The sequence below is a fragment of the Camelus ferus genome, chromosome 11, assembly GCF_009834535.1.
Source record: "Camelus ferus isolate YT-003-E chromosome 11, BCGSAC_Cfer_1.0, whole genome shotgun sequence".
NCBI lineage: Eukaryota > Metazoa > Chordata > Mammalia > Artiodactyla > Camelidae > Camelus > Camelus ferus.
This window is the reverse complement of record NC_045706.1, coordinates 12,610,608-12,754,786: the sequence shown is the minus strand read 5'-3', so window position 1 is coordinate 12,754,786 and position 144,179 is coordinate 12,610,608. Positions and strand designations below refer to the sequence as shown.

The 144,179-nt window shown below is 42.1% G+C and overlaps 3 protein-coding genes across 5 annotated transcripts in view; 2 read left to right on the top strand and 1 right to left on the bottom strand.

Moving 5' to 3' along the window:
• KCNK18 (potassium two pore domain channel subfamily K member 18) overlaps window positions 1–6,955 on the top strand; it is a 9,818-nt gene extending 2,863 nt beyond the window's left edge. Inside the window, exon 3 of the mRNA XM_006183517.2 lies at window positions 5,898–6,955. Coding sequence (XP_006183579.2) covers window positions 5,898–6,697 — 800 coding nt within the window. The 3' untranslated portion in view covers window positions 6,698–6,955. The remainder of the gene's footprint in view (window positions 1–5,897) is intronic.
• A 16,155-nt stretch (window positions 6,956–23,110) lies between these two features.
• On the top strand, window positions 23,111–54,537 carry SLC18A2 (solute carrier family 18 member A2). Its single transcript, XM_006183469.3, has 16 exons — window positions 23,111–24,774; window positions 25,265–25,400; window positions 26,752–27,106; window positions 34,721–34,779; window positions 35,056–35,139; window positions 35,455–35,547; window positions 36,162–36,251; window positions 36,358–36,401; window positions 36,471–36,531; window positions 39,010–39,105; window positions 46,550–46,628; window positions 46,816–46,867; window positions 47,535–47,598; window positions 49,665–49,784; window positions 49,927–50,060; window positions 54,000–54,537. Exons 2-16 carry the CDS (start codon window positions 25,280–25,282, stop codon window positions 54,102–54,104), a joined length of 1,557 nt encoding a protein of 518 aa, XP_006183531.1. The 5' UTR covers window positions 23,111–24,774; window positions 25,265–25,279; the 3' UTR covers window positions 54,105–54,537.
• Window positions 54,538–56,312: 1,775 nt separating this feature from the next.
• PDZD8 (PDZ domain containing 8) lies at window positions 56,313–136,972 on the bottom strand. 3 transcript variants are annotated; one of them, XM_032490810.1, is made up of 7 exons: window positions 136,645–136,972; window positions 133,313–133,481; window positions 126,691–128,363; window positions 103,084–103,209; window positions 92,772–92,874; window positions 66,440–66,602; window positions 56,313–58,857 (listed from the first exon to the last, which is right to left on the bottom strand). In XM_032490810.1, exons 3-7 carry the CDS (start codon window positions 127,560–127,562, stop codon window positions 58,802–58,804), a joined length of 1,320 nt encoding a protein of 439 aa, XP_032346701.1. In that variant the 5' UTR covers window positions 127,563–128,363; window positions 133,313–133,481; window positions 136,645–136,972; the 3' UTR covers window positions 56,313–58,801. The 3 variants fall into 3 exon arrangements, with proteins under 3 accessions (XP_032346701.1, XP_032346700.1, XP_032346702.1); XM_032490809.1 differs by lacking the exon at window positions 136,645–136,972 and having other exon boundaries at window positions 57,477–62,156; window positions 133,313–133,462; XM_032490811.1 differs by lacking the exons at window positions 56,313–58,857; window positions 66,440–66,602 and adding an exon at window positions 88,516–88,759 and having other exon boundaries at window positions 136,645–136,971.
• Between the last annotated feature and the right edge of the window lie 7,207 nt (window positions 136,973–144,179).

The window sequence follows — 144,179 nt, the reverse complement described above, 5'->3', positions numbered from 1 at the left end:
TTGGTGAGGATGCTAGAATGTTCAATTCATTTTGTGTAAGAAACATTTGTGGAGTGCCTACCCTGTGCTCAGGGAGACAGCAGCGAGCAGGGCTGCCACTGGCACATTTGTGCCAATTAGGAAAGAATGCTCTTCCTTCGGGTGGGTGCAGCCCTGCGTCTGGGCGGAGGGAGGCCGGAGCGAACAGGGTGTGGGCTGTGTTTCAGATTCTTCTTGTCCCCTGGCGAGTAGTGCTCGTGTACAAAACACAACCTGCCTTGTACCTGCCTGCCTGTGTTCCTGGACTGGGCAGCAACCAAATGTGGTCAGTGTGATGTGCTCAGGGTGTTACGGGAGCACAGCTGCTCCAGGCTTAGGGATGGTCCCAGAGGCAGGACTTAAGTGGTGAGCGCATTTGAAAGGGTCCCTTAGGGAATGAAGCCATGCTGTGTCAGAGAAGGAGAGAAGTCACCAGGCTGGGGGAAGGGGGCCGCTTGGGACTGAGAGGACAGCATGGCAAAGGCCCAATAGCAAAAGGAATGCCAGGCTTTGTAAGGAGGTGAAGTTTGGGTGAAGAGGGGTGAGAGAGGAGGGGCTGGACCACGGGCAGGCCCTGTGAGCCAGGCTAAAGCAGTTGGGTTCATACTGAGGGCGGGCGGGGCATCCAAAGGGTTTTAAGCTCATCACTCCAGAAAGATCCCTCCAGCCGCAGTGTGGAGGTGGACCAGAGAGGGTAAGACTGGCAGCAGAAAGACCAGTAGGGAGATTTCTGCAAGGGTCTAGTGGGAGATGATGATGGCCTAAAACAGGAAATGGTCATAAGGATGGAGAAGAGGGGTGGATTGAGGGAGGACTTTGGAGGCAGCAGGTCTGCAGCAGGTAGATTTGAAGAGCTGGGGTGGGTGGGACTGGCCAGTTTAGGGGAGGGTGGTGAGGATGCTGGATCTGGAGATGGAGGTGATGATTCAGGTCAAAGTTGAGATGGTCATGTGCCTTTAACTGGAAACACCCAGCCTTGTTGGAAATGTGGGTGTGGGGCTCTGGGTGGAGCTAGGGAGTGGGTTTCAGACTCAGCATGTTAATGGCAATCGACTCTGACGGAGTGGAGGAAGGCGTGGTGTAGAGAGGGAGGATGCTAACTGGAGCCGGGAGCACCAGCAATGAGGCAAGGGAGGAGGGGGAGCTGCAGTGGTAACAAGAGCTAACCGTTGTCTGCAGATACCTTGCTAAGCTGCCTCCTTTACTGGCCAGAGTGAATCGGATCAGGGGGCCCGAGCCCAGAGAGGGGATGTCAGGGTCAAAGGTCATGCTGTGAGTGGAACTGGTGCCCACGATAGACATGGAGGCTCTGAGTCCAGTGCTCTCTCCCCAAAGTAGGCTGCCAGCTTTTCAGGGGCTTGGGGTGCTGTGGCGTCCCTGCCCACCCCTGCAAGGAAAGCCTGGCTGTGCCTGGGAAGCAGGGGCCACTCAGATACCTGTGTCCAGTTGGAGTGGACGGCAGTGCCCAGGAAGGAAGGCACTTGGACAGAGGAAGGAGCTGGCCTCCCCCGATCCCTGCATGTGCTTTAATTTGTGTCTCTAGCTCCAAGCAAAGGAAAGACTCCTTCCCTGTGAGCCATCATCCTAGGGCAGGCGGGCGCTTCCAGGGCCCGGGGCAGCGGGGAGGGTGAGGGGCAGAGCCGGCCCACTGCAGGGACTATCTGCTTGTTTAAAGATGGGTTCTGTGACTGTCCCATTCAGCAGCGAGCTTGGGCTCTGGGACAGACGTCGTTGCCAGCAAAGCAGAAGCAGGGCACAGCTGGCCTTTTCAGGGACCTCACAGCTCGAGGGAATGCTTTGAGGGAGCAACCATTACAGGGGAGCAGCAACTGCAGGGAAGAGACTGGAAGCAAAGGGGCTGAGGGTATGGGGGTTAATTTGTTTTTTCTCAAGAATGAGAGGAGACTGATCTAAGGCAGCGTCTTGGACTAGATGATTCTTGGTGGTGGGGGCTGTCTTGTGCGGATTGTAGGATGTTTAGAATCATTCCCTGGCTCCACCCCCAGATACACCTGCCTTTTCCCCTGTTGCCTGCTCCGGTTGCAACAGCCAAAAATGTCTCTAGACGTTGCCCACTGTCCTTTGGGGGAGCAAAATTGCCCCTGTTGAGAGTCACTGATCTAATGCAACGGTTATCAAAGTGTGGTCCCTGGACCAGTGGTGTGAACATCACCTGAGAACTTGTTAGAAATGCGAAATAATTCTCAGACCACACCCTAGACCTACTGGGTCAGAAACTATGGATGTGGGGCCTGCAATTTGTGTTTTCACCAGTTCTCCAGGTGATTCTGATGCACACGGATGTCTGAGAAGCACTGACCTGGGATAAGGATTCTCAGGCCCGGCCGTACATCAGAATCACCTGGATATCTTTTACCTCCCCTCATGCCTGGACCCCACACCAATCAAGTCAGACTTGCTAGGGACAGGCCAAGGCATCTGTATTTTTCAGAGCCCTCCAGGTGATTCTAATGGGAGTACAGGCTAGGAACCATTGATCTAATGGAAATGCATCAGCTTGGTTTAAATTTCAAGAAAATGATGCTGCTCCTCATGTTATAAGTCTATTAGGACATGCCATCCAGTAATTACAACTGGAAGAGGATGTAGGGAAGGTTCTGAACTGCCTGTCATCAGTCGTGGTCCTGCTGGTAATGCTGCTTCCTGCCCTGCAGCTCTGGGTCACCTGAAATGCACCTGACCTTGATGCTGAAAAAGGGACTCCCAATGGGTGTGAGGTTAGTCAATGCCCAGGCACTTCCCATCAGGTCAGCCTGCTGGCACTAGGAAGTGAAGTGCATGGGCTAAGTGGAGTGGACTAATGGACTTGGAATATATGCATGGGTTATAAGAAATAACACGATTTTCCATTATGCGTTTCAGCATTCAGTAATTGGGATAGTCAATGCATTTCCTTTTTAGGGACCGTGTCCTCTCGGAGACTTGCTTCCTTGATGTGTTTTCGAGAATGTGGCATATCTTTTGGATTGTAAACATGTTCCACCCAGAAGCAGCCCCCAAAACTTTGCTTATAGTCCACTAAACCCACCTTTGCCAAGAAGAGCGTGTGTGTGGGGGGGACTGGGCGAGAGGCGCGCACCCTTGTCAGCTGTGAGCTGTGTGACCCCACACGAGTCACCTGACTTACTGTTCCTTGTCCATTAAACACAGTAATAATGGTGGTTGTCAGCATGAGAGGTTCTGCTCTGCAGGGAATTCTGACTCTAAAGGGCACTTTGCTCCATAAATCCTGTAAGAAATATAATACTCTTTTCTTTAAATAAAATGAATCTTACCCTGGAACCCTGTCCTGGAGGCTGGGGGGTTTCCACTGGGGAACTTCTCCTGACTTTCCTAGGGGTGCATGAGAACTGGGGGCTTATGCAACATCTGGAAAGCTGGGGGGCCTTGTGGCTACTACTGACATCCCTAAGGACTGCCGGCCCTGGGGGGGCCCATGGCCAGCTTGGGCATGGCCATCTTTGCTGACACCTGGGGCTGGACTCCTCTGAGACTCCTTGGCTAAACTGACCCACTCCCTGGTGTGTCTGGGGAAGCCGTGGTTTTAGCACTTCAGGTCTCATGGTCTGCGAAACGCTTCAGTCCTGGGCACATCGGGCACTTGGTCACCTTACATCCAGGGCCCCCCTCTGCCCCCCACCTCCTCCCTCTCCCTGAGGCCCCACCCCTATCTGTGGTTCTGGGGTTTCACTGAAGCCTAGCTGAGAAGCTGTCAGAGGTCACTTCTGCAACGTCCTCTCCCTGAGCTGAGGGCAGGAGCTGCTGGAGACTGTCAGGGGACAGGGAAGGGAAACCAAGGCAGCGGAAAGGCTGGGCATCCTCCTTGCAAGCCTGCCCCATGGAACACACCTGGGTTTCTGACGGGAGGTTTAGTCATGGTGGGCTCACTCCTGACTCTTGTGCTGTTGGGTCCTGCTGGACAGGTGGGGAGCTGAGTTCAAGGCTTTGCTTCCCTCTCAACTAGGGTCTCCCAGGTGGGGCCTGACCTCTGCCTGTTCCTCATTGTACCACAACCCCACCCACGAGAGCCTGCCAGAGAGTAGTTGCTGAATAAATGCGAATCCAGGTGGATGCCTTTGTTCTAATCATTCATGGGACAGTCCTGTTAATTTTGCATCTCCATCTATAATTGCATTCTCATTAGGGTGCTTATTTGATTCCTCTCTGCCTCCCCCAGGAAACCAGAAGCTCAGTGAGGTTGGATCCCATAATTACTCTGCTCACCACTGTGCCTCAGTGCATGCAGTAAGCGCTCAAATGCACAGACAATAATGCACATAGACTTCACCGCCCCAGCCATCACATGGTGCCTCATAGAAGCAGCCCAGGAGGCACGGAGTTCTCTGGGATGGATGCAAACTGAAGTGACCCATGGAGGCCACTGGTGAGGGTGGGTGGCCTGGTGAGGGTGGGTGGCCTGACCTCCTGCACAGGCCTGGAAGGTAGAGCCTGAGGCCAGAGTTTGCCAAGGAAGCTGCAGCCCTGGAGGAGGTTGGGGCCCAGCCAGCCCAGGAATTGCCTTCCAGTTAATTTACATAATTGGGCTGGGGTTTTCTGTGTTAATCATCCTCTAAGACACCAAAAATTAAACACAGGCATTAAATACAAAAGTGCCTCCCTCTTTGTTGAAGGTGCTAAGCTTGCCCACTCCAGAAGATCCAATGAGTTGCGCTGGAGGGATTGACAGTCCTTTGCTCCTGCCCCTCTAGAGACACGAGGGTGGGGCTGGGGTGATGGAAGGAGGGGGCTCCTGAAGAATATGGAGGCCTCAGCACCTCCCCCCGCACCTTTGCTCGGCTGACCTGTTCTAGATGGTTGGGGGGGTCCCACCCGCTCAGTGCTCCTGACCCAGTGGAGGGAGCTGGCTTGGTAGCGGGATGGCTCCAGGGGGTTGACCCCTAACTCCACACATATGCTCTTGGCTATGTCTCTTTGCTTCTCTGAGCCTCAGTTTCCCCATCTGTGATGATAACAATGCCTACCTGTGAAGGTGGTTGATACCCAGCCCCCAGTATCCACAGCTATTGTTAGAATGAGGACACGACCCCCCGAAGGACACGCCCCCTGTGTGGGAGGCGCTGGTCAACATACAAAGCAGGGATTGTCATCCCCAGTTTCCCAATAAGAAACCTGAAGATGTGAGCAGTTGAGTAACTTCCTAGTAAATGGCAGAGCTGGGACTGGAACCAAAGACCTCAGGTGCTGGGGTCCTCACCACTTCACTCATTTCTGAACATGTTTTCTCATTCACTAAACCGCAAACAGCTCTGAGGGTGATTGAATTTTGCTCACCTTCCATCTTTCTACCATCCCAAATGCCATGTACGTTGCTGTACAGGCCACTGGCACATAATACTTGCCTACAAGTAGAAATGAACATAGAAGCCCAGACTTCCCAGGGAGGACAAGGGTGGCTTCTTCAAAACCAGTGCCTTCAGGGAGGATGATGGAGGCAGAGCCATCACACCCTCCCACCTGCGCTCAGCCTGTTCCTCCAGGTGAGCGGGCCCATCCTCTCCCAGATGCTCAGAAATGAAAATGTAAAATGAGAGGCAGACAGCTCACTCCCAAACATGAGCTTGTCCCTGCCAAGGACATTTCAGGTCAAAGATCTGGACATGACTTGTTCCTTATCCTAAAGAGAAGCCTGGTTTCACCTCCTGCTCCTCCGCCACCAAAGCAGACCTGACGTCAGACAAGCATATGATTGTCTTAAGATGATTATTTTAAAACTCATTGTGTAAAAATGTCATGCCAAGAAAGGGAAATGGCAGAAGGTCTCTTTAAAGCTTTTTTTTGGGGGGGGGTGGGGCTCAGCAGGAAGAGCAAACAGTCCCGGGCTCTGTCCTCTTTTTCAGGTTACAGCCACGTCTACCCTGTCACCAGGCTCGGCAGGTACCTGTGCATGCTCTATGCGCTCTTTGGCATCCCCTTGATGTTCTTGGTCCTCACGGACATGGGCGACATCCTGGCAACCATCTTATCCACCTCTTACAATCAATTCCGAAAACTCTCTTTCCTCCCTGCTCCCCGCCCCAAATGGTGCCCCCGACTGCCCTGCAAAAGAAGGTCTGACGCCAAGCCCGAGGATGAAGCCGTCCCACGGATTGTCATCAATGCCCCAGAGGTCCCGGGCCCCAAAGCTGGCAGGCGTCCCTCAGCCTCCAGCAGCAACATGGAACTGTTTGAGAGACTTCTAGCTCGAGAGAAAGAGAACAGGCTGCAAGTGCCTCCTGGGGCCATGGGGAAGAGCAGCTCGTGTCCCGAGCTGATGTCCGGGATGCTTTCCTCCTCCATCATCAGCAACCTGGACGAGGTGGGGCGGCAGGTGGAGAGTCTGGACCTCCCGCTCCCCATCATTGTCCTCGTTGTCTTCGCCTACATTTCCTGTGCGGCCGCCATCCTCCCCGTCTGGGAGACGCGGATGGACTTTGAGAACGCCTTCTATTTCTGCTTTGTCACGCTGACCACCATTGGGTTTGGGGACACTGTGTTAGAACACCCGCACTTCTTCTTATTCTTCTCCATCTATATTATTGTTGGGATGGAGATTGTGTACATTGCTTTCAAGTTGGTGCAAAACAGGTTGATTCACATGTACAAAAATCTCATGCTGTTCTTTGCAAAAGGGAAGTTTTGCCACCCTTTTAAAAAGTGAAGACTCCACCATCTCCTGTGTGACAACACCGGCCACGCTGGTTATCTTGCCTTGTCTTTGGGGGCAGTGTAGTTAGAGTTGGTGGCACTGCAGCCTGTCACCTGGGACCTCAGAAACAAATCCTGTATGATGACTGATTTCAGCCCTGCAGAAGTGTGGCCAATGTCCTTCCTACTGGGACATTAAACAAACATGATCACCATCCTCCATACTCCACTTAATTGCCCTGTCTTCATTTTTCAAAAGCCCCTCCAAATGTAGATAAAACACCTTATAGATGTCACTGGATTTCCTGCAATGTAAAAAAAAAAATACCTTTGTTTTTGCAATTTGTACTTTTTCAGCTAAATTAAAATCTTCCCGAGCTGCTCCCCATTTATCTTTGATGGAACAGAACTACTCTGAGCCACTTCCTTTTCTTGAACGCCTGCACGAATGGGGCAAGGTCAGCCCAGTCCCCGCCCTTGTAAATTACACTGACAACACTGAGTGGAATAGTCACCTGTGTTCACAGGGGGCCTGCATATTTCCTGATTGCCAGGTTCGGCGTAGACCAGGGATCTCAGCAAGCAGCACTGATCGGCACCTCCTGACTGAGTCGGCCTGTGAAAGTGTTGATACCTATGTGAATGGGTTGGTACGAGAAAGAGCTGGCACTCATTCCGTGGGTATGCTCCTGAGCTGGCATGTGTGGCAGAGCCACAGGTGCCTAGGTGACATCCTTGAAGTCACAGTAGCCCAGTTTATGTGCAGCAAAGCCCCTCAGACCCAAAGGTAATCAAGACTGGCCACTCAGATGACAGCACATGATCAGAAGGAAGGGCTATTCAAAGTTTCGCTAAGCAAACATTCATGGAGTGCTTGCTGTTTTCCAGGCTCAGAGAGGATCCTAAAGACAATCAGGTACATCCTGAGAACTATGGAGGTAATTACAGGTGGTGTTGACTCTCTCAGACACTCCCTCCTCGAGGCAGTAGAAAGTCCTGTTCAAAGGCAAACATGGAGTTTGTCAGGGATACATATTATGCAAATTAAGGGTCACATCGTTTGCTTATTTCATTTGCTAGTGGGTATTCTCCTGTGGTTCTGGGGAGGTGGCCAGCCATACCTCCCTGCTCCTCATTTCTCGCCTCTCTGCCCCATGCACCCCGTATTCCCTCCACTTTGAGCTTTTCACTCCTGCACCCTTGGGCAGGAATGTATGTTCATTCCTCCAGGCCTTTGCTTTGTGGTTCTCAACCTTGCCTGTCCACTGATACCTGGGGGCTTCAAAGAGTGCCCGTGTTTCCCCTTGAGACTCGGACGTCATTGGTCGGGGGTGCCACCTGGGCTTTTTAAAAGGTCCCCAGTTGATCCCAGTGTGTGGTCAGAGTTGAGAAACTTGCATGAGCTGCTCTCAGCATGAATGCCCTCCTCCTTTCTAGAATCGATGAAGATTTAACTTCATGCTTCAGCCCACATGTCCCCTCCTCTGGATAGTGTCCTCTGACTCCTGGAAGTGGTCACCCTGGTCTCCTCCATGCTCCCACTGCATTCACTGTAACCCCTTCCTCTGTTACAGGATTGTAACTAGGTCCTCTCCAAACTCTGAGCTGCAAGAATAAAATAATATGTCTTTTTCATTAGTATTTTTCTCTTTCTTTTAATCCTCTCATCTGTACTTCGCGGTGTCTGCCACACATGGGAGAACTCAGGGCAGAATTTAGGTGCACAGATGCCCAGGAGAGCAGCCATCACTTACTACACACCCAACACACCCAGACCCCAAGCCGAGTCCGTCCCTAAGTGACCGCCAGGTGGCGCCACCAGACCGCGCGGGGCCCGCTCTCTGGCGCCAGCAGGTGGCGCATCCGCCACCCAGAGCCTCAGAGGAAAGGGCCTCTGGGAGCGGTTGTTTCCTTCCTGGTCCTTTGGAAAGGGGGGCCTCCGACCCGTTTTCCTCCCTGGCCCTGAGAGGGGATGCCTCGGACTTCTGTCCTCGCCACAGACATCCAGTGAAGCAACACCTCGGACCCATGTCCTCGGAGCCATGTCCTCGGAGCAGCTGCCTTGGACCGCTGTCTTGGGACCCTCAAATCACATGTCCTGCCAAGCTCAGGTCAGTGCCAGAAATGTTACCGCTTGAGTCTCAGCCATTTGATGGGTGGTGTCCTGTCAGTAACGCCACCATTACCTCCCTTTCACCCTGGATGTGTCCTTCTCAGACCCACCAGCCTTGCTCAGGAGAGCAGGGCCTTCCCGGTGGTTTGGAGCTTGCAAGAAAGACACCTGGAAGCTTCCACAATATGCAGATGACCTGCCCCGTCTGCAGTCTGCTGGGTGGGAGGCCCTGGGAGTGATGCCCTCAAGTGGCTGTGTCCTGGCGCTGCGGCTCACTTTTTGTTTCTAAGCTGCTGCCTGGTGATTCTCACTGAGAACCACTGTCCTAAGTGGGAGTTGGTGGGGGGGGGGGGCCGCCCAGGGCCAGGCAAGCTCTGACCAAAGGGGGCTTGGGGAGGCCTAGTAAGACTGTAGGGACAGAGGGACTAGGACTCAGAAGACCTGGCTGGAGTGCCAGTTCTGGCTGTGGCCCTGCTTCTGGGTCTCTCCAGAAAGGAGAGCATGGGCCTGTGCAGCGCCTGTGGTCCTGCTGACCTCCTGGGTTTGAGTGGCTGCTGCTTTGATGGGTGGGAAGTTGAAGTGACCTGTTCTCCTAGGACACTGGTCTGTGGGCTACTGGATGCCTTGCTCTGACCTGGGAGGGTGCCTGGCAAATGGGCAGGAGGTTTAATGAGTTTTAATGAGCAACTAATATGTGCCAGGCTCTCAGCCCGTGTTACACATTTAAACCTTTTAGGCTCCATCTACGTGGTTCATGGTATGTGGCCCCGCATGGGGCTGGAGTGCAGTAGGTACTCAGTATATGTCTGTGGTGTGACTAAATCCCTATGACTGACCTACAGAGAAGATGAATGCTGGTGCTCAGGTCAGAGCCTTTACCCTGAATGCTTGTGCCAGACCACGGGGGTGGGCTCCGCTTAGAACTGCTGGAACTTTCCCTAACACTAACCCCTCCCCAATTTGGGTGGGTCAGGCTGAGCCCTAGAAGGTGGTGCTTGAAACAAAGGATCAGAGCCTTTCACTGACTCTGACCAAGGTCCGTGTGTCAAAGGCAGAAGTGATTTATCCGGAAACTGATGAAGTTTAAGGTCATGGTTTTTGGCTCACCCGGGACTCCCTTAGCCAGAACACACCCTGACAATGTGCTACACAGTTGTATGTGTTTGTATTTGTCAGCATTTTGATTTGTTAGTTTTTTTCTCATTCTAAAGAAATATTCATATTCAAATCTAGTTTTGAATTGGTAATTTTGTATGTTTTTCATAAAGAGGGCCCTTTAAATTGAATAAATGTCCCAAACATGCCCCTAGCTGATAGGTACTCAACAGAAGGAAATGCTGTCCAGGGGGACATCCGCTTAAGCCAGCCTCCTGCTGGCCTTTCCAATGTCCTCCCCAGACAGAGGTCCAGCCACATTCCCATTGGCCACCGGGTCCCCTCCAGCCACACCGGCCTGTGTGCACACAGTGAATAACCTTAGGTGAGGTCACAAACTAACAATATTTGTGCCCTGGTTTCTGCTAGGCGGTAAGACTGCCCACTGTCCAGAGACGCCCAGAAGGAGGATAGAGTCAAGAGGAAGGCACTTGGACACCAGCCCAGAAACTTCCCCAGAGCTCCCTCATTGTGCAGACCAGGAAGCAACAATGCAGCCTAGTGGTTAAGGCCTTTGCCTGTGGACATGGGCTGGCTGGCCAGTCAACACAGAGACAGTACTGACCTCAAAGGGTTACTGTGAGGATTGAACAAGATGATCCATGTGAGGTGCTGTAGCCCAGTGCCCAGCTTCGTGAGCTCCTAAAAACTTCCTAGCTGTTTCTGCTTTCTCCAGCCCCTCTCACTGTGATTGGGGAAAAGGGTGCATTTAGTCAGCTTGCAGGACACTCAGTGAGCCCCGCAGATTCTGGGGGTGGTCCCGATCTTGTGGACCCAGGCAGCAAGGGCAGCTCCCACCCAGGTGGGGCACCTGCAGTGGCCAGCACCCCAGCACACATGGGGTAGGGGCATCCTTTCCCGGCTCCCCACTTGGTACCCTGGGGTCCCCTGGCATGACTGCATCCTTCGTCCCCAGCCTGCGTTTGGCTCTTCCTCTTGGCTTCCACAATACCACGTTGTCTGCTGTTCTGTCTCTGAGGCTCGTGATTTTTGCTGGGCCCTCCTCACTGGGCTCCAGGGCTTACAGCTTGGACCCTTCATTCCTTCCCAGTCTCCATCCCCTCTCTTTGGCCTCATCCACTCTGGTGGATATAAGCACCATCTCCAGTCCTGGCTTCCCCCTAGAACGGCAGGCTCATGACTGCTTCCCCAGTATCCCTCCCCAGCAAGTCCAGGACTGGGCTCTGACCTTGCCCGGGGTCCCACTCCACCCCGCCTGCCAGTTGCTCAAGCTGATGCCCCAGGAGGCTCTTTTGGCTCCACTTTCTTCTCGCTCCCTCTCTGACTTGAGAGGTGCGTGGGTAGCATTTACGAAGCCCCCCAGTCTTAAGTGTACCTCCCAGCAATTCTGATGCAGCTGATTTCAGGTGGGGCCCAGTATGTGAGTACTTTAGAAGCTCTTAGGTAACTCTGGCTGCTACTTCATTTACTCATTCACAAGCTTTTGTTTAATGATGTTGTGTCCGGCACTGAGGTATAGCCCTTCAGGAGAGCACTTCTTTTGCTCAGGTACGGAGCAGGTGTTTGAGGTGGAAGTGGTGACTCAGACCCCCCTCCCCCAACAGAGAAGCAATAAGACATTTGGAGGACAGAGGGGCCAGGCTGACTGTGTGCTCAGACTCCCCACCCACCGTAGCCCCTGTGTCTTCCCCATCCCCGCCCCCCAGCTCCCCGTAAGCCAGGCACACACCGTGGTTGGCAGTGGGCTGTCAGGGTTGGGCAGCCTGGGCAGCTAGGTGGTTGCCATGGTGACTGACGTGCATCTATCGGTTCAGCAGAGAACTTTGAAGTTACGTGAATGCGGGACAACAAAGGGCTCCTCCATCTTGGATGCAAATTATGACTTCTTTTCATCCTCCTGCTCTTCTTTTATTCTTGCCGTTTAGATCAGAGAATAAAACCCTTTCATATGCCATAAATGTAAGACATAGGCAATTAAGGGGCCTCTGTGAGGTTCAAGGCCCCCTTTAGACCTGAGGAAAGCAATTTCATGTGTAGAAAAGCAAAGGAGGTTAGCCTTGCTCATATGTCACTATCCGATAAATATTTACTGAGCACCTACTATGTGCTGGGCCCCGGGCCCGAGGGGGTGCTGGGATTCAGTCTGGTACAAGACCAACCAGGCCTCTGCTTTCCCAGAGCTTGTGGTCAGGACCGCCTCTCCAGGCCTCAGGGTCTCCAGAGTAAGGGGCCCGAAGTAGCCTAGGGGTTTTCATAGGGAGTTTTCTGAAAGCCAGGCAAAGCCAGGCAAAGATCCCAGCCACTTATCCCCATTTTGGCCTGAGTAGCTCTGCTTTGCTCTGCTTTATATATTCTGCTTCCCTATGACATTTTGTTTGAAGCAAGACGTCCATAACTTAAAAAAAAAAAAGAAAGAAAGAGAGAAAGGGTAGGTTAGGAATGAAAACCACCAGCCAAGGATTCCCGGAGGCTTCCTCCAGATGGAAAGTTCTGTGATGTAGACGGCCAAGGAGACTGCAGGCTCTCCGGGCCATTTGGCCATGTAGAGACTGACACACAGATGGACATGCATTTAGGGTACAAACCCACCTGGGACGACAACATCCTGCGTTCCTTTTAAACAAGTAGGGAACCTCGCTCGGATAGTGTTGGAAAGAGAGCAAATCCCATTTTGTTCCCTTCCGAGTGGACCCAGGGCTTCACTCCAAGGCCTCCGGGCTCTGTGTCCCACCTGAAGGCCTCAAGACCCACCCCCTTGCCCGCCTTTCCTCCCTTGCCCGCCTCGTGCTGGCCCCGACATGCCCACTGTGTGATGAGTGGGCCTGCGCGTCTGCCCAGCTGGACTCTGCATTCTCAGAGCAGGATGTTTGTGGAAGAAATGTTATTAGATGAGGCTGGTGCTATTTACTCTCTGGGCCCTGACCTCACCCTGTGCCTTTCCTGGATTTTCTCCTGCAATGCAGGAGGGCCCCATGGCTGCACACAGAGCAGCCCTCTGTGGCCTTCCTTCCAGCCCTCCGCAGTCCCCTCCCTCTCTCCTTCCCAACGGTGACCGTGACCGGTGGGTGACCGGTGACCAAGGGACACGAGGCCTGTTACAAAGGCGACCTGAGTCTTTCCCCAAAGCCAATCACACGGTCCAGCCAATCCCATGTAGGGCCATTGTTCTGCCTGGACCCCCTGGAGGTTCAGGCTGGCATTCTTACCCCAGGCTGAGTCTTCTCTTATCGGTTTCTTTTGGATGCATGTTACCTCCCCCACTCCCCGAGGCCAAATGGATGCAAAAAGCAAAGAGTTTTTGAATGGAAGAACAGCTTCTATCTAAACACCCTGAACTTGGTGATGTTGCCTGTGGTCCTGTTGACCTCTTGCTCTCTGTCTTCATCTTCACGGGGTCCATCTGGAGATCAGAGGCCCCCATGTCACTCTGCACAGTCTCGGGCACAGCTGCCCGCAGTAGAGATAGAAGGATGGGCGTCTGCTGCTGGGCATGTAGGCTCAGAGGGCTTTTGGCTTCACCACTTTGGAGAATCCCTTCCTTCTGGGGACGTGTGGGGTTCAGTGTCACCAGCATTCCTGCCAACCTGTCCCCTCATCTTCCAGGGAGATACGAGCCGTGGGGAGCACAGGGAAAGGTCTGAAGCAGGCCGGCACACAATTTACAACCCTTTTCACCTCCTCATCATTCCATTTGCATAGAGACCTTAAGAAAAAAAACTTTAAAAATTAGCAAATGTATCTCTGCAACTATTTTGGAAAGTGTTTGACATTTCCTGGGGAGGTGAAGCTGTGGGTTTGCCGTGATTCAGCAGTTCCCCTCCCAGGGAGGAGAAACATGCCAGAGTGCACCGGGGACCGGGCCACACATCACCACAGCAACGTTGCTAATAACAGCCCCAAGTGTGGGACACCCCTTTGTCCATGCACAGAGAAATTGCGATACGGTCATGCAGCGGAATACTATACAGCAGTGAACATTGGTGCACTTCAGGTATACACGGTAAGGATGAATCTCACCGGTGATATTGGTAATATTGAAAAGGAACCAGATAGAGAACATCTACAGGATTATTCCACTTAAAAGCTTTTTAAAAAATTTAGGTAAACCTCAATTGTAGTTTAAGGAAATGCCACAGGTGGTAAAATTATAAAGAGCAAGGAACAGATAAACAAGTCAGGAAGTCAAGGGGAAAGGAGGTGATTGTGACTGAGGAGAGGCCCCCCAGGAGCTCTGGCCTTCTGGCCGAGCCTGCTTCGAGCTCACCAAACAATTATTTTTCACACTGTGAACATATGTGCTCTCTTCTGTACATAAGCTATATCCCTTGATAAAAATATGAGAAAGAAGCAATAAAAACTTGTGGTAAATAACACTTCAAAAAATGTGGAAGGGCGTAAAATCACCTGTGGAAAGTAAAAATCTCCCCCCTCCAAACTCCCCTTCCCCCACTATTTTCAGTCCCTGGAACTAATTATGGTCAACACCCTTGTGGCTTGACCACGTCCATCCAGAACGGAGCTGGCTGCATTTTGCATGAGCACGCGTGTGTGTAGACTTTCTGATAAGTTCACTTGTTTTCCTAAATGGACCATAGGTGACACTCTGTCTCGTGAGCTTTGATTTCACTGAAGAATGCCTTGGATAGTTTTCCATGGCAAACACTCCACTACCTCATTTTTCCTAAGTGGTCCCTGGGGATTTCACTGTAAGCATGACCACCACTTACTTTTACAGAGAGATTTCCAGATTTTTCCTATTGCAATTCTGAAGTCACACAAGTGACTTGACATACAAACGTCTTAACTAATTTTCAAAAGATTTCTCATCCTTAAGTATTTTCTCTCCTTTGCGGGATTTGGAGAATGCCTGGGGTTGAAGAAGACATTCAGTCTCTCCATGCTGCCATTGAAAGGGATTCATTTTCTGCTCTCCTCAGAGGAATTAGGGTGGCAAAATCTGGCACTTCAAAATTAAGACCCAGAAAGTCACCCAGGTAACAGCAGCTCTGGCCACTTGTGGGACAAGGGTGGACCAGAACCTTCCCAAAGCCTCCCAGAAAAGGGATGGCCCTCCTGTGTGTGTGTGTGTGTGTTATGTCCCTGAGGCACCCAAACACTGGTTTTGCAGAGAGATGACACCTTCTACAAGACAACAGTCAATATAAATCCAATTTGGTCATAATGACTGGATTTCTCTCCCCCCTTCAGAGATGGTGACAGTGATTTCTCAGACGCCTTTTAGTTACAGACAAGTTTCTGAACAAAATAATTAGGTTTGGGGCTTTGCAGCCTGCCCTATTGGACTATTGATTATCCACTAAAATCTGCCCTGCAGGTGTCTGGGTGTGTGGTCAGCATAGCAAGTGGGCGAAGACAGCTTTGAGCAGGGGGTATGGGTGGGAGCCTCCACAGAGCTGTGTTCTGAGTTCATGCATCTTCTCGGCATCCTCTGCTGCTGAGAACCAACTGTGGGCACCCACCTGTAGGTACCTCCAGTGTTGCACATCACCTGTTCCCAAACCACGAAGACCCAGGAAGCGGAATTCCAGTCCTCATTCATTGCCCTGACCTCACACCTGTGTGACCTCAGGCAAGGCTCTGTCCCTCTCTGGGTCTGCTTTCTCATGTGGAAAAGGCAAACTTTAGACTCTATAACCTCCAAGACTCCTTCCAGGACTGATGTTCTGTCCCAGTGCTGGCCAATAGAAACAGAATGTACAAACTCCAGCCACATAGATAATTTCATTTCTAGCAGCCATGTTAAAAAAAAAGTAAAGAGCAACAGGTGAAATTAGTTTAATAATATATTTTATTTAACCCACTGTATCTAAGACACTATTGTTTCAGCATGTAACAAGACAAAACTTATGAATGAAATACTTTACTTTTTTTTTTTCATACTAAGTCTTTGAAATTCGGCGTGTATTTTATACTTACAGCACATCTCAGTTTGGTCTTGTCACATTTCAAGTGCTCCATGGCCAAGGGTGGGGAGTGACTACTGGACTGGACGGCGCAGGTCTACTCGGTCCGCCCACTGGCTGGACAGATGAGGACACTGCGGGAGCCTTGCTGGCTGGGCAGACTCGGCTCTGGCCCCAGGCTCCTCACTGTGCACCCGATGCCAGTCTTGGGTTATCTGTTCTGTCCAGAGCCCTGTGCAAGCCGCTCTGGGGAAGACAAAGGAGGAAGTGATTTCTTCCTTTGCCATCAAGGAGCTGATAGTCCAGTTGGAAAAAAGAAAAAAATGAGCTCAGATTAACCTCCTGGGGAACAGTGCTGGCTTCTCAGTGCTTTAGCGGGGAGCAGGCTCTCAGGGCTTTGTGTGTTCTTGGGGGTAGACACCCAGTGCAGCCTGCAGCCGCCATCCCAGGCTTGGCTTTGTGTGGAGAGAGGACTTGAGTTGGGCTCTGGGGCTAGGAATAAGATCAAAGTCAGAGGGATGAGGACAATATGAATAATGTCTGTTGCTGGGGCACTGACAGGGCCAGTCGGGTTACAGCAGAGAAGGTGAGGTGGGGTGGACTGCAGAAGACCCTCAGAGGTAAGCGGAAGGGTTTAGACAGGAGTATTAGGGAGCCACCTTAGGTTCTTGAGCTGATGAGGGGCTCGTTGGGAGCAGTGGTTCCTTGAGATCTGCTGAGTCACTAATGGATTGGAGGCAGCAGCTGGTGCCCGGGAGCTGGTAAGGGGGCTGCTGGAGCAGGAGGTAGTGACCGGGACTGGGGAGGGGGTCAGAGCAAAGAGGCGCCATTCTCCAGACTTAGAGAAAGCCTGGGCCGTTCCCATGGGCCTTCAACTTTGATGATGAAAACGTGACCATGTGATGCCATCTGGGCATTTTGCTTCCTGCTGGGCTCCCCATCCCAAGGGCAGGAAGGTCATTCTGGGTGGGGAAGGATCTGCCTTAGCAAAGACTCAGAGTCCGGAAGGAACAGAGGTTGGAGGGGTGTGAGAGGGGGCGGAATGGCTGCAGGTAACTGCTGCGGAGGGAGGGGCGTGAGTGATTCAACTGCTGAGGCTGAACGAGCAGAGACAGCAATTCCTCATGGCATCCCAAGTTCAGTGGGTTTCGGGGTGAGTTGCTGGGATGGCGGGGAAAAGGTTTTTCAAACCAAAAAAGGTAGGAGGAGGCAGGGGTGTGCATAGGCAGAAGGAAGGGGAGGATATCACTTTTGCAAAGGCACATGGACTGGGCATTGCACTCTGTTGTCTATAGACAGCTTGGGAGAGCAGAGGTCAAATCAGTGAGTTACCGTCAGAGGGCGCGCGCACTGCTCAAGTGGCCAGGGAACCTCAGTGAACCACTGCCATTTATTGATACTCTGCCCTAGGCAGCGTGAGGCCCTCGGGGATGATGTGCCGAACAAGACACCAAGGCCCTGCCCTGCCCTCGGCTCGAGTAGGGGAGGGGCACAGAAGTCAGACATTGGTAAAGTCACATCAGTGAAGTTGTGATTACAAGTGCTAGGAACGAAAGGGTTAGGGACCTATTAATATTGCACAGGGGACAACTGCACAGGGATCAGGGAGGACTTCCCTGAGAAGAAATACTTTTCCATCCATTTACTTTCAACCTACCTGTGTCTTGATCTGAGACAGAAAGGCTGAGGGAGAATGAACTAAATAAAAGGGGAAAGAGGGAAGGACATTCTAAGCAGCAGAAATGGCCTGAGCAAAGGCTCTGGGTGAGAAGGCGCACAGGATGTATGAATGGGGGGTGGGGTGGGGGGAGACTAGGAATGAGAAAGATAATCAGGTGAAGAGGGGGACAAAACTTTGCAGGCAGAAGGAACAGAGAGTGCAAAGGCCCTGAGGCAGACAGCCCTACTGAAAGGAGCCCTTTGTGGCTGGAGGGGGAAGCCAGGCACTGAGTGGTGGGAGATGTGTGAGGCTGCATAACCCAGGCTGGGAAGGTCCTCCAGGGCCAGGGCTCCTCCGGCTGCAATGCTGGGACCCTCGTGATGTACAAAGACATCTGAAGCCATGCGAAAGCCCAGATAATTATAAGGGGATCCAATTTTAGATCAGAGGCAAGAGCAATGTGGCGAATGGAGATGGAGGAGTTATTGAGGCTGGACCAGATACATCCCATTGGTCCACATGGAAGACGTTTGACTCTATCCCAAGTGCAAGGCCATTGAAGGTTTGGACCACGGAGTGTTGTGACCACACTGGTGTCTTGGCGCTCTCTGGAGCTAATGAGGAGAGTGGACTGTGGGAGGCCTGAGTGGCCATCCAGGTAGCCACTAGGGGTGACTGCGACAGTCCAGGTGAGAGTGGAGAATCAAGGCATAAAGCTGATGAAACGCTGCCCTTCACAGCTGGCTGGCTCTTCTGCAGCCTTCAATTACAGCAAATGTCCTCAGACAGGTTAGTGATTCTATTAAAGTGGCCAAACCTGGAGACCCACATTTTACAGATAATGCTGCATGAAGCCAGTTAATTCAGTGATTGGATTATTAAGTTAGAGCATCTATGACTTAATTTCATTGGCAGTCAGCAAGGCCTCCTTCAAGTAAATTGATGTTTGCTTTACCATTCTGTCTTAAAACCAGAACAGTAGATTTGGTTAAATTTTATACAGAAAATGTGCTTTTGCAGTATACAGAAGAACTCAGAAAATAGTGAAAATAAAATGCATTTTTTTCTAATTGTAGCTTCACTCTTTATATGTATATTCAACAATGGATAGAGCTGGCTTCATGGGAAAAAAAAACCCCAAAACCAAACACCTCTCTGGGTAGGACAGATCTTGGCTGAGACCTTCCATGAGCACCTGAAAAGTTGTGAAGTGTGCTATTTGTTCAGGGTAGAAATATATCAGTCAGGCCAAGGTGGTTGATGGCACTGTTTTGATCTTCTATATCTGCTGGTTTTTTTTGTCCAGGTGTTAGATTCCCCAATTTGGATTGTGAAATTGTCTTTTTTTCCCCCTTTAATTCTATCTAGTTTTCTTCATACATTTTGAAGCTCTACCATTGGGTGTATACACATTATGATTCTTATGTCTTCTATTGAATTGATCGCTTTTTATCGTTTTGAAAGCTGTTTCTTTATATCACTGTTTAAAGTTTTGTTTTGAAATCTATTTTATCTGATATTTATGTAGTCACCTCAGCCCTCTTATGCTTACAGTTTGCATGGTAAATCCATTTACCTTCAACCTACCTGTGTGTTTTTGAGTGTCTCTTCTAGACAGCATAGGGGTGCCACAAATTTTTTTTAATCCATTCTTACAATGTCTGTGTTTTAATTGTACCCAAACACAGTGTAATTGTTAATAAAGCTAGCTGGATTTCATCTATCATTTTACTTTTTTGTTTTCTACTTGACTTTTTTTTTTTTTTTGCTCACCTATTCTTCCTTTCCTGCCGTTTACAATTATTTGAATACTTTATAGGATTCCATTTAATTGTAATTTTCCAGTTCACTATTTAACCATTCTTTTTTGTATTACTTTCACAGTGGTTGCTCTCAAGATTACAATACACATCCTCAACTTTTTACAGTCCATTTACGGTTAATAATATACCACTTGACATAAAATATAGAAATCTGGCCACTTTATAGCCCCACAACCACCCTCATCCTTTAAGTTCTAGTTGTTACAAGTAATATATCTGCCCATGTCGTAAATCCCTCAAGACAGTGTTATAATTTTAAACAAAGGTTTATAAAGAAAATAAAAGGGAAAAGGCCCAAAACAAAACAAGACAAAAAACCTCCCCTGAGTCTCTTGCATTTAGCCAGATAGTCTACTTTTTCCAACGTTCTTCCCTCTTTCCTGGACCTGGGTTTCCAACTGCTCTCATTTCCCGTCAGTCTGGCTTGAGACACAGCCCAGCTCTGCTGCCGGGGGAATATGAGCCACGTGCAGCCTATGCGCTCAGAACAGCCAACTCCATACTGAAAGGCTCTGCCTTCTCCAGGCACATGGATTCTTTTGGGGGGAATCACACGCACAAGAGCTGAGTTGATCACCTGTCTCAGTGCTGAGGACACTATCATCATTGGCCCTTTCAAGTCCCGTTTCTTGGTTTATTTCCACTTTTTTCCACTTTCCCACTTCATCCCAGATGCCCACTCCTGGGCCCCTTCCCTACAAAGGCACCCACTCCGATGGGCTTACTACAGACCCTGGAACAGACATGAAGCCTTCAAAGTAAGAGGTGCTCTGTGTGCTTTCACTGAAGCAACATGGGATCGTGCTACAGAGCTTTCTCTCCTCCTTCCTTCCCACTCAAGACTTTGTAAAACCTGCACACAGACATGCGGGCAATCTTGCTTGTCCCAACTCCATGGCGCTCCACCGTGAGCATCCTCCACGTTTCAGTTATTTATTCCCTAGTCTGAGGTTGCCTGCAACTCCCACTGCCACCAACACTGCACTGACTCCCCTTAGGGATTTCCCTGAGACATAGAGAGGGAGAGAGATTACTGGATCAGAGGGTGCAGGCTGACTTAATTCCACCAAGCACTCCCGACTGCTCTCCAGACAGGCTGCACCAGTCCACACTTCACCCCCAAGGAAAGGGACCCCATCTTCATCAGCCAGTGGCATTTACCCAACTTCCTCACTGTTACCAGTTGGCTGGGTGTAGCACTGCATCTCACTCTCGTTTTAATTGGCATTCCTCTGGTCACTGATGTGTCTGGTTGTCTCTTCATGAGCTTGGTAGCCATTTGGGCGCCCCTTCTGTGCACAGCCTGTTGGTGTTGTTGGCCAAGGAGCCAATGTGTCCCTTCAGGATGCCACTGTTCATTTCTGCTCTGATCCATTATTTGCCTTAGTGCCCAGGGGATACATTTGTTTTCCTTATTTCCAAGTCCTCTGAAGCATCTGAGGCTATTTTCCCCATGGACCACCTGCATCGTCCACCTGTAAGCACTTTCACTTTCCCGAGGCCAGGCAATACTGAGCGTATGAGCGTCTGCTGTGTGCCAGGCGCTGAGCAAGGATCATCTTCCTTGATCCCCGAAACAGCTCTGTTAGGGGGGCCTCTTACCATGCTCACGTGTCAGATGGGAAACTGAGGTGCATAGAAGTTTAGTAGCATGCCCCAATTCACAGAATTGTAAAAGTGACCAAATCAGGATGCCATCTGTGGCTTAAACTCATGTTAGTTTATCTCAATAATGCCTATTTCAAATAACTGCTATGTTCCGGAAAGCTCCATACCTTATCTTTCCTAAATATTGAAATTCAGTGAAAAATCAGCTCCGGTGGTACCTATGTACCTTCTTCATCCCTAGTGTTTGAAAAGGGTGGGAGTGGGTGGGGGCAGAGGGCTGGGTGGCCAAGCTCACCAGTCTGAGTTCCCAGGAAGAGCAAATAAATGTTGTGTTCGTTCAGGGGCTTCCTCAAAGCCCGGTCCTGGAGGAGTGGCCTCTGGTGGGGGAGAGAGAGACCGGAATGTAACCTTTGCTTCAGGCAAAGTTGCTTTTTCCCTCTGGTTCCCGCAGTTCTGCTTCAGAAGGGAACCCAGCCTGCCCAGTACACTTCCTCTTCTCAGGTATTTTAATAACCAGCAACCATGTTCTGGAACCTTAGTGATAAGCAAAAAGTGTCCCCAGTCCTGATACCTGGGGAGACAGAGACAACTGATCACATGTATGGGAGGATTCTTCCTTGTGGACAGACATATTCTGGAGGAAGTAACAGTTCCATGAGGATTTATGACAGAAGGACTTGTCTGATATGGGGGTGGAGGGATGGGGGGCATGTCCATGAAAGGATGACTCCCTTAAGATGTGACATTAGGGCTGGTAATGAAGAATGAGAAGGTGATAACTAGAAGAAGAAGAGGAGGGAAGAGAATATGCAAAGGCCCTGAGGCAGAGAAACACTGAGAGGAACCAGTGTGGCTGGAGAGCGAAGGCAGGGATTAAGAGGAGGCTATAGAGTCCCAAAGTCCCAGATCAGGCAGGCCTCCCGGATTGGCTCTTCAACCTCTATTCCGGGACACTGGGTGTGTAATGAAGCAAAGGAGACCCTCAATTTCCATGTGACCTGTATTTAAAAATTGACCTGGCTGAGACAGACCCAGGTAGAGACATGAGGATTCTCTTTTATCAACTCCCCTTTCAGCAATCTCCTGCCTCCCCCTGGACGAAGGGAAGCCTAAAGCCCACTCAACCTGACTCTTACCATTTTACTGTGTTAACATTGTTCTGAGGCATAAAAACATCCAGAGACAATATGGTTTCTCTTTTATCAAGACTCCAAAAATCGTCTCCCCATCCATCTCATTAAGTAATGCAATTTCTCTTTTTGTGTTAAAGATTTATCAACATTCATATTATATGTCTGAGGCTTTATCATTTATAGATTACTAATAATTGTTTTAATCACACAATCTTAGAGGGAATTCTAAAACTTAGAACCCTATGGCCATAAGAAAAATTTAAAGAGCTAATGCATATTCATATACACAGTTCATGTAGTAGATAAGGTGATAAACACAGGATTTAAATAATAAAAACCTTACAGTTGGATAAAATTCAGTTGGAAGTGGAATGAAAATACACTTCGAAGGCAAAAGGAAACACTAAATTTTTTGACTGTTAAAGAAAAACTTGTTTGTATTTTTAAATATAATATGGTGCTTTTCCATTCTTAATTATATTCCATTGGGTACACTTAAAACAGAGTTATAATGGCTTTACATATAAAAGTGAATATATGACATATCCAAAACTATTTAAATTTATGATTTAAAAAAACCCATTTTAGATGCCAACTGAAAAATGTGTGAGGCATATCTATTTTTGAAAAACTCTTTTGGGGATGTCAACAAAAAGAAGACACCGTTATAGGCCATGGTGCTCCAGGGGCGGTGGCACGGATCAGGAGGAGGGAGCACAGAGATTGGCTTTTTCCCTGGCGCCATATTCCTCCAGCTGGCTGGGCTGGAGTTGGTGCGGCTTCCTGTGTTCACTGGTGTAGCGTTGCTACCAGAATGTATAATCACTCTGAGGACGGGGATTTTTGTCTCTTTCGGCCATTAATGTCTCTCCAGTATCAACCACAGTGCCTGGCATGTAGTAAACACTCAACAAACATGTGTTGGATGAACGAATAGCTGACACCCTCACTTTGTGCCGGACACTGTCTTAAGGGATGCCTGTGGATTCCCACTTAATCCGAAAAACAACCCTGCAGTACGTCCAGTGAGCATCACCATTTCAGATATAGGGGAACTAGGGCATAGGGAAGATACATAATCTGCCCAAAGTCACCAATCAAGGAAGCAGGACTGGGCCCCAGGTATCCTGACAAGAGCCCTTAACCATAATGTCTCTGTCCCAGGGAGCACAGGGGCGTGGCCTGCATCTTTGGCTTCTGAAACTCCAGGCACTTTGGGGACACCCCGTGAATGTGATGTCCTTCACAGCCATCTCAAACAACTCCCTGCCATCTGTTCTCTCCTCCTAAGTGGATTTCCTTCTCTCCTCCCTGTTTAATATTTAAGTTGCACACATCCTGGGACAGCCTGGAGTCCCCACGTTACTGGCCTACTTACTTACCCAACCATTTTTCTCACATCGGGACAGCAATGGGACGTGCAGGGGGGTGTCTGGAAGAAAGTAAGGAGGTGCAGAGAGTGGGAATCACCACACATCACCCTGCTGCTCTAAGTAGTTTCCAGATGACAAGCAAACATTAATAAAACACAGCCACACTCTACTGCCGAAACTGCAGCAGATAACATTTATTCTAAGTGGCTTTCCAGGAAAACAGCTCCTGCTCCTCCAGCCCCCTATGAGGGTCCCCAGGGCTCCAGCTATGTCAGAGGGACGTCTGTTTGCTTCTCTTCTCTTTATGCAATGGAGGGACTTGGAAATCAAAGCTGGGCTCTTACTCCTTGGTAGTGGGGATGACAGCTCCAGATCAGCCACAAACAGGCACTTTGCCTGTTTTAACCATCTCTTAACCAGAATCCCTGGGGAAAACACGAAGGTGCGAGGACTACAGCACAGGGGCCGGAGGCAGCTGCCCCCTGAACCCTTTTACTAAGGAGCCAGGCACTCACGTAGTTCTCCAGTGTCCCCTGACTAGGGTGACAAGGCACCTACTTTCTGGCACCTGGACTCAAGAGCCTGGGGCCCTCACATCCCCACTCTCACTGTGGGCTGACACTGAGAGGTGACCTCTTACCCCATTTCTACATCACCATCCGGAGGAACCCAAGGACCCTGATGGCCAAAGACTCCTGCATCATGCTCTGGAGGTGGGAGAGGAGAGGGGCTGTGGGGTGCAGAGTGGCTTCCGCAGGAAAGAGATGTGTCCCTGGCTCCCAATACTCTAAGACGTCTTTGCCTGGCACACTCACTAGGCTTCATGTCCTCGGCCAATTTCAGCAACAGGGAGGCTCAAACAGAGCTTCAGCCCCTAACTGAGGCCAGATGAAAGCACTAATCCCTGACCCTTCACCCGAGACCCTTGACCCCTCGAGGCTCATGACTTCTTCCCTCTGCGCCCCAGCCGCTTCACCTGGGCCTGGGTCTCCAAGGCTCGCGGCTACATATAGCGGAAGGCGAGGGTCTGCGCCCCGGGCGACTTAGGACTGAGCGGCCTCGGGGTCCGGGGCGCACAGCCCGGTAGGGCAGCGCGGGTCCGGATCGGTGCGGGGACAGGGAGGGGGCGGCCACTCCCGGGCAGCGACGGAGCGGGGAAGGCGGAGGCCGGGGCGCCCCAGCCCCCCGCCCCTGCTCCGCGCCGGCCGTGACGTCAGAGCTGGACCCGGTAAACTGAGCGGCGGCGGCCGGGCGCTGGGGCGGAGGCTGCAATCCGGAGCCGCCCGGACGGACGGAGCCCACGGCGGCCAGGGCAGGCAGCCAGCCGCAGACCACCCGAGGTAACGCTGACCCCGCTGTCTGTCCTCGAGGCTCGGCGCTGGGGACAGATCGCCGCCGGGGCGCGGGGAAGAGCAGGGCCCAGCCGAGGGCAGGGGAAGTCCCCCACCCCGACCCCAGGCGCTGCGCGCGGGGCTCCAGGGCGTCCCGGGGAAAGCGGGGCGCAGGACGCACGGTGCGAGGGGGTCCCGCGGCGCTTTCTGAGCGCACAGGAGGAGAAGTGGAACCTGCGGGGGCGGCGGAAAGCCAGGCGGCGCCCACAGTCGGGCCCCGAGGGCGCTTGCCGGCGTTATTAACGAGGAGCTCAGGTGCCGGGGAGGACGCGCTTTCCGCAGGTGAACCGAGGGTGGGACGCCCGGGGCCGTCCGGAGCCGCCCGGTGCACGCGTCTCCCCGAGGGCCCCTGCGGCTGAAGGGCCGGACGAAGTCTGAGCCCTGGGGGTGGGGCAGCCCTTGGCCCGCTGCGGTCCCTGACCGCGCGCCGCGCCCGCAGCCGAGCCCCGGAGCCATGGCCCTGAGCGAGCTGGCGCTGCTCCGCTGGCTGCAGGAGAGCCGCCACTCGCGGAAGCTCATCCTGTTCATCGTGTTCCTCGCGCTGCTGCTGGACAACATGCTGCTCACCGTCGTGGGTACGTATGGACCGGGAGTCCCCCCTCCCCGGGCACCTCTTCCCTGGGCGCCACACTTACCCGAGCGCGGTTCGGGAAAGTTGGAGAATAGGCTTCGTAAAAATACATCCCCCAAGACTGCGGCGCCTAGGCTGGTAGCCGCGTTTGTGGCTTCGTTTTCCTGGTAGTCTGGTCGGAAAATGTGACATCTGATAAGACCCAGAACTTATGTTTCCTCCTGATAATTTCCTGCTTCCTCTTGTCACTTTCACCGCGATAATTTTTTTTTTTTATTAAGGAGGAGCCTTTCTCGGAATTCAAAATAATGTTATAATAATTATTATGCCACTGAAAATGTGGGTTAATAATTCGCTGTACCACCTAAAGGAACAGGTCAACATCCCTCCCTCCAGAAAAGGATGGCACATTTAAACGTATTGATTTCACGAATGATTTGAGATGAAGACGTTTTGGGACCCATACAAAAGCAATTTGAACAATGTTGGCTTTAATCTTTTTCCTATAATGGGTTTTTGAAAAACTAAATAATTGACATCCAGACCTCTTAATTAGCCCCATTAACAGCAAAGTATTTGGCATGTTTTTCCTTAAAAATATTCCTCCCTTTTTTTCTAATGGAGGAAGAAATAACTTTTTCTCCGGACTCTCAGGGGTGGGTTATTTTCCTTCTTTCAATGTCAGGCGCTCTCTTGACAGTTTCCAGAGCATCAAATAGCCAGGTTTTTACTTCCAGGAATATCAGAGCTGTGGGGCTCATCCAAGTTCAGTAACAAGGGCCTAAGTCCTCCTTTGCCCTGAATGCTCTGCTACACACGTGCCCAAAGCTTCAGTTACATCGATTTTTCTTTCCTTTATGAAAGTCTCAGGAAAGCTTTGGGGTTGTATGAAACATTGCAGCTTCCCACTCAAGCAATAGAAAGATGAAGTGGGCCTGTTGCAGAATTTCCCAGTTATTACTTCCTGCAGGTTTATTTATATTTTTTTGTAGGACACATAATGAAATTTAGGTTTCTATTTCCTTGATTCACTCACTTAAAGTTCTTTCCGAGAAGCACTGGTTGACCCCAGGTCAGCACTGTCTAGACTTCAGATCACATCTTTCTTTCCTAAAATATTCCTGTGAAGGAGCCCACAATGGACAGGCATCTCTGGGGCCGGTCAGCTGGCCCTGCGAGCAGACGGCGTGCTCACAGCCTCGGGGGCTTTGTTTTCCTAGTGAGCTTAGCAACGTGAAACGGTTCCAGTGTCGGAGCGAGGGTCTCCTTTGGCATTTGACATGACCACAGTTGGGCTGGCTTTTGTCCTGGGGAGGGTTTCAGTGTAATCACCACTGTTCTGCTCTTGTCCTCAGTCCCCATCATCCCAAGTTACTTGTACAGCATTGAGCATGAGAAAGAGGCCGTAGAAATCCAGACTGCCAAGCCAGTGCTCACGGCCTCCGCCTCAGGCAGTTTCCAGAACATCTTCTCCTATTATGACAACTCCACCATGGTCCCCGGAAACAACACCGGCGACCTTCCCGGGGGGCTGCTGCATAAGGCCACCACCACACAGCGCACAGTGACTAACGGGTCCACTGCCCCTGCTGACTGTCCCAGTGAAGACAAAGACCTCCTGAATGAGAACGTGCAGGTTGGCCTGTTGTTTGCCTCGAAAGCCACTGTCCAGCTCCTCACCAACCCGTTCGTAGGACTGCTCACCAACAGGTGGGTTGTATTAATTTTGCTCAAAGAGTTTGAGATTTATACTGTTCCAGATCACTTGCCCTGGGGATTCTGTTTCTCACTCATTTATCAGAACCTGGAGAAACAGGGTTGGGTGAGCTGGGGAAAAATCCTGTCTCCTTGGCCTTAGGTTTCTGTCGTGAGTCACTCACGATTTCCCATGTGTTCTGCCTTTTCATTGCCACCATGGGCATCATCGTGGGGTCGTGTGTGCCGTTCTCTTCTCTTCCACCTCTGGTCATGCACTTCATAGTAGATAGGGGGGTGGTTTCCTTCAGACCAGGCGTGGTAAAGGCTGGTGTGGCTGGCCAGGCAGGGAACGTGGGACATGATCTGCAGTCCTGCTGCGTGTATGAAACTCGGAGCTGACCCTGAGGTCCCGGGCAGCGTAACAGACAGATCTACCACCGAGTGAGCTGGGTCCACGTGCACAAAGGGAAGAGATTTTTTTTTTTTTTATGGATAATCCAAGCTGGCCAAACTAGCTTTATATGAACCTAGGTGTTCTGGACTCTTGTCGAGACCCGCATTATTTTGAATACTTGTTCACAGTCTCCATCGTGGGCGGGCAGCCAGCCAGCAAGTATCTGCTGTTCTGCAGCTGAGGTGGCCCAGCTCTGCCTGGTATGTGGGGCCTCAAGGCCCAGCACGGCGGCTTGCAGAGCGAGGAGGAGGTTATCAGCTGCAAAGAGAGGAGCTGGGACAGTGTGAGTGGCAGTGGCCGGCCACTGTGAGAGCAGTGTAACCCCAAAGGCAGAAATGTGAAAAATGGTTGCCTGGGGGGTGGTGCCCAGAGTCCTCCCTGTAAACCAGGCCAAGAAGCATGAACAAAGACAAAAACTAGAGATGGAAAAGGGAACAAAAGAGTGGGGCTGGGTGAACGGAGGAGGGCAGGGCAGTGGGACCAGGCGGGCTGGGCTATAAGAGGCCCCACATGCTAGGTGAGCGAGGAGTGGGGTTTGTTGCAGGGGCATTTGGGAGCCACCAGAGGTTCCAAAGCTGCGTTGAGGAGCCAGGGAGCCCAGCATGCCTGCAGCTGGGCAGCAGGGAGGGCTTTCCATTTACCAGGCTTTGGCCCAGGGAAAGGTGGAGGGGGGCTGGCAGGCCTGTTCTGAAACTACTATTAAACATTTCAAGGTAGCGACAGCAGAAGCATTAAACTGGGCTCAGGGCCCTTCTCAGAGTGGGGCTCTGTGAGACTGAGGGGTTGGGGCAGCTCTAGGGGTGGTGGTCGGTGAGGTGATGAGGCTGGGGGACTGTCAGGGGCTCAGAGGGGGTGGCAGATCTGCCTCCTCCATCAGGAGCTGTCCTCTGACGCACAGGTTGCTGATAATGTACCCATGGTGAGTCGCATAGAAGCACATTTTGTGATCTGATTTTCTGGACTGAGTAGTGACGTTGAATCAGTCCTAACCATCTGAAACCACATCTAGCTTCCAGTCCGTTGTGCAGTTATCAGACTGCAGAAAATGCTAAGCAAATTAACACAGGACGAGGGGCTGATTGGGAGCCAGTCAAGAGGTGCCATTATCCAGGTGACATTCAGCAGTTCCTCTGTTCTTCAGAAGGAAAACCAAGCAGACCTCGGGAGTTGCAGGGTTTTCATTCTTTTTTCAAGACTACGAGTCCTTCTTAAAATGCATCTGGTATAATTACAGAAAACAGCTCAGGGTTTTGTATTCTGAGAAAGCAAACAGCTCAGATACCCTATGGGAAAATTGAGGACATTATTGTAATAACGCCTTGCCAATCACTTGGGCGGGAACGTTACTAGCTGTACAGTGTAATACTCAGGAACTCGGCTGAAATGATGTGAGGGTGCCAGTCTTCCGAATGCAAATGGCAAATGAAAAGCTTAAAAAAAAAAAAAGTCCCATTCTTGATTTTAATGTTTTGCTTATGGTACGGGGAAGTAGCCTGTTTAAAACCAGCAAGACCGTTTCCCTATTAGGTGCTCCAAATGCTTTGACATTGCAGCCACCTAAGGCTCATGTTTGGGGCTCCAAAAAAAATGTCTTCCAAGAGAAAACAAGTTTTGTTTAGTGACCTGTGAAATTTAGTCTCTTTGTGTGGTGAGTAATCCACTTTGGAACTTACATCGAGAGCAAAAATTTAATCCCTAGCTGACTCTCCCAGCTCTCCAGCACATTTCAGAATAATCTCCATCTTCTAGCATTGCCTTGTAGTGTGGAAATGCAAACAAATTTTAATACCAATGTAGGCAAAACAATTGAACCAACTCTGTTGTCCCTCCAAAATGATTGCAATAAGTAATATTTTCTTATATTGTCCAACCCCAGTAGCTGTGAATCTGGGGGAGCTGCAGCACTTCCGGGGACTCCACGGCTCTGCTCAGAGAAATGATAGATAACATTTCCTTTTACAGAACCTTCCCTTGTGAGCCATTGCAAATAGTCTTTTGATGTAATTTGCACCAGTCACATCCGCAATTACAACAAGATGTGTGACTGAACGTTCTCAGCGTTGTGAAGAAGTGAGTTTAAAATGGCACTTTGCACTTGGTTAATATGTTTCTGATTAAAGAGTAGTGAAAGCATCAGGTCTTGAGGAGACTTTAGCAGAAGTTTTTGGGTCAGCCTTAGTATTTTATAGGCAAAGGGGTTTGCCACCCAGGAGAAGGAAGCATCTTTCACTCCCTGGCCCTAGAAAAATATCCTTTTCTAGCCTCTGATGTGAGCTGGTCCAGCTTCCTAACGTCTCTGCAGTGCTTCTAACAATGGGGAAAAGAAAGGCATCCTGCATCCCCACAGGGGTCAGGGGAGCAGCCTAGAGACAAGCTGGTTGGAGGCACTCCTTTCTAGAGCCTTTTGCCGTAAGTGGGACCCACTCTGAAATGAGACACCCTATATCACACACGTCATAACCTGAACCCCCAGTGTTATAAGCTGGGGCCCCGTTATTCATGGTCCTGATGCTGTTCTGTGATTGCCTTTTGTGGGTGGGTGATACAAGAGGCAGGCTGCCTGTCTTTGGTTTTAAATATTGGATAAGATCATGCTAAACCCTGAAAATATAAAAAAAAAGATAATTCTTGGAAAGCACTTAAGTGCTCGTTTGGCTGATAATATGAGACAAATAATTCCTGTTTCATTTACTCTTTAGGTACTATATTTTTTACTGAATAATATGTGACCAGAAAGGGAGCAAAAGGCCTTTGATTTTGGCGAGTGTAGTGATCGCACATCCAATCACACACTCTGCAAAACCTGGGGGTGCCTTGGTTGACTTGATTCCCATCTTTGAGGCTTGTGGGACTTACTTTCTGATTCCAGTGTATTCATTTTATGATTGCGGTTGTGTGTAAAGCGGGGAGAAGGACTTGTATGAGCAACACCTTTTATTATTTGGCCCAGTAGGTGGATTTTAGACAGACTGACAGACGGACAGACACACAAGGAATGTTCCAGGCAGGTAAACAATGTGAAAACCACCTTAAGTCCATCAGTCAGGTTAAGAACGTGGCATCATGGTCCTCACTTACTTAAAGTAAGGCTCACATAGCAGTTGCATCTTTGACCCAAGATGCTGCAAAGGAACCTGGCGGCTTGGGAAAGGGTTAAGTTGGGGGGCGGAGGCGGGGACGGAGGCAGACGGAGGCAGGGACGGGGCTGCTCCCGGGCTCCCTCCTCAGCTTGTCATTGTCTCAGTGGTCTGCTTTTTATCAAGCCAGCGTCAGTGGCTTAATTTATTTCCATAGTTACCTAGTATGTTTGAAAGCCAGTTACTTTCCCTCACAAATCTTAGCTGACATCTGACAGGGAGAAAGCCACAGGGCACGAAATCTCTACAAAATCGACTGTTGATATGTATTTTTTTCCCTTCCAGCTTCAGCCTGTTGGTCTGAAGTGGGCTTTGTAGGCATAAGCAGTGACCTTTTCAAAAAGCTTCTCCGTGGACAGGGAAACCAGCTATTCTGGAAAGGGATCTCCCAGCCTAGACCTTGTTGGGGTTGGGGGGATGGCGTGACGGAGTCTTTGCTTCAAAATCAGAAGCTGGCCGTAGAATTGGGTCCTTCTCGTGGGCGCAAAGCCCTCACGTGAGCCATGTGTCCGGGAACCCCTGGGGAGAGCATGATGTCCGGGGCTCCCGTTCCTCCCCACACACATCTAGTAGCTAAAAAAGACAGACCCAAGGGCTGAACCTAGGAATTTTGTTTTATTTATGAAATAGTTGACCATAAGCTTCCCAGTATATCTGAGCAAATGTAAAAATACCTTTCTGCTGACTGATGCTCACCTTTTAGGAGTGTGTCAAGATCGTTACAGAGAGAGACGTCACCTCTTGTTTCATCTGATCATGGTTTCTACCCTGCCCGGTCCCCTCCTCTGTGTCCTTGCTTTTGTCACTTACCACAGCAGAGGGGACCAAGGTCCTAGCAAGCCTGAGATGAGAGCTTGCATTAATCTCTGTAGTAAAGATAAACTGGTTAGAAGCACTAGAGAAGATGTATTGATTGTCAGTGACAATTTAGGGACATAAGGGGGTTTCTCCACTGACTATGTAAGGATCTGTGATGAATATAACTTTTCTTGCTTGGTGCTTTTTCCTAGGATTCAAATATGTGATTTTCATCCTTATTCCAATTGGATTAACTGCTCGCTGATGCTCTATGGAGGAAGACTGTGGGCCAGGATGACTCACAAGGGGGTGATAACGGCATATTTGGTTAAAGGTTGGCCACATCAGTTGTAGGTCTGCTTGACAGTGCTTTATTGGAGATGGCATTGAATTGGGACAAGAGGCTGGATCAGACGTTTATGACTAACGTCAGCTGAGGTTCTGTCCATTTAGGAGACATTGTGGGGAAGGAGAAAGGACAGTGGCGATCTGCCCACCAGGCAGTGACCCTGGGGTCTTGGGCAACTCTCCGGAGGTGGGTGTTCAGGGGGCCAGGAGCTGCCCGTTGTGCAGTATGTGCCTCGGGGCTGAGCTCAGTGGAGGACGCTGCCCAGCACTTTCCACCGGGCAGCCTGTCAGGGGTGTGGCGGGTGGAAAGTCTAGGACACACGTGTCTGGGGACAAAAAGGAAGCATTGCGAACTCAGTGGTATCAGAAGCGCTTGACTTGCTCTGTGATCATGGCTGAACCACTCTGCCTCTGAATCTCAGCTTTCTCATCCAGCTTGAGGGTTTGAACTGGCCAGCCTTTGAGTTTCCTTCTGGCTTTGCCATTTGCTTATTCTATTCGTGCTTTGTTAAAATCCCAAAAGAATTAAAACAAAAAAAAAAAAGACAGTAGCTGTAGCATTTTAAAAGAGAGACACAGCACCTGGCCTTGGTAAAACGTATTCTCCATAAGCACACAGCCCTGTGGGGACAGAGCCACCTGGTTTTAAAAGATACTGTGGACCCTGCATGCCATTCACCCCGTGTGAACTCTGCTCCTGCGACTGCTGTTCCCACTGCAGTGTGTGCCAGCAGGACCTGGCACACCTTAGACGCTCGAGGTATGCTTGTTGCCCTGAATTTGAGGCAAGTTACTTAAATTCCTTGAGCCTCAATGTGGCCATCTGAAAGCAGAGATAAAGCCAGCTACCTCACGGAATTGCGGTGAGTATCAGAGATGACCCTGCACGCTGGTTCCCTGCTTATGGTCTCTGGGAACGCTGGAGCCTCCTGGTAAGAGGAAGCCCCCCCAGCTGTGTCCTGCCAGGTGACCTTGGCCAGTGGTGGGACTAAATATAATATCGCTGGTATTCTACTAGCTTTGACACACATATGGTTTTCCAAGTAAGATGTTGAAAGGGGTGAGAAGCATTTGTTTACTCCAAGGCAGCCGTACGTCCGTTCTTCCCCCAGACATGCAGCAGTTGCTGAGAAAAATAAACTGCCTGTGAGTTCTCTCTGAGCTTCCTGGAAGTTTTCTTAGTCGGCATCCAGCAGTGCCATGTTGGACCTAGCGTGGGTTTCTTCTGCCTACCGGAATAAGAGCATGGTGAGCAGTCAGCTCGGAGCTAGTTGAGATAAGATAAGCTGCCATTTGATAGATCTGGACTGCAGTTCAGAACCCTGGTATCTTTCCTAGTTCATGGGATTGGCTTTAAGCCCCGCTTTGTGAATTACAAGCTCATTTCCGGTCAGAGTAGAGGAATCTTTGCCTGGGTTTGTAGGAGGGGACTGCCTGGGAATCTGTTGTGATTTTGGATGCTCTTTGGTTTCTGGATGCACATGAATCAGATAAAAATACATATGAATGTGACTAGAACTTTTAGAAGGGGTCTATTTAAAGCCACATATGCCTTTTGGCTACCTGAGAAGGTAAGTAAAGTTTACAAGAAAAAGTCCTGGACTGGATGGAATGGCCCTGAGTGAAATTATCCTGAGGGCATTTGAGAAGTTAATTTTTCGTACCTCAGTTTCCTCATCTGTAAAACAGAGAGGTGGTTGTCTGCCCTTGTCAGAGCATTGAGCTCATGGGTGTAAGTGCCCGGAGAACTGAGTGTAACCTGAAGGTATTATTATGATTTTAAAAAATTCAAGCCTGAAATAGAGAGCCCTCCCAGGCTGTGTGATTGGGACTCAGGGTTCCTTGTCCCTCATCTGGTTTCTCTCCAGGGTCTGGAGGGTCTGGGGCTGGAGGGACATGAGGCCTGGAGATGCTCAGGGCGGTTCTGGGTTGACCCAGATCTCCTGTAGGACAACAGCTCAGCAAGTGTGGGCCCCTCTCAGGACGGGGGACTAGGACGTGGCCTTCGCTCTCATGCCCCATCCATACGGCAGGAACCAACCTGCTTGCTTAGAGAAACAAAAAGGAAACAGAGAAGGAAAACAGGAAGAGCATGAGGGAGGAAACCAAATTTCTGAAGCACTTTTTATGTTCCAGGTGTCCTGCTAGCAGTTTAACATCCACTTCTTATTTTATACTCACTGCAGCTCTGGGGGGTGGGGGGTGGTCTCTCAGTGGGGCCAAAGGGAAATTGGCTTGGGTTGAGCGGCCAGGCCAGGTGTCCAGCCAGGAGGGTGATACCAGAAGGCCAGGGTCTTCCCATCTCCCCTGCGCACCTGGTTGCAGAGCCCTGTATGGACAACAGTCCTACAGAGCAATTAGGATGTTGAATTTTTGCACAGAAAACAAGGCCTATCTCTCTCAGCTGGCCTCATCGGGGTCAATGTGAAGACAGAGCTGAAAATCTCCTGCTTCCTAATGCCTCTGGGATGCAGTGCGGTTGTCCCTGCTGCCTGTTGACTCACTTGATGACCTTTTACTAGAATCGTTTGACTGCAGTTGTCCCTTCGGGGAAGCTTTAGCAAAGATGATAATTAAAGAAATTAAAAAAAAAATAGGATGGAAACAGGGGCTGTGTATTTGGACGTGTTCTCGGTTACTTGCCAATGTTTTATTAGCATTTATTCCAGAGAAGTTTCTGTACAGCGCGGAAATCCATAAATGTATTCCCGTTCCAAGACAGTCAAACACAAAAAGGTCATGTAGGAAGCACCAACTATATGAATTTTTAGAAAAGTTGACCAAGCGCTGATCCTCCTGATCCCAAAGGGTAAGCAGGGGAGACTCAACGGAGAGGCTTAAAAAAATACAAAGCAGTCACCAGGTTTTCGTCTTGGTTCTGTTTTGCAGAATTGGCTATCCAATTCCAATGTTCACGGGATTCTGCATCATGTTTGTCTCAACAGTTAGTAAGTGTCTGATGTTTGCCTTCTGAGTGGGGGTCACGGGTGGGCTCTGACTACCACCAGCTGGGGACACAGCCTTGGGGTGAGGGGGACAGTGTTGATAGCAACTGTAGAAAGGAGTGGATAGGAGAGGTCTTCAGAGAGCAGAAGCATGATGTGGGTGATATGGAAATAGCCCATCGGGTTAAGGGAAGCCTTCAGAAGCCCCTGTTTGAGATGATTTGGTCGTAGCATCAGCAGGGGCTGCGCTGATGCTCGGCTGGGCCATTCTCTCCGCAGTGTTCGCCTTCTCCAGCAGTTACGGCTTCCTGCTGGTTGCCAGGTCCCTGCAAGGCGTCGGCTCCTCCTGCTCATCTGTAGCTGGTAGGTGTGGAAATGCCCAAGTCAGTGCCCTGGGAGGGCTTCCATCTGTCGGAGGGTCCACCAGCATTGCCTGGGCTGGCAGCCCTTTACAGAATAAGCCGGAATAATTCAGGGAATCAAAGTATTGGTGTTTGTGGTTGGTGGTGGGTTCTCAGAGAAGGTACCGCCTTCTTCTTGGATTCTGCTTGGCCTTCTGTTTTTGTTGGCCTGACAGGCGTGGGAAGACTGCCGTCTGGGCCAGATGGGGAGAGCGAGTTGTGATGATTATTCTGTTGCTCCCAGAGCTTAGCTGTCACCGTTTCTGTTCCTGTTTAGGGATGGGCATGCTGGCCAGTGTGTACACAGATGATGAAGAGAGAGGCAACGCCATGGGGATTGCCCTGGGAGGTCTGGCCTTGGGGGTCTTAGGTGGGTGATGTCCACTGTGGAGCCGGACTGGGAGGAGGGCCTGTCTGGTATTGGACAGGGAGCCCCCTTTCACACTGCTGTCCCCTTTTTAGTCCCAGCTTCCATGGGGCCTTTGAAAAATGGTGGGGAAAATGGTCTACCAAGGTCCTTCCACTCAAATTCTCCGAGTTACCGTCCCACCTGAGGACCTTCCCCCTTTCTGAGCCTGCCTCCCCCACCTGCCCTGGCTGAGCTCCCAGGCCAGGTGCAAACCTCTTCCCTGAGACATCTGGGCCCCCTGCCTCTGTTACACTCCTGGCCTTCATCTGGGAGCCCACAGTCCCTGTCTGTGCTGCTTTATAAGGACCACGAGGTCCTCACTGGTCCGTTTTCCTGTGCACTTCTGGCCTGGATCTTGTTTCTCTATGATCTTTGCTTTTGGACTGACCCTTACAGATTGTGTAAAACCACTTGGTGGAAGTTGCCAGGACAACTTAACACTCTTGAACAGAATGGAGGGTGGCCACCCTGCATAGTTTTGGGAGCGAAGTGGAGGGAGAAACAAGAAACAGTGGATGGTCCTAGTCTGGGGGAGGGCATCAGCCTGGCCCGGCCCCTCTTTCTCTTCCTTGCAGTGGGCCCCCCCTTTGGGAGTGTGCTGTACGAGTTTGTGGGGAAGACAGCCCCGTTCCTGGTGCTGGCTGCCCTGGTGCTCTTGGATGGAGGTGAGTCTGGTCCATTGGCCCCTTGGCCGTGACCTCGGGGGCTGTGAGCTTGGCCTCCCTGTGGTCAGGTGCCCAGGGCCACACTTTTCTTCTTTTTCTCTCGTAGCTATTCAGCTCTTTGTGCTCCAGCCGTCCCGGGTGCAGCCGGAGGTGAGCAGCAGGAAAAGGTGGGCACGGTGGTGGCCACGTAGCCTCTCCTAACCCTGTTTTCCCTGACAGAGCCAGAAGGGGACGCCGCTTACCACCCTGCTGAAGGACCCGTACATCCTCATTGCTGCAGGTGGGGCTCCCCTGCACCCCGGTTCTTCTCAGCCAAGGGGTGGGGTGGATGCCGAGGACCGATGTCCATTTTGTGGCTGGAAACGTTGGGCTGTAGTAAAACAGAAAAGGCACAAGGAGGTCACAAGAAATGTTTTTCTTTAATTTCTTATTAGCTAAATGTTTCTCATTAATTTCGGACACAGCTGAGCTTCTTTGCTATTTTTCATTTGGGGCGAAGATGTCTGAGTCACAGAGGTGCTCTCCAGGGAGGATTGTTTGGGGCCAAACTTACTCATTGTGTTTGTGTCAGAGGCCATAATTGTTTGGCCTTGAACCTCTGGGATGAGTCCCTGTCCTCACCACAGGCGTCTTAGGTGGGTGGTCTGATTCACCTTGGCATCTTTGAATAGAGACTGACAGCAGGGTCGCCAAGGGGCACCTCCCTCTCTGCAGAGGGGGCATCCTGTTCAGCGGTGGACTGGCCGCTGGAAGACGCCCTTTGGGTTCTTGGCCTCGATGGGCTCAAAGGAAGCCCTGGGGTTGTGTGGCTCTTGGGGAGGATAATGGGCTGCATCCGTCCAAGCGACTGTCCTCCCACGACCATCCCAGCTGCACAGGCCTGGGCTGCCTAATGAGGGACCAGCCTTATGCGGCCCGGGCCTGGACACAGTCGTCAACAGTGGTCAGGCTGGAGAGGGCAGCCGTGCAGTGTGGCATTAGGCTGTTAGGGTTCCCTTCAGTTCCGGCTACATTTATCTGAGCAGGGGTCACAGACACTAGCAGGGCTGGGGGAGCCCGAGGGCTTTCAGATTCAGCCATTTTCAAAACCGCAGGCTGGTATCGTTAGGCTGTTGCAATTGGTCAGGGCAGCACGCGTGTGACCCTGGTCTAGACCTTGTCTGTCACACTTGTTGGCCAGAGGGTTATAAACCTTGTGTGGTGACCTCCTCACGCAGGGCCCTCTCTGTGCCCCTGGCAAGATGCAGGGGACACCCCCGAACTAAGGTTGCCTTGGAGCCCTGGCTGTCCGAGATGGGGACGAGGACATAGGTGATGAGAGATGAGGGCCCAGAGATGCGAGTCCCTGCACCTTGGGGCAGACACGTGGACAGGCTGTGCTGCCTGGACTCTCACTGTGACTCCCCTCCACAGGGAGGAGATGCAGAGATCCAGCCAGCACTGAATGTCAGGTCATCAGCAGGTCCAGGCAGCCTGGACTGTGGGAGTTGGGGGCCAGACAGTGTCTCATTTATACCAGTGAGAATTAGTTTATGGAGGTGACCAAGTGATGACATGGAGGGATCAATACCATTGATGGTACATTTTATTACTTATGTTTCTTGAGAAAAGAGGGCACGCCATGTCTCTCAGGACCACATGGGGAAGTCACCAGGTTAGGGCGGGAGGCAGAAAGGGGTGAGGGGAAGGCCCAGGCCAGAGCCTAGGAGTTTCCATGGGAAAGGCAGGTTGGGGTGAGCAGCTTAGGACTGGCTAGTTTAAATAATTCCCATCTGGGTGCCCTCCCCAGTTGTCTGGGTGGAGGATACTGGTTTGGTGGGTCAGAGTTAGATAAGGAGGTGTCAGGGTATGGCTCCCCGGATCACAGGGGAGATGGGAACAACTCTGGTTGTTTGGCCCTGTAATTAATGTCAAAAAGACACATACAGAATCTAAGAAAACACGGAACAGGTGGATGAGGGGAGTCCAACCATTTCAGCATCGTTTTTGTGTTCTGTCTTTAAATGATTACGAAGAGTGAAAAAAGTTTTCTCCGTAATGTGAGCACCTTAATCACGATCGCACAATGTTCTTTGAAGCAAGATTCTAGCAAATTAAAGGTTCCACGGTGCACAGCACAGGATGCTCTCAAAACGATGGGGGCAGTAGTTTCATGTGTTTTCTTCCCCAGATGGTCCTGCATTTGCAGAGGCTTCTGGTTAACACAGTGATAATGGATATTTGCATGGATACCCTGTAGGTATAGTTGATTAAAAAAAAAAAACCCCTCAGCAGCATATTTGCACTGAATGCACTGGATTATCAGGTAACCAAGGGCCTCATTAGAAATAACCTGTGTTCGTTGCACAGTGAAACAGGTGTAGGAGCCTCAGTTTACCTGAGTCTGTGTGTGGCCTGGAAGTGGCCTGAGCTGCTAGGTAGCCTCAGGCAAGTTACTTTAATAAATTGGAACTCCCTTTTTTCATTAATAAATTGGGATGGTTAAGCCTAATGATCTCTAAGCCTCCATCCAGTTCCAAACTTTATGATTCTGGGATTATTCTGGTTGTTTTAAGTAATAATAATAATTTAAAACACAGCCCTCCCTATTAACCACCTTGAGCTGTTACTTATCTCTTTCTTCCAAAAGTAGGAGAAGTTTTGGGTATCTGAGCTGACTGTTCTGGCTTTGGGCACAAGGGATGTAACTGTGTTTGGAAATGGTAGGGGACACTCGAGACCCAAAACAGAAGCACACTAACCCCCTTCTCCCTTAAAGGGTCCATCTGCTTTGCAAACATGGGGATCGCCATGCTGGAGCCGGCCCTGCCCATCTGGATGATGGAGACCATGTGTTCCCACAAGTGGCAACTGGGTAAGACTTGGGGCGGGTGCTTCTGATTCTAGGACTTTTGTCTCCAGGGCGGGTCTCATATGGTAGCCTCTCTGAGCTGCCGTGATTGTTTCTGTTTAACACTTAATGGGGCCGGTGCTTAGGTTAGCAGTGAGCTTTGGGGTTTATTTCGGCTTCAGTTTTGTGTCATCCATGATTAGTATAAAGGTGTCAGACTTGGGCAGAGATGAGAGAGGAAAAATACATTCAGCATCTCCCCATGTTTCTGAACTGGACTAGTTATATTAAATGTATGTAGACAGCAATAAGATTTAAGTGAAAGGGAATAACAACAGACTTAGTTTTTAATTGTTAATAGTTCTGTGTGTCTTTTTCCAGATGGTTCTGCATTTATCAACCATGTGTGTGAAATGTTTGAAAACCTAACCCAGGTGGAATCTTAACCATTTTCATCACTGCGTGACCTCTTGTTTTTCCATGTTTCTGGGTCACAATAGGTAGATTTAATTTTCACAATTAATTTTTAATTTTTATCCAAGTTGCACATGTACATAATTTTAAAGTTAAATAGCACTATAAAAACCATGATGAAAAAGCAGCAGTCTCTGTCCCATGCCTCCTCATCTCCAAATCTCTTCTTTATGTTTGATCACCTTCAACTCTTTTAGTTGTTTCTTCTGCTAATTTCCTTTATGTCTCTAAATAATATGTGTACACTCCTATTTTTTGATTTTCCAAAACATTTCAGAACATTTAAAAATGCTACGAGTGAGATTCAGCAGCCTTCCCCTTCAAGTCATTGTCATTTCAGCTCAAGCTCAGGATGGCCTTTCTTCTGCTAAGGTTATTTTTTCACCCTCGTTTCTCTCCAGTAAATTTCTGATCTGTTTTTTACATTAAAATCTTGAATTTACATGGAATTCATTTTGCTATAAGGTGTGTGGCAGGGATCTGGCGTTACTGTTCTGTTTTCTGTCCAGCCCTACAGCCGGGAGTCCTAGGAGTCTCTCTGAATTTCCCCCACGTCCTTCATGCTCGAAATGACCGTGTGTTCTTGGGTCTGTTTCTGGATTTTGCTCTTCTGTTCAGTTTGTCTGCTTGTCTCCCTGTGTCAGTACCCTCCTATTTAATTACTGTAGTTTCAGAATATTGCTTAATATTTGGAAGGCTAGTCCCTGCAGACACACATTTCTTTAAGAATTTATCAGTTGTCCTTCCTAGAGATTTATTTTCTTTTCATAGTTCTTTCAACTTACATACTGATATCTTCAGATGGAGACTCTCAGTTCTGAAGAAGCTGACATTTTTAGTGCCCCCGGCCTTCCTCAGCGGAACTTAAACTTTCCCTCTGCAGAGGCATGTTGGCTCTGCCTCCTGTTTGGGCTGGTCCCTGTTCCTCCTGCCTCACTCCAGTCGGCCTCATCTGGGCACTAGTCCTTTTGGGTTCTGCATTGAACTTCTGTGTTCTTTCATCAAAAAAAAAAAAAAAATTCCTTCATGAAAAAGCCCCAAATGCTGAGAAGTTGGGCTGAATAGGGAGGGACTGCTGGTGAGTGGGAGGTTTCTTTTTGGGATGATGAAAGTGTTCCGGAATTAAATACTGGTGATGGTGGCACAGCCCTGGGAATATATGAAACACCGGTGAACCGTACACTTTAGAAGGGTGAATTTTATGGTATGTGGATCAGGCCGCAAAACAAGACCAAAACCAAGCCTCCAACAACAAGAGTCATTCAGTGAAGGAGGAAAGATTCTGGGAGCTAAACTAAGGCTAGTTCTTAGGCAGAAATTTAGCTCTGAACTTCCTGGCCACAGAGACAGCAGAAGAAACCCAGAGGCTCTCAAAGGTCCTAAGGAGAGCCCACCGCTCTGCAGGAGAGACGGACTTCTGTCACGTCTTGTCACTGATACTGGTGGATTACACCGTGGGAGCTGTTTCTCTGGGGTTTCTCTCCCTCTGGTGCCGGCGGTGACTGGGGCCTCTCAGTGTCTCGGGAGGCACCCCGGGTGGGTGGTACGTGGCTGCGAGTGGCGCTCCGTGCTGGCTTTGCACGTGCTCCTGGGCAGGGATGCTTTTCTGCTTTCTCCACTTAACCTACTTATCACCCTAATTGAACGGCCTGGCCATGTGCAGGGCTCATCAGCGGCTGTGCCCTCTTCCTCTCCAGACACAGCCTGAGGCTTTCCTTATAAAGTCTTCCACGTCAGGCAGAGACCCGGGGCCATCCGGGTCAGATAGCAGGTCGCAGGCGGCCCAGATTGCATCAGGAGGTCCTCTCGTGGGGCTTATCACCATGGCCAGATGTTCCTCAACCCCGTACCTTCCCCCCAATGAGATGGCTCCTTCCTTGCCTCAGAGATAGACTTGCGTTTCCTCCAGAGAATCAAATTTGTGTCCGTTTGCAGAGTCATCTCCAGGGTGAGGGAACCTGTGGGCCTTGGCAGCTCTTGGCCCACCTCTCCGAGCCCCTCAGGCCCCTCCGAGCCTTGGTGAGAAGGCTCGAGGAGGGGACCTGTCTGCGAGGCAAGGACGCAGGCCTGGAGGCCCGGGCTGCCAGCCCCTCCCTGTTCAGGGTCTCACGTGAACTCTCTTCCGTCCAGTGTGAAAAGGGAGAGACCGTTCTACCTTTTGCTTCCCTGATTATTTCTGGAGAAAGACCGTAAGATGTGAAGTCAGAGCAAAACAATCTTTGAGCTGCGTGGGTGACACTGTTATTGAACAGTGTGGGTTTGGCCATAATTTTTAGGGAGGTGAGGACACATCCCACCCCTATTCCAGGGGGCTCCCCGAGAGCCCATCCCTGTCTTCTTGCACTGCCCTTGGGTGTGCCCCGGGTTTGGGTTGGTGGAGGGAGAATCATCATGGCACCCATCTCTTTTGTTTTTTTAAACTGAAGTGTAGTCAGTTTGCAGTGTTGTGTCAGTTTCCGGTGTACAGCATCATGTTTCAGTCATCCATATACATCCTTATATTCCTTTTCGTATTCTTTTTCATTATAGATTACTGCAAGATATTGAATATAGTTCCTCGTGCTGTACACACACAATCTATTTTATACATAGTAGTTAGTATCTGCAAATCTCGAATTCCATCATGGCATCGCTTTACCTCAAGTCCTGGGTCAGGTGACCTGTCCCTGACACCCTGAGGGTTAGGGAATCAAAGTTCATGGTCATGATGAGGCCTATGACGCTAAAAGGCAAGCTTAGAGCAGACTTCAGACAACAGGGCCACCAGATTCTTTCTTCTGGCCCTTTAATGAGGCATGGGGATGTGGTGTGGGATGGAGGGAAGGACACTGACCTGCTGGCGGGGGACCCTTCCTGCTCCCATCCAGCTGTGACTTGTGCACGTCCTGCGTCAGCCTGGCTGGGTAGCAAAGACAAGGAGATTGCCAACATCCTGTCGTCCTGGGATGTGAGGACTTCAGCCTCCTGAGCCCCCACCCCAAGGAGTGGACCATTGCCCCATTCTGGTTCCCAGCCAAGCCACTGGGGACACAGGGATGGGCAGATGATCCCTCTTGGTGAACTCCTATAAGCAGACGTAAGCGAGGAGGCGCCCGCATGCTGGGAAGGAGGGTGGCGGCCCAGAGAAGAGCAGGCTCGCACACGTGGCCCCGGTGCAGCCCGGCCCCATCAACACTTCTCACAGGGCTGGGAAAAAGCCTAGAAAGTAGTCTTGTTTGCATTTGGTGATACAAACGTAGGAGGGATAAAGATGTTCAATTAGTCACAGATTCAAAGATCTTGACAGGCAGAAATTCCTCTGGTGAGAGGGTGACGTCCTGCCCTGGGGTGGAAAATGCCCCGTGAAGGCGAGGTGGGGGCGCCTGGAGGAAGCCCAGGTCTGTGCACTACGAGCCCGGGGAGATGCCCATGCTGGACAGTGAAGGAGCCCTGCAGATTCATTCAGCCTTTGTTTCCTTCCTCACATGCTAGTGGTCCCATGCTGTGGACCCATCGTGGGTTGGGGCAGTTCTGGGAACCAGGTTTCAAGGTAGAGAAGTAACTTGAACTTGGACAGTGGGGCCACTGGGGAAAAGCCCAGAGCCTGGGCCGTGTTTCACCGGCAAAGCCGAGTCATGGGTGGGATGCGTCCTCCAACTCTGGTGGCTGGGTTAGAGGTGGGGGTTGAAAACAGCTTCTCTTGCCTCCAGAATGCGAACCGGGGCCGGTGGGTGGAGGTGAAGGAAAAGCTTAGGGCTTGGTGTTAGGATGCCCGCCCTGCAGTAGGAGGCACCCCTGAAAGGGCTGTCTGGAAGAGTCGGGGGCTCCTGGCCCCAGGTCTCGGAGCAGAGCTAGATGGCCACCTCTTGGGACAGCAGATGGGCTCCTACGCGAGGCACCCTGAGGCTTCTTTGAGTTCCGGGAGGCTGGTTCTGCGGATTGTCAGGAGGTGGCTGAGGTCCTGGCAGAGGATGCCGAGGCTTGTCAGAATAGGACTCGGGAAATCGGAGCCCAAGGTCCAAAGGGTGCATGGCCCTGTCCCCGGCTTGGAAGTTGAGAAAGGAGAGCTGTGGGTTCCAGACCATGTCGCTGCCTGTTACCCCCAAGGGGCAGGCTGTGGTGGGGGGGACGACAGGTGAAGTGGTCCCTGCCCTCAGGCGCTGACTACAATTTGCGGAAGGTCAGGAGAGCAGGCCAGGGTGAGCAGTGGATAAGGAGGGGTTTGCATGAGTGACGGGGCACAGGGATCAGATTGGGAGGAGGGCTGGTGCCAAGGCCCTTGTTGTGCACGTTTCCATGTGATCCTCAAAGCCTCCCTGTGAGGTGTGAGCGGCAGGAGCTGTTGCTGTCTCTCAGGCTCTAAGGGGTTAAAGTGACCCACCCAAGCCTTGGCTGGTCAGTTTCCAGCTGAAATGAACACCTTGTTTCATGCCTCCTAGTCCCATGCTTTTTGCTTGAGAATCAGGAAGTTGGTGTTTGCTGTCTGAGAGTACACTGACCCTTGAACAGCTCTGGGGTTAGTGACGCTGACCCTCTACAGTGGAAAATCTGCAAAAATTTATGGTCGGCCCTTGATATCCACTGTTCCTCTGTAGCTGCAGTTTCCTCATCTGTGCATTCAACTGACCACGGAGCGTGTACTGAAAATATCCACATACAAGTCGACCTGCGCAGTTCAAGCCCATGTTATTCAACGGCCAACTGTATTTGCAGTCCATGGAAAATAACATATGATGGCTCCCAGGTCACACGTGTGAGCTCAGCTCTCCGCTCGGTTCTGGGGGACATAGCTGATCCAGGGCTTTCCCTGAGCTTGTCTGCATCCCTGCTTTGAAGTTTTGGCTTCAGAGATTCTTTCCATGGTTCGCTCCTGCAGTCAGGATTCTCCAGCAAGCCATTCCGGCCAGGTTCTCTGCCAGCCACTTCCTTCATTGTGTGGTTACATAGGGTGTCTGTGGGCCAGATTCAGCCCATAGGTAGGGTTTGATCGGCTGGTACTGTGTTGGCCTGCATGAGGTTTATGTCTTTAAAAGACTAATTGCCAACATGTAAAAAGCAAGAGATTTCATGTAAGAATCCAGACTTCCAACTTCTCTAGAAAAACCAGACCTTCCCATCTGGGACCACACTCCTCCAGGGCAGTAATTGTCTGGGCAGGATGGCAGCTGCCTCCTTAGATGGAGTCGGGGCCCCTCCCCTCCGTTTTCCTTTTGTTTCTCTGACCCTGAGGCTGAATGTCGCTGGCTCTTCATCAGGGTACCCGCTACCTGTGCTGTTGCTTTTCTGATACTTTTCTTGCTTCGTTCATTTATGCCTCCCTGATACCCATCCGGTGACAAAAGCCCTCATGATTTCTTACGTCTCCAGACTAACTTAGTTCTTCTCTGCTCCGCCCCTCCAGGGTCAGGCTTAAATGCCAGCTGCTTTGAGAGCTGTGCCAGCCGCAGATTCTTGTTCCCAGAGCGCTGCCTTGTACCTGTGTGCGTCCCTAGTGCAGCCACGTTGTGGTTCACATCATCTGGCTCCTCCTTTGAAGGGGCTCTTGTGGTGACCAGAGCCACGCTGTGGTCATTGTCTTTGCTGCAGTCTGGCCCTGAGCTGGACACGTGTTGTTGGTAACGTGTGCCATGTCCAATCACACCCAGCAATGATGTGGCCGCCTTATGTTGCTAAGGGTGAGGGAAACAGTTTCCTGGAGCATGAAACTAGGTTGCACTTTATTGTTACTTTCCAGATTATCAAGTCTAGGAAGATTTGCTTTTGTATTTAGCTCCTGCAAGCAATCACTGTGAAGTCCCTTCTGTGCTGGAAGGCTCAGCCTTTCTGGAGATTTGATGGCTTGCATTAGTGCCTTCAGAGGGGCAGTGGAAGCTCGCATGTCCTTGGAGAGGCAGGATCACACCTGCCACTTGTGTGCTGGTGAGCTGCCTGGTTGAGGACCCCGGGCCCTGTGCATTTTGAGTGCATATCTAATTCATGCAGTCGTATGATTGAGAACAAAGGAACTTTTACCATGTGGGCAAAGCTTAGCAGCAAATCTGGTATTTCTGGATTTCAAGAAAAAATACTAAAAATTATTAAAAGTTGGAAAAGCCATCTTTCAAGAAGAGATTTTCCTATTGTCCCAATACTGGATGGGGACCAGATGGAGCTGTTGTGGACAAGTTCTCTGGCTGCCACACCTGAGCTGGCTTGAGTAGCTTTTCTGTTCAAGGCAGAGGGTACTTTCAAGACGACCACTGGCACCGGCAGCTGGAAACCAGTCTTGGCTTGGGGCTGGCAAGGTTCCTCCCCTAGGAGAGCATTAAACCTTGGACGTGAAACTGTCAATCACATAGGACCTGGGCACAAAAAATGAACATTTATTTACTTATTTATTTTTCTGGCACGGAAAGATGTTCATAAAGCTAATTGAAAAAAGCAGGATGGAGAACTGTAGATACAATCCCATATATTTTTTGGGGAAAAACCCCATGAAAATTCTGTGGACACCCATTTATTTAAGTACATATAAACTTAAAGGGGCAAGTAACCGTGGTGGTTATCTGAGTGATGGGGTGTGGGATAATTTTAACTTTTTTTAATTTGTGCTTAACTGTGCCCCAATTTTGTCAATGCCTGTGTCTTCTATCAGAGAAGGAAGGACAGGGGAGGGGACAGAAGGAGATGCCACCACTGCTTGTCACCTGGGTGGGATGGCAGCTGACAGCTCCACAGGTAGGGCCTGTCGGTGTCCCGGGAAAAGCTCGCCACCCGGCAGAGGAGGAGGCGAGATGAAGCAATGATAGAGGACTGGATTTCATTTCTGGAGTGTCTCAGCAGCTTCGTGCGGACGGATGAGCCGTGTGGGGTCCAGACTGGCTCCGTCAGCCACCGGATATTAGCTGCTTGGGTGCAGGCCCCGGGGCTTCATTTCATCTGCTCTGATCCCCGTTGTGGTGTCTAAGCGTTATTAGGTTTTCTCACACTTGACTGATAGCAGTCCTGATAAGGTGTCCTTTTCATAAATTTACAGGCGTTGCTTTCTTGCCAGCTAGTGTCTCTTATCTCATCGGAACCAATGTTTTTGGGATCCTTGCACACAAAATGGGGAGGTAAGGTGAAATGAAACAATACTCACCCTGTTATAATAAGTAGTTCTTCAAAAAAAATTCTGAATGTTTCTACCTTAGCTGTTACAAGTAATTGTTTTGATTTCCAGTAAAGCTTGGACCAGGGTGGGGGTGGGGTGAAGTGGGGGTGGAATTGTTTATCGATGATGCCCTATTTATTTTTTGGCAGGTGGCTTTGTGCTCTTCTAGGAATGATAATTGTTGGAATCAGCATTTTATGTGTGAGTAAAAGAGGACATGTGGCAAGTGGGAATAATCTGTGAATGAAACGTTTGCTTTGGGCAAGAATCGCCAGGAGATATTTTATAGCAGTTTAAAGTCTGTTGACATTTAGTTTTATTACATCTTCCATTTTCTTCTCTCTCTTTTTTAATCATCTTAAAAACTTTGGACAGTACTCTCCAAAGGGTTTATTTTCATTGTATGGCAGTTGGAAGTTATTTAGAATGTTTTATTACCTAGTTTTTATTTCACTCTTTCTTCCACTATCATCTTAAACATTACAGTGTCTTAAACACTTCAGGGCAACTAGCCAGAAACAATAGCAAGATGTTTTTCTAGAATAAAACATCTTCTGCCAAAGGCCAGTATCTACCCCAAATGAGACCTTCTAGTTCTTTCCAAAAATGGAGTATGGACTAGGCCGAATGGTCACCTATGACTCTGAACTGTTTTTTCTTGGTGGTCACAAAACCCACTTCAGCTCTGACTGTTACAGCGTTGGAGGGTCCACTTCTGCCCAAACTCCATCCTTCTTCCTCCTTCTGTTTCCTTCAGAAGGGAACGTGCAAAACAGGCCAGAGAAAACAGGTCATTAAGATGTCTTTGCAAGATGATTTACAGCTGTGTATCATGTTGTTTTAGTATAATATTTATTTCCTCTTACAGATCCCTTTTGCAAAAAACATTTATGGACTCATAGCTCCCAACTTTGGAGTTGGTTTTGCAATTGGTAAGTCACATGCGCCTTGTGCCTTAAAACTTTGTTTTCCCTTTACTAAGAAAGAGTTCCTTTCACTCAGGCAGACTATAGTTACTCAATCTAAAATTTCTAGACACTTGGCAGGAGGTTGTGGGCAGCTTAGCTCAAGTACAACTTGTAGATCATCTACAGAAGGGTACCAGCTTCCACACAGTTGTTTATTTCCTGAAAACCAGTATTGAAAAAGCCTGATATTTACAGAAGCAAAGTGACTCTCCACTGCTGATCTTGGGCAAACAGACGAACTGCTTACTCAGAGCACATTTGTTTGGGCTCATATCTGTGCACAGACCCTCTCATATGAGGCTGGGGGACAAAAACTTCATATGTATTTTTTTTCTGAATAAGGTTTGTACAGAAAAGGTAGACTGATGTGTTGATGAACAGCTGTACCGTGGGCATTTTCACAGGCAAAGGGGACGAGTCTGTAGTAATGTGAGGAAGGTAAGTAATTTGTTAGGGAAAATCTTGTTAATAGTTTAGATAAATAGCATATGCCCATTTCTTATTTATAATATACAGATTGATCGTGATAGAAGTAAAGCTAAATCTGTCACAGGGTAAAGGCAGGAATTGAATCTTTGGTCCAGTAGAAAGAATAGAGGCTTTGCTGACTCTTCAGACCAGGTTAGGTTCTCCTAGTGTATAAATATACACGTAGTCCTATACATATATACGTACTCTTACACATACACATGCATATATTTACACAGGCATTTACACACACATATACAAATGCATGTACATACAAACACATATATAGACATACATGTGACACGTATTCATACACATACACACATTTACATATACACATACAGACATACACACACAGACACATAATATGCACACACATATAGACATACATGTGACACACGTATACATACACATACATTTACATGTACACACATATACACAATATGTGCACACATACAAATACACGTACATATACATACATGTATATAAACATACAGATACATATAGACATATGTATACATACACATACATATACACATACACATACATAACCTCTCATGGCACCTTCGTAGCATCGGTCACAATTGTCATTCATTTTTCAGCTCTTTGTTTTGTTCACCCCATGTCCCAGCACCTTGCACATTTCAGGTGATCAGCAAAAAATAGTTGAATGAAAGAAATTTCTCTTATCCTCTTGCCTCTGCTAGGTGTGTGGGTGAGGGACCTAGCATTTGCATGCCCTGCTGGGCGTGTTCACAGCTGTCATCTCATTTAGCCATTTTCATCTCCATGTTATCAGTGGGGAGACAGATGTTCAGAGAGATGAGGCGTGATGATGCTTGCCCGCCAGGAATTTGGACCCTGAACTCTGAATATGTTGTGCTCTTTCTTTCTGCTTCCTGTCCCTGACTATTCAAGAGACCAGAGATTCTAATACAGGTCTTGGTGGTGGTTTTTGGTTTTCAGCCAGCTAAATGAGCCAACCTCTATTGATTTTAGTTCCCCAAGTAGGGCCAGATGAGCCCTCACTCTCCTTCCTGTTCTGTTTCTTTCTGATTCTGCCTAGTACTTTTCAGCTGTAACTCTCCTAATCTAAGTGTGAGGCCAGGGTGTGGTTGGGGACGAGGCTGGGTGAGGCACATAGGTTCGCCCACTCTTTGAGGGCAGTGGACAAGTGGGCCAGAAAAGAGCAAATCAGGAAATCACCCGCAAGAAGCAGGCTCAGGGTCCACACAGCCCGGAGCCAGCAATGCCCTGGATCTGAAGAACGGCCAGTGAGTCACCAGAGTCCTGGGTGCCCTCCAGCAGACAGTGGAGGACAAGGTGAGATGAGGCCAAGAACAGGCAGATGGTGGTCTGGGTTCCAGTCCCAGCCTCAGGCACCTTCAGTCTCTCCTGGGTGGAAGATACGCTCTAGGGAGTTTGCCTCAAGTCTTGTGGCAGCAGTGCTGAGAGGGGAAGAATCTTGGCAGGGCTTTGAGTCTTGGATACGGTCCCTGACATTCAGCCCATTGTGGATTTCCATCAGTTTTCTGTAGCCTGTGTTCCCTGACTGTCCACAGGCATGGTGGATTCGTCGATGATGCCCATCATGGGCTACCTGGTGGACCTGCGGCACGTGTCGGTCTACGGGAGCGTGTATGCCATTGCGGATGTGGCATTCTGTATGGGATATGCGATAGGTAAGGACATTGGCTTTTCAAAACAACCTTTTTTTCTCAGTGCGTGATTGATAATGCCTGCTGAAAATTACTTAAACCTTTGCATATTTCTGCCTACAAGACATTTAGAGAGAGCTTTATCTAATTCTCTGTTTCCTGAAAGGTCCTTCCGCTGGTGGGGCTATCGCAAAGGCAATTGGATTTCCGTGGCTCATGACAATTATTGGAGTAATTGATATTCTTTTTGCTCCTCTCTGCGTTTTTCTTCGAAGTCCACCTGCCAAGGAAGAAAAAATGGTAAGAAAATTTTAGGATGCAATGACGTGTTTCTTGGTCATTTTAGCCTGGTCTTCTGGGTAACGTCTTAGGCATAGTTCTAAAATATATTTCTGCTCCTTCCTGAATAGAACTCCCCAAACATAAATGGTAGTAAGAGTTTCTCTTTAGTTTATACCACAGAGGGAAGCTGCTGCTTTTACTGTATCAAGTATCATGTTTAGACATTTAAAGAATGAAATTATTTTTGAACATAGATTAGCAGTCAGTAGAGCTCTGTCAGCCAGGTATAAACATGGGTAGTTCAGTTTAATTTTCTATGCTTCTTGAAAATCTAAAACATAACTTTTTTGCCTCCTGTGCTTATTCCTATGATCAGCCACTTTTGGGTCTGTTTGCTTTTCTCCTAATCTTTACAGCTTTCAGTAATAGTGTCTTAGTCTTCACTGCATAAGACTCTGGAGATGGTTTTAATGAACCTTATGGAAAAATTGTCATTTATGCACATAGACGTGAGCATGTTTAACCTTTAAATTCATAATTTCATGACTAGAAACATAGCTGTAGGCTAATGTGGTATTGACTATAAAGTGTTCCTCTTCTGAGCAAATTCTAACTTACCGATTCTAATTTGAATTTTGAAATGCATTAGTCATTTTACCTTTTCTGATAAATGTTCACACCTGGTGGTGGTGTGGCTGCTGTTTTTCTAAAATATCAAATGGTGGTAACACTCATCTAGTTGAAAGACGAGGGCTTAAGATTAAGAGTGAATGAGAAACAAGGCCAGCGGAGATGGTAGTTTTGTGTTGAGGAATGGATGCGAGGTTCACCTGTGATGTTCTCTTGGGAGGACGTTGGAAGTTCCTTCTGACGGTTGAACTGAAATAGGTCTTCATGTTTCAGGGTTTCTTGAACTGCCCTTTTACGCTTTTCCCCAAAGAGTGGATTTAAAGACAGACACAGAGCCCCAAGTTAGGTTATGTGCAGTCTTTGTTTTGGGCATCTTTTGCACTCATCAGTTAGTTCAATATATTTTAAAAAACCCATTCAGCACTGAGCACTAGTCTTGTACCCTTTCTTATATAGGATTTAACTTGATAATGTTGAATTACTCATGCCTCGTTTGACTCAAAGAAGCAGAGTGGCTGTGGAAACGTTCCGACGTCCGCCCCCTTCCTCCCTCTTGCGCTGATGCCTCCCCAGCTCTGAACAACCGGGGCACTTCTCTTCCAGCCTGGCTGTCTAAGCTCCCTGTCCACCTTTGTTTGACCCCAGCCCGGTACTGTGTCCAAAGCAGGGTCAGAAATTCTCTGTGCAACGGCAGAAAACAACTCTTGAGGGGGTGGGTTATAGCTCAGTGGTAGTGTGCTTCGCATGTAGGAGGTCCTGGGTTCAATCCCCAGTACCTCCAGTAAAAAATAAAAAAAATCTAATTACCTCTTGCTTCCCCACAACCCACCCCCCAACCAAAAAGACCAAAAAAAGAAAACTTTTGTTCTGTTGCCACCATATCAATCTGATTAAGGCTTAAGTGAAGATTATTACTTCCATCCCTATTTGACCAGAAAAAAAAAAATCACCTACAAATGCTTCTGTCACCCAGGAGACTGTTTTAAGACTCTTGGGAGGAAGGGAAGGTCCACACAGGCCCTAAAGCTGAGCTGTCTGTCACCCAGGGTGTCATGAGGATTGAAGGGAGGAATCCCAGTGGAGTGCCACCCCCGTGTCTGGCACATAGTAAATGCTCAATAAATTGTCCCTGGTTCCAGTGTCACCCCACTCTCGTTTCTTGCTCTGACCTAACCTGACTCGCTCGGTCAGCCCGGTGGTCCGTCTGTGGGGCAAGAGCTGCTTCCTTTTACTCCCCAGACCCCAGGCTGCCCTCCTGACGGCAGTCGAGGTGGGTGCTGTCATGTGGTCCGTTTGTGGGCAGCAGCAGGAGGGCTTATCTGGGTGTCGGAGGAAACGGATGAGGTCAGAGGATGCGGGGTGTGCTCCGGACTGGCAGGAGGCAGGCCTCAGTACATCTTCTCTTTCCCCGTTTAAACTGAGGCTCTAGTTCATTTTAAAAGAAAAGTGCCGAAGAAAGTGGAAGAGATCACCCTGAAAGGCGAGGCAACAAGAACGACAGGCGTCCAGAAAGCCGCTTTCCCTGTAAAGTGTCAAAATCCTTAATCAGCACCGAGCAGGATGAACCACTGACAACGCAAGAGAATGTGCATCTTGCTGCTGATAATGGGTGCCTGTAATCGAAGGCATCACGTCAGATGCCGTTTGACTGGCACAGTGGCAGCGTTGGAAGGTGGCAGCCAGCAGCTGCCGCTTACCGTGCGTGAGAGCAGGAAGAAACAGGCTGGAAACCAATCGCACCTAATGACGAGGGGGGCGAGGGCAAGAAGCCGCCTGCCTTGGAGGAGAAACAGCTGATTACTGCCCACTTGAGAAAATCCAATGCAGACAAGTGCTGGCATTCAGGATCAGCAGTTACCTCACGCAGGGGACGCGAGACCAAGAATAAGACATACGGACCTTAGCAAGTCATTCTCTCATTAGGAAGCATTCTGATAGAGTGGTGTTTGGACTTACACTCTGAATGGAAAGATTGAATGCTGTTTTCATGGCTCCCAGGTCATCTAATCATGAACCAGCTTCTGAGCGCTTGAGTATTTCTTCCATTTGGTTTACTGGATTTCTGCTTTTTAATTTTTTTTTTAAATAATCACTGTTAACCAATACAGGCAGAGAAAAAAGCCTGTTACTCAGGTCCCTCTGTAAGGCTAAGAAAACCAACTCTGTCATTTGAGGAAACTGTTCCTGTTGTGAGACCATTGCTTGCTTGCAGCCTCTAGCTCTCAGAATACGCGGTGAGAAAAGCCGTGTTCTGGAAGGGAGTTTTATTTTTCTCAGGTTGAGTTACTTTTGAAGATAGGTCACCTTTCTCACATCTTTCTCTTGAAGTTTCCAGCTGTTGCCCAGGAAGGTAGGTGGTTTGAGGACTACAACTTTCTTTTACTAGGTGACTCTGATGCAAAACTCACTTTTTTTTTTTTTTTTAAATTTAAGATACTTGGTAAGTAAAACTTTTCTAGCACATAGGCCTGGGGTCTTCAGTCTCGAGGCCTAGAACATTAATGCTGTAACTGTCTCACTGTCCCAGCTTCCTATCTGTGTCATTTTTACTCACTTGTTCCCACGTTTTCATCACTTTGGATAGAGATCCCGACTCTGCTGTGTGTGAGAAGAAACCCGGCTTTTGGCGGGGCCAGGGCTCAACTCTTAGTAACTGGGCTTTGCTCCGAGTTCAGAGACAACCCCTTCCTTTTTACTTTTCCTTCAGTTGAGAGTTGAACGTGCCTGTCCCCCCACTGCAGTGCGGGGAGCTCTGTGACGTTTAGTCTGGGGAAATCTAAGGCAGTGGTCTGAAATAGTGTAAGGAGAGTCTGTGATGATGGCTGGAATCAGAACTCGATCCGTGAATAGAAATGTGGAGCCAGGTGTTAGTCCAGCCTCGGGTACGTTTCTGACACAGGAGCTCGTCGCATTAAGGGGAGAGCGCGTCCTTAGTAAGAGTGCTGCTACAATGAAGGTGGTTGTGTGACTTCCCGGGTCCCCCCCACCCTAATTCCAAGATTCTAAGTATAACTCTTCCTAAACCGAACCTGCATACCCTTCTTCAGCTTAGATTCCCCCGCCCCCTCTGCTGACTCACAGCCCCTGTGGGTGTAATGAAGACAGCACGCAGGCTGCTGCTGCTGTCTCCGATTGCCCGGGGCCCTCAGAGCGCAGGACCCCGGGTCCTCCAGGCCAGGCACCTAGCAATTGCACCAGACGCCTACGTGGTTAATAGTAGGTGGTACTGTATCTAGTTTTCAAACTACTAGTCCTTAAAATCAGGTTAAAACCATTGTATCATGATGAAACAAGAAGTTAATAAATCTGCACTTTGCTCTCTTTTAGGCTATTCTCATGGATCACAACTGCCCCATTAAAACAAAAATGTACACTCAGAATAATATCCAGGCGTATCCGATAGGTGAGGATGAAGAGTCTGAAAGTGACTGAGACCCTCCAAAGTCACCCAAGTGTCTAACTGTGTGCAACAGTGTTTCCAGTGAAATGGCTCATCCAGAACTGTCTTCGTCATACCCTTCTTCCCTGGTCAAAGAGTGAACCACCAAAGGTCCTTCCTTTTCCATGGTTATGATCGATTGCCAACAGCCTTATAAAGAAAAAGCAGCTTTTCTAGGGGTTTGTATAAACAGTGTTGAAAACTTTATTTTATGTATTTGATTTTATTAAATATTATACAGTATATTTTGACGAAATATAGTGTAAATCTATAAATATTTGAATCCAATCAGATATAATTTTTTAACTTACATTCACGAACACCTGGGTAAAAAGTTATATTTTTTCTGAATATTGGTAATGAGTGTTTAAAACTAAAGCACACATTATCTCCGAGACACTTCCAACAATGAGAAGCCAGAAGAAGTCTGAAAAACAGAATCAAGTAAGACAGCATATATTATGTAGTGACACTGAATGTTGAGTTACTGAGTTCGTAATTACAGTTGACCTTGAACAACGCGGGGCTTGGGCGTGCCGACACCTGATACAACTGAAAATCTGCATACAGCTTTCCAGTTGGCCCTCCACACCCACCGCCACACATCTGTGGACTCAACCAGCCACAGAGCATGTAGTACTGCAGTCCATATTTAGCGAAAGAACTCTGTAAGTGGACTCGTGCTGTTCAAACCGTGTTTTTCAAGGGTCAACTGTACTACCAGTATACCCATGAGTTAAAAGCTAGTTATCTCAAACGTAGAGGACAAGAACTTGAGTCAGTCATCTTGAGGAGAGATCCGTGAATCTCAGCTGGCATTAGTGTTCTATGTAACCACCTACCTGGAAACAGATGGTCGTAAATTACATTGTTTACATGTCATATGGTTGGCAGCAGACATTAAAGCCGATAAGGGTAAAATAGTAAATGCTCTGAAAGCAGAGAAAAGCACCCAAACGTACAGTTATGAGTGAGAAGCTTTTCCTTTCAGATACATACTTGTCTTACCAGATGACAGAACGCCGAGGATAGCTGTCCCTTATCCTGTCAAAGCTGTTTAAGCATGATGAGATAAATCAACATCTAGATCAAGTTTTAGAAAAGAAATTTAAAAGGCTAATAGCTGTTACGAAATGAAAAAATCAGACTATAATTACCTTTGACCTGGAAGTCATCCAAGTGTTTTTTAGGGATCTATTAATTTTGAGTTGCCTGAAACTTTTTTTTAGACTTCTGAAAGTTGTTCACATCAATGTGAAAACAAATTTTAAATGAAGATGGAGGAGGAATAAAATTATATCTGAATCATGTTAGGAAAACAGGTAAAAAATTAGCAGGGTGGTTAGGACACACCCCCTTTCACAGGCAGGAAAAAACCCAAACATCTAAAAATGTGTGTTAGTGTGTCATCTAGTGCTGTGCAATGTAGCTTTTCTAAGCATGACATTGATGTGCCTTTTCGATGTAACAGCAAATACCGTGTTAGTGAACATTGTCAGTTTACATCAAGTATTGTGTGAGATATGATTGAAGATAGTGTGGACTGTCTCAAGTAATACTTGTTTGTTCCGTAGTTCTGTAATCGTAAAATTACCTGATGTCAGGTCTTCACTAAGCTAAAACTGTTCCTATTACCTTGGGAGGACTCCTCAACCTTGCCATTCTCTGAGAATGTAGCTAATACTTCCTTCCTCATTTCTTTATGAAGCTTTCTTGTGGGGCTTTGACTGATCTGAAGTCTGATTTTCAAGTGCATGTATTGGGAGCAAACAAGCTTCCTACTCATGTATTTGCACTGGGCAACTCACACAAGGCTGCTGCTTTGGAGGATGGCTCTGGAGGCACTTCTATGGCCAAAGTTAAAAGGCAGGATTGTTCTCTGCTTCCGTAGGGGAGAGCCTTAAAAAAGAATGTGTTACAAACCCATTCTTAAGAGGGTCTGTGGTTCTCCCCACTCCCAATACCATGTAACTTACTCCTCTTTTAGTTTTGCATGGGAGGCTTCAGTCTCTTCTAGAATGACTGGCAGACATGTCTGCTGGGGATGCCCAGAGATCATATAAAAGATACATGTTTTTCAGAACTGTTTTGAGAGCAAAAGATATTATATCTGAAGGGGAAAAACTGTAAGGTCTTTTATATGACTAATATTCTGGGGTTGGCAAGACTATGAAGAGGTTTTTTGTTTGTTTTTTAATGTGTCTATTAGAACAAAGAACACACAGCTCTTTGAACACTCATTTTTTGAGAAGTGGTTTTTATGTTTGTACCTGGCAAAACAGATACAAAATGCTTAATGAGGTAGCAATGAATATTCAATTCTTTCTTTTGACTGCTAAGTGTATCCACCTACAACATGTTTTAGCTAGTTTACTTAATAAACCTTCTGAACACTACTGTGCCTGTTTGTATTCCTTTGTTAACTAGACATTATCATTGGAATAAAATATGTAAGAAGGTATTAACTGTGGATATTCAATTGAAGACTATTCTTTGCTTGCAGGCATCACGTAAAATCCACTCCAGACTAGTTTGAACCATACTTTCTGGCTTTGCAAAATTTGTTTTAAATTGAAATATGTAAATAGCCACATGGTGTGAGTGTGGAACAAACCAGTAAGTTATCCTTGCATCTCTAAAGTTACACTGTGTTCCTGATTGCTGTGAGAGGTAACTATATGTAATGATGCAGCTATTTGACACAGTAGGTCCACGGGCCCCTGAAGTTCATGTGTGTGTGTGTGTAAAAAGGATTAGGAAAGCTATTATCTCTCAACTTAGAAATAAAGACAATATATTTTTAAATTAAAGTGATTTAAAACTTACTTTTACAGGACTTAAGATTTTATTATCTTACCATTAGCAGGAGCCAAGTGTCTTCAAATTGCCTTTCAAAAAATTTAAATATACTTACATTTAGAATTGACAGTACCTTCAAATTTTTAGCATGTTTTCTCCTCTCAAAATCACAAAATGGCCACACAGTATTTCAGCTTGTTCTGATACTGAAACACATAAGGCTTGATATTAAGAAATGTGGCATATTGACTGATTCTAAAGTAATGCTAGTGTTGCTCTGCTTGACTGTCTAACCCAGTCAGTCATCGAAATACCAATGTAGGAAACACACTTTTGTCTAACTGCTGCTAGACAGCAGAGGCAAATCCATACATCTAATATTTCACAGCATTAAGAAGTAATAGTAAAACCAGAAAGTAATGCTTTTAGGCAGTTTGCAGAACAGCACTTTTGTTAGCAAAGTGGACTTTGTTAATAAGCTTGTTTTCGTGGCCCAATTACACCAGGCAATGATTCCATAGAGATGCAGCAATCACCTTTTTGAGATGTATCAAATGAAGATATTCTTGTTTTCTGTGGTAGTTTTTATTTATTATTAGTTTTTAGCTATTGATAACATAGCATGGCAGAATGATTACATCAGGACCGTGATATAATACAACTGTTTTCACTGGAGTAACACCTTACTATTCCCTAGGCTGTCTGGAGTGGTCCCCCCTTGCACTAACGTACAACTGTGATGCCTCTACTGCCTCTCCCAGTAAATATAAAAATATTGCGCTACATTGAAGGTATATTTTACAAATATCATTAGCAGCATTACTGAGCTTGCCATAATTGTGGTTCTACAGAGTCAAATACTTTTAAAACATGAGTAGATTTTTATGAAACCAGTTTTGCATTATTTCTACAGCTCTTTCAAATGCATCAGTTTCAGCAGCATGCTTGGATGTCACTAAAACTTCCAAGGTATAATCCATAACCACCAGCCACTTACAGATACTCTGCCTTCCAGGTTATCAGTGGTAAGTTATTTTTCATAAGATGAAATTTGGTTATTACTTTGGGTAAATTGTTTCAAGCTATGTTACAGAACAACTTTTTAGCTTTCACTGGATTTGGTGTATGAAGACTTCTATATGCAAGCATGCTTAAACAAAAAAGGAGGGCATACACAGATATATTTTTGTTATCAACTTGGCCAAGAAAGGTATTTCGTTTCCTAATATTTCACTTAATAATGAAATAGCAAGAATGAGAACTGGCTATTGATTTTAAAAGTGGATTAATTTTCTACCCATAAAAATGTTTTATCCATACAAGTCATCTCTTATTTGAGTAGCTCTTTACTGTTCAGAGAACTTCTGCAGCTATGCTGTTGTTTTCCTCACAACAATCCTGTGAGGTAGTTAAGCGTAAGTTTTGTTTATTCCTACTTTAGACCTGGGGAGACTGTAGCGCAGAGCCCTTCTGTGGCTTGTCTATGGTTGCACAGTTCAGTAATGGCCAACAGAAGAGCTGCTACTTAAACTCTTGTATGGAGTCCTGGGTTATAGACCTGGGCCAGAATCCTTACTATTATACTTTGCCTTTTCCTGCCAGCCATAAAAGCTGTTCCATCTAGTTTTAAATTCATGTCAGTTTCACTATACATTGATTACGACAGTAGTTACCTACAAAACAGAAAAACATATACGTATTTCATAGGCATATAAAAGGCCAAAACTTTTATGGTATACCAACAGAGATCATGCTCACACGTTTTCCCTCAGTCATGTGTTGCTGGGATCCACATGACGGACTGAGTATCAGAGTAGATCTTCATTTTAAGAGAGCTGGTCCCAATTCCTATGTACCATGCTGTCTAATTTTCTTTCTTTTTTTTTTTTTTTTAAATGAAGACAGTCTGAACTACAGAAGCATTCAGGATGATCAATTCCTTTAAACCTGTAGGATGCCAGATAAAGCAGTAAATCTATTTTGCACGATTCCTCCCCCTCACAACATTCTCATGCATGAAAATGTTTCTAAAACAAAAAGCCAAAACCAGTTATCAGCAAGATCACTTTAAGAACAGTCCTCTGAAACTTCAAATATCCTTGCACATGCTTTATTTCCTAGGGGAGAAGTGAAGATGAGAAATAATCATAAATGTTTAGAACTTCCATCTGAAAAGAAAGCATCAACATTTTGAAAGGTTGTATTTCAAAATCCAACTGGTTACTGATTTTTAGTAATCTTGTCATCCTCTCCACAAAAAATTCTTGACCAACTGCATTCTATATTTACTCCCTATTATATTTTTTCAATGCAAGCTCTTCAAATTAATCACCATATTCTTACTATACTTAAATTGCACAGAAGCTTTAGAAAAAAATTTCACAGAAGCATAGAAAGCAAGCAATATATGTAAAAAGTTTTTTTACTCAGTCTGCGTAACTGACTAAAGCTGCAGCATCTGCTTTCATGTTACATTTGACAAAATCAAAACAAAAAGCACCCCCAAAACCCCCAAATAACAAAAATCCCAAGCAGGTAGAGATGACAAACTTCGTAACACAAAGTAAGATTCAAAACCTGTTCCCTCAATGATTGCTGTTGTCAATTTGGGCATGCAGCAAATTTGTTGTTATAACGGTGATGGAAAAGAAAGTATTTCAAGAATTTGGACAGTATCCTATTTAACACTAATTCAAAAATTAGGAAGAGAAAGGAAAAATAACACAATGAGACATCACACATAATAAACATGAAAAGTTAGCTTACATAGTTACATAATTAGAAAAAGTTAAAAATAAATTATTAAAAATAAATTCCCAGTATAAACCCAAAAAGCACAGCTATAAATGCGATCTGAAACAACCAATTTAGTGATCGGGTCATGTTTTTGCTGGAAAACCACCTTTTCCACTCTAGTTCTTACAGAAGCAAATAACTGTGGAGCAGCAGGCCAAGTGCATAATAAGAGGGTTTAAATGTGGTTGTATCTGTGGTACTTTATATGCAACTTTTCTTCAATTACTTGAAAATTTAAATAGACTGTTACACAGACTCAGATGGGCCAAATAAGTCATCTGGCAAGCTACTGAACGGCTGAGAGTCTATCAGTTGGGTTATTTCACTCTCAAGGTCTTCTTCTGTATCATCTGTGTACTTGCTTATTTTTTTGGAGTGCTGGTCTAAAGACAGACTTTCCAAAGATTCAATGTCTTCAATGCCTGCTCTGTAGTGGATCATAAGAAGAGTTAGGGCCTGCAGTCTTTCACCTGATTTAGCCAAAGCAGCAGAAAGAAGCGATTTTTTCCTTGTATCAGTTGTCTCTTTTTCTTCTCTAACAAGGGAATTATTATGTTCCAACTCCTGATCAATTTCATTCTGCAATTTATCCAGCATGAACTCTAGTTTCTGGATCCTTTCCTCTGTAGGCAAGCCCCTGTACAGATCACGACCAATTTCTTTAACGGCAATGAAGACGCTGTCATCCAGACCACCTTCCTTTCTCACTAACTTTATTCCTGTGTTGTTGCCCCGTTTAGAAGGACTATTCGGACCACAGACCTCCGTGTCACTGCCTTCGTTGTCTGATGTATTGGGTGTGTGTTTTGGTGAAGGTTCTACTAGATCAGTTCCTGGCTCAGAAAGGCGAGTTTTAGAGACTTGACGCAGGTTTAACAAACGAGAGCTCGTATTGATGATATGTCTTGTCAAGCCTGTTGTTCTGTTGACTGACTTGCCAGCTTCAGCATCAACACGAGGGGGCAGGCCTAGGAGGGTTTCCTGTCCTTCCAGCCTGAGGTTTTTCAGGGCCCGGTCTATCCGCCGATCAGTTGCTCCACAAAGAGAGCTCTCAGCTAGACACTTTTCCTGACATTTTTTATGGCAAACATAAGCACAGAACATACACTGGGAAGCAGCTTTAGTCCAAACTTTTTTCTTACAGTAATCACACCAAGTTGGGTTCTGGAACTGAGTATCCTGGAAACTATGTTTATTTTCTGTTAGACCCATCTGTCCAGCAAACTGTTCCTCCTTAGGTAGGGCAGAAACCTCTTCAACCAAATGGAGCTCTTTTTCTTTCTCCAAGTTAGTGACTACATGGTGGTCTGGCTCTCCTTCTTTTAAATACTTGAAGTGAACAGTAATGTCACCAAAGCAAAATTTGTCATTGAACCCCTTCTGCATACTCAAGTTGCGCAGCGCGGTTCTTGTGACCATGGCCTTAGGTGATGGGGGTTCCAGTCTGAATTTGGAAAGGTATTCCATGTTTGATGTAGCTAAGCACCCTAAAGCCACCTCTTCAAGTTTTAAGCTAACGTGCCCCAAACAGATGAGACCCCCTAACTTGAAGGGATCCTTGCACCACAGCGCAATGTTTAAGTACCTGTGGCAGGTTTCTATGTCAAAGAGACAGCTGGCTCTGGCTCTTGTCCATTTTCCTAGCTTATTACGATAAGGAATCTCTGATGATTCCCACGCCTGAGGGTCATCGGAACAGTCCTTAGGAGGGCAGGAACTTTCTGAAGTCACATCTTTCGCCACTTCTGGCTTTGCTAAAAACTGCTTAGATGCAGCTGCTTCTTCTACATGCTCCAGATTTTTCACTTGCTTTTCAGCAGGTTTATCTGCAGGAGTCGGCGGCGGCACCTTCTCCGGCTTTTCAATGAGAGTATCTGGTTCTGCCTGATTTGGGGCGTCAGCAGAAGGCAAAGGAACTTTGACTTGCGGTCGTGGTGGCACAGGTGGTTTGAAAGTGGATCCCTGGGCGGATTTTGACACTTGTGTTGGTTCTGTTATCTCAGAAGATTTTAGGGCTAAGGGTTTATTTCCTTCTTTGGATGGAAGTTTTGGTGGTAGTGGGTGACTTCCTACAACTAATTTACGGTTTAAAACTGGTGATATGGTTCCCAGGGGTTTAACAGAAAGTGTTGTTGGAGCACGTTTGGGACTGTGACTTGATGACTGTGCCTCGTCTCTGACCTCAGTTTGTGCTCTGACATCACTCGCCAAGTCTTCAAATTCAGAATCTAAGTCTCTATTTTCAGCATCTACTGCCAGCCCAGTTGTTTCCTCTTCATAGTTTGGTTGGCATGAGCTTGACAAGAAGTTTTCTTCTAACTGCCCGAAGCTGTCTTGCAGCACTGCACCCTGATTGCTCTGGCCAACAGGCCTTTCGTAATACACTAGGACTCGGTCACCAGCCTGCTTGATAAGTTTCAACACTTGCAGTGTAGATGTGATTTTCACACCTGTTTTAAGATTTTTAAAAGGGAAAGCGTATAAATTACTGCAATAAAAATTACCTAATTTGCTAAATATAATTGCCATTAACTCATGATTATTTAACTACTGGAAGAGTAATAATGAAACCTCTAAGATATCTTACTGGCTTATGGATACATCAGTGTACTGATTCTCAAATGCTGAATGCTCTGATGTCCTGGAAATATTTACCTTTTCAAACCAAATGATGACATGAAAATTCTTAGAAGGGTGCCAAGTTGCTAACTCCTAATTGCTTTCCATTCCTTCCTAGGTTTAAATGACATTTTTTTCTCAGTTTGAATTAAGGAAGGGAGTAGAGTGAGACCCACTGGAAAGGACTTTATCAGTGGTTAAACCAGATTTAGAATGATGGGAATCTCTGAGTCTACTGAAGGAAATTCTAAAATGCACCAGGAATTACAAGCTATGTGGTGAATGATTCAAATTAAGAGACCATGCTTAAAATAAACTCAGTAAAATACTATACTATGACTAGTGGACTCTTTTACAGATTGTTTTTATTAGCCCCACTCATCAAATTAATCTTTTTCTGGACCAGAAAGAATAAGGAAGGCATAAAAGGAACACTTTAAAGTTAAACAAGTTGTTTATTATCTGCATCTGTACCAATGACAGCTTAATTTTCATTTTACTTTCTAATAGGTGCTACATTAACATAGCTAAAAATTCAAAAGGTACAGAAGGATGTACAGTAAAAAATCTCCCTTCTACCTCTATCTGCCAGCCATACTGTCCCTTTCCCGGAGCAGTCAGAGCTAGCAGCTTCTGATGTGTTCTTCTAGGGATATTCTAGTATCTTTTAAGGTCTCTATTTGTTTCCTGCCCTCTCCCTACCTTCCCCTCCAAAAGTACTTACCCAAGCTATCCCTTTCTGTAGGACTTAGAGAAAGGGGGGGGGGGCTTTGCTTTCCAAAGGTCTTAAGGGCATTCTAAATAAATCAAAGTAACATCAGCCCCATCTAATAACCTGACTTCAGAGTTCCTCAACCTCTATCCTCTCCTTTGGCTGCCCAGGCAAGACCATGCTTTAGACCTGGTCATACTTAGAACTTTTCCAAATCAAAGTAATACACCAGGAAATTAACGTCTGATCACAATCTTCTATTTTCCACCTTTTACATTCCTGTCTGCTAACAAAATCTGTTTTGAGGTGATTTCCATGTCTAGTCATTCCTCCTTTGTTCTCATGGTCCAGCTGGTCGACTGATACTACTTGCTTTCCTTCCAAACCTCAGTCTCAAGACTTCAATGATGTTCACATCAAGCTTTTTTACTCTTATGCCCTAGCCCTTTCCTCTTCTACCATCTGTCTTTCTGATCCCCAGCTTTGCTACCCCCTTATCACCCTGCCCCGCTCCTGAGCTTACTGCCTGGATTCAGCACTGGGTTATGCGATCTATCTTCAGTGAGGCGTTCAGAGCTGCTTTAGCATTCTTTTGACCGGTCTTGAAACAACTAAGTCTTCAAACACCAGCTTCAAACCTTTCCTATTCCCCTGAATCCCACTCTCCCTGCTCTCGTTTATTCTGTAGATGACATCACCTTATTTACAAAAGATCAACAAGAAGCCACCTTTTCTCCCTGTCAATCATTCTCAGTATTAAGCTGTCTCAGAGGAGAAAATATCCCTTTACTTGACTTTGGTTCCTACTCCCCAGCTCCTTCAGGACTTTACTCCATTATTCATCCTTGCTAATGGTTTAATTCCCTTCCTTCTTCTCCTTTAGAGCCTTCCTTTTCCATGGTTTTCACAACACTATTAATATGGCTCTGATCATCTCTCCTTTGCTTTATTTTTTTCCCACCTGTATCTGCCCCTTGTATGCAAACGTTCCCATGGTTTTATCCTTAGTTTTTTCTGCCTCTTTGTTCTCTCCCTGGATTACACCCATTTCAGTAGTTTCAACTATCAACTTTTTCTTTGGTTGGTGTCCCCTCTTCCTTGCTCTAGTCCTACATTCCGGGCCACTTCTGCATAGCATCGCCTGGATGTTTCTTTAAAACTACAAATTCAGTGTAGTGAAAACCCTTCTTTGACCTTCTCATCCTCCTGTCTTCACTACTATGTGAATCAACTTGCCACCCTCCCAGTCAACATGATTTGAATTCTGGAGATGGCTGACTCCCTAGATCTATTCTGCTGTCAATCTTACTAGATAGAGTTCCAGGCCATTTTTATTCCTGGTTCAGATCCTCCTGATCACTGGCTTCAACTACAGTAATAAACAGCTCTTTACTGGAATCCCTCATTTAGACCTTCCCTATTTTAATCTCCAAACATATACTGCTTCCTAATTTTCCTAAAGCTTTGGCTCAAAAACCTTTCGCCAAACTCATCCCACTGAAATTCAGAGCTTCTAATATGACTCTTCATGATTCATCCAGCCATAGCTTTTACTGCTTCCCTCTAACTATACCATGTCCCAGCAAAATTGTAGTTTGTCATAAATGAAAAATAAGTTCATCTAATGATCTGAAGTAGGCAAAAAAAAACTTCAACTCAGTCTAAACTCACTCTTTGTGATGTAACATCTGCTCTCATCCCATCTCTTCGCCAACTACCAAGAGCTTTGTGGACTGGCCAGCCAAATCTGGATTACTTTTCTTTGAGAATATTTCAGACATAAGCAAATATAAATAGTAAAATGAACTCCATCATTGAGCTCAGATATAACAAACATTTTGCCAATCTTGTTTCAATTATCACCAATCTCATTACTAAATATTTTAAAAAATATTGTATACCCATATAAAGGAAGTACAGCTATAAAAAATGAATGTGTATTACACCTGGCCCTTACCTCAATGAGTATTATTATTTTTTTTACACGTTAGACATGAAGGGGTGACTTCTGCTTTTTCACTTTGCATGTATTTATACTGCTTGGATTTATTTATTTTTGATAATTACTACTTGTGTAATTGAAAACAAAAATCTTTCATAAAAGAGAAAAAACACAATTTTATGCTGTAGTAAAACCAAAACAGGGTATGTGTTGATGTAAAAAAATTATACCGAACTGTGGTTTTTAGCTGAGAGTAACCGTTATGTTTATGTTAAATGACTATGTACTGGATGAGGTCTACTTTATAGCCTTACTATCCTAAGTGTCCAAGGACCAGCACGGTCATCTGGGAGCTTAGTAGAAATGCTGAGCCTGGAGCCCCACCCCAGGTCTACTGAAATCAGAATCTACATTTTAGCACCATGTCTGGGTAGTTGGAATACACAAGAGATTTTCAAAAGCACTGTTTATGACATGATTAGAAGGATTTCCATATGAAATACTAACTTAGCTAGGCTCCCATGTGTACAATTAAATAATTTTCATTATTTTATTATCATGATGGATTTGAATTAAAGGCAGAGTTTCTTCGACATATAAACAAGGACAATTGCTCCTTAATTTAGGAACTCATATACCTTGTTATTTATTGTATTAGCTATGAGGGAATATTCCACATTGCCTTTAAAAGCTCATTTGTAACCAACCATGTGTTCAAGAAATCTCTTGACAAGTCTAGAATGGGTGGGCCAGGTACTAAAAGGTCTGAAAAGGTTCGGACTTCTTCGCCATTGGTGTCCACAGTGAATATTACTGCTTATTTATAAACATTCAAGCAAATAATCTGCCTATCAACAGAGAGTTTTTATTGATATCAATCCAACTGATAGGAAGGCATACAGGTGACACATCTTTCCGCCAGTGATAGTGATTTGGGCTGCACTCTGAATGACAGTCTATTAACAAACGGTTGACCAATCAAGGAACAACATGAGGCCACAGGACAGTTCAGGTGTGCCCTCTTAGACAAGGACTCACTCTCCTGTTCATTATCTAATCCTAAGTTATAGGGGTAGTAGCGCTAATACCGTCAGTTTTAGGCTTGGAGTAGTAATGGTGGTGGTCATACAGAAAGATAACTGTAGACCTGCCCTTTCTTTGACATTTAATAAAAAATAGAGAAGTAGAAGAAGGGAAGGACAGGAAAATTATAGAGGTTACAGAAAAATGGTCTAAAGACGAAGCATTTTAAAGATTTATACATCAGAACTAAAATGGCATACGTATTTTAAATTTTTTAAGGCTTCTTTCAGATTTTTATTTATAGTATAGTTATTACTTTCTTTCCATCATAAAAGTAACAGGCTTATAGAAATGAAAAGGGAAGAAAGGAACAACTCCCACATCTATTTTCTGATTTCTCTGTAAATGTCAAGTATATTGCACATCAGCATAATTACCTCCAATAGCAATCAGCCGATCTCCCCGCTGAAGATCTGCAATTGCAGCAGGCGAGTTTGGGGCCACAGTCTCAATTATGACGTGCCCAGCATACCCGTCAGTTGACTGGACAAGACGAAGTGTAAGTCCGACACTTTGTAAATTTCCCTTTATTAATTCAACCTTTGATAAGGAGAGAAAAATGAAAACAGATTCAATAGGTTCATAGTAGTCTGAGAAAACATTAATGTATCAAGAGCACTACAGTTGACGCTGAGTTTTGTACCAAGGTGATTATTATTACAGACTCATAAATGAGGGAGGAAATCTATATTGTGGCAATATAAATTAACATACACTCAGGCCGCACAGTTGCACCATCAACAAAATTAAACACTTTATCTTCAGTGTGTCTTATTAAACATCCATGCTCACTGTAGAAAATTTGGAAACAGAAAGGCAAAATGAAAAGAAAACCACTGTATACTGTAACTACTGTTAATAATTCATACTTTCTAATACACACACACACACACACACACACACACACACACAGAGAAAACCGAGATCCCACTATGAATATGATTCTGAATCTTGCTTTTTAAAATATAATGGAAATAATCTTCTATGTCATTATATGTGCTTTGGAATTTCCATTTTTTATGGTGTATTGCTAAATGTTTTGGGGTTGAGGAGGAAAAGAGTTTATGTTTTATTAAGAGTTATCTTGTTAATGAAATACTCTGTTCTAACTCATCAAGATCATTCTTTTTTCTAAAGAAATGTCATCCAATTTATCAGGGGTATGTATCTTAGATTCATATCATCCATTAATTAAAAAAAACAATATATGCTATCTATCCTTATTTGAATCACTGATTTAAAAAAAAGGACAGAATGCCACATCCCTCTAGATGACAAGAATTCAATCTGTGTTTATTGAGCTAAATCACAAATCAGTCTAATTGAATTATCATTCAGGTCATGCCTGTTCTTCAAGATACCTCATGAGGGACTTTACCAAATAACCTGCTAATATCCAAATATATCACTGTCTGTCTTGCTTTAATTTACAAATCCTACTTAAAAGCTAGAAATTCAATTCTCCTACCTAATCATGTTGGCTGGTAAAAGAACCCTTACCAAAAGTTGTTCTTTAATACAAGTGTTAATAGATATTACATAGTTGCTTTTAGATTAAGGAAAATCTTAATCATATTATGATCAAGAAATGGGAAATGCAGTCAAGTTTTTGATTACTTAAAGGTTTACAAAAAACCAACAAAAACCCTCCCATAAAACATTATTTGTGTTTAAATCTCCAAAAACGTTTGTTCATCTCTTGTCTTATGATGCAGTAATCACCTAATAATGTTCAAAGTATTTTTCAGTTAACAAAAACCCTTAAAAACACTTTCTCTCAAATCCATGAACATAAATACATACTTAATAAACAGAGTACTAAAGCTAAAATTTAGAATGCAAATTTTTCTAATATCAGAAAGCTAATGGTAGTTAAGGGGTTAAAAAACTACACTGCATGAGTCTGAGAACTGTAAATTTTAAAAACTAACACTCAGACTTGGAATGTGTTTTTTATTATTTATTCTTTATTCCTAAAATGGAATGGAGGTTTGAGTGATGGAATTGAGAAGGTCACCAAGGCTAGTAAAGGCTTTTGTGTACTTCAGTTTCTTAATTTATTTTCTCCTTTCCAATCATATTACTCCCTTTGCATTTCAAATGATTCGTGAAGTAAACAGTCCAGATGGGAAAAGAAATAAGGTTTTTAGTAGGAATAATTAATAAGGGCAAATACTCAATTACTCCCCATCCAATTTTTACTACTGGTTATTAGTAAATGCTCTTAACTTCATAGTTGTACAGAACTTAAGATAATATTTCTCTCTTCTCCTTTATTAAAATCTTGTTTCATTTTCTCTTAAGCTCACACTGCTGACCCATCTAATTTTGGAATTATAGTTTTAGCCTTCTCTGAAATTTAAAACTTACAATTAAGTTTTGACAGTGATTTTAAGGTATAAAACACTTCAATTAAAAATCTGACAAAAATTTAAAATAAAATATTAAAAAATAACTATCACACAAAATTTTATTTTAATGTATTATTTAAGATACAGTTTATAAGATGATCCAAATGATACCATAACTTTTAGAACAAAACTGACATCTCCATTGGGGTAAAACTACCATTTTTAAACAAGAATAGCCAAAAAAATATATTAAATTATATAATTCTCCCTCAAACACGTTATCTATATTTTCAGATTTAATTTAAGATTATTGGATATACCACATACTATTAAAAAATATGCCAAAATAGAACTTTTTTAAATAATGAGGAAAATAAACAAACAGAAATTCTAAATATTTTTTCTACATCTGGTTTAGCATATGGTATGCACTCCCTGAAATATGACATCATTACCAGAAAGGATTTGGTTTTTAAGGTTTTATTATAGAAAATTTTAAATATATACAAAGCACAAAGAATAATTAAAATGAACCGTGTGGTAGGTTATAAAACGTAGTCATAAATTCTCCTATCCTTGAATATATATGTCCCTTTGCAATTTATTACTTTACCAAACCTGCCATCGGAGGTATAACCTGCTTCTCCACTCTTCTCTCAGCAACCAATATAACTAGAAAAAATAGGCAAAGACCCAGACTATCTGAACATTATCAACCGTGACTTAAATGACATCTGTAGAACACCATACCTAACTATGGCGGCATACACATTCTTTTCAAGTGCACATGGTAAGTTCATCAGGATGTGCTAAGTCATAAAACAAGTGTTGATAAATTTAAAAAGACTGAAATTCAAAGTATGTTCTGTGAATGGAATTAAATCAGCAATCAATTAACAACAACATAACTAGGAAAACCCCAAACATTTGGAAAGTAAAACAACACTCTTTAAGTAATTCATGGTCAAAGAAGAAATCAGAAGGGAAATTTTAAAATATTCTGAATGGAATAATGAAAATATAACCTATCAAAATCTGTGGGATGCAGCTAAAACAGTTTAGAGGGAATTTGTAGCTTTAAATGCTTGTATCAGGAAAAAAATCTAAAATTAGTGATCTTAGTTCCTTCCTTAAACTAGAAACCCCAAAGTAGAAGGAAAGAGCAGAAATCAATGAAATAGAAAATAAAACAGAGAAATCATGAAAGCTGATGCAATGAAATGATCAATAAAACTGATAGGCCTCTAGGCTAGACTAATAAAGACAAGACCACATTACTAAAATCAAAGTAAGAGGGGAGTGTCACTACAAAATCTACGGACACTAAAAGAGTAAGACAACATTATGCACAATCTATGTCAAAACATCTGACAACCTAGATGAACTGGAAAATTTCCAAATGACAGAAATTGACTAAAAAAATAGAGAAATTGAATACCCTGTATCAATCAAATACATCAAATTCATAAACCTTCACACTCACAAAAACCCCCTCCAAATCTAGATTGCTTCATTGGTGAATCCTTGAACTAACAAGATACTTGGAATCTTTTAGAAATAGAGAAGGAAGGCACGTTTCCCAAATCATGTTAAGGGACTCCCAACCCCAGACAAACACAAAGCAAGAAAGCAGAATTACAAACTAGTATTTCTAATGTTCAAATATGGATGCAAAATTCCTTAACAAAATTTTAGGGAATTCAATCCAATAGTACATGGAAAGGGTAATAATTATAACCAAGTGGAACTGATTCTAGGAATTCAAGGTTGATTCAAGCAGCCAGGAGTCAGTCAATATAATACATTAATAAAAGAAAGGAGAAAATTATATAAACAGTTAAACAGCTGCAAAAATTTTTTCCCCAACATTCAGTCAGTTCTAACAATCATCATGCAATAACTTTTCCTTTTTCCTAAGAAGCCAATTAGATGTTTTTAAGTTCCACCAAAATATGGGTATTCCACTATTCCAAAAGATAAGCTATGGTTAAGGAAAAGTTAACATCTATAGAACTTCACAGTCAAAATCTTTGTAGAAAGTGTAAATTTGCTTTCTGTGTTTCTTTTAAAGAACAAAGAACACCTGGTCCCTCAGTGTCCCAGTGAGAATAAGAATTTCTGCTGTAGGTGAGGTAATAAACAGGGTCACAACACCTCTCTCCTTTGAAGCAATATCTCAGTTTTACAACCATGGAATTTGTCTGGAAGTTTTAGGCCAAATCTTCCAAGTCCAAATCTGTGGTGATGTAAGTTGTACGAGATAACTCAGACCACAAGAGTCTACCTTTGTCAGAGGGTTGGAAGCACTATGGTCAATATCTAAATATTAGTTAGCATTGTTTTAGAGAGTATCTCAATTACATTCCAAGGCTGTAGCACAACGTGCCACAAGATATGTATGGATACAATATGACGGGAATTTGGGGGAGGTGAAGACTGCCTCTGGGTGAGCAGTCTGGGGAAGGCTTCATATAAGGGGATGACATTTAGGTTCTATCTTAATGCATTAGAATTTGAACAGATAGTCTTGAGCTGGGGTGAGCGTATGGGATGGAGTGGGAGAGGCAATCTTTCTAGGCCATGGAAACATTGTTAGAGCAAAGAGATGGAGACAAGCGTTCAGGACACATCAGAAAGTTAGAACCATCATGATGGAGTCAGTTGAAATATAATGGGAAAGAAAATTCCTACTCTAATTATAACAAAACACATTTTACTAGGAAAAAGAAATAGCATTTCAGAGAACAGTTCATAGAACATACCACAGAATCTTCCATATTCTGATTATCCTAAAAAGTCCTGCAATATGTTATTTTGCAATAAGTGTATACAGAGTTTGCTATTAATATCTATTTGCTGTAAACACGTTCCTTTACCTGTACTTTGTGGCACAGCAGATATAAGAGAAAGAAGAAATGAAATTAATGTTCACTGTAGGCTCAGCAAAACAAACACTGATGTTTGCCAAACTCTCCCCCTCTCGGCCCATCTCTACAGCCCTCCAATCCCTAGCATAGTTACAGTGGGAGCAGCCATGCTTGTATAACATGGTTCCCTTGCTTTGCCTCATTAGATGGTCCAGGGGCTCAGACCTGACCCAAGCTGCACCAAACAGAGTTCCTTCCTGGATGGTGGGAATTCAGATTCAGAGAGTCCTTGAATGGAACAAACATAAATGTAGCTGAAGGTATCTATGTATCTTCATAGGGACTGGGAAGGGGAGAAAGCCAGTCTGTGGAGTGAAGAATAAAGCACATAAACAGCCAGGAGCAGAGAGGAAAGAGAGGCCTCACAGTGCTTTAGCATCTGGTTCCAGTTTGTTTCTAAGGCCTGGCTGCACTCTTACTAAAAGCTATGGAGAGCCTAACCTGCACACTCATGAACAGTGGCCCTGACGCATGACTGTGGTATCCATGAAACACCATGATATCCTCAAAATAAGTAACCCTTTTTTGCTTATGCGAATTTTAGTGAGTATCTGTTTCAAACAGGCTCTAACTTACCAGTCTCTGTGTTAGAGACTGTCATATACAGTAGCTCATTAAACTCAAAATGCTGTATTTATTAACCAGAAAGGTACAGATACATCATGTAGGTAGGATGGAATCTGCTCACCACCCCTACACCTAGGCCAGGGCCTCTGCCACCTCCCCTTGCGCGAACGTGGCACCTGCACGATGAGTCAGAGAAGGGGAAGAGCACTACTCCAGTGAAGCAGCGCTACTCCAGCGGCTCCTCCTGACCCCAGAGGCTGCCTCTTCCACGGACAGGGGGCCCTGTCCAGGAGCTGATGGGGGTTCGGGGCATCAGAAGTGTGGTGCTGTCCTCGCCACCCTCCTACGGAGTGAAACCAAGTCCCCCTAAAACAGTTTCCTTACTGAGTTCATAGTTATCTGATCTAAAACTACTCACTTTCTTAGTCACTTCTGACCCCAGTCCTGTGCTAACTGAACACTAATCACCTAGACTCAGCTGGCTAACATCGCTGTTGGGAACACCATTAATGTACCAAAATTGCTGTTGTAGATATCATCATTAACGTACAAACTCAGGTTGTTTCAGGGCAAGATGAGCTAACAGACCCCAAAGCTATGGACCACGTGGCCTGAGAATCATAAACAAGAGCCATCTTGACTCCCAGAACTATGACTAAGAAATATCACATATACTATGGGATTAACAAACTACTGTACCTAAAATAGATAAGCAACAAGGATTTACTGATAGCACAGGGAACAGCATATAGATATTAAATATCTTGTAATAACCTATAATGGAAGTACTCTGAAAATATATAACTGAATCACTTCACTATACATCTGAAACTAACACAATATTGTAAATCAATTATATTTCAATTAAAAAAGAGAAAAAAGAAATGTCACATAGAACAAACTAGTGGTTACCAGTGGGGTGAGGGAAAGGGAAGGGGACAAGCTGGGTAAGGGATTAGGAGGTACAAACGACTATGTACAAAATAAATAAGCTACAAGGATGTGTTGCACAACACAGGAAATATAGCCAATATTTTATAATAATTATAAATGGAATATAATGTACAAAACTGTGAATCACTATGTTATACACCTAAAACTTAAATACTGTACATCAACTATACCTCAATTTAAAAAATCACATATTTTTAAAATGTCACAGATATGTCACAAGATGATGATTAAGCCCAGTCTCTTTGTTCCTCCCCTTTAAAAAAGTCCCTAAGTCAAAGACCAGATTGGAATGGATCCCACTCCCTTGCCTGGCGCCCTGCAAATAAACCCTTACTTTGATTCAAACACCTGCTGTCAAACACCTTGGGCGCATAAGCCCTTGCTTCATATCAAGAGGACCCCAGGCGCGCAAGGGCAGCTCCAGGTCCTGGAGCGTCAGCGAGGGAGAGGGTCTCCGAAGGGTGCAGGGTGAGGCACCTCCAAACTCCTAGGTTGCATCTTTAGGGTCTCCATGATGATTAAGCTGCAATGCCTACCCCCCAGGGGCAGTGAGGTGGGCTTCAGAGAGTCTGGAAGGAGCGCAGACTACTGGAGGTCATCCTTGTTGGGCCAGGAGCATGAACTTGCTCCCTGCCCTTGAGCACCCTCTACATGCTAAGTGAAAATGGGCTTTATTATCTGTAACTCATATTTTAGTAGTTGATTATATCCTGAACTGTTATGAAGAAACTTTGTGTTGTCAGTGTAAATAATCAGTAAACCAATCTATAATAGGAATAGAAAAAAATATAGGATGGAAAAGTGTTTTCTCTGTGGCTTAGCCTGTGTCAACCGGCCTGAGTTTTGCTGAAACCAGAAGACAAATTTCTACTAGAGTAGAAATACTGTTTTTAGTATTTTTGTATGACATACCAAAAAAAAAAAAAAAGCCTATTAATTGTCAAGAATTACAGACACTAGCTAAACAGCAATTACAAGAGCTGACTCATGAGTCAATACATACAAGATTGCAGACAGCCTGCATTTAACTTCACCAATAATGTCAGACACAGGTTATGAAATTCTAGCTGTATGTGTACCTATCTGGTGGAGAGCAATTTAGTAAAAACACCAAGATAGCCTTTAAGAGCTCTCACACACTAACATCCTTTCAGCCTATCCTGGAGCCAGCTGAGACGCCTTATTTTCACCTGCGGGGAAAAAACAACATATTGATTTTTAAAATCCCTTCCTAACATGAACATAATTTTTATACAATGGATAAGAAAAGGATGTATTTTAATAACACATCAATATAACTCTTTTACAAACTGTTCTCTCCTACTTGAGCTTGTAACATTGAGCAAAAAAACCCAAAGATGCAAGAAAGAGTAAAAGGATCACTAAGTGAAAGACCCTAAATTACTGTGACCAGGTATACTTCCGGGCAGTCATCAGAAAAGTTTCTGAAAAAGCTATCACTACTGTTTCTTAGCTTTTTCAGTAGAGTGGTGAGGCAGGAAAGGAAGAGATGACACAACAAACTACACAACACCTGTATAAAACTGGACTTTTTAACAGCAAGCTTTTAAATGCAGATAATCATTCCCATTCCATAACGGGATAACCATTTCTGGTCCATAATGTAAACCAGTACCTATCCTACCAGAATTCTCAGTATATTAAAATTAAAAAAAGATGTCTATGATCTTCAGGCACACTGCTGCCTATACCTCCTCTCCCAAAAATGAAATGGAAGTAATATTTTCAGAAAACCAATACTGACCTAAGAAACACACACTTAACATAACCTATAGCAAAGCTACTGAGGAAGAAAAGTAACAGAAAAAAAAAAATGCATTAAGTGATTCATTCACTCATTTAAATGCTTAAGTACTGTGTGCTGGGTCTGGGAGGTACAGCCAAGAACAATACAGATGAGCGTTCCTGGCCTCATGGTAGCAGGAAAGGCAGGCATGAACAAATAATTACAATACTTGTGTGATCTAATAGGACTCACCAAACGAATATTTAGAGAGCAGGGAAAGTATTCCTAAAAAACTAATGTAATTTGACACTTGAAGGATTAGTAGGAGTTTGCTAGGCCAGGTCAAAATGGAGGCAATATATCTAACAGACTGGCAAGTTTGAAGGGAGGAGATGAGGACCAGCATGATACACTTTCGGAAGAGAAAAAAGTTCAACATTACAGCTCTTTGACAAGTTCAGTCTATGTGAAGAGGGAGGGAATCCTGCTTCATTCAACTGAAAGATCTCTCAAAAGAAAGCAGCATAACATCAATTCCACTACCAATTTCATGCCCAAGATGGTCAAAGTTAATAAATGGTACCGGTATAAAAAAAAGCATTTAAATGTGCTAAATAATACTATAATGTGGCTGAAAACCTGAATGCAAATAATATTTAACCAACGTGGATCCATCTAAGCCTTTACAAAAAATTCAAATTTCATGAATATTAGCATAAGAGGAAGGTTTTTTTCTCTTAAGTAAACAAAAAACCCAAATCTTATAAATGAGTTTCAAAAGTTTGCTTGCTGTAAAACCTACCTCTTACAAAAAAAGCATCATAAAGATCTATGTATTTGTAAACCATTAAGTGCTTCTCCTTTCACAGGCCACATCTACATTATTCATATTCCCCAAACTCAAGAACTCTCAAGGCCATAAACCACAACCCTAGGGAGCTGGAAAACAGACTTCTCCCATGGATACATTTTGTTTACCTAACCGAAATTTGAATGTTGAGAAAGACATACTTCATAAATTGCTAAATGAAGGCTAAGGCCCTAAAAATAAAACCATAAACAAAGTTCTTCCTGCTTTTCTCAGGGAAATCTGCTGTTGAGATGAGCATACTTGTCACTTGGAGAGACTGCTTAGATTGACCCTTCAGGGGCAGAAAGATACAATGCTACAGTTCTGAATTTGGCTTACGAACAATGGCCAAAATGGTGGAGTACAGACACAGGTCAGCCTTGGGCAGCACGAGTGCTAGCTCTAGGTTCCTGGGCTAGCTCAGCCCTCCCTGATACCTGCCCAGCCCCAGGACCAGCCAGGATCCAAGGGGAAAGGTCTCTGGACTAATTCTTTCCCACCTATCTGGGTGGATTGAAACCTAATTCTCCTTTCTCCCTTCCTTCACTTTCCTCTGAAAAATTGGAAAGGAATTAAAAATTTAAATTAGGTGCAAATCAGAATATTAATGGAGACTTCAATCAGATTTAAAAAGAGAGAGACGAAGAAGAAACCTAAGTGTATCTGCAAGGTAATCATTTGGATATGATTACTGTCCTAACAGTCTTTGAACCTGGGCTGAGGATCATTTAAATTTTATATAATCATTCCAGTGAAAGAAAAAGCTCTGAGAAAGGGGAACTCTCCTACACTGCTGGTGGGAATGCTGTTTGGTGCAGCCACTGTAGAAAACAGTATGGAGATTCCTCAAAAGACTAGGAATAGACTTACCATATGACCCAGGAATCCCGCTCCTGGGCATATATCCAGAAGGAACCCTACTTCAGGATGACACCTGCACCCCAATGTTCATAGCAGCACTATTTACAATAGCCAAGACATGGAGACAGCCTAAATGTCCATCAACGGATGACTGGATAAAGAAGATGTGGTATATTTATACAATGGAATACTACTCAGCCATAAAAACCGACAACATAACGCCATTTGCAGCAACATGGATGCTCCTGGAGAATGTCATTCTAAGTGAAGTAAGTCAGACAGAGAAAGAAAAATACCATATGAGATCACTCATATGTGGAATCTAAAAAAACAAAAACAAAAACAAACAAAGCATAAATACAAAACAGAAACAGACTCACAGACATAGAATACAAACTTGTGGTTGCCAAGGGGGCGGCGGGTGGGAAGGGATAGACGGGATTTCAAAATTGTAGAATAGATAAACAAGATTATACTGTATAGCACAGGGAAATATACACAAGATCTTATGGTAGCTCACAGAGAAAAAAATGTGACAATGAATATATATATGTTCATGTATAACTGAAAAATTGTGCTCTACACTGGAATTTGACAGAACATTGTAAAATGATTATAAATCAATAAAAAATGTTAAAAAAAAAAAAGAAAAAGCTCTCAAAGGTATGTGAAGTCTAAGTTGTTATGGAAACAACAGAGTGGAACTCTTGCCCTTTTCAATTCCTTTGTCAAACAGAAACAGCTCTGATTCTGAATTGCCAAGTCAACCCTCAGCTTCACTTATTATCACTGTCCTTCTGCAGTGTGATTTACATCTCACCAAGGGAGTGTGAGAGCTTTATGGCCAGTTGTTTGTTTCTTATTTTTTATCTTGAAATAATTTCTGATTTACAGAAAAGTTGCAAAAATAGCACAAAGGATTTCTATTTATCTTAAATTCAGATTTATCAATTGTTAACATTTTCCCACATCTGTGTTTTTTCTCTCTCTCTGCATTATTTTTTTCTGAACCATTTGAAAATAAGTTGCAGACGTGATGCCCCATTACCCTTAAATGTTTAAGTGTGTATTTCCTAACAAGGACATTTTCTTACATAACCACAGGACAATTATCAAAGTCAGAAAATTAACACTGATGCAACACTATTATCTAATCTATACACTTTATTCTAGCTGGGAGGCAATTTTGAAATATGTACCAATAACTTTTATTTTGCATAATCTTTGACCAAGGAATCACTCCAATCAGGGGTCAGCAAACTACGGCTTATGGGCTGTTTTTTTTTTTTTTTTTAAAGTTTTACTGAAAACACTCATTTGTTTACGTATTGCCTCTGGCTACTTTTGAGTTAAAACAGCAGAGTTGAGTAGTTTTGACAGTTACTATCTGGCCCACAAAGCCTAAAATATTTACTATCTGGCCCTTTATAGAAAAAGTGTGCCAAACTATGACTTAAAGAATAAATATGTGTGAATATACGTACACTGCCACTATAGATTTCTTTACATCAAAAAATCGGAAAAAATCTAAGTGTTCACCAATAAATGATTCATATGGCACACAGTGGAATATCATGCAAACATTAAAACAATGACATGTACATGGAGATAAAAATATTCCCAGTATATCGCTAAGTTAGAAAAAGGCAGGAATCTCATTTTATTCTTATTTAAGGAACCATAAACATACCCCATGAATAGTGTGTGTACACTTACATTCATAAAGTTCTTCTGAAAAGTCATTAGTGGTTTCTCTGGATAGTACGATTATGACTGCCTTCTGCAGATTTTTTAAAAGTCGTCTGAATTTTTTTTTTAATATGGAAAAAAAAAAAAACAAAACTCATGCCAATTTCCAAACATATCACTTTTATCTGACAAAAGTACTAATTTTATTGCTAAAATATGCAAGTTTCCTCAAATTTCACAAATGAATGTCTCATCACAAAAATTAAAACTCTGCTTCATGATACCTACTTCCTTAGGCTAAATGGTTTCTTAAGACTTCTGACAACATTCTCAGTGTTGACTGATTTACTAAAGATAATTCACACGTCATTCATTTAAAAAACAAGCCATCTGTCCATACTCTAAGAATCACTTGATAACCTTAAATATAATGAATTGCCCAGTAGTCTTTTATTTACAGTGATTAATAAAACATCCTTATCTCTTCCAGTATAGAGCATGCTGCTTATATATACACAGCTTTCAAATATAACCATGTATTTGTCTAGTACAATACAATATCAATGTAAATCAACATGCTTACAAATGGGAAACGCAGCTGTCCCCAAACCCACTTTGTAGTCTATTCATGTTCAGTATTTATGTGGAGAAATACACAACACCTTAGGGAAATACTGATGTAATAAGGCATATAAATTCAGCACTGTTGTTCCTGCCCTTTCCACTTGATTGTTTGAAGAAGATAACACAAATTTCAACCTGATTTTCCTTTAGCCTATTCATCTTAAACTACCTTCAATTAATAAATGATGGAACTTCTCATTTATAGTAAAATGCAAAGTGAGTGCTAGAGGGCTCTACTACTTCCTAAATGCTCTACTCCTACTCTCTGCTACTTTTAAATGTTCTAAAACTATATTATTAATTATACATAACTAGACTGTTTTTTCTGTTATGATATTAATACTTTTTTCTTTTTCCCCCCAGCTTTATTGAGAGATAATTGACAAAGAAAATCATAATGTGTTTAAAGTGTACAAGGTGATTTTATATACGTTTATACTGTGAAAGATTCCCGCCATCAAGTAATTTAACACATCCATCCCCTCACAGTTACCCCCTTTTTGAATGAGAACCCTTAAGAAAGGGTTCTTAGTAAATTTTAATTATATAATACAGTATTATCAATTATAGTACCATGCTATACATTAGATCTTCAGAACGTATTCATCTTATAACTGAAAAGTACATGTCCAACTCATACAACTTAGTAATAACTAAAAAAAAATCCAATCCAAAAATGGGCAGAAGATCTAAACAAGCAATTCTCCAATGAAGAAATACAAATGGCAAATGGCCAATAGGTACATGAAAAATGCTCAATATTGCTAATTATCAGAGAAATGCAAAGCAAAACTACAATGAGGTATCACTCCACACCAGTCAGAATGGCCATCATTCAAAAGTCCACAAACGATAAATGCTGGAGAGGGTGTGGAGAAAAGGGAATCCTCCTACTCTGCTGGTGGGAATGTAGTTTGGTGTAGCTGTTATGGAAAACAGTATGGAGATTCCTCAAAAGACTGAAAATAGACTTACCATATGATCCAGCAATCCCACTCTTGGGCATGTATCCAGAGGGAAATTTAATTCAAAAAGATACATGTACCCCAATGTTCATAGCAGCACTGTTTACAATAGCCAAGATGTGGAAACAACCTAAATGTCCATTGATAGATGACTGAATAAAGAAGCTGTGGTATATTTATACCATGCAATACTACTCAGCCATAAAAAAGAATAAAATAATGCCATTTGCAGCAACACAGATGGACCTGGAGACTGTCATTCTAAGTGAAGCAAGCCAGAAAGAGAAAGAAAAATACCATATTGTATCACTTATATGTGGAATCTTAAAAAAAAAAAAAGGCAAATCAACTTATTTACAAAACAGAAACAGACTCACAGACATAGAAGACAAACTTACGGTTACTGTGGGGAAAGGGGGTGGGAAGCGATAAATTGGGAGTTTGAGATTTGCAGATACTGACTAATATATATAAAGAATAGATAAACAAGTTCATACTGTATAGGATAGGGAACTATATTCAATATCTTGTGGTAACTTATGGTGAAAAAGAAAATGAAGACGAATATATGTATGTTTATGCATGACTGAAGCATTATGCTGTATACCAGAAATTGACATAACATTGTAAACTGACTATACTTCAGTAAAAATATATACACAATTAAAAAAAAAAAAGGAAGTACATGTCCACTTCTCTTAATGATAAATAGGCTCCAAGGTTCAGTCAGTGCTCAGTTCCTGACAGGGAGGTCTCGTGCTTGAAGGTGGCAAACTTAGCAGACCTTGTATTTCAGCCTTAAACCTCCTAAGAGCTGCTGAATATTTATAAAGGATACTCTTGGGTTCTGGGATAGTCAGATCTTTGCCACAAGTATGGTATAACCCTTTTCTGTTATCCTATATAATTATTACAATATGTATCAATGCTACCTGATAATGAACCAAGTAGCTCTGGATAAATAATGATATTCTGAAATCATACAGGTTTGTCTTTATGTTACCGATGTGTTAAAATATGCTAACAGACAACAAATCTGGCTGATGTCTATGATTTTCACAAGAACTGATGGATGCTTTAAATGAAAGGTGAAACACACAATTTTTTTTTCCTGCAATCACAGCACTGAAGTACCTATACCTGAAGAGCATGTTTTCAGTTTTCATATTACACTGAATATAAAATATTTATAGCCTACACTGGTTCTCTGTGAAATGCTTGCCATAGTAGATATAATACAGTGTGTACAGACTGACTAGATCACCTACTATTAACAAGGAGGGCCCCACCCTTAACTACTTTAACACCTTTATTGTGGTATGGTTCCTGTACAGTAAACTATACGCATTTCAGATATAGACATTAACACTCTTTATTCCTAAGAAGTTCTTAATTATCTCAAACCTTCCTGAAATTTAAATGTTTGTGAATGCTTACCTTCAGCTGAGATGGGCAACAGCTAAGTCGATCTCCAACCTTCTTACAATAGCCTTCGATAAACTTGCTAGTGTTCTTAAAACTTACTATTGGAAACTCTTGTCTTAAAACAACACTATCCCTCAAGGAAGTTATTCCCCTGTCCTCCTCACCTCGTTATAGGAAGGATTTAAAAGGAAGTGGGGGATTTATAAGGATATACAAAATATTAGACAGCACCAAAAACATAAGAGGTGGCACAAAAGAGGTGGCGTTTAGGTCAAGTTCAATAATAATAGTTACTGTTATAGTTACTATGTGCCAGATACTAGGCTAAGTGTCTAACCGTCGCTGTTATCTCTGTTCTAGAGATTATGAAATAACTGGCTCACAGGCACAGAACTAAAACGGAAGAAGCGGACCTGACAGCCCCGTTCACGGAGAGGGTACAGCAGTGAAGGCTGCCAGCTGTGGAGTCACAGGCCTGGGTTTGCAGACTGTCTTTATCACCGGCGTTGCTGGATGATCTGGGGAAAGTTCCTTTCTCTGTGTCTCAGTTTCCTCATATATAAAATGGAGATGATAACAGTGCCTATTCTCATGGAATGGTTATGAGAATTAAATGGTTAACGGAAGTCAAAATCCTGATAGGCACAGAGAAATTGCTCATACTTTGCTTTTCACTCCTAACTACCACTGGACTGAATACGTGCAGCCAGAGAGTTGTATACACTGTGGGATCTCTTGACGAAACCTCTCTAACACTTTTCTAAATTGTCTATTTTCTAGTTCTGTATCCCACATCTAAGAGTATGACTCAGAAAATTAGCTATTTGGTTAAGTGAGTTTCTATGGGAAGGTGTTACTGTGCCCTGAATGAGATGTTTTAGCTCATGACAAAGTATGGACTGAGTGAATCAGTTTTACTTGGACTTCAGTAAACTGAAGGGTTCTGAGAAATAGAACCCCAAAACAATGTTTAAGTTTCATTAATATTACTTCTTTAACTTGTTCTCAAAAGTTCTTTCAAAAAAAATTTAGATTCTTACTACTCTTTTGTGAAACCATTCTGCCTCTCTTTATCCTACTTGAAAGAGAAATCTAAACAGAGTATATACCCCAAATAAAGTGTTCAACTTACTAGATGTTAGAACTTTAAATAATAGCTCTGAAAATATTAAAAACAAACAAACATAAATCAAAGCAGCACATAAAAAAAAAATCCATCTCTGGACTGGCCTTTGATCATCAATGCACCTCAACCACATGTCCAGAATGAGATCTTTCTCCTCTTCCTTCTCCCTCCTCATGGCTCCAACTTTCTGGTTTCCTCATTCTCCAAAAATTTCTCCACTTCCACCAGTGGTATCCGAGCCACACTGATTCTGCTTTCCACTTTCACCAACATCCTGGCTTAGACTTTCATTACCTAACCTCTTCTATTTCAAGTCTTTCCCTTGTCAAATCATCTTTGACTTTACCCATTTGCTGACAGATTTAGTAACATCTTACTTACTACCTACTATATGTCAGATACTGTGCTAGATATTTTAATGTACAGAATCACATTTATCGTTCATATAACCATGTGAAGCACTATCTGTCTCATTTTATAGAGGAATAAAATACTAATGGAAAAGATGAGTTTGGGGACTTTAAGATCCTACTGCCAATAAGTGAAATAGCTAAGACTCTAAGTGAGAGCCAAGTCTGCCTAAAGCAAGATTCTGATGAGATCACTTTCATTCTAAAAGCCTTGTAACTTCTGTCTTGGAGTAACAGCCAAACTTCTTAGCCTGGTACTTAAAGCACGTCTACAACATGGTCCAACCCTTTCATTGTTGTTTTGCATGATCTTTCTACATTACCATATTCTCTAGTCAACCTGGACAGCTCAATGTACCCTAAACATACTCAAACATTCCCCCTCTTTATTCAGGTTTAGTCCTCATCTTGCACCTTGAAATGCTCTTCCTATCATTTCAAAATCCTAAATATACTGTGAGGTTTGGCTCAAATGTCACCTCATCATACTCTTTCTTGGTTTTTCCAAAAGAATGCTTTTTCTCCTTCAACAAAACCTCACAGTACTTCATTCTGAACCTCTCTTAGAGCATTCATATGCTAATAGTGATACTGATGCTCATGTACTGTTGGATCTGATTTCCTCACTGCTTATCTTCCTTGAAGGAAAAGACCAAACTCTCATCGCTGTGCACTTCATACTCAGTTTCTTTCTTATACTCACAGTGCCTTATACTGATTTGATTTGGAGACACAGTATTCCTATATTTTAATCTAAGTTCCTACTCTTTTCACAGAATTTCACAATCATATTAAACACCTTTAGAAAATATGAGACAGAAAACTGCATCCCTCATTTTTAACCAAGATGAACTTTAAGAGTGGAAATGCTGCATAGGATTTACTACTGCAGCTCAAAGGCATTTAGTTTATTTAAGAAGCCAAATTATAGAACGTTATAATATATATGGTTAAAATTTCATTCAGTTCCTACTGTATTTGCAAATATTATCAAATGGAACTAAGCCAGAGTTTTCATAAAAACTGACATTTTCAAAGAAGCTTTATTTGCTTTAATCTTTCTCTTTCTTTTGACAAGATTAAGACTGTAAATGGCAAATGGTTAAACAGGAGCACCAAAACCCTATCTGCAAGGCATCTGGCCTTAAACAAACACACCAAAATGCCAACCCTGAAGCATCCAGCCTAAAGTATTTATAAATTTGTCTGTCTCTGATGTTCTTACTTGAAATCACAGTTCTTTAGGAAGGTCTTTTAGACTCTTTGTATGTACATTCAACAATCTGTAGACAGATATTATTCAGCAAGAACTTCTCAAACTCTCCAAAGCTAAAAGGGAAGTCAGGCAAGTAAAATTTTGGATCCTACAATCATTTTATTTAGGCTATGCTAAACTATACACATAGAATAAGTTCTTCTGACATTTTTTATAATGCCACTATACCATTATGTACCATATTTGTAAACTAAAATCCTTACTCTAAAAACCAGGCTTTTTAACAGAGGGAATGTTGAGCCGTAAATCTCATTTTGTGGACTTCCTCAACCTAAACATTTTTATTTGCTTAAAACATACATCAGATGTAGCCTTGAAGGGAGAAAAGAGACAAATGTTAAGTCATGCTGAAAGTCTGAAAGGAAAAGGGTTGAGGGTAAATAGAGGTTCATAGCTAGACAGACAGCTTCAGTCTTCCTAGAAACATTTACTGAATACCTACTAAAGGCCAAGTGCTGAAAGCAAAAACAATTACGGTGTCTGCTATAAAGGAAGATATTGGTACAGATAATACCAATCAAATTATCGTACAAATATAAATGAAAGCTCCCAACTGTGATAAATATTACCAAAGAGTTTCATGCTCTTAGGAAAAGTTTCCCAGATAAATGACTGGTTGGTGAATCAGCTAGGGACTGATAATAATACAGACACACATAAATATTTGAAACAGAGGGAATTTAAAACAGGGGAATGGCTACTCAGTGATGAAGAACTGAGAACCAAATAGCACACTGTGAAGCAATCAATACTGCCCTTCGGCTGGGAGGATAGAAGGAGGAAGTGGTATTAGTAGAGGTCAGGGGCTGGAGCATCAAGCAGAAGCTGGAAGCACGGAGCCATACAGGCCACTTATTCTCCCCTCTTCCTCCCAGGACATTCACTGAACAACTGTTAACATGCTAGGAATTCTACCAGGTGCAGGACACAGCATAAAAAGAATATAGCATATTCGTGACCCTGCAAAGTCTATCAGTAAGTATGTGGCGTGCAGTATTATCAAAGACCTCTTAAGTATCCTTCTTTTAGTATTTATCATCTGATTATCTATCATCAAGGCCATGAGATTTATCTTCATAGCCCCACAGACTTGGTTCCTTGCTTAGAAAATTTATTGATCATTCTATTTTTCACTTTTTGTATTTATACACTTCCATTAATCATTCACCCACCTTTGTTTTTACAGCTGAAGAACATTAATTTTTTCCCATCCATTTATCTTTATATGGCTATCTCACTTCCATGTTAATTTTAGTTTTCTCCCCACCTTATCTAGCTATTATAAATTTCTTGAATTACAGAAATCAGAAATGCACAAATAATTCATCCTGAGAATTTCATAGTTTTAAAATAAGCGTATTCATTTTGTGACACCCACTCTAATGAAAAGTTGTCTTGTTTTGGAGGCACAATGGTACATTGTCTATTTGTTTAAGGATCCTAGACCTCGAATTTTAAGCATGGTTTGGAATTCTTCCTTACATATTTGTCCTGAGAGCTTTCTCCATTTTGTACCTCTTATCTTGGTTTGTCTTAGAAAAGTTTAATGCCATGTGAAAATCTGAATATTATATTGTACATGGCTTCCTCTACACCTGTGCTGTCCGATACAGTTGTCACTAGCCACATGAGGCTGAGCGCTTACAATGGGCTAGGATGAACTATGATGTGCTGCAATTGTAAAGTATGCACCAGATTTCTAGGACTGTATTAAAAAAATCTCCTTAATTTTTATGTTGACTACATGTGGAAATGACAAATGTTTTAGGTATCTGGTTCAAATAAAGGATTACTATAATTGTTTACTTACTAATTTCTACTTTTTAAAGTGTGACTACAAGAAAACTTAAAATTAGCTGAGTGGCATGCATTTTATTTCTATTGGACAGTGCTATTTTAAAGATCATTTGCGAAAACTGATCAAAGTCCTATTATATTTTCTCCCAACTGACTGCCCTGTCTCTACCAAATGTTTCTTGTATTCAGTAGCCCTAACTTTTACTCTGGAAGCAAAGAGAGACTCACTGGGCTCTATAATAAGGCATATTGCCTCTGAATCATGCTCAGTCTTTGGCGGTTGAACATGCCTGGTCTCATTATGAAGTCTCTTCCATTCAAATCCCATCTCTCCATCGTTTCAGAGCTTTCCTTGCCTCTGCTCTAAAATGATTCCACTATTACCACTACCAAATGTCTCCTAATTATCAGAATACCATACATAGTCTAATTTTTGTTAGAGGTAGTGATATTTAATGGAACAAGTACAGATCCTATTCACATGAGACTTTGGCTCTTTCTATATGCTAAAAGTATTTCATAGACTCTAAAGCATTACCTATGTGACATATTTGGTTCACATGTCTCTTTTCCTACACTGTCAGTTCTTAGAAAGTAGGAATCATCTCTTCAAATGTCTAATTGCAAGGGTGTGTTTAAAAGAAAATTGAAGGGAACCTGATATAATTTATTTCTCTCTCAGAATCAGATCCTTTCAAAAAAATGAGGTTTTGATATGGAAGCAGCAATGGAGAGAAAGAAAAGTACCCATCAAGTTAACAAAAAGATAAAGTCCAGAATCTAGATGAATTCTGACTTTACAATGTTGGGTGTGGCTGACTCTATCTAAAGCCCTTTTTATAGAAGTTGCCAATTTCAAGTTGCTAGCTGATACCATATAATCCTCTGAAAGGAATACACTCATTCTGATTAAGAGCTCCATATCATCATTTGTGGATTCTCCCCAAGTTGTTAGCTGAATGCTCTTCAGGAATTTATTCTTTATTATTTTTCAGGCAGATCTGAAATGTCATGCCATCTCCTAATGTCTTTAAGCACAATTTCCTCTTCCCTCTGACACCTGCACATTGGGCTACACAAGACATGAAGTGCTTCCACTTCTCTTTATACTGAACACATGACTGTTCCAGTCTCTCTCTTCTGTCCATCTACTACATACTCAGGAAAGATTCCTTTCTAATTCTCCATTTCAAAGTGAGAAACCCATATTCTCCCTTCCTCTTTGATAGTGACTTATTTATGCCTACGAACTGACTTAACAGTTATTCAGATTTTTAACCTTCTGTCCCTAATTATAGAAGGAAGGATTTGACCCTTATGAAAAGACAATTGCTATCAAGTGTCTGAGTGCATAGTACGGTAGGCTGGAAGGAGAGGGAATAGGGTCAGCATCAAAAAAAGTACATTAAAAAGCTTGTTCTCCTTGGAGAATTGCTTGTTTAGGTCTTCTGCCCATTTTTGGATTGGGTTGTTTATTTTTTTCTTATTGAGTCCTATGAGCTGCTTATATATGCTGGAGATCAAGCCTTTGTTGGTTTCATTTGCAAAATTTTTTTCCCATTCTGTAGGTTGTCTTTTTGTTTTACTTATGGTTTCCTTTGCTGTGCAGAAGCTTTTAAGTTTCATTAGGTCCCATTTGTTTATTCTTGCTTTTATTTTTATTGCTTGACTAGGCTGTTCTAGGAGAAAATTTTTGAGATGTATGTCAGATAATGTTTTGCCTATATTTTCCTCTAGGAGGTTTATTCTATCTTGTCTTATGTTTAAGTCTTTGATCTATTTTGAGTTTATTTTTGTGTATGGTGTAAGGGAGTGTTCTAGCTTCATTGTTTTACATGCTGCTGTCCAGTTTTCCCAACACCATTTGCTGAAGAGACTGTTTTTATTCCATTGTATATTCTTGCCTCCTTTGTTGAAGATTAATAGTTGATCAAAAGTTTGTGGGAAGACATACAAATGATCAATAGGCACATAAAAAATGCTCAATATCACTAATTATCAGAGAAATGCAAATCAAAACTACAATGAGGTATCACCTCAAACCAGTCAGAATGGCCATCGTTCAAAAATCCACAAATGACAAATGCTGGAGAGGCTGTGGAGAAAAGGGAATCCTCCTTCACTGCTGGTGGGAATGCAGTTTGGTGCAGCCACTATGGAAAACAGTATGGAAATTCCTCAAAAGACTAGGAATAGACTTACCATATGACCCAGGAATCCCGCTCCTGGGCATATATCCAGAAGGAACCCTACTTCAGGATGACACCTGCACCCCAATGTTCATAGCAGCACTATTTACAATAGCCAAGACATGGAGACAGCCTAAATGTCCATCAACGGATGACTGGATAAAGAAGATGTGGTATATTTATACAATGGAATACTACTCAGCCATAAAAACCGACAACATAACGCCATTTGCAGCAACATGGATGCTCCTGGAGAATGTCATTCTAAGTGAAGTAAGTCAGACAGAGAAAGAAAAATACCATGTAAGATTGCTCATATGTGGAATCTAAAAAACAAACAAACAAACAAACAAACAAAGCATAAATACAAAACAGAAACAGACTCACAGACATAGAATACAAACTTGTGGTTGCCAAGGGGGCAGGGGTGGGAAGAGATAGACTGGGATTTCAAAATTGTAGAATAGATAAACAAGATTATACTGTATAGCACAGGGAAATATACACAAGATCTTATGGTAGCTTACAGAGAAAAAAATGTGACAATGAATATATATATGTTCATGTATAACTGAAAAATTGTGCTCTACACTGGAATTTGACACAACATTGTAAAATGATCATAATTCAATAAAAAATGTTAAAAAAAAAACCCTTGTTTTTAAAATTAAAACTCCTTTCATCTTTTTATTCAGAATGGAGAACAAGAGGAAGAGGTAGGTTGAACAGCTAGGTGTCAACTGGTCCCCACTCCTTTTTCCTCTACCCCAGAACTCCCAGATTCAGAGGTTTCACAGCTCATTTTCACGGTGCCCTCTTCTTTCCTCCCCAAATGGTCTCCAGCATTCCAGGCTGCACCAAGAATAAAACAATCTGTTTGAAGACTCAAGTGACAGGACGGATACATGACAGAAGACATGGGTGGCACAGGCAGGACAGCTGAGAGAGGTAAGAGAGACAACATTTACTGATAATCTATTTTATGTCTGGAACTAAGGGTAAAGCAAGTGGATGGTCAAGGATGAGGGAGCTCCAGTTCTGGGAGGGTAAGACTCAGCATCTCTCCCTCTTTAAAACCATGTGTGTCTATGTGACATTTATGTGACCTTTTTGCTTTATCATGCACACAATAATGATTATGTGTGCTTTGTATATTTAATATATGTCAGATTAATTTTGTAGTGAATTTTATTTGGTAAGTACTATAAATTCCAGAGCTACACAATTGTTTTCATAGTTTCCTACTAAAATATCATGGCCTGAAACTTTTTTAAAATCTGAAAACTCCTTAAATTTGTTCCTCAGTGTAAGGGAAGCAAATTATCATCACCAAACCTGCATACTGCAACAGAATGAAATAAATCATAAACTGCCTTGTCTCCTTTGATGTAGGTAAACATATTTTTAGTATTGACGCTACCATTTCTTGCAAGATGATCCTAAGTTTTAAGCCTAATTTCTAATTTATTTGCTGTCACATCTTATGGGATTTTCATAAGGAATCTTTATAATTTTTAAAGAACAAACACTACCACAAAGTACCTGATTTATCCTATGAGCTCTTTTATTTTGCAAATGAGCTAATAAGCAGGGCACTGACCTAAGTGTCTAATTTTGATCCAAACCATCATTGGCTTTCTAATAAGGTAGAAAGTAGCTTCTATGCAGGGTATTTGTTAAATTATTCTTTCCAATTATTCCTGGACATTCCAATTAAAAAGAAATTCCCTAAAAATAAAAAAAGTCATCAAATAGATTTGAATTTCTTCTTGTGGCACGATTGTGGACTGGTTACCTAAAAGGCATTCATAACTCTTTTCCCTTGCCTTCTACTTCTACTATGGCTGAAAAACTAAAATGATTCTCCATACTTCCTTACTGCTGGGGAAGGCCATGTGATTTTAGTTGTAGCCAGTAAGGTATAAATGGAGCTTCCAGGAAAACATAAAAAACAAAAAACAAAAAAACCTGACTGACGTATCTCTCTGTCATGCCTTAGACCTCACTCTTTTTCTTGAAAGGTGGATACCTAGGGGTGCATTAGACATCTTGTAACCATGGGGACAAAACCTCCATGCTACAGATGCTGCAGGAGACAGCCAATAAGAGACATGCTCCTTGATTACAATATTGTTGAGCTGCCATACTAACCCAGGGCTTCTCATGCAAGACAAATAAGTCCTTTTCTTGCTTAAGCCACTATTTGTTAGATTTTGCTAGTACTTGCTGCTAATGCATTACAACTGTTCTTTCTCCACTCCGCCCTCCAACATTTGTGCAAATACCAGAAATTTAAAACTTTCCATCTATTATTGATCTTCTCCAATTTAACAGCATGATAAGGTACATTATGCTTTTAAAATACTTTAAAAAACTCAAAGGTATATTTAAAATATGAAATTAAGTTTCTTTCATTCTGTATATTCATTGAACCTGGTGGCTAATTTTGCTTGATAAATTTCAAAATTAAAAAAAAGATTTAAACCTGAAAATTTATTTGTACAAAGATAGCTTCTAAACTTATCACTTTTTAGTATACTTATTTTTTAATGATGTACTTTTTTCTAGACAAATTTGCAGTATATCCCAAATTATCAAATACTATTCTGTAATGCTTTATATAGTCTTGAAGAACACTCTAATTCTCCTCTCTAGAGTTATTAAATACAGACATATATAATTTCATGCCTGGAGACACTTAAGTGCTGCTGACATTTCTGACACCAGATGTAATCAGTAACCTAGAGTTCTTTCTCCAAAACTAACATATGCTAAGATCTAAAATTATAACTCAAGATTAAAATCTTACTAACCTTTGCTATAAAATATTAAAGCTGTCTAATCTCATATCTTTGCAAGTATAATAAAGGGAACTGAAAATGCCAATAGCAATGGCAGGTTATGACCATTTCATACCCAGACAAAATAATACTGCTTCTTCATGTATTTATTTCAGAACGAATTTTACTGCTGGTTATTTTATTTCTCTGAGGAGTTGCTTCAAATTGCTTGAGATGTATCTTAAAGGAAAGGAGGGGCATGAACAACCATGAAAGAAAGAGGAGACTTTCCTAAAAACCATTATTTTGGCCCTGTCATTCCCATGCCCCAAATCCCATGCTCCCTACTACTTTCATGCATTCAAACTGTGTGGATCAGTCCATCCTCCCTCTCCAGCTTACCTCTACCTACTTTCCCACATTCATCACATTACTTTATGTATTCCAAAAGGATTTCATACTGCTCAACTTTTATGTAAGAACGTTTACAACAATTATTACATAGAGAAATTGGAAACAATTTAAAATTCAAAGGAATATCGATAAAATACCATATAACCATTAAAAGTCATATTCTTCAAAAGCATGGCGATATGCTTATGTATCTATTTTAGAAATTGAGAATTGTGACTATTTTTTAAAATGCTATGAAGAGTAACAGACTATCTTAGAAATACCAAAAAGCACATTATAATTACTATAAAACAGCTAGGTAGTATAGTTCAAAAGTACATATTCACCAGTATAATGAAGACATAATAGATAGTTTTCCCAAATATTGGCTATAAATAATAATCATAGGGTTGGCTATACTGCCACCAAGAGTTAAATGTAATAGAAACAGCTAAATATTTAACTTATTAAATACACCTTTAAAGAACACAACAATAATTTATTCCTGCAGAAGACTACTGATGTACTAAATAGATCTTACCTCATAATAGACTAAAAGTAACTCTAGAGAGGTTTGAGGTTCTAAGAAGCACTCTTGGAATTTTATTATTACCAAACTTTTAATATTTCAGTATATGCTTAGTAAATGAAATAAATTTTCTTAAAAAATTTTTAAAAGCCTGTAGCTTCCTTTAGGGCACAGACTTTTTTTTTTCTTTCCTATTTTAGCCATAAAATTCTGGGATTCTGTTTTCATTGTTAAACTTTATGGGCTTAATAAAGAGATTCTGTACACAACATTCTGATAAATGCTCTAAAGTCTTTAATAGACTATTAAATTTATGCAAACCAAGAAGCATGTCAATTTACTATTAAAACTGCTATGCAGAATATTCAGAAAACACCAATTCAGCTTTGGAAAAAAATTAGCTAATAACTAGTGACAATTTTTACTCATTTAGGAACAAAAGAACTCAAACCCAAGAATCCAAACAAGTCCAATTAAAACATGCTGAGGGTAAAGCACTGTTTTTACTTATTTTTAATCTTAGCACTTAAAATATTTTAAAAGCCCTTACATTTTTTCCAAAGTCTTAACAATTTAATGACAGTCTCTTTTGAGAGAGATCAAAAAAGAAACCTGAACTCTAAGTCCTTCACACACCAAAAAGTATGTCCCAAATCCATCTCCTTCTTTCCATTTCCTTGGCTAGCACCTACTTAAAGTAGCCAACATCTCTCCTAAATGCCTCCTAACTGATCTGATCTCTGTAGGTTTACCCTTGTCTTCCTAAAACCCTTTCTCTCTATAGGCAGACAATTACCAAACCTCTTTCCTGTGACAGCACCACAAAAACAGGGTCTTTTCTTGTCTTGAACTGTTTCCCCAGCATCTAACACAGTGCCTAGCACAAAGTAAGAGCTCATAAAATATCTGATGAATGCTCTGAATTTACATGCTAAGGTGTTTAGAATCGTTTCCTTCTAATTCCATAACTATGAAACAATTTTAAAGTTTTAAAATGAAAATTAGTCAGACAAGGTTTCTTATGCAAACAAGCAATTAATAGTACAGTTTTATGTGATTCATTTTATTATGGATATTTTGCAATAAGACTAAGTTAAGAGCTATTCATAATTATTTACACAAAAATAACTCTAGGATATAGAAATGTTAATAAAACATGACCAAAAATAACTCAGGACATAGAAATATTAATAAAACACGTATCGAATACAAACTTTATACAGATGTAAAAAACACAAATCCATTTTACCGTCTTAATAGAACTTCTTTGTTTTTCTTCCCAAACACCACTGCTCAGCTCAAGTGTGCAATGAATATTTGCCTCTCTGTCATAGGACCCAAAAATGAGTAACCTGTAGTATAAAAATAAAACATGAGATTATAACACCAGTTATATGTATTAAAATTTTTCTTTCTGATCATTGTACCAAAATATAATAAATTACTCCATACAGAGAAAAAAATTAATCAAACACTTGGTACACCCTCTAGTGGAAAAGTGAAGCAAAACTAAAATTAGTAAAATCCCAGGACAAATGTTTTCAGCAGCTAAATCAAAGAAACAGAAAGTAGTATCTATCCATCTATCCATGAAATAAAAAATTCCACCAGATATCTATACACAAGAGCTACAGATTTTCAAATCAGGCTGTTGAATTTAAAAAATAAGTTGCAGAGTGATGCTTATAGTATGATACCATCTCAGTAAACATTAAACACACACAAAATAGTACAACATAATTGCTTATGAACACACGCACACATACACAAACTTCTCTGTCTACTAATGTGGCCTTGTACACACTATTTAACTTCTCTAAATCAATCTCTTTCTCTGGAAAATTCAGGGCAAATAAAGTACTTAACCTCTTAAAGCTATTGTGAGAATAAAAGACGATGCATGTAGGCATTTAGCATAGTATCCAGCAAACAGTCAGTACTCAGTTAAGTGTTCATTATTTCTATTATCTTGAAAACAATTGTCAAGGGATAGTTGTATTACCTGATTTCACTGTTTAATACTCAGATCTAAAAAGGAAATCTTGGGTCCAATCTTGAGATGATATAAAGCAGTCCTTACTGAAGGAAGAAAATGTTACCCATATGTTCAGCTTCTACATTATCTACCTTCTAAGGCAAAACATAAGTCTGCCAATATTTTTTAGGAGTAAGTTTGGGAATAACTTTAGCATTAATCAATATTTTGATTGCTACTCTATTACTTCATCTCTACATGAAGATCATAGGATAAGAGTAAGATAATGAAATAAAAGATAAAAGACATTAGAGTAATAAGAGAAAATTGTGTCCTAAGAATGGAGAACTCAAGCAAATCACGTTCATACCCCTCATAAACCAGCTTCATAAACTGAAAAGCCTGAATAAACTCATGGCGAAAAAAAAAAAAGTCCCTAAATTTAAATAATTTTTAATCTTAAAAGGAAATTTAAACTTACTGCTTAACCAAATACATTAGGATTCATAATTATAAAACACTAAATTAAATGAGAATTTTCATTCATCAAAGCTCTGCTGCCACCATCCGTTCAAAAGGAAAAACTACCTAAAGGCCTTTACTGTCATGCAGAGCTAGTACTCCTTTACTGTATGCACTGGCTAGTACTCCAAAATTCTCAACAGATAATACAGGATTCAGGAATGAGAAAGCATAATTCTTGGAATCCTCCCCAGCGATTTTTCTGGCACAAGGGCACTGTCCAACCTGAGCCTAGCTCAGGGCAAGGGCTGTAGGAAAATGGTGGTGTAATTCGAGCAGCAGAAAGTTGAAGCCTTATGGATCGCACGTATTAAGAGGACAGAGTGCAAAGGCAGAAGAGCAGCTAGAAATTATGGGGAAATCCCTAGGAGCAAAGAAACCACAGAGAGGGTAAGTCCTATCGCTGTTCAAAGGCTCAAACGGCTGACTGCTAAATAAAGGAGACCCCCAGGGCACCAGTCTAAAAAGGCAGCAGTGGGAAGACAAAGACAAGAACATAAATATATGCTACTACTGGGAAGACGGGGAGGGTGGGAAGAGTAAGAAGACAAAGTCTGCAATTGAGACTAGGCAAGTTACCTGCCAACCAGAACATAAAAAATCAGTCACCCTCAGAACATAATAGAATCCAGGGTTGCTACCACTCATTGTCTACAATGGTCCAGTTTTCAAGCAAAGAAAATAGGAAAGTACAGTCAATGGTTGACAGGACAGGTAGTGGAACAGAAATTGACACCCAGTGGGCCCAGATGATAGATTTGACAGACTAAGACTTCAATGTAGCATTTATACATATTTTTTAAAAGAAAAAAATAGTACTCAAAGAAATGAACATCTTGTTCAAAGAATTAAAGGAAACATAATAATGAGTGAAAAGACAGGGAATCTCAACAGAGAAATGGTAATGATACAAAATTAATCTTTTAGAGCTGAATAGCATAATAAATGAAATTGAAAATTCACTAGATGGGCTCAGTAGCAGACTGGAGATGGCAGAAGACTCAGTGAACTTGAAGGTAGATTATTCGATCCAAGCATATGGAGGAAAGAAAACAAGAGTTTAAAGAAACAAACTGAACCTCAGGGACCTACAGGGAAAATGACACAGCCCAACGTGTAATTTGAAATCCCGTAAGTAGAGGTAAAACAGAAAAAGGTTGAAAAAAATATTTGAAAAAACAATGTCCTTAAACTTCCCAAATTTGATTGAAAACATTAATGTACATATCTAAGAAGCTCACAGAAAGGAAAGCAGGAAAAAAAAATCACCTCTAGAAATAGTCAAAGGGCTGAAAGCCAAAGATAAAAGTGAAAACTTGGAAAGCAGCTACAGAAAAATGTGTTACACACATGGAAGAGGAACCATAAGGTTGATTGCTGACTTCTCATCAGAATATGGGATTAACATAATTAAAATATTGAAGGAAAATAATTGTCAACGTAGACTTCTATATCAAGAAAACTATCCTTCAAAATCCAAAGGAAAATAAATTTCTAGATAAACAAAAACTGAGAGAACTTGCTGCCAGTAGATCTAAATAACAAGAAATGCTAAAGCAAGTTCTTTAGGCTGGAAGGAAGGGATACTAGATGACAACTTTGATCTAAAGGAAGGAATGAAGAGCAAAAAAATCTTAAATATATAATAGATGTTTAAAAAGTTTCTCTCTTTTCTTCTTTTAATTTCTTTAAAAGACACATGACTTTGTAAAGCTAAAAATAACAGTACTGATGGGTTAATAACATATATAAATGTAATGTACAGGTTTCTCCTGCTAGCCAAAATTAGAGCATTTCTATGAAATCTTTTATAAGCAAAAATGGTGTAAAGTGAAGAAGCAATTACCTTAGGACACATCTTGCTAATAGATGTACAAAATAAATCAAGGTAAAGCACAGACACTCAAAGTTCAAAGCTATGGCAGCTTGATGCTGAGATTCTGAGTGTAGTTCACAGGAAAGGAGCTTGGTGGTGCCACTCTTACTGTTGCTAGGGTTCACAGCTGCCTCTCTAAAGGCTTGCTGTAAAACAAAGGCTGTATGACATGTTCTCTTTTCACTTTTTGTAGAAGGGAAAATCTTTGGATTTTTTTCAGTTAGGGAAAACAGATGCCAATGTAGGTCCTTCATAAAAATGAAGCAGCATAAAGCAAACTTTCGAAAAGTGGGGGATACCTGTATATGACAACACTAATGATGTGGGTCTAAATGGGAATAGACTATTGTGAGGTCCTTGTAGTTTACCGGAAGCAATACAATGTTAACTCTAAGTAGATTGGTTTTACGTTAAAGATGCATACTCTAATCCCTAAGCAACAACAAACACAGTGTAAAGCTATAGTTAGCAAGCCAACAAAGGAATCAAAATGGACTATTAAAAAATATTTGATTAACAAAACAGGAAGGATGAAAAGAAGGGACAGAGGAGCAAAAAAAAAAAAAAAAAAAAAGATGAGAAAAAAATGGCAAAATGGCAGACCTAATAACAACCTCATTAATAATTACATTACGTGTAAATGAACTAAACACTTCAATGAAAAGGCAGAGATTGTTAAGACTATACATAAGAGCAAGAACCAACTGTTTGTAATATATAATACACTTTAAATATAAAGACACAAATAGACTGAAAGTAAAAGGTTGTAAAATACATATATATCATGAAAACAACATAAGAAAGTTGTAGCAGTTGTGTCAGTATCAGATAAAATTAATACTTAGACAAGGAATATCATGAGACAAAGAATTATACTCATTAAAGAGTCATTATGTCAAGAAGAAATATGTACCTAATAACCAAATTATTTAAAAAAAAAGAGATAAATTCATAGCCATGGTTGAAGATTTAAACAAACTCATTCAGTAATCGACAGAACTAGATAAAAAAAAATCAGTGAAGATCTGAATGACAGTACTGGCAATCTTCATTTTGTTTTAACTGCATGTCAGAATTGTGTCCCTGCTTTGCACTGTTCTGACAGGCAAGGTTTTGGTTAACACAGTGTCACTCTGAGTAAGGACAGTCTATATATATTTTTGTATAGTTTGTTTTGGAAGCATGTTAGTGCTCTACATATTAATAAATAAGAATCAAAGATAGAAAGGCAGGGGCGGTACCTGGAGACTGAAATTGAAAGCAAAATGAAACAAATAAATCCAACTATATATTTCAATATTTCAATGTGAACATAATCACACTGAAGGGGGAAAATTATTCTAATTTATGAATATAGTACTTGACCATATGCCCTCCATCTTGGGTAGGGTAGGGGAGAACTATAAATAAATCCTGAATTCCTTTTAGTAAGTATGTTCTCTCTACATATATGGACAAAGCAATTCTGAAACCATTTGAGACGCAGCACAAGATTGAGCAAATGGGTCAAAGTGCTGATGTTATTGGGAGCCAGTGTTTAAGGGGCATAAAAATATGAAAGGGGGAAGAACCAAGGCAAGGAACAACTCTAAGAGGATGAACTGGAATTGGAAGTTATCAGGTGAACTCATGATTTCTATATGTGTATGTGTACATATGTATGTATATATTTATAAATGTCTACACATACACATTATTTCCTAACTTTGTCCACTGAAAGGCCCAAAGAATATACGAAGTAACAATGAACATGCCCAATACCCAAATGTTGATTACTAATATCATTCTCTACTAAAAGGAACCAGAACTCTTTGCAAAAATAGGCGAGTCTAGGGCTGTGACAGGGAAGATACAAAATGAACCTGGAACAGCTTGTTATATATATGAGAAAATAATGAAGACCTCAAAAAATAAAAAGAAAAAAAGAAAAGAGAAAAAGGAAGAGGGAGAGAGAGAGAAGGAGGAGAAGGAGGAGAAGGAGGAGAAGAAAGCAAATGAAAAAGGCAGGGTCATGTCACAAGCATACAGGAGCCAGTTTGAAGAGGCTCCTAGTGGCCAGATCTGGCACCAAAATAATTAAGGATGGTAAAGAATTATAACCATTGGGGGGGGGGGGGGAGAATTCATGAGTCCATGCTGTTGACAGATATTTTCAGAATATGGAAGGACTCCTGGTAATAATAGTAGAATGTCAACTGCTTTGGTTTTCTGTATTTGTGTTAACATCAAAAAAATTTTTAAATGTATTTTTGGAACCCAGTAAAACAAAACAACACTCTAAAAGCTGCTGAGAAAACACAGGCTTTAGAACAGTGTAAGTGTGACTCAGTGAAGAACTGACCTTAATTAGAACTTCCGTCTATAATTAGGACAGACTATCCTAAATACACCACTTAAGAGTACAGAACCCTCACACAACAAAACCTTATAGGCTTTGCCTTCACTGAGTATAATCTTTGTTTTTCAAAAATGTAACTGGTTGATAAAACTAAGGAAAACAAGAAAAGAGAAGAGAAATGGTATTTATTACATTATTCAATGCCTTTGACATAAAGATGTAGGTGACAAATCCCTCCTAGAATTTCTAGAATTTGAATTTCGTTTCCCCTGAAGAACATGCACAGTTTATCAAGAAATAAAAAGTAAGAACTCCATCAAGTTTCCTTTGCTGCCAGAAAATTGTTCTTCTCTATATAGTATTGTTTTTTATTTATCTTCTACATAATTGCACATGGGCATATGTTTTCTTTGCAAAGACCTAAAATCCTTTAAGATAGAAGATGGACTACAAATTATAAATTTAAAAACAATGATCTTAACATGATTGCAACAGTAATGTGAAATAATTTAGTCTTCTAATAGCAGTACTACAAATACAGCAATTGAGTTCTCTGGTTAAAAAAATCAGCTTTAGTCAATGCAAGAAAAAAAAGCAACTATTCAGAATGACTGCATTTTAAAAATTTGATAAAAGAATATTGTTAGAACCAATTTTTACAAACAAAATTGTGTTTCTACCCCCAAGTTTTATTTGGGAAATTGAAAACTATATTTCATATAATTAGAAAAGAACTTCCCTTTACAGTGAGTGTGAAGCCCGTTCAAATTAATAAAATTCAAATTCCAGTTCTCACAACCAAATATATAAAAAAGACAGTTTTGTTTAAAGATTGATAAATACTATAATGATCATACTGAGACATAATAATAGAAGTTACCTCTACTGAAACCTTACTATGTGGTAGGCACTGTGGTTTATTTACCTATCTCCAATCACATTACCATCAAAGTAGCACCCTTGCCCGTTTCACAGATGTGTAACTTGCCTGAGAACATATAACTATAACGGCACATAGCTAGGATGTGAACACAGCACTTTCTAACTCAAAAGCCAGTATTATTTCCACTTCATGTTGCCTTCTGAAGCATAAATCTTCCAGTTGTACAACAACTCCAGAATTTTCAGTAAATAGTTTCCTATGAATACTTCTAATTTGTTTCCTCATTGGCAAAATTCACTCTTAAAGCCTTATACCAGCTAAGCCTGATAAAAAGTCTTCAGATTTCTCTGTAAGTCTGAAATTACTTCAAAATAAATAGTTAAAAAAAGTTCTCATGAAAACTACTTTATTATTTCAAATTAAACAGTTTAAAAAATAAAAAGAAAGACGTCCTCACACAAAACTATGATTGTCTGTAGGTAATGAGTATGATGTTCCATTTCATGGATTTGGGGAAAAAATTAAAGTTACATTCTTTTTACCTGATTCAAGGTCAAGCTCTAAAACAGTTAAGAAATAAACGTTCCTAAGAATATTAAGCTAAAACTATAACAACACTAAATGACCATATGACATTATAACAACTTAGACATGTTTAAATAGGTCTCGCTCAAGCAGGAGAAATGTGAACACGCGTGCCTAACCGCTAAAAATAGTAAACTTCAACTCATGACAGCACGCTAATTCAGAACAACTTTATCTACATACATACAGATGGTCTATAAAAATGACTGGTTTATGTGCTCTCAAAAACATGTTCATTCTAAAACTTTCTCCTATTTCTTTCAAACCTTGTCATATCTCTAAGTTAAGCAGTCATGATAAAAAATATCTCAAGAGGTTTTAAGCCTTTAAGTTTCCAAAACTAAAATAAATGATAAGCATTTTTTGTCCTGTCTCCAAAAAGGGATGAACTGTTATTTTCTCTACACTGTCATTTTCTTTCTATTTTAGAGATTACAATAAATCACATAAGATAAATTTATATTCAGAAGCAGGAAAAACAAGAATACTTTGACTATAGTAATATCTCCTCTTTAGCTTGAATCCTACAAACTTGGAATCTATCTGAACTGAGAGTTCTACTTTTATACTAAGAAAAAAGTTTAGAAGAAAAACAACATGTAAATAAGATCTTAATGAGAATATGAAAAGAATGTTTAGACTTAAATTTGAAGACAAAAAGCAGAGATGAGCTGAAAAGAGTAATTTATTCTCTCCTTCATTAACAATTTTAAGTAATCCTTAAACTGTATGAATAATAATACAACACCATAATACAAAGTAACTTTACATGGTCGAGTTTATAAAGACAGTGTCTAAAAAACTATTCAAATATTGTGTTTGTTCCCAAGATTAAGCTATCACCTGGGGAAGGATGCCGGCAACATAGCATGCTTTCCCGTTCAACTCTTTAGAAATACTGGTCTTTATTTTTAAATTTTCTCACCAGGGGATATAGTCACAAAAATTAAACAATATTATGAAAGCTTATAGTGAAAAGTCTGGCTCACACTTTCACCCTTGTCCATCATCATCATTAACCTAGCTCCCTCCACCTTTTTCCCTGTAACATTTTTTTTTTTGGTTTCTTGTATATTCTTTCAGAGATTCATTATACAGTTCCTTATTAAAATAAAGTAAGATACAAATACTTCACAAATTGTAATGCTTTTCTTTGTGTCATTTATTTCAATTCAACATGACCTAAATAAACGCCTGACATTACTCTCTCAGTGCATCCATGCAGTCGTGGGTTCAAGGCTGACAGTGAGGCTTTAAGTGAGCAGTATCTCAGATAAAGCAAGAGAATGGGGAGCAAATGTGACAACAAAAGCTAATGCTTAAAAAGCCACGAGCAACAGACATATGATCAATCCGCAATCCCACCCACAACACCAAGGCAAAAGAACTAGTTTTTGAAAGTTCCTAGCAAAGTACCTATTACACATTTTATATACTGTATTAAGCAAATACCTGTCCAATGAATCAATCGGTCACCTTCAAGGCTATCTTAGCAGGTTTGGAGATGGTTGGGTGAATAGGTATCTAGGAATTTATCTAGGAATTAACAGCAGGAGAGTCAAGAACTTTTGTCCAAAGCTGCCCTTCAAATGTTTAGAAGTTGCTATGATTATTTTGGAAAAGGTAATCAATGGTATGATTTTAATGCCTATAAATCTACAAGAAAATTCACTGGAAGTATCAGTCCAAAATTTCTGTAGACACAGGCGACTTGAAAATGTCCTTCCAAATGTTAATATGATGAGCCCAAATTATAATTAGATATTTAATGCCCATGTTTATCAGAGCATATTAGCTTACGTACTTCAAATTAAGACCTTATGTAGAACCATATTTTTATTGTATGTATCGTTTTACTATACACAGTCCCTCTTATACAATTTATAGCATATTTAGTCTTTCTTTGATACAGTAATCCCTTTTAAATGAGACTTTCTGACATAATGGTGCATAATACTGAGTCACTCCAAGACTTAAAAATTTTTTGGCATATTATTAGTATACTCAAAAATAACCTCACTATTAGCAAGGATACAAATACATTAGGTATAAAATAAATAAAACCTCTGCACTCAAGCACTTATTTTTATTATAAGCTGGAAACAAAAATAGAGTGATTAAGCGTCAAGTAAGTGGTCACAGAAATGTAGCATAAGGACACTGTATTGGAACGATCAGGAGACACATTAAGGGGGCAGCTTTTAAGGTGAACCAAGAAAAGCTGGTTTCAAGGAACAGAAAATGGTGTAGGGCCTTCAGCCAGGAAAACAGTGGAGCGTCAACACAAAGAGCTTGATATTTTAAAATATCTAAGGCAGGAAATGTTAACTATGGTCTATGGGCCAAATCCACTCCACTGTTTGTTTCTGTATGGCCTGTGGATTACCAATGGTTTTCACATTTTTAAATGGTTGAAAAAAATCAAAAGAAGAGAATTTTATAACACATGAAAATTATGAAATTCATAAATAATTTTTATGAGCATATGGCCATGCTATATCTATTCATTTACCTATAGTCTGTCTATGACTGCTTTTACACTACAAGGCAGAGTTAAGTACTTGCACAGAGACCATGTGACTCATAAAGCCTAAAATATTTACTAACTGGCCCTTTAGAGAAAAAGTTGACAACCTCTTCTTTTAGGAAGACCTATGTGGCTGAGGCACTTGTGAGTGAGGGACTGGGTGGAGAAAGAAACTCGAGAGGTAAGAGGGGCATGCAGGCCATGGAAAAGATTTGGGTCTAAACTCTAAGAGGAATATTCTAAGGGGAAGTCATTAAAATTTTTTAAGTGGGAAAGTGACAATTAGATATATACTTTGAAAAGCTCATTCTGGTTGTTACACTGGTAACCAGTGTTCGAAGATAAGTTGAGAGGCTAGTGTAGTAAGTAATTTAAGCGAAATATGAACACAGCTTAGACTTATGGGGATGGAAAAGTAAACTAAGGAGGCTGGGCAACAAGATTATTTCTGAGATTCCCTTCCAACTCTAAAATTTTAAGAATCAGGGGTTTACAAGTCTTGTTTTGCAACTTTCCAGGATATTTCCAATTATCACAAACAATTCTCAAAAGTGTTTATGCTATGAACAGCTTTCTAATAGTTAGTAAGAAATATGCCAACAGAGCATTACACATTTTAAAAGTCTGGAAATTACTGCAGAATAAATGATCCCATTAGAATGCTTTCTAAAATATAGTTTATACTTTTTGAAAGTTGTAACGGATTGCTTTTATGAAATTTATGATTAAAGAATTTTCAGACAGTACAATATAAATTAACACAGAGGAGGAATAAACACAAATACTGACTGCTTAAGTAAATTTTCACTGCATTTTCTTTCCCATAATGTAGTGATGACAAAGCAAAGAACATACCTGCTACATTCTAACAATGTAACTTTGAGGCGGCCTTCAGTAAGTGCCCATTGTTGTATATGGATATGCTCTTCTTCATCTTCTTCAAATCCTTGCGAGGTTTGGAATGGGAAAAACGGCTTAAACCTGACGAAAGTAAAGATAAGTCTAAATCTCTGAATAATAAACACCACAGTTTAAAACATAATAACAAAACCTACCTGTAGGAAAGCAATACAAAACAAAATGAACACCTAATACTGCATGTGCCCTACAGAACCAAAGCTTCCCACACTTCCCCATAACTAGCAGCAGATGGCACCCAGACCTCCTGTTTTTTTGGCATGCCCTCATTGACAAGGCAGGACACCAGAACAAAGGAAAAGAAAATCTAAAGGCCATCAGTAGGTCCTGAAACTTGGGTAGGGCAGTATTCTTTCTGGACCAGATGGGAAGAGTCTTCCTACAATAAAATATTAAAAGTCAGAATGCACTGTTCCAAGGAAACAATTTAATTGTATAGTGATTAGTATATGATAACTATAAAATAATAGTAATAGTAATAGTAATAATAATAATAATAATAATAATAATAATAATAATAATAATAATAATATAACAACAACAACAATTAACAGCAGCAAAGGTATGTATCAGAGATGTTTACTATTTGCTGGTCAATGTGCCAAAAGCTTTACATGCTTTATCATATTCAATGCTCACAATCCTGAGGGGCAATATTATTAGCCTCCCTCTCCAAATGAAAAAAGGGTTAGAAAGGTTAAGGAATTTGTTCAGCATTATACAGTAAGTGGCATAATCAGAATTCAAGCTAGTATGACTTCTTCAAAGCCCAAACTACGTAACACTTCAGTTACCTATGAAATTATTCAGGCTTTTATGTGCTCATTGTTAATACTCTTGGTTTTTATGGAGAAGTTTCAGTTACAAACTATAGGCTTAAAAAAACTTTAATTTGAAACATAATCTGTACTCATCCACGAAAGCAAAGGACAAAGAAAATGAGAGAAAACTGGGCTTGAGGGCCTGCAGTTTTCAATTCACTTTAAACACTGTCACTAGATGACATTTGTCTGCTTAAAAAGCTTTAATGCCTTCTCACTAACCACACACTAAAAAGACAGTCAAAAGTTCTTGGTCTCACTTTCAAGGACTACCATAATTAATCTTTTCAATACTATTTTTCCTCATTAGAAACCTTCCAATCTAGGCAGTCACCTCATGTATCCAGAGGATACCCTGTTTTCAAGTATTTCGTACCAACAGGTTTCCCCCTACTCCTCAAAGCTTATCCAAACCCTAAACACGTTCTATAACTGGCTTTAGGTCCCAGATCGCAGCAGACCATATATACTGATTTCACTCTCTTATTCTTGCTGTCACTTAAACTGCTGGGCATTTATGTCTTGAAATCTCAAATGCAATCTGGTCTCAAAACTGTCTGTACCTTTCACACACACTCTCAAGACTGAAGTATGTGATGAGCTGATTTATAAAAATCTAACATTAAAAGTGAAATAAACATTTAGAAAATATGACAATTTATACTGAAAGATATGAACAGAGGGGGAGAAATACTGTTTTACAGTGTCCAATGAACAGGATCAAAGAAAAGACTTTTTAGGGAAAGCTCATTAGGTATACAGATAATGCTCAGTGCTTTTCTCCTGCTTCTGAACTAGATGGAAAAAAGAAAGCCCCCTTTGGTTTTTAATTTCCATTGAAATCATTTGATTCACACAGTCTGGCACCAAATTTTTGAGAAGAAAAAAATTAAGAACTATATCTATCATATTAATATAATGTTGTAGTTGAGTGTTTTTAACACATAAGGCTCCTGAAGAACATATAACTCTGTCATTGGATAAAAAAAATCACAAATATCACTATATACACTAGCAACTTTGAATATAATAATCCCAAGTTTGCTAAATCACAGCTGTTTTATTAATCAATTTTTCTTGTCAAGCATAAAGCTGAAATTCAATACAAATCTTTTTGGGTGTGACTTCCATGTTGTATGTAGTAAAATCTAATTTGGATTTAGTGATGCTTTGGGGGGGGGTCTCCTAAAAGAATTTATGCATAAAAATAAACTAAAATCGGAAAAATGTATTCCATTTAATGTTTAAAATTAAATGTTTAAAAACAACACACTAAACAGTGGGATAAATCTATTTGTTCAACAAGCTAATAAACAGAACCCACACATTCACATTCTCTAAGAACACTTGGTTTTTCAAAACTTTAGTCCAAGCCTTTAAGTGTCTCATACCCATAAGGGAATCCTGACAGTGAAGGAGGCTTCTATCCCCCTCCCTTTCTACCCATCTTTTCACAAAATCCTTCAAAATTCATTAGCCTTTATCTCCTGTTGAACTATCAACTTAAAAATGTCAATGTTTTCTCTAGTTTTCAGAAAACTAGATTTTTACAAGCTACCTGTACTTCCTCTTGTAGAAAACTTTCAAAACCAACCTGGAATTCAATCAATGTGACATACCATGTTAACAAATTGAATAAAAACCATATGGTCATCTCAATGGATGCAGAAAAAGCTATGATAAAATTCAACATCCATTTATGATAAAAAAACTCTCCAGAAGGTGAGTGCAGAGGGAACATAACTCAACATAATAAAGGTCATATATGACAAACCTGCAGCTAACATTCCCAATGGTGAAAAGCTGAAAGCATTTCTTCTAAGATCGGGAACAAGACAAGGCTATCCACCCTTGCCACTTTTATTCAACATAGTTTTGGAAGTCCTAGCTACAGCAATCAGAGAAGAAAAAGAAAGAAAAGGAATCCAAATTGGAAAAGAAGTAAAACTGCCACTGTTTGCAGATGACATGATACTATACATGGAAAATCCTAAAGATGCTACCAGAAAACTACTAGAGCTTATCAATGAATTTGATAAAGTTGCAGGATACAAAATTAATATACAGAAATACGTTGCATTTCTATACACTAACAACAAAATAGAAAAAGAAATTAAGGAAACAATCCCATTTAGCACTGCAACAAATAGAATAAAATATCTGGAAATAAACCTACCTAAGGAGGCATAGGACCTGTACTCCGTAGAAGACACTGATGAAAGAAACTGAAGATGACACAAACAGATGAAAGATACACTGTATTTTTGGATTGGAAGACTCAATATTGTTAAAATGGCCATACTACCCAAGGCAATATACAGATTTAATGCATCCCTATCAAATTGCCAATGACATTTTTCACAGAACTGAAACAAAAAAATTTTTAAATTTGTATGTAAACACAAAAACCCCAAACAGCCAAACCAATCTTGAGAAAGAAGAACAGAGCTGGAGGAATCCCACTCCCTGACTTCAGACTACACTACAAAGCTACAAATCAAAATGGTATGGTACTGGCACAAAAACAGCCACACAGATCAACAGAAAAGGATAGGAAGCCTGGAAATAAATCCATGCACTTACGGTCAATTAATCTATGACAGAGGAGGCAAGAATATACATACAATGGAGAAAAGACAATCTCTTCAATAAGTGGTGCTGGGAAAACTGGAAAGCTACAAGTCAAAGAATGAAATGAGAACATTCTCTAATACCATATACAAAAATAAACTCAAAATGGATTAAATACCTAAATGTAAGACTGGATACCATAAAATTCCTAGAGGGAAAACATAGGCAGAACACTCTCTGACGTAAATTGCAACAATATTTTTTGGATCTGTCTTCTAGAGTAATGGAAATAAAAGCAAAACAAAACAAAACACAACAAACCCCACAAATGAAACCTAATTAAACTTAAAAGCTTTGCATCGCAAAAGAGACCATCAACAAAACGAAAAGACAACCTACAGAACGGGAGAAAGTATTTGCAAACAACGAGACTGACAAGGGCTAATTTCCAAAACATACAAACAGCTCATACAGCTCAATATCTGAAAAACAAAAAACCCAGTCAAAAATGGGCAGAAGACCTAAATAGACATTTCTCCAAAAAAGACATCCAGATGGCCAACAGGCATATGAAAAGTTGCTTAACACTGCTAATTATTAGAGAAATGCAAATCAAAAGTACAAGGAGGTAACATCTCACACCAGTCAGAATAGCCATCATTAAAAAGTCTACAAATAACAAACGCTGGGGAGGGTATGGAGAAAAGGGAACCCTCCTACACTGTTGGTGGGAATGTAAACTGGTGTAGCCACTATGGAGGACAGTATGGAGGTTCCTTAAAAAACTAAAAATGGAGTTACCATATGATCCAGCAACCTCACTCCTAGGCATACATCCAGAGAAAACTGTAATTCAAAAAGATACATGTACCCCAATGTTCACAGCAGCACTATTTACAATAGGCAAGTCATGGAAACAACCTAAATGTCCACCAACAAATGACTGGATAGAGAAGATGTGGTATATTACTCACCCATAAAAAGAATGAAATAATGCTCTTTACAGCAACATGGATGGACCTAGAGATTATCATATTGAGTGAAGTTACGTCAGATAAAGACAAGTATCATATGATATCACTTCTGTGTGAAATCTAAAAAGATACAAATTCTATTTAACCAGACTCACAGACATAGAAAACAAACTATGATTACCAAAGGGGAAAGAGGCTGGAGGGATAAATTAGGGGTTGGTGATTAACAGACACATGTTAGTATATATAAGATAGATAAACAACAAGGGCCTACTAAATAGCACAGGGAACTATATTTAATTTCTTGTAATAACCCATAACGGAAAAGAATCTGAAAAGAAAAAATATGTATGAATGTGTGTGTATATAGATATACATATACATACACACACACACATAAATATATATATAAAACTGAATCACTTTGTTGTACATCTGAAACTAATATTGTAAATCACTACACTTCAATTAAAAAAAAACAACAACTTGGGAAGATGTACTTCTATCATGATAGTATGAGAAGCTCCACCAACCTGCTCCCCCATGAACCTGGTGAAAATTATTTAAACAAAAATTAAAGCCTCTGCAAATGGTCCTAAAAACAAACAGCAAACAAAGAAAATTCTATTCAAGAAAATCCACAAAAATATGGCAAGAAAGGTGAGTGTCTGTGGTGTCTGAACCAAGACTGCTCCCTCCAACAAGCTCAGCCCGGAAGAGATAGACTGCTAAAGCCAAGAACACAGGCTGCCTCACCCCCTCTAGCTCCCTGTTAGAGGGCTTTCTTCCCAAAGGGAAGAGCAGGCATCAGTGTTTCTCATCTGGCCCTTAGCTACCTATTAGTAGGCTAAGTTCGGGGCAAGTGTGGTCAAGAGATTGGCAACTCCTTTCAATGACACAGTCCCCACCTGTGGAACAGTGACTCAACCTTGGGCCAAAAACACTAAGAAAACTGGGGCCTTGACTGTCCTTGACCTGGCTCATGTCACAGTGGTTCTATGCCAAGATGTCCTCAGGCTGCTACCACCTCTCATCCTATCTCCATCTAGCACCCAATAGTTAGAGTGGGAGTGTCATTCACAGAGAAACTTGCCATTGTCCCCATCCCTAACTCCAGAGCCCTGGCTCAAAGATTTTGCCAAGGGAGGAGAGGGAAAGCAGGCCATAAAACAGCTTCTAAACTCTTCCCAAAGGAACTGTTTACAATAGAATATGAAAAAGCTCAAATTTAAAAATGTTCTCATGAACAATGGAGGTTGAGATGAAAGGCTAATGGGAAGAGATTCATGGATTTAATGAAGATACAGCCTACGATAAAGGCTGCCTAACTTGCAGGAGAGAACCAGGAACTAACACAGCTGGGAGGAGCTTTCCTAGGGTCAAAACAAATATCAAACACTAACTTCAGAAACTACTCCTTCAAAGGAGCCACAATTTGACTGGATTCATTTTTAGAACAATTTGTGCCTCAGGGCATTGTTGAAAACAATAGGTACAATGTCAGAGACTCAACACTCCACTAAAATAATCCAGGCAAATGACTAAAAAACAAACAAATAACAAGCCCTGGGACAGCAGGACCAGTATCCAGAGTTGCTATAGTATATTATCTAAAATATTTGGTTCCCAACAAAAATTATAAGGCATACAAAGAAACAGGAAAGCATGATCCATAAAGCAGAAACAAAGCAGGCAAAAGAAACTGCCAGTTAGAGTCATCAGGTGTTGGATTTAACAGAAAAAGACTTTAAAACAGCTCTTACAAATATGTTCACACAAATTTTAAAGCATGATTGAAGAAGTAAAGGGCAGTATTATGATGATGTCACATCAAATACATAATATCAACAGACACAGAAATAATTTTAAAAACTAAGTGGGAATTCTGGAGTTGAAAAGTACAATAATCGAAATTTTAAAACCCACCAAAAGGGCTATGAACAGTAGATGTGAACTGGCAGAAGAAAAAGAAAATTGTGAATTTGAAGACAGAGCAACAGAGGTTATGTAAGAGGAACAAAAATGAAGAAAAATGAACTGAGCCTTAGAGAAATGTGGGATACTATTAAGTACACCAACATACACATAACAGGAGTGCCAGGGAGAGGGGAAAGAAAGAGAGGGGTAGGAAGGGGAGGGGAGGGAGAGGAGCAGAAAAAATATTCCAAATAGATACAGCTAATAAGCCCCCAAAGCCACAAATTATATAATTTCACTTATATGAAAATCCAGAATAGAGGAGTCAGCAGAGACAGAAAGTAATTAATAGTTGCTTAGGGTTAGGGGTGGTAGGTGGGTAAGAAGGATGATGGGTGAGGGTATGGGATTTTGTTTTTGAGGTGACAAAAATGTTTTAAAATTGACCATGGTGACGGTTGTACATGTCTGTGAATATACTAAAAATCACTGAATTGTAAGCTTTAAACAAGTGAACTGTATGGAATATGAATTATATTTAAATAAAGCTATTTTAAAAAAAATCTAACCCAATTATCTAGAGATAATTGCTCTTGTCATTGCTTTGATATGTAAATGTTTCATTAGACTTATCTGATTAAAGAATCAAGACAGTTGTATGACTTTTTTGAGTAATACAGAGTAACACTAAAACTAATTAGTATAGCTAACATTTTACTGAGTACTCACTATGTAAAAGGCATTACATTTATTAATTCTCACAATAATTCTATGAGGTAGGTACTATAATTAATTCCCATTTTGTACAGGAGGAAACTGAGACACAGAGAGGTTAAATAACTTGCTCAAAGTTACACAGTAAGTGGTGGAGTCAAGAAAATAATCTAAGCAATCTAGCTCCAAAACCCATGTTATTAATCACTGCCTCTTATAAGTTGTTAAAAACAGAAATAGTAGTTTTAAATGGTTGCTCCTAAAGAATGTGACTTAGGGGAGGAAAGAAGAGGGTTTAGGGAAGTAACAGCTGATTTTAATCATAAGTCCTATATTATACTTGATTTTTAAGTTATGTACATTAACTCAAATGAAAAGACAGACAATATCAAATGCTGAAAAGGATGTGAAATTGCTACCATGCTATTATAACTGCTTTGAAAACTGTGTGGCACTATCTACTATGCTTATGAATAGATGTGTAACCTATGACCCATCAATCCTACATATCTGATAAAAATGTGCGTAAATGTTTACCAAGACATGCATAAGAATATTTATAACAGCAACTGTCCATCAACAATAGAAGGGATAAACTGAGGTACTTTCCAGTGGAATGTATCATAGCAAATATAGTAAAAAAAAAAAACCACATCTATACACAATAACATGGATTAATCTCACAAATATACTATTGAGCCAAAGAAGCTAGAAAAACAATGAATGCATACACTATGGCTCAATTTTTATGAAGTTCAAAAACAGGCAACTCCCACCTCTCCCCAACACACATACAAAGCTACGGTGGTAGAAGTCAGGATAGTAGTTACTCTTAGAGCAGGGAAGGCGGCATATGAGGGACTTTTTGATTGCTGGTAATATTAGATTCCTTGTTCTGAATGCTGTTCTGTTCACTTTGTAAAAATTCATCAAACTGAATTTTTACAACTAGTGCACTTTTTGAGCAATGAATTATACTTCAGTAAAAGTTTAAAAGAAAAAACATGTTTAATTAAAAAATATGCATTACTTTGGTAACATTTTAAAAATACATATTTAAAATTTTACACCTACAAGAGGAGCCAAGCCTTCTTCTTATATATGGATCTGAGAGAATCTTTTTTAACATCTAAAATATGTTTTTGCTCTGACTGAGATGTTTCTTCAAGACTGCTCTATAAGCACCCTGAATGCCAGCTGGTGACATCTCCATCACACGGCAACAGTAATACTGTTTGCAAACACTGAGATCTTTAGAGAAAAAGGGTTCACTACAAACCCAATAAAAAAATATTCTGAAGTCTAAATCTACTCTTGACTTCAGCATGGGTTCTTGTGTCCTTGTCCAAAATAATAAATATGCTAGAGCTTTCAGCTCAATAAAAGGGAAAACTTTCTAACAATAAGAGCTAGTCAGAAAAGGACACAGCTGTCTCAGTGTACGGCATGCCTTCTGCCTCTAGAAATATTCAAGCAGAGGTTGGATGAGGCTTCGTCAAGGAGGGAAGGTGTTGTGTAAAGAATTTAGAATCATACCAAATTTAGAGATTTGAGATTTGATAAGAGATTTGATTCAGAATAATCAGGAGAGGGGAGTGTGGGAAGATACAGATGATCAAAAGTGGCCACAAGTTAATGATTATCTGGCTGCAAATAATGGGGGTTCACTGAATGATTCTCTTAACTTGTGAATAAGTTTGAAATTTCCCATAATGGAGAATTAGAAGAGGTTGTTTTGTATACCAAACAACTTTGGTTCCCCCTTTCTGTGTCCTTTCTCTTTTATACTTTCCTTAGCAACATCATTTCCTCTCACAGCTTCTATATGTTCCATACATTTATGCTTAAAAGTAAATGGAACACTTTCTTTCAAACTTGTTCCTCCTCTCCTGTTTTCTCTTTTTGGCATTTCAGACACTTAGAAACCTGAAGTTACCTTTTACTCCTCCCCTTCTCACAACCAATCAGTTCCACCTCCATTCCCCCAAATTCATGTTGCTAAAATGTCTCTTCTACTATTCTTCTGTGTTCCCAATGGCTTGGTTCAGGTTTTCAATGATCACTTAGAATTTTGTAATTTCTAAAGCCTCTTTTATTTTCTTTAGTAAAAAGCTACCTCACAGGACTATACCAAAGATTTAGGGAGTTCACACATGTGAAGCACCTAGAGTTCCTGTCATGTAACACGCACACAAATTCTGGTTTTCTTCCTTCTCTGCACTTGAGTCTCACCTAACTGGCTTCTTCACTGAATCCCTAAAGACATCATAAATGTCCTGATTCTGTTCCTTTGTTATTTCTTCTACCTACACTGTACTTTCATCTCATCTTCCTGTGCCTAAAGCTATACTATCCTTTAAAGTCAGCTTAAATGTCATCTCATCCCTTCAACAAATATGCAACAAAATTCTTACCTAAGAATAGAGAGACCAATCAGGCAGACACTCAGAGACTAGTCTTATTTCAGGCTCAAGGATACAAACAGCACTACATTCTGCCTGAGGAAGAGAGAACAAGCAGATACAAACAGGCAATTGAGAGTTCTGTGTCATTTCTGCCTTTCAGTCCGACAGTCTTGGCTCTCGCACATTACGAACTAGCAAACTAGATGTATTAACTAGATAAATCAGTGATGATCGTTTTCAAAATGTGTTTCCATTTATTATTCTTCTGAGGCACCCCAGTAGTCCTTTAAATAATGAGTTCTCCTGCTCTATTTAAATTTCATCACAAACCTCTACTAGCCGTAACTTGTATGGTACACGTTATTATGCAAAATACAGCACACTAATACAAAACTACATAAAACTAGAAAGAAAAAGTACAAGTGGTTAGAAATACTCTTAATTTTCTATATTGGTAAACCATGAACCTAAATTTCAAATTTTCAATTTACTTAAACAGTTCAACTGATATTACATGAAAAAGACAACTCACACACCGAGCCCCTCCACACTTAGCAAGTACGGCTATATTATTTTTTCTGAGAGATTGGTCTGCCTGCTAATCACCCTGATCCCGTACTTAGCCCCACAAGGTAAGCTTCTTTTCACTATTCAAGTTCTCCTTCAAAGTCACCTCCTCTCTAACCTTCCCCCCATCCCCCCCCCCCAATCTGGTCATTGCTTCCTCATCTGGGTTCTAAAAGCACTTCACGCACACTTCTGTGATGCCTCTAATCACCGTCTTTACGTGTCTGTCTCTCTCCAGCTCTCCCACACCACCCCTGCCTCCCACTGAACAAGGAGTTGCCTGAGGAGGAAACATATCTGACAGGCAGGACAGAAGAGTGGTTAAGAGCAGACTCTGGAGCCAGACAGCTTGGCTTGGGATCCCACTTTGCCACTTCCCAGCAATATGACCTTGAGCAAACTTCTTGACTTTAAGCCTCAGTTTCCTCATATGCAGAAGGCGGATAATAACTGCACCCACCTCACAGTGCTGTTATAAGGACTACATGAAATAATGAAAAGTTCTTACCGCCCCTCACTTCTCAGCTTCTTTTTGACAAGGTAGTTTACAGCAGTCAGGACTTGGTTCTGAATTGTGGGTCCAGCACTTAGGAGCTTTGAGACCTTGGGCAAGCTAATTAAACTTTGAGAGCCTCAGTCTCTTCATTGTAAAAGTAGGATAATAATTAGCACCTATCTTACAGGGTTACTGTAAGGACTGGATGAGAAAATTCACATAAAGCATTTAGCACAGTAAGGTGCTCTAGAAATATTTCCTATCAAACTTTCTACTTATCTATTTGAAGGCTGGTCTCCTACAGACATGTGAGACAGCAAATTTCTTCCCTTCCACAAGGAACCAGTTCAGGGCTCAACATTACCACGTTTGACGTTCATGGTTATAGCTGTTTGTCTTCCTTGGACTTCAGGTGGCCATGATTTCAGTCACCATACTAGCTGATTTTTTTTTTTAATTGTGTTCTTTGTGAGGATATGAACTTGTAAGTGCAAGAAAACAAATTAGTAACAGTCAGTATGCCTCCCTACCTTACGTATCACCTTCTGTGTCATTAAGCTTTTTAACTAAGGCTTATATTAAACTGAATATATTAAGCAACCGACTTAAGGAAACCCATAGAGAACTATTCTATTTATGGAATTCCTTGGTGTGCAATGGGCTGACAAAGTCCGTATCTGGGAAAATTATTTTAATTTCTGTACTCCTAGGGAGAAAAAAATATTCCTGAACAGTTATGTAACTAATAAGAACAAAGATAATAAATATTGTTACAAAAAAAAACCCCGCCCCTGCTCATCCATATACCCTCTACCTAATATAAAAGTTTCACTTTTATCCAAACTCTTAATTCCGCACAGAATTATCTACATCTAAACTCCTTCACAATTTTCTGAAGCACTGAACAAAAGAGTGATAATAGAGGCTGCAGGTCCCTCATAATAGAACTCAATAGCTGGTGACTCAAAGATGAGTCAGTGTTAACTGATATCATCTGCACGAGAGAGAAAGTATCAAATGAGATAAGTTGCTCAGGGAACCAAGTAGTTCTCTTGACCGTGTCTGGTAAGTCTACCTTTTTATGTTCATCACGACCCACAATGTGAAGGTCCATTACCATAGCCTATGGTCAATTGAACCGCAACTCTCAGCTTTCACAAAGGTTTAAAAAAAGGGGGGGGGGAGGTGGGTGGGCAGAACCATGATAATTGTCCTCAAATCCAAATTCCTATTTCTCTCTACCAGATTCCCCAACACATGCCTTTGAATAAGAGAATATAAAAATTACTTTATACAATTCTAGTATGTCTATAAATTACATAATACTTTCATATACATCCTTGATTCTCGTAACTCTTAACAATGTACATTATAAGTCTTATTTTACATGTGAAAAAAACTAAATATGGGGCAATTCAAGTGGCTTTCTGTGATCACACAGTAAATGGTACAGTCAAAACTGCAAGACATCCCAGCCCTGTACTCCTTACAATACCAGTATGTACAAGCAATACTAAAGCAACGGAAAATAATGTATGTATTTAATATTCATTACAGCTGACTCAGAAAGTGAGGCAATAGGGGTACCTCCTTTACATACGGAAAAAATAAATAAACTTCAGGTTAGACCAGTGGTTCTCAAAGATTCTGTTCACAGGACCTCTATACATTCAAAAAAATTATTAAGGACTTCAAAAAGCTGTTGTTTATGTGGGTTACATCTATTGATATTTACCACATTAGAAATTATAAATAATACTTTTAAACATAAGAATATACAAGCTCACATTCCACTCCACTGCACACTTATGAGACAGACAGTGAAAAAGGCAAATGACATTTTTGTATTATTATAAGAATAGTTTTGACTTGGGAGGCTCCTCTTGGATCCAAAGGGGTCCCCACACCACACTTTGAAAATCACTGAGTCTGGCAATTCTTAGTCTTAGCAATTCTTCTTAGTCTGACAATTCTTCTTAAGTTCCAAGTTGTAACTTATTATCTTACTTTAAGTACACTGTTTCTCACTACTAGATTTTTTAAAAATCTTGAAGGAAGGAAGGACAGTTTTGTTTCCTCACTGCACTAATTCTCTTTGCAGTGCATAGTGTCCTGAACAAAGATAGTATCAAACATTTACTGGGTAAACTGAATCTCTTCTGAAGTCTAGTGGATGAGGGAAAACACCTTAAGGCAAAATTGTTAACTCCCTACTATGGTAAAGACACGAACAGTGAAGTATATAACACAGAGGTCTATCTTCTTAAGCCACTCAGATGTATCAGACAAAAACTCCACCTCAGATATGAAGTAAGAAACAGCAAAAGATCGGAACAAGAGAAATGAGGTGAAAGTTAATACTTTAAGGTTGTAACTGTCCAGCTCGCCCCTCATTCTTCTCTATCCAAGTGAAAGTAGCAAAGCATCTTCTGAAGTATAAACGATTTTAGTATTATTCCTATCTTCCTCTACTCTTAGTGCTTAATCAACCACTAACTAAAGTTGGAACTTACTAAATGAAAATATTTTTAAAGATGATTTGTACCTGTATATTTAGGAAAAATTCCTACATTAGACCTATGCAGAAATAACAGAAGTGAATAATAATACGACATTAACATTTATGTAATTCTTTTCTCTAAGGACTTCAAAATCTTTAGATTTTTATTTCATTCAGTATCAAAAATTACAAGTTGTATGTCTTGCCCAAGGATACACTAAGTCAAGAAATGATTTAGTAAACATCCATAGTAAACAGACATTCCTCATCCCCTAATCCTACTGTTTTAGGGCAAGAGCCTGAATTACTTCCAAGAGAAACCTTAAGAGCACAGACGCTCCACAGATTCTGATCTAATAAGTGCTTGTTGACTGGCATGAATCTCAGAATGAGTCCAAACCCTAAGTCTATAGTACTAAATATTAACATATTTTGAATAATTTACTCAAATATTTTAACTGAGCAATTAAAATGGCCTATAATTTAGATAAACTGTATTCACGGGCTTTACTACAGACTAAGAATGTCATGAGTTTTCTCCTCACACTTCACTAATTTCAAAACATCTGAACTAAATTCAGCCATCTACCACTCCAGCATTAGCAAACAGAAGGAACTATATTTTGCTACAAACATTTGCTTAAACTCTTCCCATGTCAAGATTTTGCAATTATAGTCCTGATTAAAATCCAAAGCTAAATACTGAGAACTAACAACTTTTCCAAGTATTAAAATAGACCAGACATCATCTTCCTAAGTTTTACAGAAAATAATACTACACTTAATAATGGTAAGAACACAGTAAGATTTTCAATGTATTATAAAAATAATTATACAGTGAAATTAGCTATAGAAGAATGGCTCTTACTTCAGCCATGGCAAGTTTCATAGAACTAGAAGCTTTGAATTATTTACTTGCTTGACCAAATAACTAAGGCAGCAAGACTGTGTAGTCAGCAACCACATTCATCCTTAGTAATGAGTATGAGTATAATCTAATATTTATGAAAGGCTATTGTGTGGAAAGGACAATGAGTTAGCATACAACATGAACACCAGATGCACTATTTAGTAGATACTGATGTCATGAAACAGCTGTATCTAAGAACACAGCACAGTCATTTTTCAAAACAGAGATTCTTATAGCCAGCTACTAAACAGAAATATTATCTCCCTATCATTGCTACTTAAAATTTTATAGTAAAAAACAAGTCACTTATAATTGCACATTGATACAGGTAGGATATGGAATTGATCCTAGCAGAAATACCATTTCTAAATAGACCGAGGTTAGAAATACAAATTCAGCTGGCACATACCTTACCAATGAACCACGTATATGCAACAGGTACTTTATACAAAAGAATAAACCCAACTAAAACATCTTTACTGTGCTAGTCAGCATTTCTGTTGCAAGTATATATCAAGAAGAATTATGCTGGGGAGTGGAAAATTGTGTAGCATTTTTTTTTGTTATCAAAGTTATGCAAATCAAAGCACAGACACTTTAGTACTCCACCTACATTATCATCAGCCATTCTCCCTACAATACATGAAGAATTCACAGGCATAAAGTCATGCTGATTAGAGAAGAAATACATGTTCTAATGCATTTCACTGACTTCATGAAAACTGGTATTTATGCACCAAAACAGTGAAAATAAGTTTTATTGTTATTCTGTATTAGTCCAAGGGAAGGATGATAATCTAGTTTATTGATACTGACCTTTCCTAAGAATGTGAAATTAAAAACCAAGGCTTCTGGAGTGTCAGAGAAGGCTGCAAACACAGTTGTGTTTTGTCTTTGTACGTGGAAGTGAGAAGAGGAGAGATGGTGTCCATAAGGTGCCTGACAGACCTTGAAGTCAGCACTGTGTACTGCTGGAGACCTCAGTCAGCATCATTTATGCTTGTGGGCACGTGCGCGTGTGTGTGTGAGGAGGAGGCACTTCTCTTCAATACTGATTTTACAATCAGGAAGAATTGAGTTACATATTATCAGTCTGTGTTTATAATGAAAACTTTCAACCATTAAAAAAAAAAAGGCTTAAAATATGTTCCATGCATTCTGCTTAAGAAATTCAATGAACAGGTATTCTTGAGACAGACTAAATTCAAAATCCCAGCACTTTAGTTACATTGCTGAGTTCACTCTGTGAAAATTTATTAAGTATAAGTAAGAATCTTAGTAAGAGGGAAAAAAAAAAAAGAAAAAAAAAGAAGAGACAGATTATACCTAGGTTTTGGGCAGTGTCTATATACACGCATGGTAACATAACACACACACACATTATGTGTTAATAAAAAGGTTGTGCAAAAAAAAAATTCTGCTTTTAAAAGGCTAACATACTTTTTTATACAGGATAGTTGAAAAGGTGATTTGGAAGCAGGGACCAGAAAAGTGACAGGGTGAGCTCTTTGGCTATCTGTGGGAAGAACATTGCTGGAGAAAGACTAGCAAAGGCTTTGTGATGGGAACAAGCTTGGAGTGTAAGAATAGCCAGGAGGCCAGAATAGACTGGAAGGAAAAGTTATAGAAGATAATAAGCTCAGAGCGAGAGAGTACTGCCAGGAGTGGAGTAAATCAGTGAATGAGTTAGACCCATATACACTGCATAGAGGAGAATGTCCATGTTATACCTACAAACCAATTCTCTGAGTCACATTTATATTATACTCCCCATTTTATTATTAAGGAGAAAAGGAGAGGGAGATGGATAGGGAAGGGCAGAGGGAAAAACAGGTACCTCCTTAGTATATAAGAGGTCTGTATATGTGTGTTTGAGGATTGAGTTAGGTGTACACCTCAAACTTAACACTGGGTATACATCAGGAAAATAAAATTAAAAGAGAGAGAAGTACATTTTTAACTTCTTAATGCTCCTAAATAATAGTTGAACATTTGCAAAAAACTGGAAAACAAATCCCCAAACAAAAAAACCAAACTTAAAAACATCAAAAGAAAAAACCTAGTATCTACACAAAGATATAAACAGGATGTTTATGGTACCATTATTTGTACTAGTGAAAAACTGAAAAAAAAATCAAGGAATTGGTTAAGTTACGGTACTTCCAATCAGTATAATTCTAACCACTTGTCAAAGCAAATAAAGTAGGTATATTTGAAAAACTAAAATATAGTGAGTAAAACAAGCAAAAAAAAAAAAAAGCAAGATGCTAACAGTGGGGTACCACCTATGATCCTGTTTTTATAAATTAATAACAAATTAGAATACATTTAGAAAAAATATGTAAGAATAGTCTCCAAATTTAACACTTTGCTTTAAGAAAACGTATCACAGGAGATTTTTCACTTTGACATCTCATATTTTTCTAACTGAATTTTTACAATGAGCTTATCACTCATTTGAAAAGGGAAAATTTTTTTAATGTATCACCCAGCAAACGTCTGACATATCTCTAGCAAAATGTCTGACCAAGGTAGGATAATCAATAAATGCGTATATTCAATTAGTTACTAAAGGAAAGATACATTTATTTGGTAGACATATGTGACATTTATTATCTCCAATTAGATATCGTTTCCATTTCTATTTTACAGATAATGGAAGCTCAGACTAAGAGAAGATTAAGGCCTTTTGTCCAAGGGCTGTTGCTCAAAAGAATGCTAAATTCAGGTACACATTAATCCAAAGCTCTATTTACTGGAATAGTAATTTAAGCATTTCTCTATAGCCTCAACCCAAAAAGAATGAAATAATTCCATAGTACGGGTTGTCTTTACTTAGCACCTGCAGCTCTACTCATTTGAAGGTAAATAATTAAAACTTACACATCATTTCCCCTAGTACAAATACGGTAAGTATGTGGTTTTATGGGAGTCCTAGCAATTTGGCAAGAGAGACTTGGAAACTACTCTGTACAACTTCTGCTAATGACCAGGTAGTTGCTTTACAACTTTCCAATGAAGTGTGATGGTCTCTGATGCCACGCCAAAAGTGTTGGTAGGTCCTATGGCTCCAGAAAGGAATAAAGGGATTTAATAGGACTTGTTGCCTGGTGACCCAGTTCTCAGAAAATGGAGAATGTGAAGGGAAGAAATGCTGAGTCTAAATGAGGTATTTATTGGTAGAAACTAACATGAAATGCCAGATATTCTTTGAACAACTGATTTGGAAAGTTTCAGCCTGCTATAGGGAATCTTACTAAGAGGAAAAAAAAAAAAGAAGAGACAGATTATATACTTCCTTGCATAGAGAGGTTTTTTAGAAATGCCTGAGCCATACAAGCCATACAAGAAGGCCAGTATGAAGTGCTTCATATTTATTTTAGCCTGTTAGTTTTAGTTATATTTATGGGAAGAAAATTGGGTCCTTCTATCTGCATTTACCACTCAACCTAGAGTGTAAGGACCCCAGACAGGTTTCCAGAGGACAAAAAACTTTATAAAATTAAACTGTTCATTTATTTTCTGCAGAGTATCCATGGTTTTCATTAACTTTCTAAAAAGATAGGACCCTCAAAAAAAGGTTTAAAAGTACCTATCAACTTACATGCATACATGTTTCTTTTTCGTAGGCACGTAAGCATAGTTTTTTGGTTTTTAAGGCTTTTTGTTTAAGGGTTTAGAGCAGGAATTCACAAACCTTTTTAACAAAGGGCCTGATAGTAAGTATTTTGAATTGGTAGGTGCACATGGTCTGTTGTACATTCTTCTTCTTTTTTCTTTTTGAGTTATTTTAAATGTAAAGTTTAAAAATGTAAAAATCATTCCCAATTTGTGGGCCTAACATCAACTTGTTTGCACACTCCTGGTTTACTTAGCGTAACAACTGATTTATCTCACGTCTTTGGGAGTCCAGGACTTTTTAACTTTGAAAAACACACTAACCCCCTCTAAGTCTCAAGTTTCCACATCTGTAAAAATGAGATACCAACCTTTCCTACACAGTAGCTGTAACTATTAAGTGAGACAGCAAATGTTTGCATCTGTACACATATTGCCTGGCAAATACAGTCAGCAAACTGATTTTATTACCTGTGCCTCTGCCTCATGACAGATTAATAACATTAGTAAGTCTGTATGAAGTGTTTGATCAGGCATGCTCCTCCACTACAGTCTACTTTATAATGATCTGCTTTGGCTATTCCCAGGAACAAAGTGGGGCTTTCCCAGACAGCCAACAGACCTGTATACACTACTGATCAGAACTCAACAGGACCTTCATAATTACTCTTCTCTCTTCAATGTATAAAGCGAATTTCTAGAGGAAAGATTTAATTTTCAACATATCATTTTCCACCTAACGTGTTTTAAATGCCTAAATCACAATAATTAAAAATAGCTTAACAAAATCCAACCTACAAGAAGTAAAATCAGCACCAATTGGAATATACTTAGGTGTACCAAGAAACCTAAGGCCACAAAATACTACACAACACAAAGTCGAGACAATGACCTCTCCTCTTTCTGTTTCTCACAAAACTGAAGGTCTTAAATATATCCAAATGTCATAATAATGTCATAATGTAATAATGAGCTTTAATTATTTTTTGTTTTTCCCAGGAAGACTAGCCAGCCTGAGAGCATGAACTATGTTATAACCATTTTTATCACCTTCATCATACTCTCACAACACCAGGTATGGAATTCTTCAGGAAGTAGTTACTGAAAATAAGTGGCCATTTTAAAAATGACTTAGTTATTTATCTAAGACCATGATCTTACAATTACGTTTATATAGAGATAGTCATCTGAGGAGGAGTACAAGAAAAAAAGCACAATAGATTAAAAAATTAGCTACTGCATCATTACTCTGGAAGAGCTAGAGTAATATCCCAGTGTCCTTGTCTCCACTCTCCAAAGTATCAAAGGTGAGTTATCTTTCCTACTATTAGTAAGTAAAACTATGATTTCTACAATCACTAAGGAATTTTAGTAGCTATTTTAAAGTATTTTCCAGCCTAGGCAAAGACACCTTTTAAAAGCTGTCCATATATAGAAAAAAAAGTATTACAGAGTAAGCAAATAAACACAGTACATTATGCTTAACTTTACAAATGACATTGTCAGCTTTCAGTGAATTTACTTTGAAAGTTTTTAAGATATGGATTACTTCATGTCTTTACCTTGAATAATCAGTAAAATTAAAAAAGCAATAACTAACAGTATGAATAAATGTTTTTCTTCCTCATCTCATAAGACCAAGGAAGAAATAACACAATTACAAACCACATTACAGAGTATGAGGCTTTCCAGACCAACCCTAATTTAGTTCTCTGAAATTAATGATATATTTAGAGAAAACACAGATAAATATAAAGATACTAAAAGACCCTATCTAACTAAATACATCCCTGTCCTCACCTCCTCAATTTCGTCATTAAGAATATGTGAACAATTTCCACAAATATATATTAGAATATTTTTGAGTAAAAGAACAACAGTTATAACAAAAATAGTCATGTTCAGAAGATATTCCATGAGCTTGGAAAGTGAAATCTTTCCCAAATATTTGTTCCATTCTCATTCATTGAATTCAAATTTTATCTCTAAGTAGCTGTTCCCTTATTTATAGATCAGAAAAGTAAATGCTTACATATAATTAATTAGGGACCCATACCCTGCACTAAAGAAGTCCACCAAACTCAAGGGAAAAGTAGGCACTATCTACTTACTATCACTGTACTGCAGAGAAACAAAAAAATATTTCAAGAGATTTTAAAAAGATTTCTAATAGAATGATTTCTTAAAATTCAACATTATGATGATAATGTCCTTTATAAAATAAAATTTCTCAGTGAAAGTCTCTTCAAAGATAAACTGTTTAAGGAGTGGTAAAAATGATCACCCTCTACTATTCAGCTATTAACTCTTCCCATTTTTAATGAAGAGTGTCAGTAACGCTCCTCATTTAGTAAGTCTCTCAAATTCATACGATGTGAGGCCAGGCAAGTACCATCAGCAAGCAGAGCAAGTGGGTGGGGACTATAAACTACATGTAAGAGCCTCTGGCAGCTGCTCTAGACTCCATCTCTCCATCTTACTACTTACTACTAGGATGAATGCAGGTCTGGGGCTACGAGATCGTCTAAATTTTCCTGAGAAGTCAGAAATCCAAATCATACAAATTCTTCCATTTTTAAATGTCGGTAATTGAGAAACATAAAACCTCCAGTGCGGGCCAAATTAAAAGCACCCGCAAACTGAATCTTGACCTTTCAGTATACAACCAGTGCTAACGACCCAGCAATAATGCTCTCGGAACAGAAGCATCAGTAAGAATCTCAAACATCTGACTTCCAAACCCTCAGCTCCTCAGGACTAGTATTCAGATTTCATGCTGCAGATGGATCTTCCCACGTGGTCAAGAACATTAGCGATAATCTCTCTCTCGAAGACTAATTTTTCGTTCAGAATAATAATAAAAAAAAAAACCCTACAACTTAAATTTACTATTTTAAAGTATACATTTTAAGAAAAAAAAAACCAACACAATTAACACTGAGCTGGTGAAATGAGAATATTAGTAAAATTAGAATTATAATATGTAGAAAATATGTATACATATTATAACTCATTAAATATAATGTTTTACCAACTGTGTTAGATGGGTAAAATTAAGTGTCTATCAGCTGGGTCCTTAGAAAGCAACCCTGAGCTTCCTTCTCATCTCTCGATGAGACATCAGAAACTGGCAGTCCCGATGGACCCTTTACTTTAGCAACATGAAAATGGAAAAACAAATGAAGAGGGAGGAGGAAGTGACAACAAAGTTAATTGGCAAGATATTTCTGTCATATAATAATTTAAAGTGCTGAAGGCTCCTAAGACTCAATACAATTTTCTTTACTGCTTTAGCTCTACTAAGTAGATTAAATAGCTAAAAAGGGTAAACTAGCAAGCCCTTCTATTTGGAAATAAAATCTGCTGGATTAAAGAAGAAATGCTATGTGGGGCAGCACCCAGAGATTTAATCTTATGATTTAATCTTAAAAGGATACTTTTTCAAAATTCCCAATTTAAAGGGAAAAAAAGCTTTATAGTCATACTCTTCTCAGAGTTCTCAGTTAATCTGGAAGGATACCTCCACATATATTATATTGATAGCATACTTAAAAAAAAAATTCCCTAAGAACAACTTAGTATAGTTTAAGAAAAAAGGGAGCCTGGCTTTACCAGAGCTGGATTTCACCACTTGACAGCTGTGTGACTTTAAGCAAGTTACTTAACTATTCTGAGCACTATTCCTTCAACTATGAAAAAGGATAAACACTAGCTACTTTATTTCTCATTATGAGAACTGTTATACATCTTAAATGTATTTAATTCATTCTCTTAGCTGAAACTTGAATCCGCTCCACATCAGTAGTTTAAGATTCCTGGCAGAAAGAACAGCTACACACAGATGAGAGAACCCAACACTTCCTGAAGCAGCCCTTTTCATCCTCACACTTCTATTTTTTCTTTTACTAACATAAAATCAGCCTCCTAGTTACTTCAACCCCATCAATCACATTCTAGTTTAAATCTTATTACATACAGGTTATTCAATTCTCACTAAACTCTAACCTCTATAAGGGTTGAGGCTGTTCAGCATTGAAGCCCCACCACCTACAACAAGCACATAGCAGGTGTACAATAAATATTTACAGACTGAGTGATACATTCTGTGCAATATTTACTGACTGACCACTGAAATGCCTTCAAATATAAAGAGCACAAATATGTGTATTTCTGGAGGTGATCATTTAATGTTTAAGGTTTAAAAGTTGAAAATCATACATAACAAAATGCATGCTGTTTTTTAAAAATCCCTTTGGATACAGTAAGTGAAAGCAATTTTGCTGTATTTTAAATGATGATGCTGTTCAGTGATATAGATGATAAAGTTCCTTCAACAAAATAAACCTATTAATGGCTCCATAACTCCTAATCATAATTTCGTTCAGATTTAACTGAATTCTAAGTCTACATTAAAGAAAAAACCCTCAAAATGACATGTAATCTCACTACCACTGGCTATTCTGCAAATAACCCCCAAACAATAACTTAATCAAGTTTTACTATCTGAAAGTCGCCCAGAAAACATCAGTATTGAAGTTGTGATAGATTATCAAAATCCATGACAACCTTCTCTCATGACTTTCTTAGCAACACACTGCTATAAATATCTCACTGCTTAAACACCAGAACTCATTTATAATTTAGTCACTTACATTCCAGAACTGAAAGAGTGGTTTTTTTAAGGTATATTCTACTTCACAGAACAGGAAATCAAACATAGTGAATGACCAGTTCACCAACGACCGCAAATCTAGGGAAATATTTCCATTAAAATTTTCCCCTGCCACCTGACAGTTTTAAGCTGTCAGTCTGTGCTATCAGCCTAAACAAAACACAGTTAGTAAGGTAAATCCACCACATACGTAAGTCAATACTCCACCCCAAATGCAAACATAAACTATTTCTTAATCATCTGGGTCACTGATGCTTGAAACTGCGGTAGAAAATTAGTGATCTACAAATATGTAACTTCCACTAAAGGGAACTAAGTAAGGCAAATACCAGACTGACATAATTTTATAATAAAGAACAAAATCCAAAAGGGTCAAACATTTTAATGAACACAAAATTAAAGGTCTGAAAGTAGAATTTAAAATTCACTTGTTTCAGAAGAAATAGCCATAGATGACCCTTTCCACTTCAACACCGACAAGCCTTCCTAGAACAAAGTGGATGAAACTTCTAGCCCTGCAAAACTTCCTTTCCCCTTCCAGGGCTATATTAAAAGAAAGACAGACAGACAGAAGAGAAACCTGTACGTTAATCAAAATAGTATCCTACATAGAAACAAGCTGCCAGACATAGGAAGGCTTCTTTAAAAGGTTAAAATCACTACCTATCTTTAAAATACATTAAATACTTTAAAATACTACCTGCAGGGCAACTTCAGGTACTGTGGGAGGAACTTGCGGTCATGGAGTTGACACACGAGGGACAGAGTCTGGGTTGGTGCTGTAGAACCTCCCCCAAAAGAGCAGATGACATTAACATAAAGTGTACAGAGAACTGCACTATGTACAGGCTCCTAACTCGTTTCCAGCTTGCTATGGGAAAGTACTCCTTTCAAATAGATCCTCCCTCTGCCCTCAAAGTTGCCAAACCATCACAGCAAAGTTGCACAATATAACAGCCCTGGGATACCAGCACTCCTCATGCCTGTACTTTGTATCAAGGAAGAATTTCTCAACGTGGCTAAGGTGATGCTGCAAAGCTGCCCTCGATGCAGCAACCACGTACAGGAACAGTTTCTCAACAGCCCCAGGGCCGACTCCGGGAAGGAGGGTGGACTTGCCTTCCATGTTCAATATGCTGCTGACAGCGCCTTAGAAAAGGTTCCTACCTCCTATTAATGTCTTTCGGAAGCAAAGAACGTGGGCCCTACTTGCCTCTATCTAGGGCTCTGCCAGGGTTGGGAAGAGCCCCGGAAAGCAGGGGCTGGGAATAAGTCTTCGCCCTTCCACCCAACGCCGGCGGCAGCGTCCCGCCAGGCCCGGGTTCCCAGCACCCCAGGCCCCCGCGCCGGTGGGCGACTTGTCCCCGCACCTCTCTCACCTGATTTTGTAACTCGGAAGAGTGTGCTTGCGCTTGATGATTTTCTTGAGCTGGTTGACGATGATGGAGGTGAGCTGGGGCATGGGCCGCCCTTCAAACTGGGAGCGCACCTCGAAGTCGATCAGCGGGTCTTCCACGAAGGAGAAGAACCAGTGGGTGAAGGGCACGCGGGTGAGGACGAAGCGCAGCCTCCCCACCACCCGGGACAGCTTGACGAACAGGTAGGCGGACTTGCCGAAGACCAAGTCCACGTCGATGGCCAGGTGGAAGCCCCCGTTGTACTCCACCTCCGCTTCGAAGGCCAGCTCCTCGGGGGAGGTGGCGGGCAGCGCCTCCCCCTCGGGGCCGTCGGGCTCCCCGGTGGCCGCGGGTACCACGGGCCGGAGGAGCCGGATGGTCTTGATGAAGGGCACGGTCTCGCCCAGAAACACATCCCGCAGGCTCAGCCCCTCCAGCAGGCGCCCGGCCGTCTTGGTCTGCAGCAGCTCCTCGAACTCCACCTTGATCTTCTTGGTGACCCAGCGGCGGGCCAGCGCGGTGTCCCGCAGCTCCCGGAACAGGAACAGGATAGTGGCGTTGAGAAAGTAGCAGGTCTCCCGCGTCGGCGGAGCGGGGGTCTCGGAGGCAGGGGTCGGGGTCGCGCCGCCCTCGGGGGGCCCGCCGGAGGGCTCCTCAGCCCCGCCGCCGCCATAAAGGTACTCGCGCAGGGCCAGGCCCGGCACCGGCTTGATGTAGCGGAAGCCGTCGCCCGCGCGGGAGGCCTCGTCCGGCGGCAGTTCGGGCTGTTTGCGGTAAAGCAGCAGGAACTGGGTGAGGAGCGTGAGGAAGGAGCCCAGCACGGCCGACGCAAGGATCATGAGCAGCAGCCCCATCCCGCCACCGCCTCCGCCCTGGGCGCCCGGGCCCCTGCTCCCGCGCCCACAGCGCCGCTTTCTTCACGCCGCCCTCCCCGCTGCCTCCATCTTGAGGACATCGGGCGGCGGAGTCGGGGCGAGCGTATCCCTGGGCCTAGTCCGCCGGCTCTAGACGGAGCGCTGCAGCGCCTGAGCCTGCAGGCGGCCCGCGCCTCCCCAGACACTCCCGGAGGCGGCCGCTGTGGCGGCGGCGGCGGCGGGAGGGGGCGGGAGCGGGAGGGGGCGGAACGGCGCCATCTGCAGCCTCCGCTTATTGGGCGAACGTCGCGTGACGTCCGGAACGTACTCGCTCCCGGCGGCGTCGCCTGGCAGCCGGCGCCCGGGCACGCGTACGCGGGTCCTTCACCTCTCGGGCGCCCTTCCAGCCCCGCCTCCCACGCCCAACATTCCAGTTCCCCGCTTTCCACGTGGCTGTCACTTCTGAAGTCCGTTGGAATCTGGGAGGATAACCGGAGCCACTGCTTGGAGGCTAAGGAGGCCGAGCAGAGATGGCGTGGCGCATTCTTGATCCCTTATCTTCTAATGCGCCCATCCCCCATCATTGGCCGTGGTCCCTGTTACCTCTGCTGCAGTGTGATTCTTCCACTCGCGCCCCTGAGGATGGTCTGGCGGCTTTCCCGGCAGGGCTGCGCCGCAGAGGATCTGAGCTGGCCGTTCGGAGACTTCCTAAGCCGAGGGCAAGACTGGACTGCCTTAAGAGAACCGCCGTCGCCCACCATCAGTCTGACCAGCAGACTCTGCGTCCGCGGAGGGTGGGCCCTGAGAAGGAGGGACAGAAAAAAGGCGTCAGATGCGGACTAACTTTACCACCTAGGTAGATAATCCGAGATTTAAATCAGAAGAACGTAAAAGAGCCGGTATGAGGAATGATGTGTGAGATGAATTTGCCAGATGATTGGAAGATGAATAGTGACTCACTGCGAAGCTCTTGCAGTGCGTTAAGCCCCCTGAGTGTATTACTACATTTAGTCCATTTAAGAGACATTTATAGTTAGCTGTCATCCATTTTACAGATGCAAACACTGGCGTAGGAACTTAGGTTGCCTAAGGTCACGCAATGGAACTTGGTTTCTCTAAAACTAAGCCCTTAACCCTTGGTCACTACTCTGTACTATGATGCCAAGGTTGCTAGAGCTGGAAGGGAGCTTATTGGTTCCATGGTGCACAGAAAAGGGGAGTTGAGGGGGGAGGTGCGGTGAGGAAAGACGTCAGGAAATTTTGCACAGGGCAGCACCTTGACCAAAGCCATAGAGTTAATGAAGCCAGGTTGCCCAGCAATAATGTTACTCCTCCTGCCCTCTGGTTACATCATAAATGCTTATGTGCTCCAACCACCAGACACCACAACAACCTATCCCTACTCCCACAGGGGTCAGATATTCCATACCTGAAAGTTAGGCTGGTTCTGGCTGGTCTTAAGGGGCCAGGGCAGTGTTCCTCTCTAGCCTTGGAAGATCTCCAAGCCAGTGACTGTCCTGAGTCGGAGTGAGTTCGGCCCTGTTCTGACCCAGCTGGAGCAGGTATAGAACTTTGCAACTAGGCTAATCTAATCTTATTCATGCCCAGATGTGAGACCTAAATGGCTCCTTTGCTATGAAAATGTAAGCCTGCTGAGGGAACCAGGCTCAAAACCATATTCCACATCCTATGGAAGTCCAGAGCCCTGACGGGATATCTGGGAGCTCCAGGCAACTTCTTTTCTTGTGGTCACCTCTGGCTCCTGGCCTCTGCTTCTGGGCTGCTGTCTCAGTTCTACACTGTTTCAACGCAAATGGGAAATGTAGACTCTTCCTCAATAGCCACCAAAACTCTTACTCATACCACTCCTGTACCATTGTAGTAAATGTCACAGAAGCTGGAGGTGGGGTGGAAGATTATCTGAGTAACTTTAACATTACTGAGATACCAAATCCTCAAACTGTATATTAATCCATTCTGCATCTTAAAATATTCTTCAACCACCTCCCTCCCCTAGAAGGGAAGTTGGTGATTTTCCTGGAAGTGAGTTCTCAGCCTCACTCTCCATCTTGCAGGTTCCTCCGTCTTCTTCCCTTCTCCTACCTCTTCCTTACTCCTCAGATTACCTCTGGGAATCCCACATCTTCTCAATCTATTACGCAGGGTTATTCGGGTCCCCAGCAAAACTTGTCCCCTGAGGAGTGCACTCCAAATCCATGAAGGAGCTCAGCATACCTTTTGGTGTGAATATTTTCCCCTTGTGTTAAAAATGTCCAACATTTATTGAACACTTACAATAACAATTATTATTATATTTAATATTTATAATTAAAATTATTTTATATTTATAGGGAATCGACTGCATGCCAGGCACAATGTTAGGCATTTTATGTGCCTTATCCCATTTAAAAATCAAAATGTCCATGAATGTTGGCCCTGTCCCTCCATCCTACCCAGCTGTGGGTAGCCAGTCCAGCCCCTGGCTGGCTGACCTCATCACAGCCCACCTAGCCAATCCACCCTCACATTTCAATCTGCAAATATCTGCCAGGTTGGGGGCTTTCCATTTTGCCTTTCACTAGGTCATTCAGCTAACTCAGGGTTTCTGAACATTAGCACTATTGCCATTTGGCTGGAAAATTCTTTGTTATGAGGGCTGTCCTGTGCATTGCAGAATATGATGCTGTGTTAATAAAAGCATTCCCTGGAACTATATAAATTCAGCGACCTTTTAAAAAATATTAATGCTAGTTCACAGAAATTCAGAAGTCTGAGAAGCCTTGGCCCCCAGCTCTGAACATTTATGATTCTGAGTAAGTTTTTGAAGGAAGAAATACTTAGCTTACCTGCTGACCTTTAAATGAGTCTTAAGTGACATCATTGAAATTAAGCTGCCCAAACAGGCTTCATGGGAAGTATCCATTTCAAGGGGAAAGGCAATTGAATACTGGAAAATGGGGTGCATATAAGACTAGCATTCTTACCAGCTGGAGAGAGGCGTGGACCACTTCTGCTGTTAAATTCTGAATCCCTCCTGGTGACCACCAAATAGGATGAGAAAGCCAAAGCATGTGAATATGGAGAGTTTAGGAATAGCGCAAACCGATTTTATTAAAAATGATTTACGATAATGCAAGTATCACAAAATATGGAGAAGAGATAGAGAAGTTTAGAATGATTGCCTAAAAATGATACATTAAACCATTTTGTGAACTGTCAGAATTCAAATCCAGCAACTTTTTTGAGCATCCCACGTGTGCCAGGCTCCAGAGATACTGAATGAATAGGACAGAGTCCCTGCCCTTGGGGGTGCCAGGCCCATGTGGAAGCAGAAACACATCTGCATAACTGATGTTAAAAGACAGTACCTAGCACCTTGTGGGAACAGAGCCTTCTGGTTCAGGGGTAGGGACAATTGATTACAAGGAACAGAAACTGCCTCAAGTTAACTGAGATTGGATAGCTTCAGGAACCCCAAGATGCTCAGCTGGGGTTCTCTCAGAAACCTGGAGGTAAGAGGGCTCTTTCTCTCATTCCTTCTGGCCCTGTTGCCACCCAGTATCTTGTCTCTACATCTCTCTGCAAGTCTCTGTCATTTCCCCTCTCCTAAAGGGCTCTTGGTTCCTACTTCCGCATAACCTCAGCATGCAGGCAGCTTTGGAAGGCACCAGTTCTGCATCCACATCTACAGGGTCCTATGTTTCTGGTACCTAATGTGACCTGCTATTTCAATTTCAAGTGCTAGAAAAGACACTCCAGATGGGCTCTGCTAATCCTATTATTTATGCCCAAGAGGCTTGCCTCTTCTGGGCTGCTGGTGGGTGAGGCAACTTCTCCAAGGAGAGAGAGGATTGAGAATGAGCATAGATGGGCAATTCTAGTTTAATAGGATATGAAGGGTTAATTCCAGCTGGGGAAGGTAGGAAGCTTCTTGCAGCAAGTGGAATTTGTATTGGGCTTTTATGATTGGAAGGGTAAAGTTCAGAAGTTAGGAATCTAACAGAGTTTAGGGCACTTGGAACCAGGATGGTTGCAGGATGGTATGAATAGGGTCAGTGCCAAGAGGAAGAGAGATGGAGGTAAGACAAATTATGAGCAAATCATGGAAGGTGTGACTATCAGGACAAGTTTGGCTTCTATTTTGCAGTCTTTATAAAGTCTCCAAAGGTTTTTAACCAAGAGCGTGGCACTAATCCTTTTCCTTCCATCATTTCCGGCTGCAAAACCTCAGCTCTGGATCAATCCAACCATCCTCCCCTCTTGCTTCTATAAATTCATGGTCTTTGTTCTCATCAGGTCCTTAAGGCAACCCAGACATTTTTCTCCATTATCCTAGCTGGCAATGACTCGCTCTTAATTGGTTCAGAACGCAGGTAAGGAAGAGGAGTGTTATTGATTGATCCCTAAAAAAAACCTCTATATTATTTTGTACCCATAAGTGAATAAACATTACTAAAATTATTTCTTCTCCTGTTTTCCTTTCTCTGTTTTGGTTTGTTTTGGTTTGGTTTTTATGGCTACTCTTCCTATACAAGCCCATAAAATTTTGAGTGACTCCATGATTCTCTTTTTGGTCCTCCTCTATTTTCACTCTACATCATTTACCTGGGATGATGACATCCATTTCAAAGGCTTCCACTCATCTCTCCAGCTACCTCCTCCCCTGCCCATCCTTAAGATGTCTCCAATTCGACTTGACCAAAACTGAATGTCTTCCTTCTGGCAAACAGTGCTGGTTGCCTGCCCAGTGTCCATTCTTCCATTCTTCACTAGTAACAGAACTCCCATTTTTCATGAATGTCAATGCATCGAGATAAAAGACACGTATTTCCCAATCTCCCTTACACCTGGATGTGTCCATGTGACTGGTTTCTGATATGTAAGAAGTGTTGTGTAGGACCTTCTGGAAGTCTCTTAAAGGGAATTGACTCAGCCGGAAGCTACACCATTTTGCTTTCCCCTGTTTGTTCCTACCTCCAGCTGTCTGAAATGCAGTCAGGATTTCTGGAGCTCCAGCAGCTATTTTGGACCTTGAGGTAATTTTGATGATGGAAGCCATATGCTAAAGATGGCAGAAGAGACAGATAGATGCCTGGATCCCTAATGACATTTTGGAGGTACCATAGCAGCCCTGGATTTTCTGTTATATTTGGTTGAACTTAATCCTCTATGTTCCCTGCCATTCAGCCACCTGTCCAAACTTTCCTAGCCCTCCATACTCCCCCACATTCTTTTAATTCTGTCTCTTTAGTATATCCCAAGTGTGTCCCCACTGCTCTAGCCCTCCTACCTGGCCCTTTTTTCAGGCCCTCTTCTTTTCTCTTGCAATGGTTTTAATTCTTCATTACTTCCTACCTAGTCACTCTGCCTTTCTTGCCTCCTATAATCATTCTCCACACTGTCGCAATAATGATCTTTCTCCAGTACAAATATGATCTTGTCACTTTGTTGCTAAAAATTCTTCAGTGGCTCCCTGCAGTCCTGTTCATAAGAATGGCTATCATAGATCAAGAGCACAGGAATGGGGGCCCACCGTGCTAAGCGCTGCAGAAGCAGTCACAGTCTCACACTTGCCCTTTGGGGTAGGTACTATCATCTCCTGTTTATAGATGAGGAAACAGATACTTAATGCAGATAAATAACTTGCCAATGGTCACTAAGTTAGAAAGTGGAGGAGTGGAGATTTGAACAAACTCTGTCTAACCCCAAGTCTTCTGTTGTCCTTGACACCTCCTTCTTTTTTCTCATACCTGTTGATAATCCTGTTGGCTCCATCTTCAGAATGTATATGGAATTAAATCACTTCCTAGCACGTCCACCGTCCCGGCTCAAGCACCACGTTGGGCCTGGATTTTTGGAGTGGTCTCTTAACTGGCCTCTTCACTGGCCCTTCTGCTTCTTCCCTCGCCACCTTGATGCCTGTTTAAACACAGATGCCACCTTGACTGCCTTAAAGCCCAAGTCTGATTTACCACTCATCTGCCCCAAACCACCAACGGTTCCTGTGGTGGGCAGGACAGTGGCCCCCAAAGATGTCTATATCCTGATTGCCAGAACCCATGAGTATGCTGTGTTGTATGACAAAGGGGAATTAACGTTGCAGATGGAATTAAGGTTGCTACTCAGCTCACCTTATGAAAGGGATATTATTTTGGGTTATCCAGTTGTGCCAATGTGATCCCAAGAGTCCTTAAAAGCGGAAGAGGGAGAAAGATCAGAGTGATGTGTTGTAAGAAAGACTCAACCCACTACTACTGGCTTTGAAGATGGAAGGGAGCTGGGAGTAAGAAATATGGGCAGCTTCCAGGAGCTGGAAAAGGCAAAGAGCCTCCAGAAAGGAATACAGCCCTGCCAACACTTTAATTTCAGCCCAATGAGATGAGCTGGAGGTTGGGCTTTTGCCCTCCATAACTGTAAGATAATCAGTTTGTGTTGTTTTAAGCCACTAAATTTATGGTAATTTGTAATTACAGCCACAAGGCACTAATACAGTTCCCTATCTGGTGCAAGGTGAAAGCTGAAGTTCAAAAGTGAAGTCCAACATTCTGAATGACCTGGCCTCTATGACCTTGCGGGCCTCATCTCTCACTTTCCACCTCACTCACCCTTCAGCCACACTGCTCTCTTGATCCAGCCATTAATCTATAGCTTTGTAAAAGGAATGAAAGAAACTTCATTTTGCAGAAGAAAGAAGTGACTCCCCCTGGTGCCCCAGGAGGAACTTGAACTCAGGACTCCTGCCCAGCCACCAGCAGGTTGTTAAATCCATGGTGTTGAGCTTTTATTTCAGCTTCCTCCCCCAGAAAGTCTGGTGGTTACACCTCCCCCAGTCACCTGCTGAAGTGTTTAAATTCTCTTCCAATGAGGGAATCTTTCTTTTGACCAGATTATTCCTTGCCAGAAGAGTAGCTCATTTCTTGCTGTGTGAAATTCAAGGACAGAAACATTTTCCCTTTAAAAGGCAGAGGAAGATACTCCCAGGGCATCAGATTGTAGTGATCAAGACAGGCAAATTCCTTACGGGGAAAGTCAGGGCTGGCTTTCCTTGAGCCAAGGGGGTTTACTGTATGGATTCCTGTTTATGCCCTGGGACGTAGAGTGAGCTACACAGAAACCAGGACACATTTCTGAGTGTTGTTGGCAATGTCAATCTGAGTGCAAACGGCCCTCCTCATTTTGGAAACCAGGCATTTGTATTTCCAAAAGAGAAGGTCTGACTGGTTAGCTCCACTCAGTGAATAGCCCCCCGGGCCCCCACCCTGACATCTGTGCTGAGTCACCTCAGCATTGATCAGCCTCCCTTGTGTCCAGCTGACAGGTGTTGCAGGCTGCTCTGCGACTGATCTCTGGTCCACTCTGGCCACAAGAGCAGAGGTGGCTTCCTCTGCAAAGCTTGTGGGTACCAGCCTGGCAGCTATAGCAGGTCTATTATGTTGTTTGGATCTTTTGAGGGGATCTGCATACCATTACTTTCATTTGGGAACTCCCCCTTCTAGGTTGTTCTCCTGGAGTTCTCAATTCCAGGCTCTACCCCCTGGCCCCGAGGATAGGCACATGACCCATGTCTGGACAATTTACACACGCAATCCCTTAGACAACAATGATTGTTCTAGGAAGGGAGGACATAGGACTTAAGCAGGATCCATCAGAATCCAACCCCAAGAATATACAGGCTATAGAAAGGAAATGCTCTCTTTCTGCTGGGTGGCTAAGGCTGGGAGAACATAAACCTGGAATTGTCCAGTGGACGATGCTTGTTTGTGTAGGAAGCTAAGAAGAATCAAGCAAAGATGAGGAGGGAATGGAGAGATGGTCCTGGCAATGATGAGCCCCTGGTTCATGTGCTGCAGGCTCTGTTTTCTGTCAATCTCTCTTACTTTATATGAGCCATCCTACTGCCCTTCCCAGCTGGGTGAACCAATCCATTCCCTGCCTGCTTTATAGCAGGCTTACGTTGTGTTTCTGTCACTTGTTCCCAAAGAAGTCTGGCTAACACAGGACTTAGGTAGGAAGAAACTGATGAGGTCACCTGCCCCGATTCTTAGAACCCAATTCTTCAGGGATAATTGCCAAGATACCCTCAGAAGGGGCTTTGGAGGGCATAGCATGGGACACCCTGAAAATGTAAGTATACATTTGGTTCCTGAATGTTCTTTGGAAAAATATTATTCCCCACCCCCTTCCCTCTTAAAACACTTCGATGACTCCCCATGGCTGTTAGGATAAAGACCACGATCCTCAACTGTCCTGCAAGGCCTGACCTCCATGGTCTGCATCAGGGCTTTGCAGGTTTTTTCTGTAAAGGACTGAGAGCAAATATTTTAGGTTTTGCAGGCCGTAAGTTCTCTATTGTAAGTACTCAACTCTGCCACTGTAGCCAAATGCAGCCACAGGCAGTAGGTAAACAAACAAGTGTGGCTATGTTCCAAAAAAACTTTATTTATGAAAATAGGCAGGGGGCCATAATTTGCCTACTTCCAGATCTGGAAGGTCTGGAACCTTGCCCCCTATTCATAGTCTAGCCTCACTGGCCTCCTCTTAGAATCTTCATGATCCAACCCGCAGGGTCCCTCCCTCACAGGGCTCCCAGCCTGATACATTCTCTTGAACCTTTGTATAGTTAATGCCTGCTAACACCTAGGTCATTGCTCAGATGTCACTTCCTTGGGGAAGTCTTCCCTGATACCCGGAGACCGGGCCAGATTCCCTTAGTACACACTTTCCTAGTGCACCTACCCCTCTTTCATGGCATATTTGTATCTTGGTTGTAATTTTCAGTCTTTTTGTGTTAATTTGCTGTCTGTCTCCCTCCTAGGCATAAGGCTGAGGCCCTGTCTGTTTTGTTCAGTACTTGGCATAGTGCTTAGTGCATAGTAGTTGCTCAGTATGTATTTCCTGGAAGAAAGAGAAAGAGGGGAAGAGAGAGAGAAAGGAGGGAGGGATGGATGGGTGGAAAAGAGGAGAGAGAAAGAGGGAGAGAGGAATGGAAGGAGAAAGGAAGGAAAGAAGGAATCAGTCCTCTGAATCTTCCTGTTAAATGAGCATCCAAGAATAACAAAAATAAACAGGGCGTTCTTCTCACCAGTGTGTTGTTAGATCAGGAGGACATGAAGAACTGGCAGCACTGGCACTCCTCTGCACCTGCTCAGGCCTCTGGTGGCCTTTGGTGCTTGGGGATGCTCCCTGGAGGTGGCATCAAAGCTCCAGTCTGACTGCAGAGTCGGTGGGAACTTGCCCGCGCAGCCCCTTCTCCCAACACCCTGGTGCTCCTACAGCTCCTTCCTCAAGTCCAAGTTCCCCACAGGGATGCGCGTCAAGGTGAGCCCTCCTTAAGTGCCCTTTCCCAAAGTTACTCGGGCCTTCTGGGGTCAGATCCCAGCTCCAGGACTTCATGGTTACATAACCTTGAACAAGTCACTTAAACTCTCCAAGCTTCAGTGTCCCCTCTGTAAAACAAGGATAATAAAATTACAGATGACATGGGGGCTATGGGAGGATTTAATAAGGTAATATGTAGAAAGTACTTTATAAGAAGTCTGACACATACTTACTGTTGATAAGGTTTTATTAGGTAAATTTTAGAAAAAGAACAATCTGATTATTCGATTGAAGCAATCAGGCCCATCCTTAAAATGTGGGGTCAGGGCTAGAGTGCAAATGCTTAACATGTTTGAAAATTATACATCAAGCTGTTAAAGTTCTCTTCTCCCTCTACATTGACAAATATGGCTTCACAATGGCAAAACTTCTTAAAAAATCGAAAACCTGACTGAAAGCTGGCAAAATGTCAAAGACAACTGAATTTAATCATTACTGTGCATGTGCTGTTGATGCCTCAGAAATATCTGCATTGCAACAAAGACTTCTACTTAACCCCCCAGAGATTCCCTGGGATGAATAGGACCTTAAAAGAAAATTTTGAGCCAAGGAGATGTACAGTGCCTCGTGCCCTCACTGACCCGTACTGACCCCCACGCATCAGAAGAATGGGGTTCTTCAGCTCTGTGTCCTCATTCTGACTCTGCATGCTACATGCTTTTGCTAAGCAATGGTAGAACCACAGTTGTTCAATAACAAAGTATGTAACAATCAAATGTCTTAATTCTTTATTTCCTGATTGATAGTAGAGTTTCAGGAAGTACTTTGACAAGTAACTTAATGATAAATACATCAAAATGAAACAACTAATGAAAGAAGGATAGGATACTGATCTGCAGAAAATGCTAACACTATTTTTTTTAAGTCAGGAAAAAAAATCACTAAGATATATTACTCATAAATGCCTTTTAAAAGCCTTTTTTTTTTTAAAAAAAACAAAAGTACCTACAATGGGTTAGGTGCTCAAATGAAAACTGAGGTAAAGACAGAATTCTCATTTTACAGAGAGGAAATGGAAGCACAGAGAGGCTAAGCAACATGCAGAAGGTCACAAAGCTACTAAATGGCCAGGGAAGAATTCCAAGCCAGGTTCATCTGTGTCCAGATTCTGACCTGGTGAGCACTATGCCACACTGGCTCTTTGCTCCCTACCACCTCATGTCCAGAGAAACCAAATAATCAACATTAGGAAAGAAAATTCAGTAGGACCCCAGGCTGAACATCTTTCTTCTGCTTGCTCTTCAGGATCCCGCAAAAGACAAATAAGTCTTATTAACATCATGCAAACAGTTAATAAGCATGTGTTAAAGTGCTAGGGTATGAGATGTTACAAAACAACACCAACGACCTACCCTCTCCCATTGGGTAAAAACCTGTCCGCTTAACTCTGAAGGACCTCTTTCCTGTAATTACAAAACGTTGACTTGCTTCATCTTACTTTTGAAGACCAACCGGCTTTACAAGGTTATTCCAAGTTGAAAAAGTGCCAAGAGGGCCTTGAGTAGTAAGATGGGGAAACATGTTGTAGTGCTAGGAAGATATTGACAGTATCTATATGCTTTGTCGATATCTTTATGACTAGTGAGAGTTTTAATAGCTTTATTGAAATATTTTTCATGTACCATAAAATTCACCCATATAAAATGTAGAGTTGATTCATTGTTAATATATTCAGAATTGTGACATCATCACCACAATCTAATTTTACAACATTTTCAATGCCCTAAAAAGAAACCCTGTGCCCATTAGCAGTCACTCCCCATTTCTTCTTAGCCCACCCCAGACAACCGCTAATCACTTTCTGTCTCAGTCTGTTTGCTTAAACTGGGTATTTCATGTAAAAGGAATCCCACAGTATGTAATTTTTTTTGTCACTAGCCTTTTGCACTTAGCATAATTTTTTTCAAGGTTCATCCATGCTATAGAACTTATGAGTATTTTTCATTCCTTTTTATGGCTAAATAACATTCCGTTGCATGAATATACAATTTGTTGGTACACCTGTCAGACGTTTTAGACATTTATCCGCTTTTTGGCTACTGATGAAAAATGCTGCTCTGAACTTTCGTGTACAAGTTTTCATGTGGACGTATGTTTTTCGTGGATATATACATACACAATTGCTGGGTCATATGGTAGCTCTACATTTAACCTTTTGAGGAACTGCTAGGCTGTTTTTCAAAGCAGTTGCACCATTTAACGTTCCCAACAGCAGTGTATATGGGTTCCAATTTCTCCACTTCTTCACCATTGCTTGTTTTCTTGATTTTAGCCATCCTGAAGGGTGTAAGGTGGTAGTGTCTCATTGTGGTTTTGATGTGCATTGCCCTCACCTCTAATGATGATCTTCTTTGGACAAATGTCTATTCAGATCCTTTGCCCATTCTTAAGTTGGGCTATTTGTTTCTTTCTCATTTATTTGTAAGAGTTCCTTAAGTTTCGAGGTACAAGTCCCTTCTCAAATATATGATTTGCAAATATTTTCTCCCATTCTGTGAATTGTCTTTTCATTTTCTTGATAGTGTCTGTTGAAGCATAAAAGTTTTCAATTTTGATGAAGTCAAATTTATCTGTTTTTTCCTTTGGTTGCTTATGTTTTTTGTGTCGCACCTCAGAAACCATTGCCTAACCCAAGGTCATGAAGATTCACTCCTCTACTTTATCCTAGGAATTCTATAGTTTTAGCTCTTACATTTAGGTTTATTATCCATCTTGAATAAATTTTTGTGTATGGTATGAGGTAGGGGTCCAACTTCATTCTTTTTCATATAGATATCCAGTTGTCCCAGCCCATTTGTTGAAAATACTGTTCTTTCCTCCATTGAATTATCTTTGTGCCTCTTTCAAAAATCAATTGATCATGAATGTAAGAGTTTATTTTTCAGTCAGGTAATGGTCTGCACATATTTTAGATAAGTGGACCAAAAAGCTAATGGGAGCTTTGTGTATGCTGGTGGGCTTCTAGATTTTGCACTTTGTTATAGAATGATCTGAATCAGCCATTCTTAGGGTAATTGCTCATGTTGTATCTTGAGATGTTTCCTCTTGGACAAGTCTGATTCCTCAGAGAATGCTTTTTGAATCTCTGGGCTTGAAGGTAAAGACCAGAATATCAGGGTTCTGGGCACTGAACAAGGGCAGCAATCAGGAGGTACCCAGAAACCAGTAGGCATCCATCTACTAATTTTCCATTATTTTATTATAGCACTCCTGCCCTCAGCCATGTTTTACTCTCTCCAAGGATTATATCTCTAGTCTTCTGCCAGGGTGAGAGGGGGCAGTCACCAGTAATGTGGGGTGGGAGAAGGGAATCTAACTCTTTCTCAAACAGCTTTCAACCAGTCCTCCAGATTTTAGTCTCCCACCTTCACCTTCATTTGTAAAGGTACTTGGTGCCACCAACTCCTGAGTCTTTTTAATTTTCTCCATATTCCATTTTGTCATGTTAGCTCTCACATTCCCCATTTCCAATTTGGGACTTGGCCTCCTTGTGTCTGTTAAGTCAGTTAACAATCACCCATCCGCTTTCCAGATTTTTGATGCTGTATCCTAGCCAACTCTCCCTGTCCTTGTGGGTTTAGGTCTTACCAAAAAATTCCTTTAATATAGTTTTAAGTTAGGTTTTAAGAGGAGGAAAATCAGTTGCTTGGCTGAATCCACTAGCTTTACCTGGAAATCTGATAGGCATCCTTCAAAAAAAAAAAAAATGCCAAGTGAAAGGTGAATAATGTAGTAGAGAGGAGAAAGAAAGGCCTCAGACTCCATTTTTTCCCCTTAGATTCCATTACTCTGTCCTTTCTCTACATAGTCTTACATCTCTGATTAATTATTTTGGTTTCCTCTGCTGCCTCTTCTTCCTCTCTCTGTCTCCTAAATGATAGGGACCTTCACATGTGGGTCCTCAGTCTTCATTTCTGGCCTTTTCATCCTTCATCCTTCATTTGTTTAATAGCCATCATCTTAGAATGGCTTTCCCAGACCATGCTTTCTAAGCTGCTCCCCAAATCCATTAGTCTGTCTCATCCCTGATTACTTCCTTCATAGTACTCATCACTGTCTGAAATTATGTTTATTAACTTGTTTATTCTGTCTCTTCCCATCATAACATAAACTCCACAAGGGCATGAACTGCAGCTGTCTTGTTCACTGCTGTATTGAACAGTACCTGACTGGTACATAACAGGTACTCTATAATGCTAAGAAGCAGTGAGTGAAAGGTCTGACCTCTCCCTATGTTTCTTCACCTTCATCTTACATGCCTTCCCTCTCTGTTCCAATATTCATCATACCTAACCCTTAGCAGCCCCCTGAATACTAAGACTTTACACCTCAGGGCCTTTGCACAAGCAGTTCTCTCATAATAGAGTGCCCTTGCCTTTTTGCCAGACTCCTCTGCTATGCTTGAAGAATCTCTATTTCCCTGCCCAGGCATTCTGACACCCTTTCTTCCTCTGGATCTTGCTCTTCTCGGTCTATACTTCTGTCCTTGACTCTGTCACTCCACAGAGAACTTTAATTTGCTGACATGCCTGTCAGTCCAACTAGACTGTGCTTCTTGAAGGCAGGGACTACATTCTATCTGTCTTTATAACTCCAGGCCCAAGAATTCAAAGTGTGTTGAATGAATTATTTGGATATATTTGGTATATGTGAACTCCTGTGGGTAGACGAGACCCCTTGAATTGTACAACCAGTGACCCTAGAAGTCACATCTGTGGGCATACTTCTTATACAAACTGAAGAGGAGCTTTGACAATTACTGGATTCATTGACAAGTATTGGTTTACTAAGAGCCTTGTCAGGCTTTATACATACATATTTAAAAGAAATTCATTTGAGGACCTGAATGCATCGATCAAAGAAACCGATGGCTGTCAAAACTCCTGTTTTCCTGGATCTCTATAGAAATTGACCTAGATGCTCGTTCAACCCCAGGACACTGTTCTCATTTGTGCTAAAGCTACTTTCCTCAAACCATGCTTGGGCTCATTACATTCTCTGATACCTTTGGATCAATAGATGGAAGATGCTCATGGGTTTCAGATGTTTTTACCTACACTGTCTCAATTTCTGTCTCAGACCAGAATATCTTTGGACTGAAGACAACTCCAGAGCTGGCTAAAAACATCGATCCTGCCCAGTTTAGACCATGTGGCTTTTTAATGGTCATTCCTATTAGAATGAGAGTAATTAAAACTCTAGACTGATGCACGTAGGGTCTTTTCCATAAAATTGCTTAGCTGGGCAGATCTTTTTTCTTCCATGTTCTCTAGTTACCTCAAAGGTCTATGGGGTTGGGGGTGGGAGTAGGTCTCCATCTTAAGGAAGAGGAGCCAGATTGTCTTTGACCAAGGAGAATTTCCCATCACTACATTTCATACTCCATTCACGTTGTCTCATGAACAAAACTGACACATATTTCCAATGTAATATGAAGGTTAGACATCTTCTCCTTTGAAACTGTTCCACATGTCTCTACTCTGCAAAGGATCCTTCAAAGGACTTCATACTACTTTTAACCACAGAGCTGCTCCGAATGGCCTTGCACTATTCCCTTCCTCTTTGCATCAGAGTTCAGAGGTCACGTGTAAAACTTGAATGAACTACTTTTAAACTCGCGAAATCAAGAATGCCCTTTTGCTCTCCTTTAGTCACATGCTTTTTTAAAGCATTCTTAACTACTCATTCTACGATCAGAACAGCAAAATTAAAGAAGAGATTTTTAGAGTGGCAATCTGATAGAAGCAACAAAAACGAACAGCCAAGGTCCACTTAGGAAAGCCCTAGTTGAAGAGAGGGGGAGAAAGGGCATGAGCCATATTCCCTTCTCTCCACCTCCCCATTCTCCAATCAGTAGCTCACCTCTTCCTCCTCCCTCGGGGACAGAAAGAGGCCCATAGCCTCACTGTGATGGAGTTTCTTTCACGTGGATATATAAAGAAACTCACCACTCTCAAAGGTTTTTTTTTTTTTTTTTTTTAAGTTAAATAATTTTGGGAAAAAGTGGGAAACTTAACCTCTGATAGGCAAAGTCAGTCTGATTTCCTGACTGCAGACCCGGGAGCCTCTAATATGCTCCTTGTGCTGTATTTCTTGTGAGGGACAACACGGTGGGCAGTTTTCTCTAAAGGCATTTGACCGCGGAACACTTTCTTCCCAGATCATCTCTTTCCAAAGTTAGTGTTCTACGGAACCCGCTTTGGGAAATACTGCTTAACAAGAGTCTAACCCTTGGTTTTGCACGGTAATTCAAACTTCTCTATCCATACCTGGGTACCTGCCTCTCAAAGAACAATCACTTCTCAAGAAAGAGGAATGTTCACACTGTTTAGGGCATCTGTAGTTTAATTCAGGGAAGAGTTGTTACGCTATTTGGTCAGAGCTAAGCCATGTCCTCTAACATAGCTTTACCAATAAGAAAGGAGGTATTTTCATTCCCATCTATTGGAGTCCTGTGTCTCTTAATTTGTTCATAACTCAGGCCCATTTTACTGGCCCATTAAAACCCCAACAAGATGTGTTAAACTGGGGTTCCTCCAGACACATTTTGAAAACCACTGCTGTGGGTTGACGGGGGGCCAGCATAGAGTTGAAAGCAAAGGAACAACAAGATCATATCAAGAGCTATATAGGTAGGCACACCTGACTGAGTCCAGGAAAAAGATGCTGGGGACCTGCTCCAGGGCAATGATGGTTAAGGGAAAGAGGAAGCCATGGAGGTGGCAGATAAATGGGCAGAACTCGATGACTGATGATTCTGTGTGGGTTCCATCCAGCAGAAGTCCCACCAAGATGGAATCAATGACTTGAGACTCTGTGGAATGTCAAGAGAGCAAGAGGGAGTCCAACATCCTGAACCTCTCAAACACTCCTGTATTTATTGTGCACAATCAAAGAAAAGATCACAAACAATTGTGTCATGGAATGCACAAGCTTAAGGAAAAACAGGAGCGGGTAGAGATTGCAAATTCCACAATGAGTACAAAGGCTTAACTTATCTTCAGGGCAGTCATGGAGAGAGGGGAACAAGGTGCATTCTTCAGATATAAGAAGTTGATTATGAAACAGACCAACAGACTGCCAGTTTCTGGTCTTGGAGGTTACAGACTATCTAAACAGCAGAAAGCATGCCCAGCGTTTATGGCTGAGGGCATGGGTCATCGCTTTGCAATGAGCAGAGTAAACCCTGAACTATTGACCTATGCTTATGACAAACAAGCCATGTCCTGCGTTTATAGC

Coding starts and splice junctions, on each gene's coding strand:
- SLC18A2 (XM_006183469.3), top strand. CDS start 25,280: ATGGCCCTGAGCGAGCTGGCGCTGCTCCGCTGGCTGCAGGAGAGCCGC. Junction 39,106..46,549: donor TTCCCACAAGTGGCAACTGG/GTAAGACTTGGG, acceptor ATAAATTTACAG/GCGTTGCTTTCTTGCCAGCT. Junction 46,868..47,534: donor TTGGAATCAGCATTTTATGT/GTGAGTAAAAGA, acceptor TTCCTCTTACAG/ATCCCTTTTGCAAAAAACAT.
- PDZD8 (XM_032490809.1), bottom strand. CDS start 127,562: ATGGGGCTGCTGCTCATGATCCTTGCGTCGGCCGTGCTGGGCTCCTTC. Junction 92,875..103,083: donor ACATTGTTAGAATGTAGCAG/GTATGTTCTTTG, acceptor TTTATACTACAG/GTTACTCATTTTTGGGTCCT. Junction 66,603..92,771: donor AAAGAAGTTCTATTAAGACG/GTAAAATGGATT, acceptor TCCTTATCAAAG/GTTGAATTAATAAAGGGAAA.